The 144,179-nt window shown below is 42.4% G+C and overlaps 3 protein-coding genes and 1 long non-coding RNA gene across 9 annotated transcripts in view; 2 read left to right on the top strand and 2 right to left on the bottom strand.

Annotated features, from left to right (window-relative positions):
- ZNF451 (zinc finger protein 451) overlaps positions 1-17,248 on the top strand; it is a 79,728-nt gene extending 62,480 nt beyond the window's left edge. For all 3 annotated transcript variants that reach the window (XM_075598121.1, XM_075598119.1, XM_075598120.1), the window contains exons 14-15: positions 12,368-12,418; positions 15,333-17,248. In XM_075598121.1, coding sequence (XP_075454236.1) covers positions 12,368-12,418; positions 15,333-15,379 — 98 coding nt within the window. In that variant the 3' untranslated portion in view covers positions 15,380-17,248. The remainder of the gene's footprint in view (positions 1-12,367; positions 12,419-15,332) is intronic.
- A 10,254-nt stretch (positions 17,249-27,502) lies between these two features.
- On the top strand, positions 27,503-40,741 carry BAG2 (BAG cochaperone 2). The gene is made up of 3 exons (XM_075598118.1): positions 27,503-27,782; positions 35,949-36,058; positions 40,152-40,741. Exons 1-3 carry the CDS (start codon positions 27,658-27,660, stop codon positions 40,553-40,555), a joined length of 639 nt encoding a protein of 212 aa, XP_075454233.1. The 5' UTR covers positions 27,503-27,657; the 3' UTR covers positions 40,556-40,741.
- A 30,343-nt stretch (positions 40,742-71,084) lies between these two features.
- Positions 71,085-106,353, bottom strand: RAB23 (RAB23, member RAS oncogene family). Of its 4 annotated transcripts, none has more exons than XM_075598114.1 (7): positions 106,197-106,353; positions 92,128-92,350; positions 84,376-84,461; positions 80,009-80,165; positions 79,584-79,666; positions 75,492-75,584; positions 71,085-73,017 (listed from the first exon to the last, which is right to left on the bottom strand). In XM_075598114.1, exons 2-7 carry the CDS (start codon positions 92,280-92,282, stop codon positions 72,878-72,880), a joined length of 714 nt encoding a protein of 237 aa, XP_075454229.1. In that variant the 5' UTR covers positions 92,283-92,350; positions 106,197-106,353; the 3' UTR covers positions 71,085-72,877. The 4 variants fall into 4 exon arrangements, with proteins under 4 accessions (XP_075454229.1, XP_075454230.1, XP_075454231.1 ...); XM_075598115.1 differs by having other exon boundaries at positions 106,183-106,351; XM_075598116.1 differs by having other exon boundaries at positions 106,209-106,337.
- Positions 106,354-112,488: 6,135 nt separating this feature from the next.
- LOC142492140 (uncharacterized) lies at positions 112,489-140,573 on the bottom strand. Its single transcript, XR_012800771.1, has 3 exons — positions 140,418-140,573; positions 115,955-116,106; positions 112,489-113,261 (listed from the first exon to the last, which is right to left on the bottom strand). It is a non-coding gene; the product is annotated as an uncharacterized LOC142492140 (long non-coding RNA).
- Between the last annotated feature and the right edge of the window lie 3,606 nt (positions 140,574-144,179).

Below are 144,179 nucleotides of genomic sequence, written 5' to 3'. Positions count from 1 at the left end.
ATCAATTGTAGGCACCGAAAGATAGTGCGTGTGCGTGCGTGCGTGCGTGTACGTGCATGTGCGTGCATGTGCGTGCGTGTACATTTTACTTCAAAATTAAATTCATAATCACAAGCTTTTATAAACTAAGGGTACAATAGGCTGACTATTTGGGCATGCATGCTACTTTTGAGCCTGGGCCAAAATCCGCCCTTAAAAAAAAAAAAATGAAAAGGGATCATTGAGGTGAGGGGTACCTTGTTGCAGGCTGTGGGCCCAAATGTAAACCATGATCCAATTTAAGCATGTGTAGAACATTCCAGAGGAACATAATACTTTTTATTAATACACAACATGGTTTGTTGTTAGAGGATTTCTTTTTCCAGTGTTTGTCCTGGGCTGTCTGTAATTGAAGAATAATAATTGAATAGTAAGAATCAGACATTGGGAGGGTAGAAGGCAGCATTCTATTATGAAATCCTAATTGCTAGCCCATCAGGGTCCTTTCTTGCATAGCACCAGCCCTTTCTAAACAGCACAAGACTGCTGCAAATATATTTTATGTAAATTCCATAAGTTTCAGTTTGCAAGTTTTGTAAGTTTCTTATGACCAGTTTAGCCATCACAATGGCACACTGAAAGCCGGGTCTACTGTATGTTAAATGGTGTATGTAATTACTAGCATGATATCCAAACCCTATACCTTTTGTGAAGTATGTATCCTCCCCGCAGAGTGTGTTGCTCTGCAGAGAATGGAAAGAAAATACCCCGTTCCATAGTTACAATCATAGTTACATAGTAGATGAGGTTGAAAAAAAACCATACGTCCATCAAGTTCAACCTATGCTAAATTTATACAACAGATACTTTATCCTATATCTATACTTGCGTATTGAACCAGCGGCATCAAACAAAAAACCCCAGTGTCATATCTAATGATATCTCATAAGGGGAAAAATTAATTCCTTCCTGACTCCAAGAATTGGCAATCGGATTAATCCCTGGATCAACAGCCTTCCCATGTATACTTATTTGGTATATCCCTGTATACCTTTACTTTCTAAAAATGTCCAATTTTTTTGAACAAATCTATTGTATCTGCCATCACAGTCTCCATGGATAATGAATTCCACATTTTAACTGCCCTTACTGTAAAGAACCCTTTCCTTTGTTACTGGTGAAATCTCCTTTCCACCAACCTAAAGGGATGGCCCCAGAGTCCTTTGTACTGCACTTGGGATAAATCGTTCTTTTGAAAGCTCCTTGTACTGTCCCCGAATATATTTGTATATAGTTATCATATCCCCTCTTAGATGCCTCTTTTCTAATGTAAATAAATCTAATTTAGCTAACCTCTCATACGTTAGATTGCCCATCTCCTTTATTCATTTGGTAGCTCTTCTCTGCGCTATCTCTTGTTCCATAATGTCTTTTCTAAGGAGTGGTACCCAAAATTGTACTCCATATTCAAAGTGTGGTCTTACTAATGCTTTGTAAAGCTGCATAATTATGTTCACTTCCCTTCCATTCATTGCCGTTTAATGCAAGATAAGATCTTGTTTGCTTTTGCAGCTACTGGATGTCTTTGGGCACTAATGCTAAGTCTGCTGTCTACAAGCACTCCTAAATCCTTCTCCATCAAGGATTGCCCCAATTTATCCCCATTTAATTTGTAAGTCGCCTGTTTATTCTTGCTTCCCAAATGCATAACCTTACACCAATCTGAATTAAACATCATCTGCCATTTACCTGCCCAAGCTTCCAGTCTCTCCAAGTCCTTCTGAAGAGAAATTACATCCTGCTCTGATTCTACTACCTTCCACACTTTAGTATCAGCAAAGATGGAGACTTTGCTCTCGATGCCAACCTCAAGGTCATAAACAAGTTAAAAAGCAGTGGTCTCAGTACCGATCCCTGAAGTACACCACTCACGACCTTAGCCCAACCTGAAAAAGTTCCATTTATGACGACCCTCTATTGTCTATCCCTCAACCAGTTTTCAATCCAGGTGCATATATTTTTACTGAGTCCAATTTGCTTTATTTTGTACACCAACCTCTTGTGTGGAAACGTTTCAAAAGCCTTTGCAAAATCTAAGTAGACCACATCAACTGCATTACCCTGGGTAAAATACCTACAGTACTTCCTCAAAGAAACAAATAAGGTTTCTTTGGCATTATCTATCCTTCAGAAATCCATGCTGACTATTACTAATAATGTTGTTTTCCATTAGGTATTCCTGAATATTATCCCATATTAAACCTTCAAGTAGTTTCCCCACTATTGAAGTCAGGCTTACTGGTCTGTAATTCCCCGGTGGTGATCTAGCTCCCTTTTTAAATATAGGCACCACATCTGCTTTACGCCAATCTGGTGGTACTCGGCCTGTGGAAACGGAGTCCTTGATTATTAAATGTAATGGTTTGGCTATTACTGAACTTAACTCCTTGAACTCTTGGATGTATGACATCGGGGCCAGGTGCCTTATTTACTTTAATTTTTTTCAAGTTGCCTATGAACTTCTTCCTCCGTTAACCAATTATTCAGTAATATGGATGTTGTGGCTTTCACCTGCGGCACTTCTATTGAAATTGATTTTGTTTAATACCTCTGCTTTTTCCTTATCTCCAATAATCTGCCTGCCCATCTCACACTGAAAGGGTCCTATATTTTCTTTTCTCTTTTTTTTTTTATTATTAAGCTACTTAAAGAACTTTTAAAGGTTTATCTTGCTTTTTATTGCAATCCTTTTTTCATTGTCCATTTTTGCTAATTTGATTGCCCTTTTGCAATTTTTGTTACATTCCTTATAATTCTGATATGATGCCTCTGTCCCTTCTGACTTCAAGAATCTAAACGCCTGCCTCTTGTCCATTTCCTCCCCTACCTGTTTATTTAGCCACATTGGTTTTGACTTATTTCTTTTATACTTATTACCCAAGGGTATACACTGATAGGTGTGCTTTTCTTTCAATGTTTTATAGATTGCCCATTTATCTTCTACATTTTTCCCTGCAAAAACATCATTCCAATGTATTACTTGTAGATTAGCCCTCAGTTTATTAAACTCTGCCTTTCTAAAATTGAACCCATGTAATCTGTTTTTTGATAATTTATTTCAAATGAGACCATATTCTGATCACTGTTGGCAAATATTCAAGTCCTGGAATATTTTGGTATTACTTCTACATTGTTTGATATGACCAAATCAAGTATTGCCCCTCTCCTGGTTGGTTCCTCAATACTTTGGTTCATATAATTGTCTTTATGCACCCCCAAAAAACTTTTCTTTTGTTGTAATGCTAATCTCATTGCTCCAGTCTGACTGGATAACTAAAATCACCCATTATGCAAACATGACCTAGTTTTGATGCCTTCTCCATTTGCAAAAATATTTTAGCTTCATCAATCTCATAGATATTTGGTGGTTTATAGCATATCCCTACACACATTGTCTTTATACGTTTACCACCACTACTAATTTCTATCAACAAGGTCTCTACATTTTCATCATTCCCTTCATAAAAATTTTCCCTTATAATATGTTTTAGTTCCGGTTTAACATATAAACATACTCCACCTCCCCTTCTATTTGCTCGATCCTTCTGAAAAAGGGAATAACCCTGTAAATTAACTATCCAGTCATGAGTTTCATCCCACCATGTTTCAGTAATGCCTATGATATCATACTGCTCCTTTGCAGCTATTAATTCAAGCTCTCCCATTTTATCTGTCAGGCTTCTTGCATTAGTAAGCATGCTTTTAAGTTTTGTTTCAGCCTGTGCTATTATATTATCTGCTCCTTTCTGCGCCAATTTTGTTTAGTCTTAAGAAGTTTCCATAGAGGATGTCCTCACATTGCAGAGATGCACATTTTATAGTGATGACACACCAACCCACTCTGCAATTGTGTATCATGTATTAAAAAAAATTAGCTATAGACGTTGCTGTACTAAAAGCAAAGAACCACTGCTCTAATATATTAGTTTATAAGCTTTTTCTAACACGGATGCATCGTTTTGCCCATGTTACATTTAAACACATGGCTTAACAGAATAGTATAGAGACATACTGTAGGAAAGAACATCACCCTAAATTGGGTTCAGCTTCCACCAGAAGAGGGCGGTCTGCACTCTTCTTTTCGTGGAATGAAATGGACTACACATTTTAGAAGTTTCCAGGAGAAATCTACCATATTCATTGTAACAATTATTTTATTTATAAAATGTTTTACCAGGAAGTAATACATTGAGACTTGCCTTTCGTTTTCAAGTATGTCCTGGGCATAGAGTTATGACATATACATGGTTACAAATACATAGTTACAATGAGTGAAAATGGTTATACAGTACATTTTATATACAACATATTATATATAAGACATTATATGCACAGTTAAAGATGATATATATTATAGGCGTATATAACAGTTACAGACCAGATTAAAATGTGAGACGGCTTTCGTATTGAAAGAACTTAGACTGGAAGCAGTGAGAGTCTCCGGTAGACTGTGGGGTGCACGTTAAGAGGAGGAGCGGCCGGATACTTTGTTGAACCTTGGGACCATGAACAATTTTTTGGAGTCTGATCTCATTTGATAAGTGCTGCATGTGGTAGGGGTGAGGAGTTTGTTCAGATAGGTGGTAGCTTGCCCAAAAAGTATTTGAAGGCAAGGCAGGAGAGATGAACTTTGCGCCTAGACTCGAATGATGACCAATCTAGTTTTTGGAGCATTTCGCAGTGATGTGTGTTGTAGTTGCATTGGAGGACAAAGCAGCATATTGACTTGTAGAGGCTATCAAGTTTGCCAAGGTGAGTTTGGGGTGCCGTGCCATATACTATGTCCCCATAGTCTATAATTGGCATCAGCATCTGCTGTGTGATGCGCTTTCTGACCAGCAGACTTAGCGAGGATTTGTTCCTATATAGTACACCTAGTTTGTCATAGTTTTGGATGTCAGGGTAACAATGTGCAACCCAAATGTTAAATGGGAGTCAAACCGTATGCCCAAATATTTGAAACTAGTCACAGGGGCTAGGATAGTATTAGAGTTGGTTCTGATCTGTAGCTCCTTCATTGGAAGCTTTAAAAATGTAGCCTTGGTCCCAAATACCATTGTTACAGTCTTGTCAGTGTTTGAAAACCGTTTGTTTTGGGAAATCCAATTTTCAAGTCTCAAAAAGTCAGATTGAAGTAAATGTCCAAGGTCAGAGAGGTTAGGGCTGGGTGCATATAAGATTGTCATCCGCATACATGTGTTTTGAAGCTCCCTTACAAGATGTGGGAAGATCATTAATGAACACCGAGAAGAGTAGGGGCCCCAGAACAGAGCCTTGCGGGACACCACAGGTGATATCCAAGGGGTTGGAGTTAGAGCCTGAAATGGACACATGTTGGGATCTACCCGATAGGTAGGAATGAAACCAGTTTAAAAGCATGCTTCCCTATTTCAGAGCACGTTTCCTGTATATATTTACATTTGGTAAACTGGCTTTCTATTTGGTTCCAAAGATTCAAGTAAAACCTTTGTGACCAGTTGAGAAATCATAAAAGGATATTAAATGAATGTGTTCATGAACATTTGGGGATCAAAATATACATTTAGTTTTGCATAGCCCGAAAGGCCAATCCCATTTTTTTTTCTTTAGAATTGGAATCCTCTTAGATAAGTGCCACATGGACTATGCCAGTGGTTGCCAACTCCAGTCCTCAAAAGCTACCAACAGGTGAGGTTTTCAGGATATCCCTGCTTCAGGGCAGGTGACTGAGCCACCTATGCTGAAGCAGGGATATTCTGAAAAACTAACCGGTTGGTAGCTCTTGAGGACTGGATTTAGCTACCACTGGACTGTACCATTAAAGCCTCTGGTAACATCGTAACAAGGACAAACAATAGTTACATGCACTCAACAAATCTCCCTCTTTTTTTTTAAGGTGACTGGACAGATTCTATGGGAGGTTTAGTTACTGAATACATTTTGTTAACGGTCAGAATGAGAGTAAGGGCAAGTTTCCTCCCTCTCTGCTACATTAAAGCTGCAGTTAAAGCAATATCCTACATGTGTTTTTTGTTTTTTTAAATCAGTTCTGTACTATGAGAACAGTACTATGTACTATGACTCTTCACCAGTGGATGTAATTTCTGTCTCTGGGAGTCCCTCTTTGGGAGGGCCAGTCCTGCTGGTACAAGGGGGAGGCGGACATGCAAGATTTCTCCCCGTTTGAGACCTTTGGTTCGGCAGCACGCTGCTGGCATTGCGAAAGACGGCAAGAAAGGCAGCGAGTTCAAATTTGGCATATACATGCTCTGACATCATTACAGGAAGTCTTTTTGGCACAGGAAGCAGTTCAAATGCCAATCTCTGCTAAATCAGCTGGCCAGGATACCTGAAGCCTTCCGCTCTTAAAGTGACTGCACAAGGTGGCAGTTCTTCAATGGAGGAATAATCTCCGAAGCCTAGAAATGCTCTTTCCGAGACCAAACACTTACTGAGCGCTCTTTGTTCTTGCATTACTTGATGAATACAAAGAAAGTCTGCATTCTTTGTCTTCAAATTTGGAGGACGAGATGCAGGATTGCAGTGGTTTGCAGCAATCAATGCTTTTAACATTTAAAGAAGCAGCTGCACAGGTTTCAAGGCAAGATCAAGATCCTATTAATAAAGTTTTAAGTTATTCAGAAGATTTGCCAAGTCATATGGACCAAGAATGTGTGACCCTGTCAGACAAGTAATAGTCTTCTGAAGGAGAAGATGCGTTTTCTACCTTCTGGGCAGCTGATATTGAAAAGGTAATGAGGGTGATTAGACGTATAATGGAAATAGATGTCCAGCAGCCCAGAAACAAGCAAGACCTATTCTTGATTGGTACCCAGAGAAAATGCCGTTATTTTTCCGGTTCAACCCCTGGTAAAGGCTTTTATGGATAATGAATGTGAATCGCCTGGTAAAAAAGCACATTTTATCGAAGAGATTCATGAAGGTATGTATTTTGCCAGAAGACTGCAGGAAGTACTTTGTTATTCCATATTGATCCAGGAGAACTTGGGTTTTCTCTCCTACTAAGCATGTCAACAGATCCTCAGTGACCACTACAGAAGAGAAAATATCTTCTGCTACAAGGTCCAATTACCTAGACAAGGTCCGAGAATCTGCAGCAAGCTGTCTGGGACTCGAGCAGCAAAAATTCATCAAGATGTGAATCTCAGAACCCTTTTAAAGGTTTAAATAAAATAAAAAAGTCTACCAACAATGTATATGCCAGATTATTGAGAATGTTTCAGTCTTTGTATATAACAAAAGGAATACAGTCAAAATATTTCTTGCAGGAAGATTGAGAGAGGTCTGAAACCAATATCCATAACACTTCAAGTATCATCAGCTCTAGGATCAGTAAGATGAGAACTTTTAGCCATGGATCATTCAATAAGTTAATTGTGGCCAGTGGGATCCAGTTATTGCACAGAGGGGTTTAAAGAAAGTATTAAAAGCTCTATGCAAAACACCTTTTAGACTCTTGCATGAAGTTTACAAACACACACACATTCACTTTAAGCTCAGAACCCAAATCCACCACATCATATATATTTGTGTCAACATGAGTGCTACTAGAATTGTGACGTGATGTATAAAATAAAAGACAAAAAGCCCATATGCTACATTGAACTTGACCAATTATATAGTTAAATACAGTACTTATCTGTTTATCTTCTCATAAGCAAGGGTCATTTAGTTCAATTCTTTGGCCAAAGTCGTGAGGAATCCGCTCCTGGGTTTTGGCTGGAACTCATCCTTGCATAGCTATGGAGTTTCCAGACAACCCCTCCTTGCTGCGGCAATCAAGAATCACCTGTTCTGGACTCGCTCTGCAGTCTCCTTCATGCTGCCTGCTATGCAGCTCTGTCCCTATTGACTGTCCATGCTATTTAGGGTTAGTCCTTCCCCCCAGGAAGTGGCTAAGCATAATCCAAGTCTGTTTGGATGTAACTGTGCTTGCTACAAGCACGCCTGTCTGGCCATTCTGTTCCTGTGCTGAAGCACTGGATCCCCAGTGCTAAACTTCTAGTTCCTGGGGCCTCCTGCTTATTCCCCTTGCAGAGGCCTTTGTGCTGTCCTACCCCTGTCCTCCTTTCAGGGGTCCTTTTCATATGCTGAAGCTGCTCTGCTCCAAGTTCCTGTTTCCCTGCCACGCTGAAGCGGCTTCACTGTACTTTTCCTGCCTTCCCGTGCTGAAGCGTTGGATTCCCAGCACTGTGGCTTCTGGTTCCTGCTTCCTCCAAGTGGATATTGTTCCTGTGACTCCTGTCTTTTACCTGTCGTGCTGAAGCGTCTTCGCTGAAGTTTTCCCGTTGCCGAATTTTGCTTGTACCTCGACCCTGCTCCTGTGCCGCCTGCCTTGACCCGCCTGCCTTGACCCCAGCCTGGATAACGTTAACGCTGCTTTCTCCAACCCTGATCCGGCTATGTCTGACCACAGAATCTGCACTCCGGACCTGACTCCGTGGCCTAAGGTCTGTGCATATACATCCCCACCTCAGCCCCGCGGTCCGGTCCCGGTTTTTGGCAAGCATGATCGTTACAAAAGTATTTTAAGCCTACTCAGTATGATCCATCTGTAGGTCCTGGAAAGGAGGTAGTGCACGCACTCAAACATATAGGTGATGGTGGGGTACTTAACTGCCGGTGCGCTGGTTCTGGGGAGCTCCTGACGCCCCAAAGTGATCCAGTGAAGAAAAAGAATCCGGCACACGGTCTTAATCATGAATGAAAAAAGGTTTAATGGGCCAAGGAATCCAACGTTTCAGCAGTAAAACTGCCTTTCTCAAGGTGTAGGCTACGCTTTGAGAAAGGCAGTTTTACTGCCGAAACGTTGGGTTCCTTTTCACATTAAACCTTTTTTCATTCTTGGTTAAGACCATCTGTAGGTCCTACCACTACTGCTCCTGCAAAGGCTCTCATACCCTCTCTAATGGAGGGGGAGCTGTCTTAATATACCAGTCATTCACAGGTGCATCGCATTAAAAGGGTGGGATAGCTGAGCTTGAAATCAGGGAGGAGGGGTCACAAACCTCCAAATTGTTTTACCAGTTGAACTAAATGACCCTTGCTTATGAGAAGATAAACCGATAAGTATTTAACTATATAATGTGTCAAGTTGAATGTAGCACTAGGGCTTTTTGTCTTTTGTTCCTTGCAAGAAGTAGCTGATAAAATATTGTCCCCCAACTTTTGCATGGAAACAAGGTGGTTTTAGGAACACTGCCTCAGTTAAGGAGTAAAGTTGCATTGTATAGTTGCATTGTATAGTTGCATTGTATAGTTGCATTCTGTCCAAAACCAAGAAATGCGAAATAAAAATGTAATTCCCATGCGGGTAGTGAGAAAAAAATACGTTGACAGAATTTAAGATTTTAGTCAATCAAATGATCTTGTAATCCCCGTCTCTGGAACCAGGAGAGGGCTTCAACATCCACCATAACAATGTGGATAAAAGAAGCCATTTATATGGCTGAGTATGTAAGGAAAAATATGCACATTTTCTTAGGGCACATTGCCCATGATGCAGAAATTGCTCTTGTTAAGAGTGGGCACACGCAACCCTCAAGACATTTGCAGAGCAGCAACAGGGTAAAGTCTCAGGACTTTCATCATTACCCAGAATCCCTGGCTGCAGTGGAAGCACGGTTTGCTAGGCGATAATGGGGAAAGACTGGGGTGCAGACCTGTCTCAGACATGCAAAAGTACTTTCAAGTGATATTTTTATTTGTCGTACACTGTATGTGGAGGGTTTTTTGTCACTTTTTTTTTCTTACTAACCATAACTTTTTTTAATATTTGTCTATAGCCACTTACCAGCTTCATGTTGCATAGCCAGCAGCCAGGCTCGCAATGATGAAACCCAAAAGGTCGAAACAACTGCCTGTTAGTAGGTTTACTGGCTATGCACTTCTTCAACTTTATTTATAAAAACATTTTTTACGAGGAAGTATTTAATACATTGAGTTTGTTGAAAATCATTCGGCCATTAGAGATGTCTCAAATTTGCTTCACCTTCCTTACTATTGCAAATTGACCTGTAATATTGCCTGTATCGGTGGTTTTCTGCTTTTAAGAACTGCAGACACTTTTTTGGACATGTATTGTTTGCAGAACCTCAGACACTCATATCCTATGTACATTAAAGAACTATGGCAGTTGTAAGACCTATATATTTTTGATCTATCCCTTAGTCTTGCAAAACGTTTTACATACTGCTTGACGGGCAGGAAAATTCTAGAACATTGGATCAATACCATAGTAATCACCAACCACATGAAAGGAGACAAGGAGGACCTCCAGAATTAGAGCCCCATCAGTCTATTTTCAATCCCTAGCAATATTTTTCCCTGTAAATTCACATTCCACTTTACTTGCCTAATTGTAAGTGTCTTTACTGGTATATATCAGTTTTTTTAACTGCACTAAGTTACATAAGCTTATGCTTGGTTTATTAAACCCGTCAGAACATATTTCAGAGAACATTTGTATGCATTTAGCGTAGGAACCTGCTATTGAGACTTACCTTGACGTTGGTTAGCAGGCTTGTCATTATTTGATAAAAGGATGCAACCAAAAGTCTCCTTTGTCTTACAGATTTAGGTTTCACTATGTATATTTATTTCCTCATTTATTGTTAGCTCAATGGGAGAAGCGCAGGGATTCACTTTTTGTTTTTTCACATATGTATGGCCAATCTTATCACCAGCAGCATGCTCCTCAGGGCTGGACCCCTCTGGCTACAGCAGCGCCCGTTGTGGCGGATGCTGCAGGGACGAGAGCCCTCTCCTCAATGGCGCCGGGCCTGCTGCAAGGGGGGGCCGCAGCGCTGTGGCGCAAGTTGCTCCTGCTCAATAGAATTGAGAGCAGGACTCGCTACAGAGCGCTAAGCCATGCCCCCCGGCGGTTCAGCCAATGAGGGCGAACCTGCCGTATGACGTCATGGCCGTGCCCCCGTCACTCCCTTGTCACCCTCCCCCCCCCCCCCCCGGTCTTTTGGTCTGCAGCTCCCTGCAGACCGGGGAATCGGCTGCACGCGCCGCCAGTCTCGTGGGCGCGCGCGCAGCGGAGGTACTGGGGCCTCAGCCTTACACAGAGAAGCACGGTGAATATGTATATTTGTTTTACATTCATATCCTTAACATAGTCCACAGGATGCAGGCAGGCACAGGACAATGCCCATGCAATCACCTTCCACAGACAAACGATACAGGGACAGTGTTTACAGCATTCATGTAGAGCAAGTCTACTCAGCAGGTGGCTGATCTCACCCTGGTTCCTCAACAATGGGCCTAATCCCATCAGTGTCCAGGCCTACAATACCAAACTCTGTGGTTACAGCTCATTTTGGAAGTGTTAACCCCTACAGGTCCCCACTCTTGAACCGAGCTGTACATCACTGTTTTACATAATTTAAGAAGTACATATATAGGACTAGTACAATAAACTGTACATACATAAATAACTACATCATAGCAATGACAGGTAAGGGTAATGGCGGGCTTAACCTTTATTTGCAAGCAGCCAAATCTACCCCTAGCGTTACAGAACCATCCAACTATGCCTCAGCAGGAAAGTGTCCACACCGTGTATTCTGCCTGTGCTCCTGTTTGGATATGAATCTTGGACCCTAACTGCGAAGATAATTCAGAAGCTTCCGACAACTGAACAAAGTACGGGTATATGTATGCTGGGTATTACCCGAAGCAATAGGAAAAGGAATGAATTAGAAAGCAAACAAACATCTGAGACATCATTCATTTTTTTATATATATTAAAAAAAAAAAAATGCGCACTAAACTACATTAATTATAAAGCGATAAAGATAGCAGTATATACTGGTAGTACAAAAATGCAGTGAAAACCCCACTACAATCCAATAAATAACTTAGGAATGTTACTAGATGTGGTTAATTAAATAAACCGTGTATAACAGTGATAAGATGTCCCTGATGAAGTAAGTGACACTTACGAAATGTGTAGGATAGCTGCAGTTTTTATATGCTCCACATACACTTTCCAGTTCACTGCCAGACAATTATGACTGTGGCTTAAGATATTCACTGAACGTTCCGTTTGACTATCAGTCGCCGAGAGGCGCTGGTCTGTGACGTCAGTGTTTTCCACGAGGGTCCAAGTCTACTTACGGCGTGTTAATTCTGGTACTGTATCTGGAGTTTTTCTCCACGCCATCTTGTCAGTGCATTGTTTCTCCCCCCCCTCCCCCCCTCCCCTCCCACCCCCCCTCATCCCCTATCTGAGTGGAGGGACCGGGACTGAAGCTGAGAGTGACGGGGACGAGTGCCTGTATTATGGAGTGGAAGATTAACTTAAATTTTTTCCCTTTTACAGATATCGATGATGATGATGATAAAATGGAAATAGATGAAGGAGAAAATGATGGTAGGTTAGTTTTCATTTTCTGTGTCTGGAAATACTCTTTTTAATCTCTTGTATTTTGTTAATATCCTCCATTGTAAAGAGTACTGAAATGTTTGTTTTTGCCTATTTCTTCATTTTGTAAGCATGCTCTATATCCAAAGGTTTGGATAATAAACTCCTGTCTTAGAGAGCCATTAATCTTAATTTATCAAGAAGTATTTAGTAGAAATAGACAGTTTGCTTTGCAGAAAGACGACAAAAAAAAGAAGCGGTCTTGCAATAAATAAGTTAAAAAAAAAAAACTTGAACACTATGGCAATATTTAGGAGGGTCGTCAAGCACTTAGGTCCTGCATCTAAATTAAATATGCACTATACAAGACATTGGTTATATTTTTTTATCTAATATAGTGCCCAACCATGTATTCAGAGCTGCACACCTTTTTAGCTTCATGTTTAACAACTGTATACTGCTGAGTGCTACGATAACTTTTAATGGACCACCAAGTGATCAATGTAATAGTGTATAAAGAGTTTTTTTTCTAAAGTTCACACATTTATTCTTTAGGTAAAGTGATGTGACGTTTCAAAAGTTCTGTGCACCCCATTAAAGCTGCAGTTCAGTCTTTTTTTTTTTTTATTTATTTTTTTACTTCAATAGTTTTGTGTGTGCAATCTCTAATTACCTAAAGCAGCGTTTCCCAAATGGTGGGTCGCGACCCGGCAGCGGGCCACGGCACCAAAATTGCCGGGTCGCAGCGAGGCTGGCCGCGCGGTGTCTCCCGTCCCCCGGCACCAAAATTGCCGGGTCGCAGCGAGGCTGGCCGCGCAGTGTCTCCCGTCCTCCCCCCTGCTCAAGTTAAAAAAATGGCGGCGATTCCCCCCGCGGTCCCGTGCGCATGCGCAGGGCCCGCTCCCTTCCTCCCCCCCGCTCCCAACGTGGGACGGAGGAGGAAGTACCAGCTCCTCTGCGGCCTGTAATTCACTGTTTGTGTCTGTGTGCGTATAGGGGAGAGCGAGTGTGTGTGTATCTGTATCTGTGTGTGTGTGTGTGTGTGTGTGTGTGTGTGTGTATCTGTATCTGTGTGTGTGTATCAGTGTGTGTGTCTGTATCAGTGTGTGTGTGTGTATCAGTGGCTGTGTGTGTGTGTGTATCAGTGTCTGTGTGTGTGTATCAGTGTCTGTGTCTGTGTGTGTGTGTGTAGCAGTGTCTGTGTGTGTAGCAGTGTCTGTGTGTGTAGCAGTGTCTGTGTGTGTAGCAGTGTGTAGCAGTGTCTGTATCAGTGTGTGTGTGTCTGTGTGTAGCAGTGTCTCTGTGTGGCTGCGTGTGTGTCAGTGGCTGCGTGTGTATCAGTGCGTGTCTGTCAGTGGCTGCGTGTGTATCAGTGCGTGTCTGTCAGTGGCTGCGTGTCTGTCAGTGGCTGCGTGTCTGTCAGTGGCTGCGTGTCTGTCAGTGGCTGTGTGTGTGTGTGTGTGTGTGTGTGTGTGTGTGTGTGTGTGTGTGTGTGTGTGTGTGTGTGTGTGTGTGTATCAGTGGCTGTTTGTGTGTCTGTGCAGGCCCTATAGGCCAGTATAGGCGATAACATTTTTAGTGGGTCACAAAGTAGAAGTTCAATAATAACCGGGGCACGGAAAAAAAAGTTAGGGAAACCCTGACCTAAAGAACTGTATAGCTGCAGGTCAATTCGTTCTCCATGTATTGATAGGCGAAATTTGGTGACATAATTAGTGAAGGGATCTGTTTTTCTTCTGCTTCTGTCTCTCAGTGGAAGCTCATGAATATTCATGAGCACTCCTGCACTGACATGTGCTAGAGGGAGGGCAGGGCTGACAAAGGGGTGTGCCAGGGCTTGTGACAGGACATGAAGGGGCAGTGCCTTAGCAAATGGCTGTTAAAATAGAATACAAGAAAATTGGTCTTTCAAAGTTGTTTTTTAAAACAGAAAATGCTAAAAGTATTTTTTCTTACTACAGAACTGATTTATTAAAAAAAACACACATGCAGGATATTGACTGAACTGCAGCTTTAAGCAAATGGTGAACTCTTGTTAGTCATTTAAAATACACAACAAAAAGGGACATCCAGTTTCTTATGAAGCCATTCAGATCACCATATTAGAATACATGAGTCTCCATGTGTTTTCCACTTACATGCTAGAGATGATCAACTATTGGCCATACATATTTGCTTTGACATCTGTAGCTGGTGGTTAATGTTCTTTGAGAACCTAGCTCAAGGGCTTATTTACTGCCTATAGCAATATATTTATTTATATGTACATTGCAACCAATATAGCTAAGGATTTTAGTCCCATTGCTGTCTAACCAGTGTAATTTGGAACACAAGTTACTTTACATACACTATTAGTATTGTGTGAGCTAGCCACATAACTCATTCAATCAAGCACTCTCTCTTTTTAATCGTTTTTATCAATTTGTGCATATTTATTTACAACATTATGTATTAACTTTTATTTTAAACATATTTGGACGATCCACCAAACACTCTATACATTAAGGTGTTTGTTCTTCAGCATTCAACCCACTATCATCCTGGAATCTCTGGCAAAAGGTTTTGTTGTATTCTCAGAAATACCAATTGCTACTATCAGTACAAGTATTTCATTTGATACCGGTATGTTTGGGTTAAACTAGGTGTGCACGCTAGAAAAGGATATTTCATACTTCCCTTCTCCCCTGTCCCTTTTTGTTGTGTATTTAGTTAGCTTCAAAGGAATCCAATTATCCTGGGTAGCACCCTTTTAGGTAGAGCGATCGTGTTTCTTAGTCATTTAAAACAAATCTATTCTTCTCAAGGACCAGCACAGCTACTGGAACCGTGCTCTACCTTACGTGTGCTGCAATGCAAATTGCTTGACTTAAAAGAAGTCATAAAGTAGGGTCAGATATATCATTTGTAATCTTATTTCCTGCAGACGCAGAGTTTACAGAAGCCATTAAAAGAAGTCTTCAAGAAATGTAGATGGAGGGGGGAAAAACTGAAGAATGGAGCATTGAAACATTTCAATCTATCTGGGGGGAAAAGCCATGATGCTATGCTGCTGTTTACAAACAAGACCCTATTCCTTAGGCTTTAATTATGGAGCATCTCAAACCATTATAAAAGGTGTATTCTATTCAGTACATTATCTAATGTTTAAAAATAAAATGATATGCTCTTGTATATGGTATTGTCTCATTATTACAGAAGAAATCACGTGTACTTGCTGTGACATCTGGGCATTGCGCCAATATTCTGTTTCTCTTTGTTAAGTGGGAGGGGCACAAACCAAGCCGTTCCCCCTTTAAACAGATTTAACACTGTCCTCAAAGTAATAACCAAAGCAATTTAATGTGTTAATCACTGAACTAAATGGAATAAAGCTACAATTCAACATTACAATGCATATGTATGCTTTGATCCATCCCATCCATCCCATGCATTAATTGGCACTCGCATTCCTAGTAAGAGGTATTGATGTATTAAAATTCATATGTACTGTACGTATGCCTAAATACTCTAAATTAATGATTTAAAGTGCTGGATCTCAGCCTGATCTCAACACCATCCAATTTATCTATGAACAAGCCCTTGTGAAAGTTGCACTGTATCTTAATCGTTAGTAGAAGCAGCATGTACAATAGTACTTAAAGCAACAATCACCTGTTTACTTCTTAATACCCCTCGTTATTTTTGTACAGGATGGAAACCAGTGGGACCTTTGAAACGAAAGTGGGCAATTTACCGGGCAACCCTCAACCCCCTGCCCCCCAAGTTCCTGAGATAATTACTGTTGACGTTACCAGGTTTAACTACATGAAAGAGAAACCGCAACACCTATATTTCGCGAATTGACATCAAAAAACACTTGGAGAAGTAGATTTTGAAAAGCATCTAGATTATCTACTTCTCCAAGTGTTTATTGAATGTGTGAAATAGAGGTTTTGCTGCTTTTCTTTCATGTATTGGATTTGTTTGTCAAGTTTGGAGCCAGCTTGTTGAGTATGCACCTTTGATGTTATATCATTGTGAAGTTCTATACTTTTTTTTATTTTTTGTTACCGGGCTTTGAACTCCCTCCAAAATGGCTGCCAAATCTCAGACCAATAGGAAGCCGCAACCTCTGTTGCAGTATTCTGGTAATTTCACCAGTTGGTATCTTTAAGTGAGCTGAAAAAAGCCTCATTACGCTTTAGAGACCCTCCCAGTTTCAATCCGGTAAAGAAATAGGACCACTTTATGGAAAAACCAGGTGCATAGAAAGTCTAAAGTGCTAAATGAGGCTGCATAGAAGAAGACTAATTCAGAAATATAAATATTTTCCCTGCAGGAAGGGCTTGGTTTTGAGCAATTTAAAACCTGAATATTAAAAGAGCAAACAAATTCTTTTCACTCCCCAAAAATATATGAAGAATAATAGAACACCATCACAACATTAAGAAATAAATTGATGGTTAATTAAAGACCATCTCTTAACGCCTTTACTGAATTTATATAAGTGAGGTATTCAACCAGAAATAGTCACATCAGGAGACACCCTGGTACAGGCAGAATCTGCATCACTTGTTCCACTCCATTCCTCTTAAAAACAATGGTTTTACTCTTTTGCTACCGGAGGGGCCTGCATTGCTGTGCAATGTACTTCAAGCTACCAACAGTGGGATCGGGTATTTCCAACCCCCTGTTTAACATTGTTCTGAGATCCTTTACTTTGAAGGTATTTGATGGGGAAATTGTTTAATCTCAGCTTAAATATTGGTTATTAACACTGATACAACATCTGTCCTATTTTTGTGTACTGTATGTTCATTTATTTGTTTTGATTCATATTTTACATTAATGCATATATGTATGTGCTGTAAATCGTATGATTTAAATTGCATTCTCATAAATAAATGTATTTTAAAGCAGTTGTTTTCCATTTGCTTACTTTGACCTGAAGATTATTCTTGGAATAGCTTATTAATAGCATTTTCTCTTGTTTTCCATATTTCACTATAGCCCGTAAAGGTTTATAAATTAAAATAAAATTGCCATTACCTGTATTTACTGCTAATTTTATTAACTTGCACTTCAGTTATCACAAGTGGTAACTGATAACGGTTTTTTTACTGCAGCGATTTGACTGATCTTGTAAGCGGAAAGATGACGCAAATGAGAATTTAACTGTAATTATTCCTGAGCAATTAGCATGCTATTCACTGTACGCCGATACCTGGTGATATTGTATTACTGCCCAAAAATATACCCTACACCAGGCTGGCCTATGTATATAATGGCCACGAAAGACATAGGCAAGATGACATGAAAAATAAGTACAAAGTGCAACAAAAGACCTCCATAGTGTAGTACAGGGGTGCGCAAAGGGACGCAAGATTTTCTGTGGGGGCGCGCGGCAGTTAGAGGTCCCGCGCTCTCGCCCAAAGCATTTGAATGGGGGGGGGAACACGTGTGGACTCTGTTACACACCTTGGCTTCCAGTGACGCGTCGTCACGGTAACCCGGTTACATGGCAACGTGACGTCACATGACCCCGCTGTGTCATTTGTCGTGGATGGGGGCGGGGTGGGTGAGTAGGCCGGGGGGGGCATAGGGGAGGGAAAGGGTGAATCCGGAGCAACAACAAACAGCCAATGACGTCAGGTCCCAAGTTGAACACCGTAGCTTTATTGACAACACACAGATGAAACAGCAGACTTCGTCTAGACGAAGCGCCAGTAGAGCGTGAAACGCGTAGAGGAGGAGGCTGTGCTGCAGCCTGCTGTTTCATCTGTGTGTTGTCAATAAAGCTACGGTGTTCAACTTGGGACCTGACATCATTGGGCTGTTTGTTGTCGCTCCGGATTCACCCTTTTCCTTCCACACGACTACATTGCCGGATGCACGCTGCGGGGTCAGTCGTTGAAGAATCGTTGGACCCAGGACGGATGAGCTGACGGGTAAGATTGCCATTTGGCCCCTGAGCCCCGACCTTTCTAGTGGTCTCCTAACATTCTCTGTACTCTCCCTTCAGCCTTGCACACTTTTTCAGTGTGCTTCATTATTCAGCGCCAGCCATAAGAGCGCATGACAGTTATACAATACGGGGGGCATAGGGGGAAAAGATTGTGTACCCCTGCTACTTTAGTATATAATTAAAACTTATATGAAATACATTCAAAAGTAATACCCCCCAGGAGCTCATATACGCTGGAGCGATACTGATGTTATCAAGGTGAGGGATCTCTTGGATAATTTAAGGAGACGAAAGCCTCAACACCTCCCTAGGGTCAGCTAGGGAAGCATCACAGACAATACCGATAAGGGACACTCAAGTGACTGTAATTTATGCAAAGTACTTTGTAAATGTAAGATGGTGTCTGTACGATAATAAAGCTGCTCTTTGAATGAATAATGTTCCTGGTGCCCATCTTTGCTTATCACCCCCTGTCCTGCATGCATCCAGAACCCTGAACAAAGTAATGCCTCATGAGTAGCCAGCAGGGCCACCAACAGGGGGGGGAAACCGAGACAGGTTCCAGAGTGCACCGGCGGGAGAGAGGCCTTGTGTTACGGAGAGAGAGGCCTGACAGCACCTGGCGAGAACTGGAGTACCAGAGGCCTCAGAATACCTCGAAGGTAGGTGTGTGTGTTATATTTTGTGGGGGTGGTATTGTATTTGGGGGGGGCAGGTTGGTATTGAATGTGTGTGGGGGGTATTGTATTTTGTGTGTGGGAGGGGGGGAGTATTGTATTTTGGGTGGGGGGGTTTGTACGGGTATTGGAGGATTGTGTGTGAGGAGGGGGTAATTAAGTTGAGGGGGGAGAGTGAGAGGAGGGAGTGAAGGAGTTGGGGGGAGAGTGATAGACCAGAGGGGGAAGACAAATACATGGGATGGGGAGGGGGCTCGCAAGGAGATGAGCAGGGGGCTCATGAGGAGGTTTGAAAGGATGGATGCTTGCAAGGCTGCCATGGGTGGAGGGCCCCGGTCGAAACTCGTCCTGGGCAATGGGAAATGTCAGCGGCCCTGGAAGCCAATAATACAGACCCTGATGTTGGCTCTATGAGCTGGGCAGGGACGGTTACAAGTTGTATATAGAAGATCCTCAAAATGACACCTTAAAGAGTAGGAGGTTTGGTCTAAATTCATCCTGCAATTGCAACATAGTGAGAAGCATTTCTTCAGCCTTCCATTATGTATGTTCTGCACAAGAAAATCACCATGGATTATTGGTAATCTCTAAATAATTAGGTAAACATGTAGACTAGCTTTAGCAGTCCATACAACTGATCATGTTTATACACAGGAGGTTCATATGACGTCAGGTAATTCAGATTCCAGCCCTACATGAGTGTGTCATTTTAATCTCTGTCCAGTCAAAGTTCAGAAAGTAAAACACGCTGGATAATTCAGCCAACATGGCATGGACATCGGACTCTGATGCTCTTGCCAGGTTGTGAGTGTTTAGTTTTCTCTTTTCAATTAATTTAAATACATCAGACACATATAAAGGTTCTGTACTTGACAATTCTCTAATTAAAAATAATTAGGAAAACGCTATGTTTTATACTGTGTTGTGGGATGAGCGATTAAATCTAATAGGATAAAGATTCATAACACAGAAGAAAAAAAGGCAAAACAACATTTGAAATGCAATTAATTTGGGAATCAAATTGTCCTGGTATTGTCAAACTTTAGTTAAAAACAATAATGTCTAGGCAATTTAATTCTCATAATCAGGCTTGTCCATAGGCGGTAAACAACTAAGGCACCGCCTGGGGCAGCCATGTGACTGGGGCCGGCGGCAGGAGAGGAGGACCGTGGGAGCGGAGCAGCCGAGCAGGGCGGTGGAAGAGGAGGATGGCGGTGGGAGAAGAGGACGGCGGACTGCCTGAGCGGTGGTGAGTGGAGCAGGGCGGCAGGAGTTGGACATCACAGAGGGAGCGAAGGAGAACGACCGGAGAGGAGCGCGCCTCAGCGGTCCAACCCGGAAGTCTTCATTGACTTCCGATGTCTTCCGCTGATACAGCGCGCTCCTCCCCGGCCGAGCTCCTCGCTGTGAATGCTGCCCTGCTTCTCTCTTACCACCCAGCTCCTTTATTGCCCTGTTCCGCTCACCGCTTTGGCGGTCCTCCGTCTTCTTCTTATTTATTTATTTATTTATTTATAAAATATTTTACCAGGAAGTAATACATTGAGAGCTACCGCTCGTTTTCAAGTATGTCCTGTGCACACAGTTGAGACAAATAATACATGGTTACAAATACAGTTACATAAATGAACAGGGTATACATTATAAACAAGACATTGCATGCACAGTTAAAGAAAATATATATTATGGGCGTATGAAACAGTTACAGACCAGATTAAAATGTGTGACAGCCTTAGATTTGAAAGAACTTAAACTGGTGGTGGATGTGAGAGTCTCTGGTAGGTTGTTCCAGTTTTGGGGTGCACGGTAGGAGGAGGAACGGCCGGATACTTTGTTGAGCCTTGGGACCATGAACAGTCTTTTGGAATCTGATCTCAGATGATAAGTGCTGCATGTGGTAGGGGTGAGGAGCTTGTTCAGATAGCTGGTTAGCTTGCCCATGAAGAATTTAAAGGCAAGACAGGAAAGGTGAACTTTGCGCCTAGACTCTAGTGATGACCAATCTAGTTCTTTGAGCATTTCGCAGTGATATGTGTTGTAGTTGCAATGGAGAACAAAACGACAGATTGAATTGTAGAGGGTGTCAAGTTTGCTAAGGTGGGTTTGAGGTGCCGAGCCATATACTATGTCTCCATAGTCAATAATTGGCATTAGCATCTGCTGTGCGATACGCTTTCTGACCAGGAGACTTAGGGAGGATTTGTTCCTGTAAAGTACCCCTAGTTTGGCATAGGTCTTGGTTGTCAGGGTATCAATGTGCATTCCGGATGTTAAGTGGGAGTAAAACCATAAGCCCAGGTTTTTAAAACTAGTGACAGGGGTTAGGGTGGTGTTAGTGTTGGTTCTAATCAGGAGCTCAGTCGCTGGAAGCTTTAAAAAATTTGTCTTGGTCCCAAATACCATTGTTACAGTCTTGTCAGTGTTTAAAAACAGTTTGTTTTGGGAAATCCAGTTTTCGAGTCTCGAAAAGTCATACTGAAGTATGTGTTGAAGGTCAGAGAGGCTATGGCTGTATGCATATAGGATTGTGTCATCTGCATACATGTGTATTGAGGCTTCCTTACAAGCTGTGGGAAGATCATTAATGAACACTGAGAAGAGTAGGGGCCCCAGAACAGAGCCTTGCGGGTCACCACAGGTGATATCCTGGGGGTTGGAGTTAGAGCCTGAGATGGACACATGTTGGGATCTTCCTGATAGGTAGGACTGAAACCAGTTTAAAGCATGTTTCCCTATTCCAGAGCTCTGGAGTTTAAGCAGGATAACATGATCAACTGTGTCAAAAGCCTTTGCAAAATCTAGGAATACTGCACCAGTGAGTTGTCCCCTTTCCATTCCACACTGGATTTCAGGGTAGCAGGGTAGTTATGGTGGAGTGTTTGGGGCGAAAGCCAGATTGGAATTGGCTAGGGAAATTTGTCTTGTTATAGAAATCGCTTAATTGGGAGTGGACACATTTTTCCATGACTTTGGATAATATTGGGAGAAGGGAGATTGGCCTGTAGTTTGAGACAGTGTTTTTGTCCCCACTTTTGAAGATTGGGACAACTCTGGCAGTTTTCCAGGTCTTAGGGATATACCGCCACCCTCCTCTGCCACGGCCCTTCTTCACTCCTGGCCACGGTTCTCCTTCACTGAAGCCATGTAGCATACTCCTTTATTTAAACCGCTCAGGATAGCAGCGCCTTTAGCTGTGTCTTTTTCTAAGTTCTGCCCTTGTGATCTGCCTGCAGTCTGTAAGAACTGCAAAGAGAGAGCTGCATCTCCCTGCACAGCTCTTACAGGCGATCGCACTGTTTTTATTTTATGGGTTGCCGGTGTCTCCGTAAAGTTGAAATGTCCCGGTCACGTGACGCCGGAGATTTAAATTTAATGCAGGGAAGATACCTGCACTCCATACAGGGGCCTGTAACTTGGGAAGCAAGGGGTCCCTGCTGAAATTAATGCGGTTAGGCTCCAGAGACCCCCTGCTTCTATACTGTGTTATTCAAATGAAATAAAAACAGCCTCATTACCTTAGTGGCTAGCTGCTAAGGTAATGAAGGGATTACCTGGTTTGTTGGGGGTAAAGGGGTTGGGTGAAGGGGGTAGTGGCCTCAGGGTGGGTGGTTAGGCATACCGGGAAGGTTGCGGGAGGGGTTAACGCCTTAATTACCTAAGGTCATGAAGGGGTTAACTGCTACCCACACGAGATTGCCTAACCACCAACCCCCTATACCCCCAATAAACATTAAAATACAATACAACAACCAATACTATCCAATAAACCCATTGATTGCCAGTGGGGTTACCTATGCCCTCAATGGGAGAACAGATAACCCCAATGGCAATGAATGGGCAGCCTACTACCCACCCCCTGTACCCCCCAACAACCCTCCCCCTCAACACATACAGTGCAGTAATTGGCAAAGTCCATATTATCCAGATCTGGATAATAGCGCATTTGCCCATTAAAAATAAGACATTACCCAGACAGCATATAGTAAATTAAAGTTGTACTTACTTCTGCCAAGATGAAGGCCGCCTTCATCCTCATCCTCGTCCTCCGCGTCTTCCATGGGCAGCAGCATTATAATAACTAACTATTGGCCACTAACCCCTTCATTACCTTAGCGGTAGTAACCGCTAAGGTAATGAAGGGGTTAACTCCTCCCACAACCCTTCCGGTACGCCTACACGCCCACCCTGGACAACTCCAACCTTCACCCATCCCCCCTACCCCCCAACAAACGGGGCACTCATATTTAACCCCTTAATTACCTTAGCGGTTGGGTAATGAGCTGCCTGTTAATGTGTGTTTATTACATAGGATGGAAGCAGGGGGTCTCTGGAGGTGGTATTAATGTGGGGCAGCTCCGGAGACCACGGACTGGTGTCAAAGCCTTCCTGCGGGGTGGGGAAGGGCAGGGGGGTGAGGTCGGCTGAAATATTGCTGGTAAGGATGTCCCCCACATTATTTGCAGAACACATGGGTGTTCCTGTATATGTGTTTCTATTGGTTGGTTGGACAGTTTTTATGGTCATATTGTTAATGTTGAATAAAGCTGTGACCTCATTTTTACTTCCACTTAAAACAGCGTTGTTTCCATCATCTAGGCGGGGTAAAACGAAGGGTAGTCACGCTAAGCCTATATATCTATTATGTCATCTTGATATAAGAGCTTAACGTTCTCCTGTATACCTCACACAATTGCTTTCATTGAAGTAGTAAAAGACGCTAGTAATTATGTGAGTCGCTGAAACACAAATCTATAAGCTTTTCGTGGCAGTGACTCATTGCTCTTGTATTTCACAGCATTCCACACCTGGGTTATTCTGAACAATATAATCTTTAGCAAAAATCCATTATAAAGCCTTCTTACAGTAAAAAGTAATTGAATTACATGGAACTCTGTAAAGTAGATCGAAATGTCTGCTTAGTTAGAGGTTTGATCAAATGCTTCACTGCCAGAAGCAGGGCCGTTGACAGGGGGAAAGCCGGGAGAAGTGTCCCAGGCACGGTGGCTGCGTGGGGCCTGGCCGGCACTGGTAGTTGGTCCCGGCCAGAGGTCGGGCCCATTTTCTTTGTCTGGTTGCCACCAGGCCCTGGCTTTCTCCAGCTGTGGGCCTCCCTCACTGTCCCCTCTCTGATGTCAGTACGCGCCGGGCCTCTGGTGCATGGTGGGCCTAGAAGCTGGCGTCAGAGGCCCTGTGCAAGACAGTGAGGGAGGTCCACAGCTTGAGAGAGCAAGGGCCTGGTGGCCCAGCAAAGCCTCAGGCTGGCCCTGATTTTTGGCTGCAGGATATAATGCAGAGCTCTGTACATCAATGCACTTCCAAAAATCAGATGCTTATACTATGTAGAAAATGGTTAACCAAAAATAATATTCACTTATTACAAATATGGCTGGGAAAGGGAGGTGGCAAGAACACTGCCTTTGAAGTGGGTGATATCAATTTGAATCGCAGTGTTAGCTGTCCTTGCGACCTAGGGCAAATTGCTTGAAATCCATGCCCCTATTGTACTGCACTACGGAATATGTTGGCACTTTACAAATAAACGATAATAATAGTCATGTGCTTCGGGCAGAACGTGGATATGTAATAGATTGTGTATGAGGGCATCAAGGACTTCTTGAGAGAGATCGTGAGAAAGCTGGTTGCAATGATGGAGGAAAGATATCAGAGGACCAGTGTAAGACTTAATGATATTAAATATATCAGCTGTGCAGATTATCCTCTTCTGTATAAACCCCCAGCCATGCACACAGCAGCGCGATGGACATTTGAAATACACAGTAATCATAAAAGCCCAGATAGAAAAGAGCCCTCGACATAAAAGTATCATGTAAAAAAAAAAAAAGGTCAACTGGGATCGGATAACTGGGACACATAAATGTCAGAACCAATGAATGGCATCATATTAACCCCTTCAGTGCAGAAGGGTTACCAATGTTGTTCATGGTGTATTAGTGCATTTTGATTGCTCCTTAGGCACAAAGAGGTAATTGAAGCAATATCCTACATGTATTTATTTTTTAAATAAATCAGTTCTGTAGTATTCGATACTTGCTGCTTTTTTAAAAGAAATTATCATGCAACTCTTAATACCATTTTTAATAAGTTTTAATATACTGAGCATCCTTTGATTTCTATAGCAGGCTTTAGCCCACCTCTCCAGCAGTGCAAGAAATTTGCAACACTTTCCTGTCTGTGATCATTTGTTGGAAATGTTACCAGCAGTTTGCGTTGCAAACTGTAACAATAGGCAATATTACCTTGGTAATATAAGGCTACATTATAGCTGCTGAGTTACACTGACTGGAGGATTGATTGAAACTGAAAGGTGGCCATTAAGTGAACCCAGGCAAGCAGGATCGTTGCTAATCAATCACGGAGACCTAATCGATTGGTAGCTTAGGTAATTAGTTTTCAATAAAGCTAATCGAAGGCTGCATAATATACTGTGTATATATATATATATATATATATATATATATATATATTATTATTTTTTACATTATATATAGAGAGATAGAGAGAGAGAGATATGATATGATATTACATTACCAGATTGAGGTCCAGTAATTAGGAGACAGCACACCAGGAGTATATTCAAATGCAGTATGTATTGAAGAAAATACAGGCACTTCAACCAAGTCATCTTCAATACATACTGCATTTGAATATACTACTGGTGTGCTGTCTCCTAATTACTGGACCACAATCTGGTAATATAGTCTCTATTTATTATCTATGGGATTAGCATCTGGATATTTTGGATACGTGAGTGCTGGTTGCTGCAATTTACTATATATATAAGCGAAAATAGTAGCCACAATGTATTTTTTTTTATATATATATATATATATATATTTTGAATAAAGGAGTGGTGGAGCTTATGAGGAGGTGGGGGGGTAATATTAAATATAGAGCAGCACAACTCACAGGCAGTGTACTATATATAATTAAATATAGGATCTTTGCATCCTCTAAAAAAAAAAAAAAAACAAGGCAAGCAGCAGTGTATTCCAAGTTTAACACAGGAGCAGGGAGGAGCAGCTGTGCACAGCAGTAACAGCAGCAGGACAGGCACGCAGTGCACAGCAGTAACAGCAGGACAGGCACTCAGTGCACAGCAGTAACAGCAGCAGGACAGGCACGCAGTGCACTGCAGTAACAGCAGCAGGACAGGCACTCAGTGCACAGCAGTAACAGCAGGACAGGCACTCAGTGCACAGCAGTAACAGCAGCAGGACAGGCACGCAGTGCACAGCAGTAACAGCAGCAGGACAGGCACGCAGTGCACTGCAGTAACAGCAGCAGGACAGGCACGCAGTGCACTGCAGTAACAGCAGCAGGACAGGCACTCAGTGCACTGCAGTAACAGCAGCAGGACAGGCACGCAGTGCACTGCAGTAACAGCAGCAGGACAGGCACGCAGTGCACTGCAGTAACAGCAGCAGGACAGGCACTCAGTGCACTGCAGTAACAGCAGCAGGACAGGCACGCAGTGCACTGCAGTAACAGCAGCAGGACAGGCACTCAGTGCACAGCAGTAACAGCAGCAGGACAGGCACTCAGTGCACAGCAGTAACAGCAGCAGGACAGGCACTCAGTGCACTGCAGTAACAGCAGCAGGACACAGCACTCAGTGCACTGCAGTAACAGCAGCAGGACAGGCACTCAGTGCACTGCAGTAACAGCAGCAGGACAGGCACTCAGTGCACTGCAGTAACAGCAGCAGGACAGGCACGCAGTGCACTGCAGTAACAGCAGCAGGACAGGCACTCAGTGCACTGCAGTAACAGCAGCAGGACAGGCACTCAGTGCACTGCAGTAACAGCAGCAGGACAGGCACGCAGTGCACTGCAGTAACAGCAGCAGGACAGGCACTCAGTGCACTGCAGTAACAGCAGCAGGACAGGCACTCAGTGCACAGCAGTAACAGCAGCAGGACAGGCACTCAGTGCACTGCAGTAACAGCAGCAGGACAGGCACTCAGTGCACAGCAGTAACAGCAGCAGGACAGGCACGCAGTGCACTGCAGTAACAGCAGCAGGACAGGCACTCAGTGCCCAGCAGTAACAGCAGCAGGACAGGCACTCAGTGCCCAGCAGTAACAGCAGCAGGACAGGCACTCAGTGCACTGCAGTAACAGCAGCAGGACAGGCACGCAGTGCACTGCAGTAACAGCAGCAGGACAGGCACGCAGTGCCCAGCAGTAACAGCAGCAGGACAGGCACTCAGTGCACTGCAGTACCAGCAGCAGGACAGGCACTCAGTGCACTGCAGTAACAGCAGCAGGACAGGCACTCAGTGCACTGCAGTAACAGCAGCAGGACAGGCACTCAGTGCACTGCAGACTGGGGGGAGTGGGAGAGAGATCTGGGCAGCTGACATTGCAGTGCAGGGATCCGCCCAAGTCTATGTTAGGAAATGTTTCATTAGTCTGTTCCTAGTGTAGGAGAGTGGAGGGGGTGACTGGAGAGAGGAGGGGGTGACTGGAGAGAGGAGGGGGTGCCTGGAGAGAGAGAGGGAGGTTCTGGTGATAGGTTGTTTCTATCGCGTCCTGTTTGTACTTTGCAACCTGCTAAGGAGAAGGGAAGAACGGAGAGCTGTGCTTTAGTGAGCAAACGGGGGTAGATATGGCCCAGGCTAAAATACAGGCAAAGGCTACCGAGGGGCATAATGGGGGCAAGTTTTGCCGGACTGTTTCTATGGCAGCTCGTTCCAGCCACCTGCTGGAGTCCTTAGATCAGCTGGAAACCAGGTATTGTATTGTATGTCTTTATTTATATAGCGCCATTAATGTACATAGCGCTTCACAGTAGTAATACGTGACAATCGTATAAATAACAAATAACAGATCATGGGAATAAGTGCTTCAGACATAAAAGTAACATTAAGGAAGAGGAGTCCCTGCCCCGAGGAGCTTACAGTCTAATTGGTAGGTAGGGAGAACGTACAGAGACAGTAGGAGGGAGTTCTGGTAAGTGCGTCCGCAGGGGGCCAAGCTTTATGTATTGTGTGTATAGTGTCAGCCGCGGTGCTACTCAGGTAAGAAAACGAAGATCATTATTCCAATACTGAGGCAACTGCTGGTGCAGGTCATGAAGCCCACAGCTGCTCAGCCCATCCAAGGGATGCCTTCTGTGATAAGTGACGTAAGTAAGGCCCAGCTGTGCTATGGATAATGCCACAAATTGTAACAACGCAATTGTGATTAAGTGCGGTCAGAATTGTAACACTGATTAGATTGTAAGCTCTTTGTGGCAAGGACTCCTTTCTGCCAATGTTATATTTGTCTAGATGCACTTAGCCCATCTGTATTATTATATTCCCTATGTTGTAAGTGTATTGCTTTTGTTTGTAAACATTGTAAAGTGCTGTGTATCAGTTTGGATGTGTTTGTGTATATATATATATATATATATATATATATATATATATATATATATATATATATATCAACTGTATATATAGCAACTGTAAATATTACTGTATGTTCATTTGCATGTTATATATATATATATATATATATATATATATATATATATATATATATATATATATATATATATGTCATGGTATGGAGATTTGCACTCACGTTTCAGTTGGTAGGCAGATGCTTGTCCCATATGTAAATAATAGACGTTTGGTAACCAGGGCACTGCCCTGAGGAAGGTCCCTCTACGAGGACCGAAACGTTGGCGGCCCTGTGTTTCATAATACACTTTTTTTTCATCAACTTTGTGGTGTGCTGTCTTCTTTGGTCATCAGGATTCCCCTGGTTACCACACGTCTATATAAATATATGTATATATATGTATATATATATATATGTGTGTATATATATATATATATATATATATGTGTATGTATGTGTATATATATATATATATATATATATATATAATCAAAAAATAAATAGATGATACCGTTCTGTGGCTAACGAAATGCTTTTATTTGTGCGAGCTTTCGAGATACACTGATCTCTTCTTCCGGCGATGTTACAATGAATGAAGCAAGGATAACTTAAAAACAGTGTCTCTTGGAATGTTATCTGTGCTGTTCCTTCCCCCGTGTGGATGTGTTTTATGGCTAGAGGTGTCAAAGGGTAACTGAAAACAAGTGAAGAAAGAGTGTGTATGTGTATCAGTGTGAATAAAAATGAATGGAGAGCCCACAGTATAAACAGTGCTCTACACAAGGTGTGTGTGGAGTGAGAGGGATATAAATGGTGTGGGTGGGTGTGGTGTATATATATAGACACACAGAGAGCGCACGTCCCATAGTGTAAAAAAGTACATTTAATGTTAAAAGGAAGGACAAGGGGATTAAGAACACTCACAAAGGTAATAGAAATTCAAGCATTTCGTGATATTATCACCACCAACAAGGTAACACCGTCCTGGATCACATCAATAGATCGATATCCTATCCGGTTCACCTTCAGCAGCTCCTGATGAACAAATAACCGTATCTCTGCTTGTAGTGCAATTTCCGAGTAACACAGCCCCAATCAAGCTCCATGCGCGCTCCGGCCGTAAAGCGCGCCCTTGCGTGATGACGTAATGTCGCAATTATGTTCCCTGACGAGTTTCGTCACACTACGGTCAGGGAACGTAATTGCGACATTGCGTCATCACGCAAGGGCGCGCTTTACGGCCGGAGCGCGCATGGAGCTTGATTACATGCACATGAACACGGTCACCTATGGTGTAGGGTTCTTGTCACTTTTTTTACCCACCATAACTTATTTATTGTATATTTTACATGTAATTAGCCCATTGGTCTACTTGTAATTGTAACTTGCTTAGGCACTACAGTATATATTTAATCACTTCATAAATGGAAATGTCAATGTTTCTGTCTTGTAAAATATAATTAGCTATAATAATCCAGCACAGAAACAAAAATAATTAGCGCAGAGAGCATGAGCAGATGGTCATCAATATGTGTTCTTTATTCAAACAATATACAGTAGATGGGAAATTAATTATTCCACTTCTGCAGCTCATACTTTTATGATATTTATTTTGTTGGAGAAAGCTGCACTGATTTAAAGGTTCAACTGCTATGGTCATCTTTTATGTATAGTTCTGTAGTCCTAGGCACATGCACTGTAAAAGAATGAAGTGTTACTGTACTGTACAGGCATACCCCGCGTTAACGTACACAATGGGACCGGAGCATGTATGTAAAGCGAAAATGTACTTACAGTGAAGCACTACTTTTTTTCCACTTATTGATGCATGTACTGTACTGCAATCGTCATATAAGTGCATAACTGATGTAAATAATGCATTTGTAACAGGCTCTATAGTCTCCCCGCTTGTGCACAGCTTCGGGACAGGTAGGGAGCCGGTATTGCTGTTCAGGACGTGCTGATGGGCGCATGAGCGAGCTGCCATTTGCCTATTGGGCGATATGTCCTTACTCACGAGTGTACATAAAGCGAGTGTCCTTAAACCGGGGTATGCCTGTAGTAACACTCAGGGAAAAACTAACTTAAAACTAACATAGAACAGTTTACTATTCAGCATTACAGGGTATGATTGCTCTTCCAATCTGCCTGTTACAAATATGATTGCAACACACCCTGTAACATGCAGGTGCAAACCATGCGCAGAACAAAATACCAAACCTGATGGTGCACAGACTGCAACATCCTCGCACAAGTTGTGTAAATAAATAAGATCAGAAATGTATTGTAATCTGATTTTAGAAAAAATCAGATAATCAGATAATGCACAGAGCCGGCAGAAGGTTAGACTTCTGTATTTTATTTTTCTATCCCCTGTGCGAGGATTTACTTTGTTGGAGTCTGTGCACCTCCCATTTGCCATGTTGTACAAGTATTATAACAGCTGGCCTCTTCTCCCCCACGGCCTGTCCTGAAAATCTCTTTAATACGTCCATACACCAATATGGAGAAACCCCTTCTGGGGGCAAGCAACATACAGCATTCAAATGTCATTCATTAAACTGAGAGAAGAGAGTTTCTTTATATAATGCAAAACTACTTTACCTGTTCAACACGGGGTGAGGGACAAATACCTGTATATTTGTGCATATTTATTTTATACCGTTCTTTACTCAGTGTGAGACATTTTCGAGTACAGTAGGTGAAGTAGTTTTGTGGTATACAGGGAAAGGGGGATATTGCTGCCAATGTCTCTCTTTTTTTTCTCCCTCTAAAGTCCTCCATATCATCTGCCTACAAGAGGTGAGCAACACATACAGCGATTCTTTAAACTGCAATAGTGCCGATCGAGGCACTGTAGCCCGTAAACTTGCTTTGACTTCAATAGGAATTTCCATGCAATAGTGCCATGATTGGCACCATCGCAGTTTAATACACAAACACTTGTAGCTTCCACATTGAGAGCGAATCGATCATGAATATAGCTGAGACTCCCTCTTTCTATTGCATCAAATGTCATTTTCTGGAGATTTTGTTGGCAAAAATCCTTGTTAAATGAACAGATTCTAGACTCTCTAGTCTTCAGCTCTTTCCCTAATCTGCATCCATTTATTCTCTAGGAGGTTTAACATTTAGTGTTATTCCAATATGTGCCTTTAAACACTTTCCCTGTCTGCTAATGGTGCAGCCCAGCTTCCCCTGTATGTATTTTGTATGAAATGGACCCACCCTGCACATGACACTGTGAGGGGTGTGTTACAAGGTGGGCCCTGGCTGCGTAGGAATGATTCATTTTGGGTTAGCTGAGTATTCATGGTGACATCACTGGGAAATGTTCCTGTTTTGTTGCTCATGTTATGATGGTGATCATTGTTCTAGAAGGGATGGGTTTTTTCCCCCCTCGTTTTTTTTAAATGACTACATAAGGGGGATGTGCCTGTCACTTTGAGCGAAAAAGTTCAGACCTGGGTGAAGAACTACTTTGATTTAGGACAGGGGCGGCCAACTCCAGTCCTCAAGGGCTACCAACAGGTCAGGTTTTAAAGATATCCCTGTTTCAGCTCTGCTGGTTCAGTCTTCGACTGAGCCACTGATTGAGCCACCTGTGCTGAAGCAGGGATATCCTGAAAACCTGACCTGTTGGTAACTCTTGAAAACTGGAGTTGGCCATCACTGATTTAGGGGCTCATGGTATAGATGTAGCAGACATTATTGTATAATATCGTGTTGCTGCCGCCGCGATGCTTATCGGGCGCAGTTGCACGATTTAGCAGACTAATTTTGCTCTAATGAGTGCAGTGATGTCTGCTGCATCCTGAATCAGGGACAGTAAGGTTGGATATTTGCTGTTAAAGTGGCAATTATGGCTGTTTTACATATTATTTTACAGAATTTGAATGGGAACCGCACTGTTAGGGGTAAACCCCAATCCTGGAGATTGCTTGTGTACCTTTCTGGATTTTTTAAGATGGCGCCCACAGTCACCCAATAGGAAGCTGCAATGTCAGCTCATGGTTTTGCAGCTTCCTCTTGGCCCACAAGACCTCTGGGAGTGTGCAGCCATTTTGATGTTCCTATTTTGGAGCAGAAACACCCGCAGCTAAACCTGTAAGGATCCCCGCAACCAGGGGGTCTCTGAAGCGAAGTGTGGTTCAGCTCTGGAGGACCCGATTCAAATTATGTGAAAATATCAATATGAAAAGAAAAAAAACAAGTTGGTGGGATTCCTGTGATAAATTGATCTATACACTGCAATTTCCAACATGCGTCTCTTAGCATCCGGGTTTGATGCCCTGTGTGTTTGCCTGATCCAAACTTTATGTATTATCTTTTATATTTCACAAGGAAAAATGTATGCAAGTGTAGCACTAATTTTTGTTTTATATGACGTGAGAACCCACAAAGTCATCTAGCATTTTTTTAAGCATGTATAGATGTGGTTTTGTATTTTGGGGTTTAATTACCAGGAAATGCGAGTTTTAAAATGCTGTACATTTTATGATGGTGTGGTTTTACATCTGCACGGAGGAGTGATTCCTGTCTTTGTCTCTTGTTCACTAAAGGTGCCATTCTCATTTTGCTTGTTGTACTGTACGTCTGTGGGTTGGAGCAGCAATGTCGGGAATCCACATTTCAGGATGTGTGAGGCTTATTCCCTGTGGAAATTTAAAATGCCACGTACAGCTAGAGTGACTCAGAGATGCAGAAATATGCAAGCGTGTGTATGTGCTTCTTTGTCTGCCTGTTACTATCTGTTCGGCTAAGATTATAGTGCTTGTGACGACATGCGGGGCGAGAACAACATACTACTTCCCTCTGAGGCCACAGCAAGTTTTTGAAAAGACAAATTATTTTGTATTTTCGTGCGGCGGCCGCGTCACGTGAGGGGTTCAGCCAATGAGGACGAGAGGCGCGCACGCATGCCCCCACTATAATCTCAGCCGAAGGGGCAGACAGGGCTTTTCTGTGTGCGTGTTTATGTAAATCTGACACACAAGGAATGGGTCTGGTCCAGGAGCCGTCAAAGGGCTTATTCTAATAGCTAAGCAGTGGCCAATTGAACAGCAATTGTCAGAAAACGCCCAATTACTGTGTGGTCTTACAGTAATTGTAGAAGCTCCAACATGGTCATGTATCTGCTACATGGGTATTCTGGAACCAGGGTCACGTGTAGGATGTGGATGGACCCAGACAGCTTGACTCATGTCTTCCCTCTTCCAAAGCACAACAAGTCCCTTTGTCTTTCTTAACTTTGTTGAAGGAAAGTTATAGGATGAAAGGTACTTGCAGATGTAGTGTGGGTAGAGCAGTGATTTCCAACCTTTTTTGTTTGAAGGAACCCTTGAAGTATTTCGAAAAATCTCGGGGAACCCCTATCTGGCTGACACATAATAGGTTCGACAGGGGTCAGTCACAACATTTCACACCTCACGAGCCACCTCTATTTTCCTACAATCTACCCATGTATTTCTCTCCCATCCGCCTCACTAACTCTCCCCCCCCTCACCGCATGTATTTATCCCCTGCTTCTCACTCTTACTCCCTCTTTTCCTCACTCCCTCCCGCCCCCCTCCCTTCTCTCACTCGCCCCTACCTTCCGTCAATTACCCCACTCTCACTCAATCCACCGTACAAAATACATACCAAAAAAAACGGGGGGGGGGGGGGGGTCTGTGGTCCGTAGGAGGAACCCCTGAGACTGCTTCAAGGAACCCTGGTTGGGAATCACTGGGGTAGAGAATGCTTCTCTATATGAAGTGCTAATATCAGGGTAAGATTGTGGTAAAAATAGAAAGGCCTTGCCAACGGTGTTAGCAGGCAGGTACTGTACTCACTCTGTGTCCTGGGTGGAAAGGAAGTATATGGCTTTCTGGGAACGGGAATAGTCTGAGGATGAGACGATCTGTGAATACAGACAGGGGAGTAAGGGAAACTCCACTAAGCCAGGGGGATTAAGGGGGTTTCCAAGACAACCTGGTGATGAGCTAACTGGAAAGCCCAAATGCAACAAATGTATCAGTTCCACAGGCACTGTGTGTTTTCAGAGCAAATATAAGGAGCTGACAGGCAGAAGCTGCAAAGGAGGAGGGGGGGGGGGGGTATGATCCTGTTCCAGGACAATGGGTTTCCCTGTTTTAGTGATGATTAGGGTAAAGATGTGACATCATTTAACTCAGTGGGTGGTGTCGCTGTAAAAAAAAAATGGCTGAACAATACTGAAGCAGTTAAAGTTGGAAAAGTAATTTATAAGCAGCAGTCTTTTTTTTAACACCACATTGCCATCATTGGTTCTGCTTTATTTTATTGCAAGGTGCTGGTTCTGTTCCATTGACTTGAGTGGTAGTTTTTAAACCCATCTCAGTGGGATCAGTGATTTGTCCTTTCATAAATCCGCCCCCAATTCATTCTGTCAATAAGGTCTGTGACCGAGAGTCTTTCACACACCCATCCTAGAATGGAATAGAAGGGAGTAAGCATTGTGATACGTACAGGCTACAACCTGAGCGTCTGCTCGTATACAAATACCAAACTGAGGGACTCTGCCGTGTAAGCATTGGTTAGAAACAGATATTCTCCAAAAACTTTTTGGAGAAACACAAGAAAGGAAATTAATCCTTAAAAGGTGTAAATAAAGAGTGTTTCAAGGATTGGCCTGGATGTAATTGATAAATCCAGGGTTTCATTTTATTTGTTATTCATTAATTGGATTTTTATTCTGTAATGTGCTTTGAAGGTTAGTTTGTGTGGAATTACAATCTAAATATTGATATTAAAAAAAAAAAAAAATTAAATCACCATACGGTATATAACACTCCTCCTTGGAGAAGTATTCAGGTGCAGCCCCAGATTAGGATTTCTGGGTAATGGTGGAGAGAGCTCAAATTAACATTGCACTATGACTACAATGGATCTTTGTCACATGCATGATCTTTAGAGCCATCATTCTATCCAGTGATTTGTTTACTGGAAATAATTAGACTGTCAGTTTTATGGGATACTTGGCTGTTTGTGTTGTTTGTCAGAGACTTGAATCTATTATCAGGTGTTAGATGGACCAGCAGCACATTGCAGTACATTGCCTAAGAATAGAGTAACATAAGAGCTGCCTATACCAGGTCACACAAAATGGTCCATCAAGCCCAGTATCCTACATGTAACTCCCACAGTGTTACCCAAAAGATTGTACTGGTTGAGCGCTGCATAGAGGATCACCCACTACCTGCCTCCAGGCGTCCAGGATCTATTCAAGTTCCCTCTGATAGCCAAAGGGTTGAATCTTTTTATTTTTCCCTATTAAAATGCAACAATGAACCTGGAAGTATCAATATGAATCTATGAACTTACACAATACCAATTTTAAGCTACGTCCTATTTAAATGAACCTGTAAGTCGTCTAACTAAACCAAGTTGTAATTGCAACATATTTTAATCCATATATATATTTATAGTTCACTTAAAAGTATATGATAAAAAAAAGAGACCGAGTAAAAAGGTTATTTTCTCTCCTAGAGTTGAAGAATTGCGGGAAGGAGCATTTGCTCTGGAGCAGGAGAAGGAAACTATCTTAGAAATGATCCACAGTGTGCAGAGCAGCCAGGACATGAGGAATATCAGTGATGGTAAGTTGCTTCAGGCGTGTGCCCCAATATTGAAACATCTGTGGCTGGTCTAGAGAGATGGCTCTCTCCGCAAAGTCCTCTGCAATCTTCTTTTTGTTCTTTTGATTTTGACCAAAAATCCACTTGAAGTTAACACAAGCGCATAGACACGCTTTCTTGGTAAGATTGTGATATCGTCACATCCTGCAGCATTGAAGATTTTGGGGGTTTCTCATTAAAGTGCCATGGTGCAGATCAGGGCACGATCTCGTGGAAACTCCCTTTGACTTTAATGGGAGTTTGTCTGAGTGCCCTGATCGGCACTATTGAACTTCAATGCAGAACCCCTTAAGTATTAAGATTATGTATCATATTTAAGATCTGCTTTTCCATAAGACACCTTCCGAACTGAAAGATAATATCATATGCTGTGTCCACTCTTCCAAGCTTGGTGCTTGGGGAGACAAACAAAATTTAATTTGAAGCGCGCTAGCAGCAGTCAATGCGCACAGAACACAGCCACAGACACACACATTACACACAGAAATAGCCCATGCGCCCCCCCCCCCCCCCCCCGCTCGCAAATTTATGTAGGACACCCTGCGCTCATGCTTGGAGAGTTGGTGACGTCACCGCTCTGAAGCATGAGCGCTCTCAGCGGCAGCGTGCCGCAGCCTTATGGCCTATTCAGGTGAATGTGCCGTGAAGGGCCATATTTTCTAAATGATGTTACTGTATGTAGCCCTCTTTCCCTCCAGTGTGAAGGGTCTACTGGTGCTGGCGTTACCTGTCGGCTCACAGGAATCTGAGCCTCCGCCATTGGGAGCCTGGGGTAACAAATATACTGAGTGGCAGCGCCTCCACCTGCACGGGATCCCAAATGGATGAGATAACCCCGAGCAGTAACCTATAATAACAGCCCACAGATTATAACAATAACCTTTACTGTGACAGATAACCATAGACCGCATAAATTAAATAGCAACACTAATGGTTACAGCTATACCTTGCCGCGCAGGGCGTTGTCCCACCACCGTTTTATCCCACACAGTGTCCACCGTATCAGAGGAGTCCCTTGGTCACTTTACCCACAGAGTGTCTCCAACGGATGCCCACCCCTTGAGCATGATCAGCGCCTTCACTGTACAGTGTGTTTGTGCACTTTTGTGGAACAGTACCTGCCGGGTGTGTCCACACCCGGGCGCGCTGATGAAACAAGGGGATCCGCCGATCCGCGATATCCTCCGTCGTGTGGAACGCCTTCCACTGGAGTGACCGCCGATCCCTCAGTCCAGTAGTCTGTCCCATACTATGGCAGCAGGTTGGTCCGTGCAGCAACTGTAGCCCTGTACTTACTAGCACTAAAGGACAGGTCCCTACCTAATGGGCTTGTCCCTATAGCAGCCACAATCTTAAAGTGAGTTGGGGCCTAGAGGGTCTCTGGCCTAGTGCAGAGGGTCACAGACCCCTGCACCTACACAACCTCCCCTACTTGCGTCCCTGCTCCAATTGCCTTGCAAGCCTCAGCCGCGCGATTGGCTCCCTGACGTTGCGTGTCTACGTGCCCCGATGCCTTCTGGGGGCTGTAATCCCTTGCGGAGCCTTCTACCATTGATGCCGCGTTCGCCTGCTCCACTGTGCATGCGCAACTGTGGGATGTCCCTCCGCTACGGAGCGCCTCCTCTGCCAGTCTGCAATCCCTCAAATGGCCGCCGCACCGGTTCTGCGCATGCACGAGTATCTAAACATGCAGGGAGCCGCCGGCCAGCCCATCGCCACCCGTCACTGCCCTCACTGTAGGGAAGTTAAGGGAAGGGGAAATGGGGAACCAGGGACCGTAGGGGATCATTGCTACATGTACATACATGAGGCACCGTCTTATCTGGAAGAGACGTTACAGCCCATTCACTTGAATAGGCTGTAGGGGGCCATATGGAGTAGCACTGCTTAGTAAATAAAGACCCGAATCACCATAGAAAGTATAAGCAGGCCTGTTAAATGCTGTATTCAAAATGTAATCCAGTTCTGCAAATTGTGTCTTGGTTACCTTCACATTTAAATGTGTGTGTAACCCCCCTTTTGGGCTTACTATTTGGGAGATAAGGGGTTAATTTTAGTTGTTATTGAAGTAAGCCATAAACCTCTAAGTAAATGTTGCAGTTAAGCAACTACCATTCTAGCTCCGTTCTCCTTCCAGAAAGTACCCGCTCTGTCATCCAGAGTGGGTGTGTTAGGGGGTCCAGGATACCTCCCAGGTAACCATGGTGACCTATTATGTCACCATGGCCTATAAATATTAGGGGTGGAGGCTACAGGCCTCAGACCCCAGGAGGAGCCCACATGACATCAAGGTAGAAGGAGGGGGTCTCATTGTGTTTGTTTTATGTGTAACCCATGTAAGACAGAGGTGCGCAAACTTTTGCTCCTGCGCCCCCTGCCTTGTGTCCCCCCGGTGCTCGCGCCTCCCCCCCTCCCTCCCTCCCTTTGCTAAGTGCAGATTCAAATGATGCGCGGGGTCATACCATGTGGCTTGCGGTGTCATTTTATGCCGCGTTGGCATGTAATGTCACACCGCATGACCCATGACGCCGCGTTGTCATGGAGACGCTTCCAGACGCTGACAGAATCACGGTAAGTTGAAGTTCCAGAGGCCTCCTGATGTTAGGAAAGAGTATGGAGTCCCCTTTTATTGTTTTCCATGGATCAGATGTGTGCCCCTTAATGGTAGGCCCACTGATAGGGAATAGTATAGGCGGACGAAAAGCCTTGTGGAATTGCTTGGACACACTGTTGGATCTATAAAAGCATGCTGTATGAAAACCTGTCCTGTTCGGCATCAATAAAGAACTGCCAAGTTATTGTTTGTATAAAAGTCTCTGGCGCCCTTTTTCATCATCATCTACCTTAAACTCACAAACCCAGCGTGCTGGACACCTTCCCTGAGATCCAGGTAACGAGAGTCCAGTGCACAACATCTGCACTTATACACACACCTGTGCAATTCCCTCCTTTTGAGCTGGGTAAGGAGAGGGGCTACATGTGTGTTTGCCCATAAAGCATGTTTATATGTGTATACAATCTTTTAAAGTTACCTTACATTCTCTCTGTCAATTGTAAAACCCCTGAAGCATGTACTGAGGCTCGGCTGAAACCTGTCACATGGAGTAACACACTCCTGCTCCCTGTGGAAGGCCTCAGAAGTAATAGAGGGTTTGCCAGAATAAAACTATCATACACAAAAAGAGAGACAAATGAGTGGTCTTAATAGGATACCAGTTGGGCATCTTGAAAACATCATTCTTTATTTTTTTTTCTCTCCATATAAAGCTCAGAAATTCTCTGTATATTGGTCCGTATTTGCTAAGCGCTAAGGCACCTCATGGCTAAATTGCTGGAATGTGCCATCAGTTGCCTTGTGGCTTGATCCAGATTTACTAAACTCGATTCATGTATGTAGAGTTTAGGAGCCTTTATATGAACATTTCAAATGTTGAATATTGCACCTTTTCAAGAAAATGGTCATTCTTATTGGGTATGTCACTCTAAGGCTGCGTTTATAGTGCCGGCGATGCGATGTCGCGACAAAACAAATGTATTGCCGCTGTCGCATGCGCTCATAGTAGAAGCGGCGCGACAGACAGCTTGGTCGTGATCGCTGGAAGTCAAGTTAATTTGATTTTTCCAGCAACCACAGTGTGGTGTCGCTGTCACTATAAGCGCAGCCTTAAACAGATTGCAGGGGGAGAGCGCAGGGCCTCTGTAACTCTCTTACCTGTCCGACAGCATCTCCACGTTCAGCGTCCCGCTATCATGGTGCTGCGACATCAAATCGCGTTGTGTTGCCATGACAAGGTGACATCACTCGGCATCGTGATGCCACGTTGCCAAGAGATGACACTGCATGGCTCCATGACGTCATGCCGCAGCATCATGTGATGTTGCGTTGCCTGAGCAGATGCCCTGCTGGACCAGGTAAGGAGCCCCGTGAAAGCGCTTACACCGATCCCCGCAAAAGTACAAGCCGGCCCTGGATAAACCATTTACAGTAAAATGACATTAATCCCTCCATACACTATATATAGACAATTCACAATTGCTTCTGCTTTTTATGCAGGTGAGAGAGAAGAACTGAGTCTGACAGCAGATCGCCTGATGGGTCGCACACTTACTGTGGAAGTCTCCGTGGAGACCACGCGAAGCCCACTGCAGGAGGAATCTCTCCGGCAAGCCACCATGATCATTGACGACATAGTCAAGCAAGTCCTGGACAACCTGGAACATGGCAGGAAACACTTGATGTCGCTGTACGGAGCATGTACATCAGAGGTGCCACCTGGGCCAATTGACCAGAAGTTTCAGTCCATCATTATTGGATGCGCGATAGAGGATCAAAAGAAAATAAAAAGGAGACTGGAAACCCTTATGAGGAACATAGTCAGTTCTGAGAAGTCAATCACACTGTTGGATCATCAGAACCAGAAATCAGCTGTGAAACTTCTTTGCAACATGAAAAAGTAATAAATTCATATCACGGGTAGAACATATATTCACTTCCTAATGCACAATATTTGAAAAGCAAAAGGGCACTCGTTACATTTAGTGAACAGCTTGGGAAAATCGGACCGTGAATGTGTCATTTTTAAATATTTGGGTGAAATATTTTAAGTCACTGTTTCTTACTATTAAACATTTACATGCAAGATATGTTGTAATGTGTGGTCACCATTTTATTATCCACTTTCTAAGTGTCCTTCCTTGGACTTTGTCGCATTGAATTTAGTTTGCAAATAACTTATTTGTTTTTATTGATGATAGTAAGGGGAATCTACATAGATTTAGTGGAATTTATTTACTGAGATCTGTGGGGGTAAAAAGTGATAAAACCCTCCATTTTTATGAAGAACATTTAAGAATTCACCCAAACCACACTTGGTCCAGTGTTTAAGAAAGGAAATACATACATACATACATACATACATACATATACATATACATATACATATACATATATATATATATACATATATATATATACATACTAGCTGAGAGACTCGGCATTGCCCAAGAGTACAATTTCCCACTCCCCCTGTCTGTTTCTCCACTCCCCCCTCTCTGTTTGTGTTCCCCCCCCCCCTGCGCAGCTCCGTTCCCCCCCCCCCTACAGTGTTCTACACACACAGACACACACAGGGTCCCCCATACACACTGCCCCCCCCCACACACACACTGTCGTCCTTCCCACCACACACACACACACACACACACACTGTGTCCCCCACACACTGTCGTCGTCCCCACAAACACTGTCCCCCCCCATACACACTGTCTCCCCCCCCACACACACTGTCCCCCCCCACAAACACTGCCCCCCCCACACACACATACTGCCCCCCACACACACACTGCCCTCCCCACACACACACACTGTGTCCCCACACACACACACACTGTGTCCCCCCCTCCCCACACACACAAAGCCCCCTCCCCTGTATTCCGCGAGGAGCGGCGGGTGGGAGTGAAGTGACCGGAGGGTGGGGGGTTGGTGGTGGGGGAGAGGTGAGGCCTGCACGGTAGTGGCGTGACCGGAGGGTGGGGGGTTGGTGGTGGGGGAGAGGGGAGGCCTGCGCCGAGGAGTGGCAGGTGGGAGTGGGGGGTGAGGAGTGTGGGCAGTGAGGGTTAGGTGCTGTGAAGCGTTCCCAAAGCTCAGTGAGGGCTGGGAGAGTGTGGCAGTGGTGTCGGTGTGTTGGCCGCAGGCCAATGAGAGGTGTGCGGGGGCGGGTGGGCGGGCCAAGGGAGCCATCTCATTGGCCTGAGGCAGTGGTGTCGGTGTGTTGGCCGCAGGCCAATGAGAGATGTGCGGGGCGGGCGGGCCAAGGGAGCCATCTCATTGGCCTGAGGCGGAGTGACGGGCCAAAGGTCCAATGTGATTGCCCCTAGACACAGGGAGACACAGGACAGACAGACACACATAAAACGGTTTGAGAAATATATATATAGATATAGAAGATATATATATATATATATATATATATATATATATATATATATATACATACATATGTATCCTTCTCTTTCATTCAAAAGGTGGAAATATTCTGCCACTAGACATATTACTTGTATACCCAGGTCAAAAAAATAGATTCTTAACCCCTTAGGTGCTCAATAGAATGAAGCGGGTGGTGCTGTGAGCCTTGGAAAGGATAATGTCATGAAAACCACACCACACTGCTATATGAAGCAGCATAAAAGTATAACCTGATGTCTCTCCCAGCGGCTGGCTCAGAATGAGCTCCAAAAACGCCGAGATAGAAAGACTCACGGTTAGTAGGTGGTGTGGTATATGAAAACTTGATTGGGATCCTCCGTGCCTCGGTATCTTCTGTTGCGCTGGGCCAGATGCAATAGCCTTGGCTCCCGTATGGAGCGTGGATGATTCCGCCGCCAACCCTCCTGCAACAGAACAGTCGCAGAGGGCGGTCACATGACCGGCGGCTCAGGCGTCGCTTCAGAATGACGAGGAACAGCGTGGGACCAGCGTGTAGGCTCAGCACCAACCCGGCGTGCCTGCAGTGAATCGTAGATAGAAAAATCTTCCCCCAAACAGGACAGGTGAACGGCAGCACAGCAATGGATGGAGAGAGGCTGAGGGTGAATTAAAAGCAGACTTTATTCAAACATCGTGCTGTCAGGTCCTCTGACGCGTTTCGGTCAAAGAAACTCTTTGACAAAGGTCCCACGGACCGAAACGCGTCAGAGGACCTGACAGCACGATGTTTGAATAAAGTCTGCTTTTAATTCACCCTCAGCCTCTCTCCATCCATTGCTGTGCTGCCGTTCACCTGTCCTGTTTGGGGGAAGATTCTTCTAGACATATTACTTGACAAAAAGAATATTGTCTGGTTATTGTTTTAGTGTGTATTTCCTAATGTGTCTTAAATGGTATTTCAATTAAATATACCTCATAGAGTGCATCACAAGTTCAGGGGTTGGTGTCACTTTTTAATTTACAAACGTAAACTGCCAGTTACATTTTGTTGCAAAATGGAGTTCTCGTTTGAATTTATTTCATTTGTAGAGTTAGGCCACGCTTATAGACCCGGCGACGTGACGTCATCCATCGCCGTTGTCGCAGCGATTTATGGCTATAGTGTAAGAGGCAAGAAACGGCGACCGGGGGGTGTGGCCATGAGGAGTGGTTCGCCGTCATTGGCTGAACCACTCACGTGCACCGCTGACATCACACTGCGGTTGCCGAAAAATCAAATTTCAGTGACTTCCAGCGATCGGAACGTTGCGTCGCCGGGACTGTAAGCGCGGCCTTACACTACTTCAGTACAAAAACATGTTCTTGCGTTTGTGCTCTCCTACTGTATATCCAAGGACAGGTGAGCACAATACCAGGTTTTTTATTTTATTTTTTAAAGCATTTTGAAAACCAGGTTTTTATTAACTACAGCACTTTCAGGCAGCATATAGTTAAGTATTTAAGTATATGAATATAATTAAAACCAAATAATTCTTCATGCTCTCAAAATACCCAGCAGTAATAACCAACAGCATATAAATCTGTGCAATGAAGAACTTTCATGTCTGACATGATCCACTAAAGTCTGTTCAGATTAACGCCTGACCTTAAAATTGTTATTTAAGTCGGCGCTAACCTTTGCGATGCTCCCTGAAATAGGACTTTTACGGGGTGTGGGTCTGTTAAACCACACAGCTTAACCAACATCGTGTTGTTACCCAACGTTATTTCCTTCTCTTTCCCAACTCGAGCTAAAGACCTATTTCAGGGTCTGGGTCAGAGTAACGCCAAGATGTACTTGACGTTATTGTATTGAAAGGTAACGCAACATTATACTGCAATAACATGATAACCCTGTGCTAATGAGATGTAGTGCAGACGGTGTTAACTCAGGATAGTGTCCAATCTTATTTTAGTGAACATCATGTCATGTTCCCTGACTGGCCATTCAAACAAATGCCAACATGTTTCTATCAGACAATCCTGCTGTAGGATTAGCTCTGATATTTGCAGGTTCTTTAGTGCGTGCTTCAGGAAGCCTCTAATAGAGTCCCGTTATCTAAAAGTAGCAGAATAGCTGGTGTTGGAGTATTAAGACATTGAATCCACTCTTCAGTCTGGTAGACAGGAATGTCGGTTACTGCCAAGACTATTCTTTCATAGCTCTGATGTAGAGAACTTTAACTTTGTTTTATATGTGCGGACATTTTTTTTTTCTACAGTCTTTTTCAAGTCCAATTCACGTTTCAATTAAAAATGGCAAATACTCTGGTTTACCTGGGACAGTCCAAGACCATTTGCATAGATTTGTAGACAACCCATAAATAAGAGGCATGATAAAGCAGCAGTCCAAGCTGTCGTTTTAAATATATATATATATCTTACTCTCCCCCCCCCCCTTTAATATGTGCATCAATACAATCCACACAATGATAAGTAATTAGCTAAGTTGCCGATCGATCTGAAAAGATTTGGCTCGGGGGTTCACTAAATCGCAATCAGTGCAGCAGAAGAGGACGGTATCGTATTTTCTGAGAGCAAGGGGGTTGTCCTTCAAGGACCATAGTACCTTTCTGGTTAAACTACTGGAGTTTGTCCTCACCAAAAACTACTTCCTTTTCAATAATAAACTATACCACCAGACCCAGGGTACAGCGATGGGAACAAAATGCGCCCCGTCCTATGCGAATCTGTACCTGGGCTGGTGGGAGGCTGAGGTAGTTTTTGGAGAGCCCAATGAGGCATTCACGGACCATATTGAGATGTGGTACAGGTTCATCGATGATGTGTTCTTGATGTGGAGAGGATCCACCGATCTCCTCAAGACCTTCATCGATGGACTGAACCAGAATTCAAATAATCTCAAACTTACTTATGAGATTGGACCTAACAAAATAAATTTTCTCGACCTCACTGTACAGGTTGGAACTACAGGGGAGATTAGTAGCACCATGTATAGAAAGAGTACTGCGACTAACAGTCTTCTAAGGGCTACTAGTCATCATCCACCGAACCTTATTAAAGGTATCCCCATAGGACAGTTCCTGCGAATTAAACGCAACTGTACAGATGTCATCGAATTTGAGAAACAAGCATCATTGATGAAGGACAGATTCCTTGAACGGGGGTACTCAAGAAACATGGTCAAGAAGGCATACAAGAGGGCAAAAAATACACCAAGGGCTGACCTACTGAAAGAAAAAATGGAGACTACATCTGCAAGAACGATCAGGTTCATAGGAACATACAATGAACAATGGTCAAGAGCAAGGAGTGCTTTTAATAAACATTGGCACATCCTTAGGGCAGACGAGGACCTCAAAGAAGTGCTGAGACCGTACCCAGAAATGACCAGTCGCCGGTCAAAAAACTTACGAGATCGTTTGGTCAACAGCCACTTTGAGGCCCCAGTCAACAAAACCTGGCTCCCTATGAAACCACTGGGCAACTTCAGCTGCAAAAACTGCAAAGCGTGCTCTGTCATCACAAACGCTAAAACGTTTAGTAACTGGGACAACACAAGAACATTCAGTATTCGGAAATTTATTAACTGTAAAACCCCAGGAGTCATCTACATGGCAGAGTGTGTGTGCAAGATGAAGTACATAGGGAAAACTAGGCGCCCCTTCAGGGTCAGGGTCCTTGAACACCTGGGTGACATCAGGAATGGTGTGGACACCCCGGTGGCAAGACATGTTAATGACCACCACCGGGGTGATCAAACGGTACTTACCTTCAAGGGCATAGACCAGATATCTATGGGCATTAGAAAGGGGAACTGGGACCTAGAGTTACTTAAAATGGAGTCCCGTTGGATCTACACACTACAAACCCTTAACCCCAAGGGCCTGAATGAGGGCTTTGTGTATAGTCCATTCATTTAGTCATCTTCTGCTACCATGGCCCCACACCAAAGTCCTGCTTTCAGTGGATCTGACCAGCCCCTTGTATTCCCTCCTGTGCTTATTACCTCTCTGAGCTGAATCCCTATTCACTGTATAAGTGCACCTTGTGCTAGTTATACATAGCCTCCCTGCGCTATCTACGCAATGACTGTAGAAGTGCATCATGTGCCTGCTAAATATAGCTCTCTTGCGCTATCTACGTAATCACTGTAGAAGTGCATCATGTGCCAGCTAAACATAGATCTCTTGCGCTACCCACGCATTCACTGCCATACACAGCCCTCCAGCGTTATCCACGCACTTACTGTAGAAGGGCACTATATGTTAGCTACACACCGCACTCTTGTGCTTTCTACGCAGTCCAGAGACACTTTGTCTCACCATATTCTCTATACGGGCGTAAGGGAAGGTAGTCTGTTCCTACTCTACTCCTCACGAAACGTACGCTAAGTACCTAACTCGAGTCTAAGAATAGGGAACCGAGTAACCTATCAGAGCTGACGCTCCTCTATAAAGGGCAGGGCTAGTACCTTTGCCCCGCCCAGCCTTGAGAAAGCTTCTTGCCTAGCGAAACGTACGTCGGCAGTGACGTCATTACGTCAAGGGGGCGGGACCAACGCTCGTGATCGGAGCGTGTCCTGACCCAGAGTAACACTCTCTTACAGAGAGTTACATGTGAGCATTAGCTCGATATTGACTTGAATAGGCAGAAACCGCGGAGACCTGTGACACACCAGGCATCAGCAGAAGTGTGTATGTTTGATACAATTTGGTCGCGGTTACTGCCATTTTTATGCTACCAGTACCTCGTGTTGTTTTTTATTTTTTTCAAGTGTTAGTAGACACTACTTGTGATCTACATTTTCTCTATTCACAGGTCTGCAGCAATCCTTTTTCTGCCATTATTATATACTATCCCCCCCCCCCCCCCACAGGAGACTGACGTGGGGGGAGTTTATAGCGAGTGTGTGTGATATTATACCACTATGGCGTCTTGACACAAGAAGCACCACTCAGGGACTTAAGCAGTGATCTGCTCATCCCTACATTAACCCACTGTGGTATATACTAACTTGGTTCATGTAACTAAGTAGATAGGGGCTCTATCTGTTATCTATACACTTATTACGCAGATACCTGTGGCTGTTCATAACACCTGACTTTACCCTGCATATATGATCAAGGGTAGAGCCAACACTTAACACACGAGTCTGGTGCCTTTTATTTTCGCTGCGCTTTTTTGGCCTACTAGCACATATCACCCTGGTACTTAGTGTCCGCTTTATTTTAATTGAGTTAAGACTCCAATAAATGATATTTTAATTTACTCAATATACACATTGCATCCTACACTACCTCCTTCACTGTTTTTGTGCACTGTTGAGTGCTCTCTGTTGGGGTTCTTTTTCTCTACAAGTATTTGTTCATTATCCACCCCTGATTGTAGCACCACAGATTTATCTTCCAGCAGTTGCGAGGGTATATTCCTTCCCTTCCCCCTCCCCAGCCCTTCCCTGAGTTCGTGATCTCTATTGGAGTGTCTCCTGCTCCCTCTACCCTCTGCACGCTACCATATGATGGCTGGCTTTTTATCTAAAAAAACAAATTTAGAAGACTGGCTAACTGAAGCCCAGGAATGTTTCACCAATAGCACAATTACACCAACAACTGACGAACCACCCACGATTAAAGTACAAGACTTCTTTAATGAGCTGAATGTCAACTATAAAAAATACATCAGATTATATTGGGAAGTCTTTAGTTTAGAGACGTACACTAAAGAAAAACTGATCCCACGTGGCCTGAGGAGCAAATTAGCCCCAGCACACAACATTGTAGATGAGGGGTTTATTAAGACCTGGGAAACCATCATTACCCAGTGCTCCAGGGACCTGATGAAACATCTGGTTGACTACCAAACTACTCAATTACAGCTACAGAGTAACAAAATTGATGTACTTTTGATCGAAGTAGAAAAGTGGAACAAAGAGACAGAATTCCAAAATTTGGAAACCCTCTTACAAACCAACATCAATAAATTTAAAAAAGAACTGAAAGAAAGGAAACATCGCAAATATCTTAGAGATAGAAAAGATTTTGATGAGGGTAAAATATATAAGTACCAACTTAGGAAACCGAATACACAACTAGATATTACTGAGTCCTCCACAGAGTACGAAAATTCGGATTTAGAGGAAGAACAGACCAAAACACATAAAAAACACCATATGCTAACACGCACTCAGGGACCTTCACTTCCTTTTTTAGAGGAAACAAGGACAGCCTATCCTCAGAGAGGAAGAGGCCGACAAGAAGGGGGAAAAAGAGGTCAGGGAAGGGGAAGGTACGCTGGGGAATACAGGAGGGCGAGGGGATACAAACACTATTGAACCCAATCTACCCGCCAAATACTACTAGTTATTTGACAGGAGGCATGAATCCAGGCCAGATAATTAACCTATCCAACCGCATACTTAGCATAGACCACATCAACGTACTGCTCAAAGGTCTGTCATTTTCACCCACATCAAAGTTTGACACCTTCGAATGGGTAAAAGATCTGAACCTATTCGCTAGGAAATTGTTACTGCACAAACTCTTCAAGAGAAGGGATCTACGCATCACTACCCATCTGGGCATAGATCCCCTGACCGAGCTTGATGAGGACAATCTGAGGGTACTTACAGACCTAGCAGTAGAATCTAATAGGCTAGAAGGTGAGGGCCCCTTTACCTCACTAAAACCAAAGTCTAAATTCATGCCCCCCCTGGACGATAACTCTAATATAGCGGTATTTGTCGACCTAGTGACAAAAGAACTAGAGTCATTCAGACACCCTCCGCACAATACTGACAAACATAATTTGACACAGGCTGAGGAATTAGCCCTCAAGGAACTTGAACAAGACAGGGAAATAACTATCAAACCTTCGGATAAAGGAGGTAACCTTGTCATCCTGAGGAGCGAAGATTATGTAACAGAGAACACACGTCTCCTATCTGATAGGACCTGTTACGAGGTGCTCACTAATGACCCCACTCTTGAATATCAAAAAGCACTTCAAACCATTTTGTCAGATGCCTTTCAGAATAATCTCATCTCAAAAAATGAGATGGATTTTATGTTTGTTCAATTCCCCAGGATTGCGACCTTTTACTCACTACCCAAAATACATAAGCAAAAGACACCACCCCCGGGACGCCCCATTGTTGCGGGTATTGGGAACCTCACAGAAAATGCCAGTAATTATATCGATCAGGTACTGAGACCATTTGTAACAGCCCTCCCATCGTATCTTAGGGACACAAAGGACATCCTTAATAAATTGAATGGCATCACAGTAACGGAAGATACCATCCTAGTGTCACTAGATGTGGAGGGCCTATACACCTCGATACCACATACCAAGGGCCTAGAGGCGGTATCGTATTTTCTGAGAGCAAGGGGGTTGTCCTTCAAGGACCATAGTACCTTTCTGGTTAAACTACTGGAGTTTGTCCTCACCAAAAACTACTTCCTTTTCAATAATAAACTATACCACCAGACCCAGGGTACAGCGATGGGAACAAAATGCGCCCCGTCCTATGCGAATCTGTACCTGGGCTGGTGGGAGGCTGAGGTAGTTTTTGGAGAGCCCAATGAGGCATTCACGGACCATATTGAGATGTGGTACAGGTTCATCGATGATGTGTTCTTGATGTGGAGAGGATCCACCGATCTCCTCAAGACCTTCATCGATGGACTGAACCAGAACTCAAATAATCTCAAACTTACTTATGAGATTGGACCTAACAAAATAAATTTTCTCGACCTCACTGTACAGGTTGGAACTACAGGGGAGATTAGTAGCACCATGTATAGAAAGAGTACTGCGACTAACAGTCTTCTAAGGGCTACTAGTCATCATCCACCGAACCTTATTAAAGGTATCCCCGTAGGACAGTTCCTGCGAATTAAACGCAACTGTACAGATGTCATCGAATTTGAGAAACAAGCATCATTGATGAAGGACAGATTCCTTGAACGGGGGTACTCAAGAAACATGGTCAAGAAGGCATACAAGAGGGCAAAAAATACACCAAGGGCTGACCTACTGAAAGAAAAAATGGAGACTACATCTGCAAGAACGATCAGGTTCATAGGAACATACAATGAACAATGGTCAAGAGCAAGGAGTGCTTTTAATAAACATTGGCACATCCTTAGGGCAGACGAGGACCTCAAAGAAGTGCTGAGACCGTACCCAGAAATGACCAGTCGCCGGTCAAAAAACTTACGAGATCGTTTGGTCAACAGCCACTTTGAGGCCCCAGTCAACAAAACCTGGCTCCCTATGAAACCACTGGGCAACTTCAGCTGCAAAAACTGCAAAGCGTGCTCTGTCATCACAAACGCTAAAACGTTTAGTAACTGGGACAACACAAGAACATTCAGTATTCGGAAATTTATTAACTGTAAAACCCCAGGAGTCATCTACATGGCAGAGTGTGTGTGCAAGATGAAGTACATAGGGAAAACTAGGCGCCCCTTCAGGGTCAGGGTCCTTGAACACCTGGGTGACATCAGGAATGGTGTGGACACCCCGGTGGCAAGACATGTTAATGACCACCACCGGGGTGATCAAACGGTACTTACCTTCAAGGGCATAGACCAGATATCTATGGGCATTAGAAAGGGGAACTGGGACCTAGAGTTACTTAAAATGGAGTCCCGTTGGATCTACACACTACAAACCCTTAACCCCAAGGGCCTGAATGAGGGCTTTGTGTATAGTCCATTCATTTAGTCATCTTCTGCTACCATGGCCCCACACCAAAGTCCTGCTTTCAGTGGATCTGACCAGCCCCTTGTATTCCCTCCTGTGCTTATTACCTCTCTGAGCTGAATCCCTATTCACTGTATAAGTGCACCTTGTGCTAGTTATACATAGCCTCCCTGCGCTATCTACGCAATGACTGTAGAAGTGCATCATGTGCCTGCTAAATATAGCTCTCTTGCGCTATCTACGTAATCACTGTAGAAGTGCATCATGTGCCAGCTAAACATAGATCTCTTGCGCTACCCACGCATTCACTGCCATACACAGCCCTCCAGCGTTATCCACGCACTTACTGTAGAAGGGCACTATATGTTAGCTACACACCGCACTCTTGCGCTTTCTACGCAGTCCAGAGACACTTTGTCTCACCATATTCTCTATACGGGCGTAAGGGAAGGTAGTCTGTTCCTACTCTACTCCTCACGAAACGTACGCTAAGTACCTAACTCGAGTCTAAGAATAGGGAACCGAGTAACCTATCAGAGCTGACGCTCCTCTATAAAGGGCAGGGCTAGTACCTTTGCCCCGCCCAGCCTTGAGAAAGCTTCTTGCCTAGCGAAACGTACGTCGGCAGTGACGTCATTACGTCAAGGGGGCGGGACCAACGCTCGTGATCGGAGCGTGTCCTGACCCAGAGTAACACTCTCTTACAGAGAGTTACATGTGAGCATTAGCTCGATATTGACTTGAATAGGCAGAAACCGCGGAGACCTGTGACACACCAGGCATCAGCAGAAGTGTGTATGTTTGATACAATTTGGTCGCGGTTACTGCCATTTTTATGCTACCAGTACCTCGTGTTGTTTTTTATTTTTTTCAAGTGTTAGTAGACACTACTTGTGATCTACATTTTCTCTATTCACAGGTCTGCAGCAATCCTTTTTCTGCCATTATTATATACTATCCCCCCCCCCCCCCCACAGGAGACTGACGTGGGGGGAGTTTATAGCGAGTGTGTGTGATATACCACTATGGCGTCTTGACACAAGAAGCACCACTCAGGGACTTAAGCAGTGATCTGCTCATCCCTACATTAACCCACTGTGGTATATACTAACTTGGTTCATGTAACTAAGTAGATAGGGGCTCTATCTGTTATCTATACACTTATTACGCAGATACCTGTGGCTGTTCATAACACCTGACTTTACCCTGCATATATGATCAAGGGTAGAGCCAACACTTAACACACGAGTCTGGTGCCTTTTATTTTCGCTGCGCTTTTTTGGCCTACTAGCACATATCACCCTGGTACTTAGTGTCCGCTTTATTTTAATTGAGTTAAGACTCCAATAAATGATATTTTAATTTACTCAATATACACATTGCATCCTACACTACCTCCTTCACTGTTTTTGTGCACTGTTGAGTGCTCTCCGTTGGGGTTCTTTTTCTCTACAAGTATTTGTTCAGCAGAAGAGGACCAAAGATGCAAAGTTCTGTGGGGAAGATCATGTGACCAGGCAGTCACTAGATACATGTAGAATGTAGCTTTGGGGAGCGCAGATTTCACGATATGTGGAATAAAAAAATTATATACATAGTGTAATATATTCCAAAATGTTTGTGACTTCTAGGTATCAGCAAAATGGGGACTCACACTTTCCCAGCAAAGAGTTTGTTATTCTTCTGTTAATATATTTATAGCTCAATAATATGTTATTACTAATCGATTTTCCCTTAAATCTCTGTTTTCTCCCATTCTCTACCATTCCTCTACGTGGTATGATGTACTCTGAATCAATGTGTTAGGTATAGTTATTAATTAGTAGATATATTGCCTATGTTTCAATTCAGAATTAGTTTATCTTATTATAAATTTCTTAATATTGTGTATGTTAATGTGTGCTCATTTGCATGTCATTTCCCAGAATCCCTTGCAGTGGAAGCACGGTGTGCTGTGTGATAATGGTGAAAGGCGGGGTTGCAGACCTGTCTAATACATGCAAATGAGTAATATTTCCATTATTTATATATATATATATATATATATATATATATATATATATATATATATATATATATATACACACGCACACACACACACCCATACCTCCTAGTCATGCGCAACGTTATGCTCACGCACACGCGCAAACGCTTGCTATAATATATGCCTTAGAACAACATTAAGAGGGAAAGGAGTGTGTCCAGGTGTTGTTATTAAAAGAGTGCCCCAGGTTATTTCAGGCTGACCCTTGTTTAGTATCAGAGCATCCCATGGTGTATATATATTCTATTCTATCTATCTATATTCACCATGGGATGGTCTCACACTAAACAAGGGTCAGCCTGAAATAACCAGGGGCACTCTTATAATAACACCTTTCCCTCCCTGGTCCGCTGCTAGCCCTAAATGCCCCAGTGTCTGCGTGGCCCTGGACACACTTCTCTTGCTCTTAATGATGTTCTAAGTCATGTATTATAGCAAACGCTTGCGCGTGTGCATAACGTTGCGCGTGACTAGGAGGCGTGGCCATGACATCACAAGGGTAAACCTAACTGTGATTGGCTCACAATGTCACGTGGCACGGCAGCCTCTGGAAAAGACACATTTCTTTCTTACCACACAGCTGCCGCACCAACGCTCTCTACCGTTTGCACTAGATACACGCGCGCGTCTGCACTAGATACTGTCACAGGGAGACAGGTATTTCTCATTGACGCACGCTCTTACCATAATACAGGCCTATCATGGCGCTCTGGCAGCCACCGACACATCCATCACTCATTTCTCTACTCCATTCCCTGTTCCCGTAGACTAAATCTATCACGTCATCTATCGTTTACTTTCACTATCTTTATTATCACACTCCTAGCATATTACAGTTACTCCATAGACTCTTAAACACATCCCTCCCCCTATACACTTGAATGGGATTATTTTAAATGACCTGCCACTGCGAAGAAAGCGGCCTAGGGATTGGACGGGACAGTGGGGTGAGATGCCGGGGGTTCAGCCAATGAGGATGTCGAAGGCAGAGACGGGGAAACGCTTTTCAAAGACATCGATTCTATGACGCATCCCGATTTCAGACATGTGAAAATGGGGGGAAAAAAGACATCTTAAAAGCCATTCTGCGTCTTAGAATCTAGGAAATACGATATTTTAATCTCTGTATGTCCATCACCTTCAACCCTTGTCGATTCACTGCTGGATGAATGCCTCACCAAGGCTCTTCCAGGTATTGCAGTTGCAAACCTCTCCACATTGCTCTGACACATTTACCAATGGCTTACTTGTGGTTGCTGTCTTGGTGTTTTGATATCCCTTAGAAACCAGCTGAATCTGATCTTTAACAATGGATATTTCTTTGTGCGATGTCCGGCCCACTTAATTTTCTTCAACCTTGTGATGATGTCACCGACTTTTGTTTGCTTCCAAACCCATTAATTATTTTTCTTTTATCTTCTGGTACTATTCAAGTATGAAAACCAGAACACGTTGCGATAAAAAAAATAGTCACAAAATATCATACCAGAGGTAAAAATAAAGCCTGCTACATGTATGATGTTTAGAATCTTATAAAAGTTTTATGTGCAATCTTCCAGCTGTTTTTCTCATTCTCGTCTAAAATAATCCCATTAAAATTTAATCAATCTGTTTTGGGATACTAACAAGTAGTATTATGTTAATTTGTCGTTGCCAAGCTCCTAAAATTTTCAGAACGCAAAGAATTGACAGAAGAAAATCAGAACAGGTAGGTGCAATCGCCAACAAAAAAAGGCGATTCCATCATAAATGCTAAACTATTATGGGTAAAATAACGCAAATCAAAATTAGTCTGCAGAGTGCTCCGTTTAAAAATATTTTATCAATTTGTACTGTAATATTAAAATAAACAAAATACAATTGTACAAAATATCAAATAATTCACAATTTCCAAAGAATACAAAAATGATGCCAAAAGGGCAAATACACCTGAACGCCTCAATGTTTTGGGGAAAAACTCTGTCTCCTAAAATTTGCCAGTTACTCTATATTCATATTTTGTTATGTACAGAATAACTTAAGTTTAATGATTAGATTTAGGAATATATATATGTGCATTAGCACAATTTAACTACTGTATAAGCATTTCCAAAAGTCTGACATTGGGTCATTCCATCGGAACTGTCATGTTCAGAATTGGGAGGTTGTGGATGACAAAAATACTATTCCCTTTCCAAAAAGATCAACTAACAACTCTGTTATTGGAAAGGCATTACAATCTAATTTCTATGGAAACCGCTCCAATTATTAATTGATGTATAAAAAATGGGTATTGCACTATTACTCTAGTTATGCATGTTAAAAAGCATAGGAACATATGCATAATTGATTGTTTTCTGATAATTCTTTTATTTATAAAATTTTCACAAATTAATATATAGTGTTTATTTTGTATAGTTTCTTTGTTTAATTACAGAGCAAAGGGAGATGCGTGTGTATGCATGCCTGCGTGTGTGTGTGTGTGTGTGTCTGTTTGTGTGTGCGTGTACACAAATTGTTTTCAGTGTATTCTGTCAAGCAATCCTTTTGCTCAAATCACCCACAGTTAGACTATTAGCCCCATAACTCCACATCATGACATTTTAGTCTGTTTCTAGTTTCTGCCACTATCTGTAGACTATTGCAAACCAGAATGCTCCCCGATTGCAGTTATAGAGCCAAGGCCTGAATTAAAATATCATGAATACGTGGAGATTTGTCAAAGCAACAGTCAAATATTAACCCTACACTGCCCTGTATGGCCTGCAAAATAGTGGCGTCTTTGTATTGAGGCTAAAGTGTTGAGATTCTGAGGCAAAAATACCTACACTAGATGTATCAATGCGTTTTTATTTTATACATTTTGTGCAATTGTTTTGCCCCAGAAGTAAACCCCTTCGCTTCGATACAAAGACCCCAATGAGTTGGAGGCCATACTTGCAGATAGTGGCGGTTTAGCATTTCTCTGGAGTGCAGCCTCGAGAAGTCATCCAAATAATTAAATATGTATGTACTTGGTATCAAATTGTTGCATTAGTGTTTTATTACTGACTAACAAGAAGGGTGATGATAGTTGTGAAATGTCTGTTTCTTTGTTTTTAACTTTGTAATGTCAGTGTTCATGGCCTCTTATGTGATTAAAGGTAACATAAGTCACAAACGGGACAAATTAGGCCTGGGCTGAAAGTCAAATTACATTAAATGACACAGTCCTGGTCTCATATAACAGTATCTAAAGCTGAGAAAATGGCTATTAAATGTTAATAATTTACTAAATTATTTAGATTTAGCATCAGGTCCATACGTCCCTGGCCAAGGGAATGTATATCCATCCGTGAGTATTATTTATTAAAAAAATAAATATATATATTATTATTAAAAGTCTCTAGCTAGGACAAACCAAACCGCATAACTTGTTTGTATCTTGTGATTATTAATGAAACTTTAAGTACAATGCAAAAGTTATGTACGATTGTGTATCCAAGACCAGATCTTGACTACTTTATATTATAAACGTTGTACAAAGGTTCTGGCAAATAAAAATATCACTTGTGAGCACATTCATGTCCCAGATAGGTCTGCAACCCTGCATTTCACCATTATCTCCTTGTACAGAAGTGTGCAAGCTGGGGGCGTGCAAGATTTTGTTTGGAGGGGCGTGGGCGGTTACAGAAGTCCTGTGCTCTTCCCCAAGGCATTTAAATTAAATGCCAGGGGACCGCGCAAGGCCTCTGCAACCTCTACTTACCGAGGTTCAGCCGGCTTCAGGATGCATGACCATGGCAATGCGGTGTCAAATGACGCTCCGGAGTCATGTGACATCACAGTTACCACGGCAATGTGACGGCAAATTACGCCGCGGGTCACGTGACGTCACACGACGTTGTCATATGACGCCGCATGGGGTAAGGGAGGTGGGCGCACCGACAGAGGAGAGCAGACAGGGGGGGGCGCAGTTTTCACAGCCCCGTCCTAGCATACAGTGCTTCCACTGCAGCCAGGGATTCTGGGAAATTACACTGTCAATTTGCTGTACGGTGAAGGGTTTTTGTCACTTTTTTACCCACCATAACTTGTATAATGTACAAGGTTCTGGGAAGCTGAATCCTTCTGACTTCTAGGAATCATGTGAACTATTATACACTTATAATATATGGGATATGTAGCACTGATTTAGCAAATGTATTCTAACCCAGGTAGAATAGATGGGTGATAATCCCAGTACAACTTTCCTCACTCCACATTAGCAGGGCTAAACTGTCCAACCCCTTCTAATAGCCATGTAACGCTCGTTCTGATTTTCTGCTCTCTTTTTCTCCTGGCTTCCCTTTGCTTTCGCTGCATTCTTTTCTCGTGGGATACTTGCCCTGCCAGTTACATTTTCTGTTCCCAGTTGGAACAACACAGCACACTACAGATTTGGAGTTTAGTACAGCTGTGGGTATTCATACAACTACAGTATACCTTGAAGCGACAATTTTTCGAAATACATTTTCCTGAAAAAACATGTCATATAAACAAAGAATTTGAAAAGAACCTTTTGGCCCAACCATTTCCCTCTCTATTGGAAATCCTCAGACCCTATTTGATCCTTGGATGTATCATATTAATGATCACCTTATTTCTATCACAAATATGTTTGAATTCCATCACTGTATTAGCTTTTAGCCCCTCTGCTGGGATGCTATTCCACAGCGGTCTAGGACATTTGGTTTTGCCACAATCAAATCTCTGCCAGCGTTTAGCCGCCACTCACCTCACTACCACATTTCTCTGCCGGACGCTTCGGTGCCAAGTTAAGCCCCTAATCTTAGCCCTTACCCTAAAAACTAGGGTTACCAGGAGGCTTTTCCAAAAATATTGGACACACACACACACACACACCCCTCTCTGCTCCATGCTGTTTCCTCCTCTCCTTGGCCCCACCCTGAGCCACCTGACACCTCCTGATTGGATGCATTACCCAGCAGCAGCCAATCAGGATGGAAGAAGCTGCCCAGCCCGCTAGCAACAGCCCTGCTTGGGGAAATCCCGCAGCGCCCTCCCCCCCCCCAAGCCAGTCAGGTCACTTTGTCCAGAGAGGTAATACTGGACACATACATGTCCAGTATTACGTATATATTTTTTTACTGGACAGGGTCCAAAAACAGGACAATCCGGTTAAATACTGGACACCTGGCAACCCTTCTAAAACCTCCTAATCTTAACCACTAATACTAACGCTACCCCTTACCCTAAATACCTTAACCACGTACCCGAAAACACTATGCTAAAAAGCTAACCCCTTATTCTAAAACTCTTTTCCTTAACCCCCTACCCTAACCGCTAAACCTCCTTAAATTAACACCTTATTAGTGAAGCGGGCGGTGGCTGAGTGTCCAGCGGCGTCCCTATGTGGCCAAACACGCACAGAGACTTGATCACGGTGAATACAGCCACCACCAAATGTCCGGTTCCACAGATCCACCACTGTTTCCATGAAGAAGTCATCCATCACATTTCCCCTGAGCCTACTATCCTACAGCTTCAAAGCACGACCTCTGAGTTCTAGCACTTCTCTGAAAAACTCATAGAAACAATTCAACTTTGCTAAAGGTCAATAGTAGGTGCTAACTCCTAAAAATAAATGATAGAGGTGCTTGATCCTGATACTAAATGTGACACAAAAATAAGAAACGAGAGAAAAGCAGGTTAATATAGCACAGTAGCATGCCTTAATATCTCAATAAAACTACCTCATATGTATATACAAAATGACCAATGCATTTAAGACAATTGATGATTTAATACGCATCTAATATCACAAGAAAAAAGATCCTAACGTAACAACTGAACACAGAATTTCATGTGAATCAGTGTCTCATTTTGTTTTAGTCGAGTAACAAACTCCAGTTCAGATGTTTGCACATTAAGTCTTGTGGGTGAAACCAATACAAGCCACTTTGAGATTTCAGGCTGATTCACATGAAATTCTGTTTTTTTTTTTATAGTTGTTATATGTTAGGATATCTTTCTTGATATTAGATGTGTACAAAATCGTGGATTGTCTTCAATAAATTTGTAATTTTGGATATACTTACAGAGTGGTTTTATTATTGAGTTGTTATTAAGGGCAAGCTGATGTGCTCTATTATCCTACTTAATTATTTTCTTGTTATTTGGTCACACATCTAGTACTTATCTGAAATATGGTTCTCTCCTGTTCCTTGTTGAAACATCTCTTGAAAAGGGGTAATTTAGTTAACCCTTTGGCCAAAGCGTATAAGCCTGCGAGCCATTTCAAGGCATGACCAATCCGCAGGTCCTAACACTAACTGATTAAAATTCTTATTTACCTCTATAATTAGAGGAAGAATGGTCGTAGCATTGAACCTGTCACAACCAGTTGCATGAAAAGAAAACCTGCTTACTTATAAGTGGGGAGGGGCTAGCTTAATCCCTGGGAGGGAGGACCACTGACCTCCAAAACAGCTGAGAGCAGCTGGATAAGAGGTTTGTTAACTCTTATTTCCAAGAGATATATAGGTATTTCACTGTGTATTTTTGTCACATTGGATGTTGCTCTGGATTTCTTTGTCTCTTGTTGTACCACAATATCCTGATTGATATGAAAGTCTGACGCTACTTTAGTTTGGAAATGTGGAACAGTCCTTAACATGATCATATCCTGGTGTATCTGACAGAATGGTTCGCGACAAGATAAAGCCTGAAGCTCCCCAACCCTACGTGCTGTTGTAATCGCTGTTAGAAAAACGACTTTGTGAGATATTTCAAAGGGGGCTTGTGAACCAGTTCAAAGGAGGAAGAAGTGAGTTGCTCTAGCACCAGATTCAGATGAAAGAACAGAGATCCTAATTGTAGGCCTAATTCTAGAAATGGCTCTCAAATCTAGTGATCATAGGATCCAGTGCAATTTGTATTTGGTAGTCAAGGACTATGTATAAAATACATATTCCCCACTGGCATGAAATACCCAGGAACACAGAACATCCTCCTCTAAAATGTGTATGTATATATATATATATATATATATATATATATATATATATATATATATATATATATATATATATATATATATATATATATACACACATATATATATATATATACAGTGTTTGACAAACCTATACATTTGCTCGCCCCGGGCGAGTGGATTTAACCCCCGGGCGAGTAAATATTGGCCCAAGCAGCACACGTTTGGTACTAGGTGGCGAGTAGATTTTTTTGTGTGGCGAGTAGATTTTTTGGTGATTTGTCAACCACTGTAAATATATATATATATATATATGTATGTATATATATATATATATATATATATATATATATATATATATATATATATATATATATATATATATATATATATATCCCACTTCTTTATTTTATATTTATTTTCATAATTTATATTTTTTTTTGTTTCAATTTTTTAATTGCATTTTAGTGAGACATACATTGTACATTTAGCATTTCCAAAAAAGTAATATATATAGACAATCTTACACATCAAGTAAATTAAACAGTGTTTTGAAACATCATAATTTATATTTTTTAGTATTATATTTCACAGTTTCTTATATATGAATATGTATCATTTTTATTTGTTGGAAATCTTCTATATTAGATTTATTTTTTATTATAGATCATTTTATTTTTTAAAGTTAATATTTGTATTGCAGTTTATTATCACATCCAGTATGTGTTCTCATGTTTATAGATGCATTTTGCTATTCCACTGCTAGAATTGCTGTTTTGATTAGTTTGTATATAGGATATTGCTTTTTTTGTCCTGGTGCTATTCCTTCCTTGTTCTTAGCCCCTTTGTTACCATGGCACTTTTTTACCTACATAAGAGCCTTTGACTCATGTGTTTCATGCCCTTCTGAGGAAGCGACTGGATAGGTCGTGAAATGAGTCAATGACTTTTTTTTGGATCAATTTGGGATCCGTAGTGCTTGACTCATTACCAGAGCTGCCTATTCAGCTCCCATCTGTAGCACGCTCTCGTTTGTGTTGGCTGTCCTCTGTTCCGGCGTATTTTATGCCAGCGAGACTTTCCATTTGACAATCCATTTCCTCTCTGAGAATATCCCGAAGAACAGACACTTCCTTCCGGGACTGCACGTCACCACGAGAATCTGTGGCAAGATGGCAAGGCTTTGACATTCCGGAACGTTCGGCAGCAAATCCGCTTTTATATTTCTATACTATGCTGATTTTATTATGCTTGTGAACGTATCTTTTGCAGTTTAATGGCTCGATATTTACAGTAAAGATATACTTCACGACGGTATGCATTTTTTGTTCCCTAAACACTTGCCTGTTCTTTATAAAATCGATCAAACTGCAGCTCCAGTGAGGTCTGTGATTCAGACCTTTTTTTAAGGCCACAGAGACTGTACTTTATAAAAGGAGGTATTGCACTATATGTTGTGTCATTTGGTATGATGCGCTGGCCTTTCTGTTTTTGTTTGCATATCTTGCCACGCTCAGTAGCACTGCTTTTTGACACATATATATGATGTGAGGGTGGGTTTTGGGGTTCTGGAGCTTGACGGGTTAATGCAGCTGTTGTTGCTTGGAGGTGTGGCCCCTCTTTCCCATGGTTTAAAGCTCGCCCCGCCCCGCCCCACTTTCCAATGAGCAGTTTTCTCCGTGATCCTATGTATCACAGACCCCGTATGGTCTTTCTCCCTCCAGCAGAAAAGAGAGGTACATGAGAATTGTGCCAGGTAGTGTTAGGACCTGCAGATTGGTCATGCCGTGAAGTGGCTGCAGGCTTATAACCTTTTGGCCCAAGGGTTTAACTAAATGACCCTTTTTCATGAGCAGATAAGCACTGAGGTATTGCACTTATGTTGTGTCATTTTGTATGGTGCCCTTGCCTTTCTGTTTTTCTTTATCAAAAGGAATACATGAGCAAAGTCTTTATCCAATTAATTAAATTAGTTAATTGTGCAGAATTTTCCTCATCAGTCATCTTTTTAATGCAGAGAAAACAGGGAAGAAGGGGGGAGCAGGGGTCAGCAGTAAAACTTCATAAGACTCCTAATGGGAACCTACAAATGCTCACACCCTCAATAACATAAATGAGGGTGAAGCTTCAAAACCAGCAGTGAGGGGGTTAAGAATGAATAATAATATAATACTTACACGGCCATGTGTAAGTACAGGCTCATAAAGGGTTCTTTGTCAGATGTAGCCTCCTTATAGAGTCCTCTATTCATCCATATCTTTCTGATAAGGTGTCTTCAGATAGCTGGATGATGTCACTGCCATGGGTCTCCACCAGATCCAGGCAAGAAATGGGAGCGTGTTCAAAATTAAAAATGACAATTTATTAGACTGACATCAAATGTCCACTCACATGTAGGGAAAGTCAGTGTCAGCAACCCAAGGGATCCAGCTCGACTCTTGCAAGCTCTAGTGCTTTGCCTCCGCGTCCGGTTTGACGCAAGCTGCTCAGCTGGTAGAAATGAGTGTCGCCGGGTCACTACGGAAGCCTCCTCGTGACAGACCAAGAAAAAAGATGGAGCAACGCGTTTCACCGTAAAACGGCTTCCTCAGGCTCAATAGAAGTGCTACGTCTGTTCCCCATGTCTTAAATAGTGTTTGTAATTAGTCCCAACAGAATCTGATGTGTTGGAAATGCATAATCAGTTCGATTAAGAATTCTGCTGCTGCAATACAGGCTCATGCCTCATTGGCTGTCCCTAGTGATGACGTCACTGTTCGTTGTAAACAGATTGGCAGAAAATATATTTGCCCAGGGTTTAAAGCTCGCCCCGCCCCATTCACAAAGATCCCTCTCACCAAATGAACTTAGTCATATCGGAAGCTATTTAAAAACTGTTAAAATGCCTTTTACATTCAAAATATTTAATAGATACACCTACATTGAAGAACCTTTCATAGACATAAAATCGAACTGTGCTAGCATCCGCATCACAGTACATTACAGATGAGAAAGCAACCAAACACTATTGTGTAAATGTCTTAAACTCCTTATCCATAAAATAAAATTAGAATAAAAATAAAAAATAAATAAAAATATAAAAATAAATGAAATGACTCGGGGAAATGTATATCTCATATATATATATATCAATCAACATGTTCGAATTGTATCCTTATACATAGAAATACTTTGCACAGTTGTACATAATATCACCAAGCATATAAATGCGATGTATTAGTATATTAAGTAAATGAGTCACAATAAACCAACCTATAATAATCTCAAACAAAGATGTCAAACAAAGATGTTAGGCAGAACATAAGCCCCCCTTTGGTATTAGTCCTCCTTGGATACATATTACAACCTTTAGTTTATACAAATATTTTAAAATCCTAAGAACTAAAATATAAAAGGTCTAGACTCTAGATGCTGTCAATAGACAGAGCGCATATACAAAATCACGCTATGGGATTCTAATAATAGAGAGCATCAGTAACTAATACATTGCATGTATATGCTTGGTGATATTATGTACAACTGTGCAAAGTATTTCTATGTATAGGGATACAATTCGAACATGTTAATTGATTTATATATGAGATATACATTTCCCTGAGTCATTTCACTTATTTTTATTTATATATTTTTTTATTCTAATTTTATTTTATGGATAAAGAGTTTAATAGTGTTTGGTTGCTTTCTCATCTGTAATGTACTGTGATGCGGATGCTAGCACAGTACGATTTTATGTCTATGAAAGTTTCTTCAATGTAGGTGTATCTATTAAATATTTTGAATGTAAAAGGCATTTTAACAGTTTTTAAATAGCTTCCGATATGACTAAGTTCATTTGGTGAGAGGGATCTTTGCATATATATTTTCTGCCAATCTGTTTACAACAAACAGTGACGTCATCTCTAGGGACAGCCAATGAGGCATGAGCCTGTATTCCAGCAGCAGGGTTCTTAATCGAACTGATTATGCATTTCCAACACATCAGATTCTGTTGGGACTAATTACAAACACTATTTAAGACATGGGGAACAGACCTAGCACTTCTATTGAACCTGAGGAAGCCGTTTTACGGTGAAACGCGTTGCTCCATCTTTTTTCTTGGTCTGTCACGAGGAGGCTTCCGTAGTGATCCGGCGACACTCATTTCTACCAGCTGAGCAGCTTGCTTCAAACGGGACACGGAGGCGAAGCACTAGAGCTTGCAAGAATCGAGCTGGATTCCTTGGGTTGCTGACACTGACTTTCCCTACATGTGAGTGGACATTTGATGTCAGTCTAATAAATTGTCATTTTTAATTTTGAACACTCGCTCCCATTTCTTGCCTGGGTCTGGTGGAGACCCATGGCAGTGACGTCATCCAGCTATCTGAAGACACCTTATCAGAAAGATATGGATGAATAGAGGACTCTATTAAGAGGCTACATCTGACAAAGAACCCTTTATGAGCCTGTACTTACACATGGCCTGTAAGTATTATATTATTATTCATTCTTAACCCCCCCCACTGCTGGTTTTGAAGCTTCACCCTCATTTATGTTATTGAGGGTGTGAGCATTTGTAGGTTCCCATTAGGAGTCTTATGAAGTTTTACTGCTGACCCCTGCTCCCCCCTTCTTCCGTTTTCTCTGTCTTTTGAGGGATCTAGGAAAGATCCCATAGGGGGTCTGAGAAGGTGGTCCTAACAACGTGTACGACTGCGGATTCACTAAGGAGAAAAGAAGATTACCCACCAATCCCATTTATAGTTAGCGCCTGAGGTTTGTTTTGCTTATCTTTTTAATGCAATCTGAGCAAAATCTATTGGGGTAGTTTGCCGGTAGCTTAACATAGCTGACATGCTGCTAACTCCCTCTCCCCTAGGGAACTAGCAGGGATACAATATCCAGTTTAAATATCTGGCATTCAGGAACAGCTTTCTCCCTGGTGGGGAAACCCCAGAAGTATACCAGATGTCAGAGATACAAAATTTGGCACCAAAAAGAGCGCTCCGTAATGACGCCGACGAACTGCGTTGTGATGTCGCCACTTCTTCAAACTCAGAGGCTGTCACATGGTCCACCATGAGTGACCCCAGGGGGGTGGGAGGGAGAGACGCGTTCAAGCACAGGAACTCGTGCTGTATATTGCTCATTCTGCATTACCACAGGTAGTCATGAGCACGGCCCGGTACAAAAACAACACACACAAAAAACTGAACGCTACAAAAAATAAGGAAACCTGGCAGTGTGTCAGGATCGGGCTTAGGCCCCGCCCCCGTGATGCATCCCGCGACGTCACGAGTGACGTGCGTCAGCCGCAACCTGCGCTCAGGCGCCAAATAACCTGGAAGGGAAACACACCAGGGATTGGCCCCAGGCTCCGCCCCCGTGACAACACTGACAGCGCGCGTCACACTACCAACGCGCAGGCGCCGCACAGCCACAGGCAAACAACGGGCTACTACCCTCCTCAGCTGCTCCACACCTGTAGTGCATTCCCCTCCAACCTATCAGTGGACAGCATAAGTCTGACGACTGATTGCTCACAGCCTCCTGCTGCTTCACCATTGGCTGCTTGTACCTTATATGCTCAGCCAGCCCTCTGGCAAACTGGCTGAGCATAAACCCTGTTTATGTTTTCGTGTGCTACCTCAAAGCTCCTGCTGCCCTGTCTAGTCTTGCTTCCTATTTTTGACCATAGCTTGTACCTGGACCTCTGCCTTCTCTGACTCCTTGACCACGGCTACAGGTACAATTCTACCTTCTCTCCTCATTGATCACAGCTCCGGATTACGATGATTCTACCATCTCCATTCCTAGACCACGGCGAGTATTACTACCACCCAGATCTCTCCTACCCTGACCCGGCTACTTGACCCTTACTCTGCCCTCCGGACGCATTCATAGGTCATTGATTACTAACATCTCCACCTCAGCCTCGCAGTCCCGTGGTGAGCGCATGTTACACAGGGAACCTCCTGCCACCATGTCCTCAGCTAATGTAGAACAAGAATAGCTGACCTGGGATAGGTAACATCCCCTTATATAGCAGTCTCAAGAAATACTTGTCCTACCGCAGCTGGAAGGAGGCATTACCCATTAGTGGCTGCCTTAAAGGATGTCTCAGAAAAATAAAGTACTTATTTAATTGTTAATGAATTTTGTTTTGTTTTTAATCCTACGGGTTAAAAAAAATAAATAAAAAATTGTTCAAATAAAACCAATAGAGGGAGACAAAACCAAGTTAATACAAAAGAAAATACTCTTGAATAATTTAAAAATGTGCTGTCAAAAACATATGGGAAACTAAAAATTGTAGGCAGTGTAAACCCTTTTTAATTTTAATGTTACTTTATTTTCATATAAGGAAGCCATATGTTCTTTAATCAATGCGGCTAATAACTAAACTAACCTGTAGTAGATAAGATGACCAATGCAATACGTTTTACACTGGATACCAAATCAGTGCCTACTGTTTTAACAGTATACCTTTGTGTTGCTAAATTGTTCCGTGTGCATTTACATGCACTTTCGCTGTAATATGGGACAGGACAAAGAAACTGGACGGACTAGGACTATAGGAACAAAAAATAGTTATGTTTTTCTATAATAAATGTGAAAGTCAACAGAAATTGCTTTAATGCGTTATTCTGTGATGCAAAGCATTATTAAAAAAAGCTATGTTCGAGAATGACGATCACTCAACTATTACAAGCTCAGTATTTCATATAATGTACAAATATATATATATATATATATTTACATTAATTAGGACATTAACACCTGAATCGCGTGTATGTATATATACACAAATATACATTAATTAGGACATTAACACCTGTCACTGTGTGCATGTTTGTAGCCACTTAGCCTATCACAGAGGGGGAGAGATGTGCCGTCTCTGGCTTAGATTAGAACCCTGTAACAACTGAACCTTTGTACGGAAATCTACCTAAGCTATATATAACATTAATTATGACTAACACCTGTCACTCTCCCTCTGCACTACCATTAAAATTCCTGGGTGAGTGAGAGGCCACTCAATCTAACACAGAGGGGGGAGGGATGTGCATCCTCACTGGCTGCCTTTGGGGATGTGCAGACATCCTAAGACAGACAGACAGACAAGATTTTGGTCTAATTTATATAGATATGGAGTTTACTGGTTCCCACTTGGTAAGAATTAAGATAAATCATATAGAAATGTTTATTCCTGAAAAAAGAGAGTTGGGGAACCTCCATATTTGGGCACTCAAGGGTACAGTATAAACCTAAATCATTTTATCCATAAATATTGACTTCAGTGCAAAAAAAGGTTACAATCTATTAAAAAATGTACTCTGGTACTGATATGGATAAAAAAAAAAGTAAAAATCACACCAAGATTCACTCACTTCCAATGGTTATTCCCTTTCGATCCCTTGTTAAAGCTGCAGTTCAAGCAATATCATACAGGTGTTTTTTGTTGTTGTTTTTTTTTTTTTTTTAAATAAATCAGTTCTGTAGTAAGAAAAAATACTTTTAGCATTTTCTGTTAAAAAAAAAAAAACTTTAAAAGACCAATTTTCTTGTATTCTATTTTAACAAGCATGTTTGTTCCTATAGCAACCATTTACATTCCCCAGATCTAAAGATGTCGCCAAACTTCGCCGATCAATACATGGAGAACGACTTGACCGGCAGCTATGCAGTTCTTTAGGTAAGTACAGATTGCCCACATGAAAATATTGAAGTAAAAAAAAAAAAACCGGGAGCTTGAACTGCCATTGACTTGAATGACAGGATCATGGTACCATAACCTGCATTCAGGGCCGATAACAGACCAGTTATGACCTCCCCCTCCCCCCGTGTAAGTGGTCTTGCAAGCCCCCCCATTTCACACCTTGCAAGCCCCCTTTATCCCTCCCCCCCTCTTCTCATGTATTTCTCTCCCTCGTCTCTCTTACCTTCTACGGCTGCGGCCCCGCTGGCTTGAGCAGTGACGTCACCAGCTCTCCAAGCATGAGCGCCGGGTGTCCTGGCTATTTCGCAAGCGCGCACTGGGGGGTGGGAGGGGGGTTCATTGCGGGCAAATTGAGTGCGCTTCAAAGTAAAAAAAAATTGTTTACTCAAGTGCCAAGCTTGAGTGAGCGTGCGTGCCCATGCATGCGCGCGGGGACTTGCACATATACATTTATGTAATTAAAAGTGGCATGCACCACGCGGTCAGCACCAGTGGGGACGCAGCCTAATAATCTCTCCCCCTCTCCCCCCATCAATTACCCCACTCAATTCCACCCCTGAACACCCCAATAATTACCACCCCCAAATACATACACAACCCACCCACTAAATACATACAAACCACCCACACCCCATATACATACAAACAAAACCGACACCCCACATACATACAAACTCCAACCCCCCCCCCAAAGAAAAAATACATATGAAATACAGACTTGCCTACCTTGGGGATGGTCACAGAACTCTGGTGCCCCAGCTGCAGGCCTCCCTCACTGAATGTCGGACGCCAAGCCTGATGCGCCAGGCCTCTCTCTCATGCCGGTGCGCGCCGGAAACTAAGCCCAGCTCGAGCGTGCCAGCATCAGGCTCAGTGTGGGACAGTCAGTGAGCGAATCCTGCAGCTGGGGAGAGCAGAGGCCCGGCGGCAACGAGAGGACCGGCAGCCGGGCCTGGGTCAGAGGTCGGGCCCAAACTCCAACACCAGCCCACCAGTCACCAGGACACTTGTCCCGGCTCTCCCCCCGGCAGCGGCCTTGCCTGCATTAGATATTAGGTGAACTCCCCCCCTACGTGAAATTGCGTCTGTTACACCAATGCGTCCATGGGGGATATTCCCAAACCTCTGGTACAGTTCATTGCACCATATCCTCGGTTTCCTGTCAAACGAGTCAATGACAGTTAAAATGGGATCGCGGTGCAATAACTTACACCGGAGTTGAATTTGGGCAAATGTATCTTATGCCAGTTAGGCCTGACTTTCATCAGCAAGTGACCATGGAGGAGTTTAACAGAGCAATGAGCAATTTCCAGTTTCTCAGTCTGGTCTTAACTGATATACCCTCATGGGATTTGCATGAAATGTTTGAAACTTGATTAAAAAAAACTAAATAAAAATAAATTGTTTTGTACTCAGCGCTTCACAAAGAATACAGTACAGGGAATAACATTTTGAAAAACAAAAAGCTGGGACAGGATGATTCTCCAACACAGGGACTTATTGGCAGAACGTAATTATTTCACATTGCTCCCTTAGGCTTAGAGGACTTATTTGGAGCACTTTCTAACATTTAGACAATTTGTGGACGCATATGTTTGAAGTACTTTGAGCGCTTTATTTCTCTATTTTTCCCCCCGATTGTACAAGCACGTGAACGTGTGTTTATTTTGAAACCTTATAAACGCGTGATTTAGTATAGACAGTATAGTCTGCACTCAACATTTTTTTTAAAGGTGCACTCCCTTTGCAAACAAAGATACGAAATGATAACAAAATACTTGGCACTTCAGTTATACTTTTATGCGAGGAAAAAATAAACAATATACACAGCAAAGGCTTTTCCTAGAGGTGATGGCAGACACTTCCCCCCCCCCCCCCCCCCCAGAAAATATAGAAATTACCAACTGAAAAATGAAGTAAAAAAGAAAAAATGGACTATAAATGCAAAGTAAAAATAAGCAAAATAAAAAAAATAAACAAAGAAACTCCACTTCTTTCAAAGAATAGTAATGAGGGATTATACCTTTTATACACACCCATTATTAGGTTATTATATAACACTTTCACTGCTGGTGTAGAACGTCCGGCCCGCGGGCCGTATAAGGCCCGCCAAATAATTTGGTCTGGCCCCTGTGAGTCAGGGGGCGGGCCCGCCTGCCAGAGCCCCCTGCGCAGCCGTGCCCTCGATAAATCCTGTCGCCTGGTTACCACTGGGTGACAGGATTTAGCACGCTCGCAATCCACCTGCATATAAATAAACCTCCCCCTCTCCTGATTGGCTGCCGCGTGTTGCTGCCAAGATTTTTTTTTTTGGCCTGCAGCAAGCTCTGAGCTTGCAAAATGAGGCCCGCCTCTTCCTGCATGGAGCAAGTGGTAAGTCTGCTCCATGCCTCCCTTGCCTCGATTTCCCCCGTGTGTGAGTGTCTGAGTGAGTGTGTCTGAGAGTGTGTGATTTCCCCCCCTGCTCCCATTTCCCCCTTGTTTGTGTGAGATTTGTCCCCCCCCCCCCCCCCCGTGTGAGAGTGTGTGTGTTCGCAGGACATGCTGTACAACTGGCCACTGTCCCAAACCAAATGCAGCACCCTAGGCTGAACCCAACAAAAGCAGTGGAGTTTTTCATGACTGAGACTTGTGTTGGCTTCCGTGTGATGTCTTCTGGACACAGGGGGAACATGATCAGTCTGCTCACTTGCCACTGGAAGTTCTTGAATGTACACAAATCTGCAGACATATTCCCCTGCAGGGCAGAGGAGGGGCATAGTGTGTGTGATTTCCTCCCCCCCTGCTCCGATTCCCCCCACCTCTGCTCCCATTCCCCCCTCATGTGTGAGTGAGTATGTGTGAGTGTGTGAGAATGTGTGAGAGTGTGAGAGAATGTGTGAGTGTGAGAGAATGTGTGAGTGTGAGAGAATGTGTGAGTGTGAGAGAATGTGTGAGTGTGAGAGAATGTGTGAGAAAGCGAGTGTGAGAAAGCGAGTTTGAGAGAATGTGTGAGAAAGCGAGTGTGAGAGAATGTGTGAGAAAGCGAGTGTGAGAGAATGTGTGAGAAAGCGAGTGTGAGAGAATGCGTAAGCGAGTGTGAGAATGCGTGAGAATGCGTGAGAGAATGCGTGAGAAAGCGTGAGAGAATGCGTGAGAAAGCGTGAGAGAATGTGTGAGAAAGCGTGAGAGAATGTGTGAGAATGCATGAGAGAATGTGTGAGAAAGCGTGAGTGTGAGAAAGCGTGTGAGAGTGAGAAAGCGTGAGAGCGTGCGCGTGTTTGAGTGAGTCAGACAGTGTGTGAAAGTGAATACAGACACCAACACACAGTCAGTCACCCAAGTGTCAGTCAGTCACCAAAGAGTTGACTGCGCTCCAGACGGACCGACGCCAACCTGGAAAAGCAGTTGCGAGAAGCAACATCAATACCAGCTAACATCCCACGCCTCACCAAAGAGAAGCAGTTCCAGCCATCACTTTAGGGGTGAGTTAATTAAATGTTTGACCAAATATAGCAGGCTAATTTTTACGTTGATAATTTTGTATGGCCCGCAAATGCTGTTATAAATATCCAAATGGCCTTTGGCAGAAAAAAAGGTTCCCCACTCCTGGTGTAATGCATGGCAGCCCCTGTGTTTTTTTTTTAAGGTTAAAATAAATAGAACACAACTACATCCCAACAGAAATTGGTTTATTTACACAACATAATAAAGGAATATTCCATTTTCAATCCAGACAACTCAACTTGAATTTTTATCCATACCATTCCAGTAAGCCACTATATTAAATAGTCAAGTGAAATTCCCCCTCATAATATAGGCTTCTAGTGCAAATAGCAGTAACAACTATTGTGCATCCTTTTCTGTACTTCCCATAATGAACACTGTTCACCCTGTGCATGCAAAAAGTTGTGTGCGTATTAAAAACGTGTTCTGCATATTCCGTATTTGACATGCCGGCCACGCTGAACATTCTTACATTTGTTTGTACATTTTGTAGTTAAAGTGCACCTGAGTTGAGGTTTGTCTTAGCCTTAGGCATTTGCGATCTGCTCAATATTCTCCCGATATTTTCAAATTACAAAAAAACTATCTACTGTAAAAAATAAAGTACGGGAAACCATATACACCCTTTCTTGTGTCTGCTGCTGAAATACCACCGCATTTGCAGGCCCATAGGATAGTATCTCAACAGAAACAAAGATTCATAGGGCATGTTAACCCATATATTATTTTGAATGTTCTGCACCCCTCCAAATGAACAGGATAACTTATTAGAGAAGTAATAATAAAGATGCCTTCAAGTGATCACGTACAACAATTATGCTGCACCTGAACCCAACGAAACATTCAGTAAAAGCTTAGCGTACTTTACATAAACCCTTCCAGCCAAACGATTCATACCTCAGCATTACAGTTACTGATACATTGTGGTTAAAATGAAAATGCTAAACAAGGCAAATAGGTAAACAATATTACATGACAGACGGTAACTTGAGAACGAGTCAGAGGTTATCTTTTTGACAAGTATTGTACAGCTGGTCAATGGAGACTACAATGTCTACTGTAAATGAAGCTAAAAAATTAAATATATTAAAAAAAAACAAAGTAAAAATGCGACCATGGAAAGACCAGGATGTTTACACAATTCTAGGCCATCATTTGGCCAGTCAGAACATTGTACAACGCTTGCAATTAGGGCGATCTCATTTCTGGTTTCTGTGACTACACAGAACTGTGAAAGTTTGAATGGAATGCAGCAAGACTCACAAGTAAAACAAAGGGACTGTATATTAAATACAAATCCTTTTACATTAGCAGCTTAGTGTCTAAGCATAGAATATTATATTTTTTGGCACCATGCACAAAAGTTGTGGTTTTAAGGCCCAAAGTTGGGACATACCGAGAAACACATTATCTAACTGGCTGTTTTTTAAATGGAATGCTAAAAATATTTAAAGACATTTTTGAATGGTGTCATTCTGGTATGCACAATTGAAGTTTTGCACACTCTAAAGACTATACGTTAGACATATTCTAAGTCATCATAGACATCATCTTGTAAGGAACACTGATATTGCACCAGTAATAAATTATCACATATCAGTTTTGTCTCCAAACTGGTTGCACCAAAATGCGTTAAAAGTAATTAAACTTTGTTCTCTATATTTATTAAGGATTTCTCTATTTCTACGGAATCTTCACACTCAGCAGAAAGTATTCAACTAATAATTAATATTATTTCAGCATACAAATGAAACTTCCCCCAATTAAAGGATTAAAAGTAACACTTCTATTCCCCACTAGAAGACTTCATTCTGTTCTTGCAACATGTCTTCATATCCATCACTAGATATCTGAAGAGGCTGAAATTTAGCTTGAAAACTGTCTGGTGTTTCTAGAAGTGGCTGTGTTCCTCGGTTATTTAAAATGATTGCACTATAGTCCCCATCTCATATACGTCAGTTCTAAAGTAGGTTACAACTGGTGAAAGGGCTTTTAGTTTTCTTGGTCCTCTGCTTGTTTGGCCGTAGGCTGATCACGTCACCTCCATTAAGAGCGCTAGATTTCTGCCCGGAATGGCTGCCACCTGCCGTGTTAAAAACCCCTGGGTGAACAAACAAAATGTTAGACAGGTTGTCATTTACATACACAATAAATGATGTCAACTACCGAATAAAAAAATGGTCACAGCTATAACTTCTGATCTACACCAACGTACATACATACATACATACATAAATACATACATACATACATACATACATACATACATATATATATATATCAGAAAATAGCCGTGTTAGTCCAGTGCAGAATAAATGAGTTCTTCAGTATTTGGTGATACCTTTTTTATTTGGACTAACAAATTATGTCATAGGACAAGCTTTCGAGAGTTATCCTCTCTTCTTCAGGTCCTCTTTGTTAGTCCAAATAAAAAAGGTATCACCGAATACTGAAGAACATACGCATATATATATACACACACACACACTTATCATATAGCAGAGGACCCACACCATTCCCCAAACATTTAAATGCCGGGGGAGCGCGTAATGCCTCTGTATCTCACTTACCTTGTCTCCGGTGGCTTCTGGCGATGTGGCGAAAAATGATGCCGCTGGGCCATATGATGTTGCGATGCCATGGCAACGCAACGTCACAAAGTAGTGACGTCAGAAAACGCCGGAGAAGAGTTAAGGGGGGCGCAGAAGAAAAAAAGTTTGTGCACCCCTATTATGCATCATACATGCATTACTTAAAGCTGCAGTTCAGTCAATATCCTGCATGTGTGTTTTTTTAATAAATCAGTTCTGTAGTAAGAAAAAATACTTTTAGCATTTTCTGTTTTTAAAAAAACAACTTTGAAAGACCAATTTTCTTGTATTCTATTTTAACAGCCATTTGCTAAGGCACAGCCCCTTCATGTCCTGTCACAAGCCCTGGCACACCCCTTTGTCAGCCCTGCCCTCCCTCTTGCACATGTCAGTGCAGGAGTGCTCATGAATATTCATGAGCTTCCACTGCCAGTCAAGCAGATTATAAACAAATCCCAGCTTTTAATATGTCACCAAATTTCGACCTATCAATACATGGAAAACTAATTGAGCTGCAGCTATACAGTTCTTTAGGTAATTAGAGATTGCACACATGAAACTATTGAAGTAAAAAAATAAATGTAAAAATAAAAATAAAAAAAGACTGCACTGCAGCTTTAATTATACTTATTGGAGTATTTCCTCCAACACTTTCTTTTTGACAAGATAGGAACCCAGGGTCCACCTGAACCAAACGCCACCATTTCAAGCTCCGGACACCCTCTGGTTTCCCAGATACCAGTTAAGTTACTGGGTTTAAATCTCCCTCAAAGGAAACAGAATGTCTGCCAAATCTCAGGCCAGTAGGAAGCTGCCACATCATTAGTTCCCATTGGATGGACATTTAAATCCCCTTTACAAACCAGGACATAATACCAGTCATTTCACCAGTAAGTATCTCTGGAACCAGGGGTCCCCAGAGCGAAACATAGCATTTAAGAAATAATATTTTTGGAGGTATAAAAAGACATTACCTCGCAACTAATGGTCCAGTTGAATTATTTAAAATCCTTCATTTTGAAAAATAAAAAAAATATAGGATTGAAGCAGGGGGTCCCAGGACCTGAACCGCGTGGATTTCAGCTCCGGGTACCCCCTGCTTCCCGAGATACTTACCTCCGTAAGGGTGCCACTATCTCATCAGTTTAAATGTCATGGTCATGTGGGCCAATAGGAAGCCACAAGGTATGATGTCATGGATTCCACCTGGCCCACGGGACTTTTAAACCGCCATATTGTGAACCCAGCTAGAGTTCCTACGGCACTCGCTATGGAGGTAAGTATCTTGGGAAGAAGGGGTCTCCTGAGCTGAAGTCAACACGATTCAGCTCCAGAAACCCTGCTTCAAAACGATTTTTGAAGAGCGCATAGCCTTGAGGTCTGTTCCTTTAAGGCGCACGTTGAAAAAAGCAAGGTTAGTACAAAAGCACACCCAAGTGCAATTATATATGCGAGATTCATGGGTCAATTTTATGCCGAAAAATATCTTTGCGACCCTTTGTACATATGCCCCTTCATTTTTCAATTTTAGTTGTATGCACAGAGTTCTGATACATACACTTTTTAATATATTTTAATTTTCTATCTTTGAATACGAACCTTTGAGAAGAAATGCGATTTTCAATCATTCAGGCCAGAATTGTATCACCCGCATTTTAAAGCATACTACTTTTTTTTGCACGGCAAAATGTGCGTTACAATAAGAAAAGCCATATGGGAGCAGAAGATTTGAGCTTCTTTAAATCACTCCTATTATTTACAGCTGTCTGATTGAATTATAACTTACAGTTGTAATTAGATGACAGTTTAATCAATTGGATATAAAAAAAATAAAAAATGATGAGCAATAAAAAGATTTAATTACATATTTATTTCAGGTTCACAAAGCATATTCATTATCTACGAACCTGGGGAAAAAATAAGTTAATGCAATCGGAGAAGTTAACTGTTCTGAAAAATCTAAAACAAGGAATACAATAAATACCAATTTTGTTGCTACTTGTGTGCACAATCTCTGTGTCTTCTGCAGTTTGCTGTTTTAGCCTTTGAAGATATTTGTCAGCCAGATATTTAAAAACTGAAAAAGAAAAGATTTGTATTACCAATCCTGACACTTTTCATACTAGGTTATGCGGGGAGAAGCAGCCTCATTTCAAGATTATTCTTCAGTGGATGCATGATCTGTTACTACTGGATTCCACCATTAAAGGAGACATCCCTCTTAGGTCCAAAGTGTACTAATGGCAGTGATATGTTTAAGAGGTTGCACCTGGGTGAAGACAATATCAATAGGGTTTTTAAAAAAAATAAGTTAAACAATTTCTGAGCTCTACTCACAAGTTCATAATGAATTCCCCAGTTAATGTGACAGCCAAGAACAGCGGAAAGACAACGTTTCAGGTCCCATATGGACCTTTCAACAGATGAAACGTACATATAGGACCCGAACTGTGGTTTTTCCACTGTTCTTGGCTGTCACATTAAATGGAGAACTTTATTATGAACTTGTGAGTAGAGCTCTACTTTAAATCTCTGTCTTAGGTTTGGTCCCCACTGGCTTCTGCTGCGGGGAGAAGAGCCGCCCCTCAATGGGGCTGGGCCCGCTGCGCGGCCAGTTTTTCTTGCAGACCCGAAAATTGTGATTAACACTAGCAATGGAGCGCTAGGCCACGTCCCTTGGCTGTTCAGACAATGAGTGCGAACCTGCCGGATGACGTCATGGCCGCGCCCCCATTACGCCCCCCTGTAGCTCACTGCAGACCGGGGAACTCTGTTGCACGTGCTGTTAGCCCGGCTGCCACGCAGCGCAGACAGCGGCCGAAGACTTAGAGAAGACCTGTACTTTGAAGAATGTTTTGTCCATGTGGTGTTGGCTGCACCAGCAGGATTCTCCTCGTCTGAAACGGTTTCCCCGCACTTTGGAATTGTACAAACAAAAAAAAAAGTAAACGTTTTCCTTCGTTTGCTGTCTAAGACAGCACTATTAATTCAGGATTACACCGTTACAATGGCTATGGAAATTTGTGCACAGACAGTTTTAAACAGTAAGAGACAAGAGCAGAGGCAGAACTGGGTATTTTTGTGGCTGGGGGAAATTCCACCAACTGCACCTCCTCCCCCCTCCAATTTTATCATCTAAATGTACATCACAATTAGTTTCTTCTTCACTTTTGGATTTCAGCCACTTTGACCACTACTTGGATAGTTTCTCTTCCACATGTTCCCTAGTTTTTCGCCTCTTGCGAAATTGAGCTCCCGATGCACGTTTCATAGCCATGTTTGAAGGTTGAAATTCTTTGGGGCATATTCACAAAGCTCTGAGATCGTTGTTCTGTGCGACCCGACTTGAAAATCCCACTGAAATTAATGGGGATTCCAGGTCAGATCTCATGGAACAGCAATCTGGGACTTTGAGATTATGCCCCAAATAGACAGAATTCTGTGCCCCCATCAGCTGTGCCCGGGGTGGCTGCTCGCCCATGCTCTAGTTCCACCTCTAGACATGAGGCAGAATAACATGAGTTAAGGAGGAGAACACTAATCAATTTGGAAACTACCCGTAGCAGGACCTGGAGCAAAGTAGGTCACGTGATGATAAAATGGTTTCTAAAAGATTGTTTTTAGTAATGATTTGTCAATGAAGAAGAAACATGTTCTGTTCAATGGAAGGCAGAATGTACAGCAGCTGGGGAAAGAGAAATCCTGCATGGAATAAAGTGGGGATGGAAGAGGAAAGATAGAAGACAGAGTTCAGGGCAGCTATCTATAGACGGGTGGAGGAGAGCGACAGGAATGTCAGCCAGCAGCATTACAGCTGGTTTTCAGAAGTAGCAGAAGGAAGAGGATACAATGCAGAGATATAATAAGGTCATGAATTATCCACATTTGGGTGCCTTAGGTGAAAACCTAATGAAACTGAAATGCTGTATTTTTCAGGAATAGTGAAGTCAAAGGTTTAAATCAGGGATATAAAGGAAACCATTTTAAAATGGGGGGGTTAGGGAAGGGGAGTAAAATGGGGGGGTTAGGGAAGGGGAGTAAAAAGGCTATCAGCAAAGAGAATAGTAAAAGCGAAAGAGTGTCACAAGTTAGGCCTGGGACATAGAGGAGCAAACAGCGCTGAGCCGCGCTCCTGCTCTGCCTCGCCTGCTCCAAAATGGGGCTTTTCCCTGTCCTTGCAGGCGAGGCAGTGAGCGCGCTCTGGGGGCGGGGTGGAGGCGTGCCGGGAGGCGGGGCTAGTCCCCCGCTCCCATTGGATGGTAGTGGTCACGTGACCGCTCCTCCGCTTCCCCGAGTGGCAAATTTCAAAACTGCCGGTCTCGGGAAAGTTTCTCAACCTCCGCACGCATCAGCGTGCATGCGGACGGAGAAACTATAGCCGCGCTGATTACAGATGCAGGGGCTTTGTGTATCTGTTCAGCGCGGCTCAGCCCGCCTCAGCGACGCAAATTTTTACTATGTCCTAGGCCTTAGGCTGCGGCCAGGCTGGGAGCGGACGCGCATGTGCTCATGTGCGGTGACATCATGCTCCGTGCTCGGCCGGGAGATTTGTGGCCGGCTAGGTGCCCGCGTGGGGTTGAGGGTGCGGCCATGACGTCACGAAGCTGGTTCGCCCTCATTGGGCGAACCGCTCACGTAACGCGCGAGCGACAAATTTAATTTTGCTTGATTCGGCAAGCAGCTAAGCGTCGAGCATACGCAGGCGCTCGCTCACGCTGGCCATACACACTGCAGCAATGGGTTTCATCGCGGATAGCGTGAGCCCGCTCAGTGCCACCCTGGCTGGAGCCTAAGGCTGCGGCCAGGGTGGCGCAGACAATGCACGGTGGCGCAAGCAAGTGGCAAATTCAAATTTGCTTGCTTAGTAAGCAGCTAAGCGCCGCGCATGGTCAGGCGCTTGCTCATGCTGGCCACACACATTGTCGCAATGTGTTTCATCGTGACCAGCGTGAGCGCACCCGCCCGCTCAGCGCCACCCTGGACAAGGCTTTAGACTGCTAGGTGCATGCTCGTCTGGGGGCGCGGACACGACTTCATGGAGCTGGTTCGCCCTCATTGGGCGAACCGCTCATGTGACGTGCTTGCGAGCGGCAAAATCAAATTAAATCAAGTATCTAAGCGACAAGCAGGCGCTTGCGGACGCTGGCCACACACAATGCCTCAATGTGTTTCAGAACGGCCAGCGTGAGCGCGCCTGCCCGCTCAGCACTACCCTGGCCGAGGCCCAAGTTGTAGAGGACGCAGAGATCTTGAAATAGGAGGTAAAGAAAAAAAAAATACTAAAACATACTATTGTCACACACTGACCATCTACATTTAGTAATCTTTGATTTGGAATAATGGTACAACCCGGTCTGAAGAGAATACTATAGGTGAAGAGACAAAAAACAAACTAATCAGAGAAAGAGTGATGAGTAAAGTACACACTGCCATTGCACACAAGGAGCTATAAGTTCCTCAGAACATTTCTCAATGGAGCAGAAAATCCCTGAAATATAGTTCTCAAAATAGTAAATAGAAATGTTCTGATAAATTATTAACCTCGTGTTGTGTGTGATGAGTGCAACCGATTAGGTGTAAGCAGCTGGAGAGAACTTGCTACCACCATCTGCACAGTAACCTACTTCTGTTAGAAGTAGGAGTGTTGAACCAGACCTCTCCTACATGTGCGAAAAAGTGGACATGGGGAAATGTAAAACCTCAAGGATATATAAAGTTATTGGCTCAATGGGAAGACTGACAAGACAAACTAGAAATGAGGTATTGGCAAGGAGTTTGCAGGCATAAAGCAGCCAATACAATGGAGGCAATTTGACTGGCACGATCACAGATCATGGTGTAAATTACCTCTGATACATGTGTAAAAACTGATTTCCAGGTAGAGGGAGCAATTGTTTGAAAGAGTATGAAGTTAAATGAAAAACCAAATGGAATATGGGGGAAATTATATTTTTCTAGAAATGTGTTTGCATAAGGAGAGCACTTATTTGTAGTATAGGAAAATCTTCTTTACAATGCTATTCCCTTCAGTGGCACTTATGTTGAGGATTATCTGATTTACACATTAGGAACTCACCTTCTGTAACATTAAGGTCTTCTTTCACAGAGGTCCGGTAAAAACGTAGCTTTAACCTTTTAGCTAAGGCTTCTGCTTCTTCGCTGAAGTGGGGGGAAAAAAGTATATATTTTGTAAAACAAAGCCACTACTTTTTTACTACTCAAACGGTGTATGTGGTAGTAACACTAGTTAATGGATTCTATTTAAACATTTAAAAAAACATATAAAAATTGCACTTCTGTTACTTATCAATGTATTGAAGTGATTCTCATTGACAATTACCATTTCCCCTATGCAACTTTTAACTCATCCATACTTTCAATATCCAAATTTACCAGACAAAAATAAATGTGCTGAATTTCAAACTTTACAGAATACAACCTACTTTGCAGTTATGATCTAGAATAGCTTCTTCAAAATACAAATATCGAAATCAATCTTACTTCTTAATAACCGTGTCATCAAGCAGGTCAATTTTATTCTGAACAAGTACTGTGGGAATATCCCCAACTTCAGCCACTACTTTCTCCCTCCAACTGGAGACGGCTTCAAATGAATCCCGGTCAGTGGTAGAAAACACAAGCACACAAGATTGGGCACCTATACAAATAAAAATATTAAAACCTTAATAATGGCCTGGATTCTAATAACATTGGTCCAGATACCTTCCACTATGAATGTTTTAGTATACTTTTTTTATATGAAAGATGATTTAATAGCAATTACAAACAATGTGTAATCGGGTTTATTTTAGTATACTTGGATCACTCTTTGGAATGGAATTTCTGCTTGCCATGTGAGTTAATGATTACTTCTGAGTTAAAGAAGAAACCGTTACACAAAGTTTTAGTTTAAGAAATGGAAAATGTAATCAAAACATGTTTTTAAAAAGTGGCAACTCCATTTAGATAGCTGCTGTACATTATAGGACGTTACCATTAAATTATTCTATGACATACTATATTGTGAACCGGCGCCACAGTGAATAATGAAAACCAAACCAATAAAATGTAATGTCCAAATGGAGTCCTATTAAAGTTGGTATTCAAGGATTCTCACGTCAACGATGTAATATGTGAAAAGAAGAAAAACAAATTATGGTGCAGTAAATCAAACAAGGGGGTGAAAAGATGGGACTGAACACACAAGACAAACAGGACATACAAAACAAGACAAACACACGTGAAACGTAACACTAGCACAGGCCTATTAATAAAGAAAAGCTGATTTAATAAGGTGGAGGGTGAATGAGACACGCATCCGGAGGGGCAAAATTACACGTTATATGATATGACATCCCTTGAAGAAGTACGCGCATGCGTACGAAACGCGTCGGGAAGTTTCCAGTGTTTTTAGTGCTGTTCCAGGTTTGGAGAAGTGTGTATCTGGCGATTTTAAGTCAAGCGGCTGATTTATGAGGACATTGCGGCTCACCAGTGGAGGACTAGTGCTCTAAGAACGTCCGGTGTGGATCTCCAGCGGACGTGACGTCACATCCGTCCGGAAGTCGTATCACTTGAGGGATTCAGCCTTTCACCCCTGTCACGTGAGGACGCCAGTGAGAGGATCCCGGTCGCCATCTTGTAAGCCCAGCTGCATGTCCCCAGTTCGCTGCTTGTTTTATCTGGCATCTTGTGAGTAGGGTTGTAATTTTGCCCCTCCGGATGCGTGTCTTTCACCCTCCACCTTATTAAATCAGCTTTTCTTTATTAATAGGCCTGTGCTAGTGTTACGTTTCACGTGTGTTTGTCTTGTTTTGTATGTCCTGTTTGTCTTGTGTGTTCAGTCCCATCTTTTCACCCCCTTGTTTGATTTACTGCACCATAATTTGTTTTTCTTCTTCTTTTCACATATTACATCGTTGACGTGAGAATCCTTGAATACCAACTTTAATAGGACTCCATTTGGACATCACATTTTATTGGTTTGGTTTTCATTATTCACTGTGGTGCCGGTTCACCTTTTTTTTTTTTTTTTTCTATTTGTGCTTTGACTGACTGTACTGTCAGTTTTTACCTGGCTGCCAGTTTTTTAACACATAAGTGTTTTAAACTATATATTAGCGCTGTTTTACACCATTCTTTTTTCTGATACTATATTGTGAACTCCAATAGTAGCTATATTTTTATTAAAAACATTTTCTAGTGGTGAACAAAAAAAAATGACTCTCTTACAACTTTGGACAGGAGAGAAACAGAACCCCTTGGGAGAGCACTCAATAGTGTACAGTATCACAGTAAACTCTCAATGGAAATGGTCGTATGTAAAGTGAGGAATGGGTGATTTAAAATAAAGTTTAATAGGAGTAATAACTCAATTAAAATAGATATAGAACACTAAATATACAGGTGGATGAGACTCTAATTGAGCCAAAAAGCGTAGCGAAATTAATATATACCGGATTGGTGTGTGTATATTTGCTATCACCCATGATGATATGTTCAGGGTTAAGCTAGATGGTAAACCGAGGTGGCCTCTGCCTGTGAAAGGTAGCACAGGTACAGCCTGGGTATATAGGGTTGTAGTAATTATCAACAGAAGGGGAGGTAAAAAACACCAATGGTGGTATAAGTAATTACCCCTAGCTGAATTTGCAACAGGTGAACCAAATGCTCAGTAGGCACTGCAGCTGTCTATGTCTCTTACAACTTTACAATGTTGGTAGCATTTTATAAAATTATCATTTCCATCAGCTGTGAGGGCGATGGCAGTCATGTGATCACTGCTAAAGCTAACCCATCATCGCAAATACCGGGAGGTCCAGTGTCACTGGTGCCTTCGGATCTCCTGCACTGAAAAGGTTAAGCTCAGTTATTTGCTGCGTGTCTTCCCTCCCACGTTGAATCACCCATGATCTATGATAGAAGACCCCTAGTGGCAGCTTTCATATATCACCGTTTGTGATCTCTATACAAAACACCTGGTTATTATCAGTCTCTTGCGATCTGTCAGCATCATTACAGGGTACCAAAACATCTACTTAGCATCAGTACACAAATAGAGAAATACAAGTAGAAGTTATAAATCATTTACTTTTTTCCTGATCAACGCATGACTGGTTTCTGTGCACATTCTTAACGGCGAGTTATATGGCCTCTAGTATTTTCAGGGCAATCAATCATTTTACTCCCTCGATTGGCACATTATTACAATGGTTTACTGCACTATTAGCAAAGGCATGGCCTAAATAACAGAGCATGGTCACACACATCTTTCTCTGGCTTTAACGCAACAACCGATTATTTGTTTGTGATTGTTAATAAGAACTGCCAAGGCTAGGTCACACCAAATAATCATGCCCAGTATCCTGAAACCAAAGAGGTGCAGCAATACAATTAATAAATATACCAGTATCATAGTAAAAAAAAAAAAAACGCATTACCTTTATATTTACCATTATTTTAAGCTCCCCGTGAGAAACTGGTTATTTTTTGTTATCGGCCAAACCTAGGCAGTACTGAAATTGCATTCCCAAGCCCTTACATTGTAAAGGTCAGGGGTAGGGCATATATATTTTTCGGCTCCTTATTAACCTATCCTAATAACCGCTTTTTCTGACATACTTTATGAAGATACTACAAGCGCATGACATTTGCTAGAGAATTATTACGCATTTTTATTAAAGTCATGAAGAACAGGAATAGACTTCTTGGGGCACAGTGGATAGATATAAAAAAACAAAATACAAAAAAGACAATATATAGTGTAGTACATCTCAAAAGTACACATGCGGATTATAACTAACTCTAGACACTCAGTTTTTTCTTCTTTCAAACATGTCGTTATCTTTTAGTATGTTGATTTCTTTCTTCCGGGAATTTATTCAGACCAAGAGTGGGGTTCCACAGTAGGATCACAAATATATATTGTGTTGTGGGTTTAGGTTCTGAGCTTACAGGGGCTGTGTGTTTGTAAATTTATATTGGTAAAACAATTTGCAGGTGTGTGTGTGATCCCTCCTTCTTGGTTTCAAACTCACTCATCCCACTTAAATTGCAGGTCTTGTTACACACGTCTATTAAGACTGTTCTCCCGCTATTAGAGAATTTATGAGAGATTTGTCGGTACAGTAGTGTTAGGACTTGCAAAAGAGGGGACACGGTGACATGGCTTACAAGCTAAAAATGCTCTGGCCAAAGAATTTAACTAAATGACCCTCATTTATGAAGAAAACTGAAGTACTTAACTATATAATGTCATATTTAATGTAGCATTGAGGCTTATTGTCTTGTTATATTACTTGAGATCACAATCTCAGTAGCACTCCTTTTTGACACAAATATATATGGTGTTGTGGCTTTGTGTTTTGTGTGAGTGTATAGAGTTAGTTTTAATCCATTGATGTACTTTATGGAGACATACTACACTATATATTATCTTTGTATTTGTTTCTTATATCAATCCACCACGTCCCATTCCTGTTCTTCGTTTGGGATTCCTAAGATCTTCTGGCTGCAACCTGCTGGTTGCACACTATTGCTCACCTCACGTGAGAATATACACGTTTAAATATTTAATTTCTCAATTATTCACTGTACATGACTTTGTATTATGCACTGTGACCATTTATATGTTGTGGTAAGATATATTAGCGCGGAGTCACCACTTTGTCATATATTCTTGGAAAATTAAAATAAAACCCATGTATTTATTTTAAAGCGCCGCACAAACACGCTTTATTATGAATATTTCTTAAAAATAGAGTAAATGAGGCTTTTTGCAATTATACAGTCTAGTATGCCAGGTTTCATTTTTCAATGGACATTAGCTACTACTTCAGCTTACGGGAGATTTAACATTTGATACCCACCTCTGTAATAAGCTTTTGTTATTGCATCAAACTCCTCCTGCCCAGCTGTGTCCCACAACATTAGCCGCACATCTTCATCATTTATCCTGAAAGACCCAACAAAAAAAAAAAAAGTGCCAGTGTTAGCACAGAGCCTCTTAACTGCACTTCCAAGGATACACAAAGCCCACTCCCATGTTCCATCTCATCCCCATATGTTTTCTTGGTTTGCCTGAATATTTCCCGGCCCATTAGGTTTGATTAGGTCGTCATCTGCCATGCCCAGGGAAAAGGAGTGGAATAATGTGTTCAGCCTGACGAGGCACTTTCTCCACAGCCCTCTTGGGTGAGGCCACAGAATTACAGTGCTGCTTTAATGCCAGCAGCTCATTAGGTTCTCAACACACTGTAGCTGTATAATGAATGTTAATAAAACCAGAGAAGTGAACCAGGAAAACGGCTCAGTATTACTGGTATCTTCTATTCTCCCTGGGATAAGCAGGTCCAAATGGTCTAGAGAGAGGGTGAAGAAACACATAGTAAAGGGGTATATGGGCAGCAAGTGTCACATAAGAGAAATTAAATTGATATACACACTTATGAAGCCATTACTTTAATGTGAGGTTATAAACCCTAGGGCAGGGGTAGCCAACTCGAGTCTTCAAGAGCTACAAATAGGTCAGATTTTCAGGATATCCCCCGTGTCAGCACAGGTGGCTCAGTCTTCATCTTCGACTGAGCCACCTGTGCTGAAGCAGGGATATCCTGAAAAACCTGACCTGTTTGTAGCTGTTGAAGATTGGAGTTGGCTACCCCTGCCCTAGAGCAACCAAATTAGCTATTAAAAAGGCACTGAATTGAAGATGCATTGAGGCTAATAAGGAGTATAGCACCAGTTTTTCCATAATTGTACTGTACGTATATCTTTATTTATATAGCACTATTTATGTACATAGCGCTTCATAGCAGTAATTCCCGTGACGGTCATAACACAATGGGAATAAGCTCTTCAGACAGAACAATAGGAAGAGAAGTCCCTACCCCGAAGAGCTTACAATCGTAGTGGTAAGTAGGAACGTACAGAGACAGTAAGAGAGCGTTCTGGTAAGTGCGTCTGCAAGGGGCCAAGGTCGATGTATGAGGTATAAAGTATCAGCCACGGAGCTACACAAATGCATCATTAAGGAGGTGTGTTTTAAGATGGGTCTTAAAAAGGTGGATAGAGAGGGTGCTAGTCGGGTATTGTGGGGAAGGGCATTTCACAGGTGTGGGGCAGTGAGTGAGGTTTAAGGCTGGAAATGGCTTTAGATACAAAAGGGGTAGAGTGACGCCATCCTTGAGCAGAATGCAAGAGTCAGATGGTGTATAGCGAGAAATTAGGGCTGAGATGTAAGGAAGGGCAGAAGAGTGTATAGCCTTGAGAGAGGAGAATTTTGTGTGCAATATGGTATTTGATAGGAAGCCAGGAGAGGGATTTCAGCAGGAGAGATGCCAAGATAGATTTAGATGAGAGTAAAGTGATTCTAGCAGAAGCGTTTAGGATAGATTGAAGGGGAGACAAGTGGGAAGCAGGAATGCCGGACAGCCGGAGGGTACAATAGTAGAGACTGATGAGAATGAGGGTCTGCGTTAGTTTTAGCAGTAGAGCAACAGAGTTAAGGGCGTATATCTTAGCAACGTTACGGAGGAAAAAACGACAGGATGCAGCTACATTTTGCATGTGAGAGGAGGAAAATGTGACCCCTAGGCAGCGTGCTTGTGATACTGGGTGTATGATAGTACTGCCAACAGTAATGGTCAGGTCAGATTTGTATATGTACTGTATGTAGTGAAAGAGATTCGAGCGCCTGTGTGGGGCTATGTTGAGAGCGCCAAAATTATTTTGTAACGTGTTTTATGTGGTCATTAACATCATGTTTATTGAGTGCATCAATACCTACCTATAACAACTAGGTGAGGGATGAAAAACCCCCACTTAATCTTTGTTTATTCTTGAAGTTGTCCAGACAACATTGGTAAACATTGTAACATGAAGTTTAAAGGGAGATTTGCTGCGCACTCATTTATTCCATCATTATTTAATATGCTATGCAGATACATAATCCCAATTATCCCATCTGATAAGTGGAGATTGACAATAGCAACTTCACAGTCCCTACAGTAAATGTAAACAATGCCAGACTTTAGTCATCATTAAAAAATACTTTTAATAGTTAATGGTATTAGTGATCTTGTTTCAACCTACTTCTACATTAAACATCACTGTTATTGGTTCAATTGGACTATTATGGACTGCACCAATATCATGGGATCAGTTATGCCATACCCCCTTCTCCCAGGCAACGTCTTGCAATATGTTATTTTCTGCTCTAAGCAGAAGCACTGTATCACAATTTCTTATCCTGCAGAAAAACAGCCTCACACCCTTTATGTTAGGGTGTCGTGAGGATATTATTAAGAGAGGTCACTCAGAGTTTGTATAAGATAAAACTCATGTTTATTGAGATACAACATGATAATAAGAAACACTAAGCAAAATTGTTAATAATCCAATACTTGTATTTATCTATCTATGCAGAGATTATTTACTTAGTATGCTGTCATACTCACAAACCAACTAGGTATTACGATATGTCATGCCAGTCTCGGTAGGTCTCGCCTGCTGTGGCTCGCCACCCGGTTCTGATCTAATTTGGCCTAACACTAACCTTTATTGCTCTTGTCATAAGTCATGATTATCTTTGTGAAAAACAAGGGAAATAACCCAAAAACTAGCAAAGTTTCCCAACTTATTTCTATCTGCATAGCAAATTAATCACAGGATGTCTGCGGTCTTACATCCGTGCCGTTTATCGTAAGCTCATTCTCTTCGACAAAAGGTGTGAAAACCTTCTCCAAGATTTCCTAGCTCATTAGCAAAATTCTATTTGTAAACCTCAGATAACTTATGTACCTATTCCAAAGCAAAGAACTAGTGAATATGCGACAGTATGCTCAAAGCTGTACTAAGACATATGTATGCTATGTATGTACCTGTGCTACCTGTAATCCATAACACCAATATAGGGCTGTATTGCTGATTGAGCCACGTGGCTCCAGTCAATAAGCAGATTCCATACCGTAGCAAACAATATGGGAATAATAGCGCAGAGCTTTTCTAATAAAGACATTCCCTATTTACCATCGCTCATCACTTCCAATAGGATGAATCACATGAAACCTTCAAATGTCACTTCAAAAATAAATCACAGTCTATAGTTTTTTATGAGGGGGGGGGGGTTGTGACAAGAGGTCTCCTATAGCTCTTGGCCAGCAACTCCAACTACTCCTCTTCGATCTTTACTAGTAGGAATTAGAAGCTAGATGGGGGGGAAACACGAGGCCACAGAAGAAAGGGGAAGATAGCGGGTTACATAAAGCAACTCTCATTTGTCCATCTTAGGGCTAATAGCATCATTTGTAAAAATGTGAATTGCATTAGTTTGCAGAGTTAAAACATGCAAAACAAAAATAAAGCGCAAAAAGGAAAAACACAGTAAAAATAATTGTCTTTATACCAATTAAAATAAAACTACATAATAAGAAAGTACATAAAAAGGATTCACATGAACCCACAATTCCACAATGACAAGGCACTAATGAGGATTCCTGCAACAAAAGCCCATAGATCTAGTGATGGAAAAAGTACTGGGAAATAGCTAGATGTTATTAGCTTGCATGTGGCTGAAACAGGGACCAGCTTTCATGCAAAGTCAGGGGAAAACCATCGCAATCGACCGAGCACCCATCGTCACGTCCGCGCCTCGATGCGTGATGACGTCACCTCTACGTGTTTCGCGTCCTGACGCTTCAGGAGGTATGTGACATACCTCCTGAAGAAGCGTCAGATGACGCGAAACGCATCGAGGAGCGGACGTGACGACGGGTGCTCGGTCGATTGCGGTGGTTTTCCTTCTTTTTGTTTGCACGTTTCCTATCCACCCCGCTGATCACGGGATAGTGAAAGCTGCAGAGGGAGAGCACATACTTTGAATCAAGGGGATCTATTGAGACTGCGCGCATCTGCTTTATTCTATAGCGTTAAAACATGGGCAGATCCAACCAAGGTGAACTAATGACAGTGACATGTTTAACAGAAAAAGGAAGGTACTGAAAGCGGTTAAACAAGAGGTATACCAAAATTAATTGGTGCTGGTCTTCAAACTGTATGGTTAACGGTACAGCAATCTCAAACAGAAAAATAGAGGGACTCTGTTCCCACAGCACTCACGAAAAGGCCACAACTGTCTGATGAAAGGCCACAGTGGCCTGAAACGCCTTGTGTGTACTGCTGCTCGACAATAAATTGAGATTCTTCTTACACTTGATAAGAAGTGTTGATCTGATCCTTGCAAAGACAAACCTGTAGACCGTGAAACTTTCCGGAGTGCGATCCCTGTGATGAAACCATGTTTAATTTGGTGATTGATGCCTTTTTGTACCCAGGGTGACATCTGTAAGTATTTTTGTATAACGTTGTACGCATGGTTTGTACGCACGGTGAGCTGAAGCTTGGGAGAGGTTTGATTTTATTCCCTTTGTAGTATATCACTTTGTACCCAGTTTGTACGCATGGTGAGCTGAAGCTTGGGAGAGGTTTGATTTTATTCCCTTTGTAGTATATCACTTTGTACTCAGTTAAGTGTTTGCACAACTAGCATGTTCGCTCTCTCCCCCTTCCCCATTATCTTCATTGGCTCCCTGATAACAGGATGGGCTAAGGGTAAAGAAAACACTTGCTTGACAAACACTTCCCCATGTAGCAGCCCCTAAGAAAATGACATTTGTAATCAATTCCATGCAAACTGTCAAATCTTTGCTATTAGCATGGTTAAATGTGGGTAGGAAATTCAACTAGACTTCTTTACAAAAGGTGGATATCTGGACAGCAATGTGGAATTGTACCTTTAAACGTGAAAGGGGAATATCACAGTTAAAATGCCAATGATATTGTAACTAAACTAATGTTGACTGGAAAGCAAATGCACCCTTACATACTGTGATGGTGAAGGGGTACCCAGGCCATTAATAAAGCTATTTGGCCCGGCTGTGTGCCCCTGAGCCAGATTAGGAATTGTAGAGTTTCAGCTCTGCAACCCAGCAAGGGTGATAATACTGCAAATGTATTCAAAATGCCTGTGTCTCACCCCCCAGGGATAATGGGGCGAGAGTAATGCTATGTATCAGCTGTATAAGCCATGTAACAGGATTCCCCTGAGTCATAGTGGGTAAATGTAAAGTATCAGCTCTGCAGCCCACTGCTGGCTGCAAGCCTGTAAATGTTTTAGAATTGTCTGTGTGTGTCCCGCTAAGCAAAAGAGAACCACATCATTATGCCGAGTTACATTGTATCGGTTATGTATCGTTTGTGCGCATTGCAATAGTGTTTCACTGCCAACCGCAAGAAAGGAAAAATGTTTTTAAAAACCAGCAGCCTTGTGCGTAGCATATAAACAGCAATCTAACTTTGGATAGGAATTTTCCAGCGCTCTGATTTTTTCTATGTATACTGCTAGGGGGTAATCATTAAACCGGTTATGTTTTCTGTATTAGAAACTTTCATAAGAAGTAATGAATGAAAGTCCCCCTCTTTTTGGTGTATTAATATTATAAGGGTAAGGGGATTTTCATTGAGGACAGAACAGGTGGTGACACTTGGGGTATAAGTACTAGGCTTTAAAATGCATGGCAGGAAATCCCTGTGAGTAAGCAATGCATAATTTAACCCCGGACTTCTAAGGCACCCTGCGAGGATGGTCCCAGAATGTCTGAACAGGTCCGGAGTTACAATAGGACTTGATAGGTGAAAGTGCTAAGTGGGGAGGGGGAAGAGGTAAACAGTTTGTCCCTGACAGGTGTCCAGATGTCAGGGGGCAGGGAGACAACCTGTCACCAGGGAAGTGGGCTTGGCTAGGTATGCTAAGCGGCTTAGGGCCAAACTTCGCATATGCCCGTGGCCTACCTTGAAGCCTCTGCCAGGCTTCCTGAAGTATGGGCAAACCTTGCCAATAGGTGGGATGTTTTGTTTCCACGCCGCGATTGGTTACACAGTGTAAAGATAGGACTTGTGAGGTTTTAAAAAGTCCATGCAGAAAGTCAGGAGGTAGATTCAACATGCTGTAAAAAGATTCGCCTGAGATTCCATCTAAGATCTCTCCTGTAACCAGAGTCAACATCGTAACTAAGTGTATTTTCGTATTATTTTGTAAATTAAGCTGTGTTTATGTTCATTGTGTGAATAAATTACAATTTATTTTATCTTCCATTTTGCTCAATCAAAGGATCCGGTTATTTTTGTGTTAAAAGCATTGGTCTCCCGTGACACACCTTGTTTTTGTTTTTTTTTAACCTCAGAAAGTTCTAATAATAAAATATAATTCCTACAAACCAAGCACTGATATTCAAGTTAAATCCTTTTAGATACAAAGGTGGTCATGTTTTGTGAACTAGAACAAAATGATGTAAAGTAATTACCAATACGCTCTTTTCACAATGACACTTTGAAGAATAATTAACACAAACTAACATGGTGTTTGGTTTGTTAGTGACATTTTACATGATCTAATCTGGAACGCAAGAGAAAGAAGGGATTTATTAAACATGCAGTCCACTTATTGGAATAAAGTAAATGCAACCCCTGCAGTGTAAAAGTTTAAATGGTTATTTCATAATTACAAATATCTATTAGTTTTTTAAATAGAGCCTCAGAAGAATGACTGAAAAGTACAACAACATCAACCAATATACACTGATTGTTAGGGAATAGCTAGATTCTGCTGCACCTATGAATGTTGAAGCAATGCGAAAATTGCAGTGTTACAGACATGTTATAAAGAAGGTTTATAAAATATCTACGCCAACTATTTTAAGACCTCTTGAAAAAATATATGCATTAGAATATTTCACCAAAGTAGAAAACTCCTAATTTCACAATTTAGAAAGCAGTTGCCATTAGAGAATGTAAAGGCAATTTTGGAATTGGGAACGTGGAATTGCCCCTATAACGCAGACATTCAACAAAATTGTGTTTACATAGTGCATAGGCTATCATAGTAGTGGCCATTTTGTTTGTTATTTCAAGCAGTAATACTACATCCCATCCACTTCAGTCAGTGTATCCTTATACTACTAAGGTAACATTATCGATTGTTACAGTATACAGCTCAAACTGCTGAAAATATTGGCAACAAATTATCCCAAACAGAAAGTGTTACATTGCTTGTGCTAAAACCTACTATAGAAATCAAAGGTTGCTTTAAAACTCATTCAAAATTACATTAAGAGTTTAATAAAAAGTACATTAAGTATTATCTAATACTACAGTACTGATTGTTAAAAATAAAATAAAAAGCCCATACAAGATTTCACATGTTTTGCTCTATGTGGGCGAGTTACCCCACACAAAGTATTTTGGAATAATGTATACAGATATCCTGCTTTGATCTGCTTGTTTCTGATTACTAAAGCAGGAACATGAGCAATTTCGGAAAACAGATTGTGATGCTACTGATCCAATTGGCTGCCAGTAAGGTGCAGACTTGCAATGCCTTGTTGAAATTCCAGGCAGCGAAAGGGTTACATAATCTATATCTACTGCTTGGTTTGTGAAGTGAACAATTATTCTGTATTGTGATCATTCAGCAACCTTTATAAACCAACCCCATAATAGCTTTGTAACCAAGAAAACACACAGGGGGGGTGGGGGCTTGGGAGAAATAGAATGCTGATACATACTGAATTTGCCTCTCCAAGAAATCAACGCCAATGGTCTTTTTGTAATCCTTGGTAAAAATCCCTTTGCAGTATCTCTGAATCATGCTCGATTTCCCAACAGCGCCGTTTCCTACTACCACCACCTTAATGGCCACTTCCATATCCTCCTCCAACATTTTGGCAGTTGGGTATTTACAAGCAACGTAACTTTGGTTCTGGTATCTTGTTACTGTTCAACTTCAACCTGCAAACAGTAGAAATAATCTTTTGTTAACAACAGGTTAGATTGCGCAAACTAATACAATGCAGAATCATACCGTAAGACAAAATGCTTGCAAGCAAGGTGGTTATTCACTAGGGTCAGCTGCGGCATAACGCACACGTTCCACCTTTAAGTGCCATTGACTTGAATGCCAGTGTAACACTGGTACTGGTGTGTTGACCTGCAAGCGACCATAGTGAATCACCCCCCAGAAGATCTGTTTTCAATCTTTTACAGCCAGAGAGATCTGATAAACATGGCCATGTGGTGGTGAATTGTCTGGTTTCTAGCACTCCGTGCCCTATATAAAGATAAAATGGTACAGGTACAGCAAATCCAGAATCCTTACAATGTTCTGTTTGGCACCAATGGCAAAAGTATTGTGCTCATGATCACGTAACTCATGGCGTTCTATGTCAGACACCAGTGCATTGACTCCCAACCACTGTTCCATGAACCAGCAGATACTAAACGGATTTGTGCTGGTCCCTGAAAAATAAAATCCCATCTGCCACAAGCTGGGAATTGCAGTTCTGCTCCTGGTAAGATGACCTTCTACTAAGAACAATCACAAGGCAGAAACATATTTAGGAAATCCAACTACATATTGTGATGCAATATAAAATCATTGTCGCTAGCTCCCTGGCAGTGAAAGGGTGAAAACGCCAATTTGTATTTTCAATATCCATCTTCCACTCACACCCCATACCTGCACATAGACAAGTGTGTGGGCAGTTTAGTAAATACCAGTATTAATATGATATAGATCAAGCAGTCCCCATATTTAGCAGCGTCATAAATGACAACAGTTATTTTTCAGCTGAACGCTTCATATTTCAATATAATATTTGAGGATCAATACAAATTTCGCTCTCCCAATGTACACTGAGCTGCATATGGAACAACAATAACACAACAACAACACAGCACTCCTCTTCCAAAACACCTCCCAGCATCTGGCAAATGAGAACACCGAGTGGTCACAAGTTGGTATTTATATTTATATTTAAACTTATTTTTTTTCTTTCCATATTTCAAATATAGTCCATGCAGTGACACCTAAGCTGTTCTCAACATGTTATAACCAGCGGTAGTAAAATTACAAATGTAGGAGCAACTAAATACAATAGGAGTCAGTAGTATGCTGAAAATACAACTGTGGTCAAAGTGAAATAGAATGTATGAACTAGCCATGCACAGGAGACACATTTTCTTCTATCTGACCGATGTAATGTCAATTTCCACTGTTTATAATCTTAAGAATGAGCTGGAGGTTTACGCCACCCTGAGAACATAAGAAATAACCTTATTTTAAAATTATTTAATATATCCCACTACAATATAAAGATAGTTCTTCATTTGTCTATAACCTGTCTCCACGTTATTGAATTTTATGTAATGTCCTTTAGGTTTACACCAATATTAGAATGTGAATATAAAGCAAATTAATCTTTTGTAACTAGTACAATATAAATATCATTCACACTGCAGAAAACTTTGTTATCTTATAAATGTCTCTGACCACTCCTGGGAAGATTGGCAACTTTCTTGAATGTTTTCCACTTTTCAATAATCTTTCTCACTGTAGAATGATGGACTTTAAATTGTTTGGAAATGGCCTTATAACCCTTCCCAGATTGATGGGCAGCAACAATTGCTTCTCTAAGATTATTGCTGATGTCTTTCCTCCTTGGCATTGTGTTAACACACACCTGAATGCTCCAGACCAGCAAACTGCTACTTAGCATCTTAATTCCTATGGAAGCAGTAAGAGTGTACTTAGTTTTTCACACATGGCTTCTCCATTTTGGCTTTATTTTTGTTAAATAAATCATGGCACGGTGTAATAGGTCATGTGTTGTTGTTCATCTGAGGTTGTATTTACCTAATTGTAAGACCTGCTAAGGAACAGATGATTGTTTTTATGTCCTGATATGTAAATCCATCGAATTCAAAGAGGGTGTACTGTCTTTTTCACACAACTGTAAGAGTTAAACAAATAGGCTTCTTTGATTGGCTAGAAGTTGGCTTGTCATCATAGAACAAACATGTCATGTCTGTCATAAAACTGTCAATCTCACAGTTGATTTACGACAGGGGTGTGCTTATGTTGTTTTAGTGGGGGAACAATCGTACTTAAGTCTGAGCAAAGTATTATGAAAATCAGATTTGGTGTGTTTTGGACCAAACCCGTGTTTTCTCAATCCTTTGCCAATGACCTCTCTGGGAGAAAATCCTGACATATTGCATGGTAACACGTAGCGTATAGGGATTTCTGTTTTTGTTTTATTTTGTTATTTTAAGAAACTGTCCTGCATTTATTGTAACTGTATGCTCATGTAACCCTTTTTCTATAATCTAAGCACTGTATTTTTATATATTAAAACATTTAATAAGTGAACCTTCTATTTTTGTTGCTGAAACTGACTATTTGTGATGGGAGAGTTGTTGAGAGAATCTTTAAAAACAAAACAAAAAAAAAACAGTGCATAGAGGTTACAAGTTTACAAAGGCATGTAAAGGCATGTAAAGGTTAGATAGTAGATGAGGTGGGGAAAAAAAGACATATGTCCATCCTATATTTGTATTTACAGTATTTTTATCCATAGAAAGCAAACAAAGGGCAAACAAAAAATACCCAGGTGAAACATTACCTAATGATATCTCAAAGGGGAAAAAAAATTATTCCAATAATGGCAACAAGATTTCTCCCCGGATCAACATCCTTCCCATGTTTACTTATTTGGTATATTCTTGTATACCTTTCTAAAAATATGTCCAATCTGTTTTTAAAGATCTATAGTGTATCTGCTATCACAGTCTCCATGGGTAATGCATTCCACATTTTAACTGCCCTTACTGTAAAGAACCCTTTCCTTTGTTGCTGGTGAAATCTCCTTTCCTCCAACCTTAAGGGATGACCTTGTGACGTATGTACTGCCCTTGGGATGAATAGTTCCTTTGAAAGCTCAAATTGTATTGCCTTCGAATATATTTGTATATAGTCATCATATACCCTCTTAGACGCCTATTTTCTAATGTAAGCAAATCTAATTTAGCTAGCCTCTCCTCAAAAGTCAAACTTTCCATCCCCTTTATTCTTCATTTGCACTTTTCAAGTTGCGTAATGTATTTTTTATGGAGTGGTGCCCAAAAACTCCATATTTAAAAAAAGGTGTGGTCTTACTAATGCTTTATACAGTGGCAAAAAGATGCTTGCTTCCCTTCCATGCCTACCGTGTTTAATGCAAGATCATTTTTTATTTGACTTTGTAGCTACTGCATGACATCGGTAGAAAAAGATATTTGACAAACGACATTTATAATGTATTATGCTACTGTATGCAACATTATCCTGGTTAAATGAGCTGCACATTTCTTTTCCTTTTTTACAAGCTTCTAGTAAAATATTAGCTAAATACCGAGGTCTGCTCGAATGCCTACCATTTAATTTACCCCGAGCAATTAGCAAGTATTCTAAAAATAATTTGTTGTGTGCAGAAAAACAGTAGAGGGGGAATAAGTGACAATAAGACAAACTTTAAACAATTCGATTAAATAAAAATTCTGCACATGCACATACAGAAACAAATAAATAAGGTAAGGATTCGCTGCTATCCAGGACTTGTCAGTTACTATTACAATATACATTTGTCAATAACATACAGGTTCATAGGGATATCAATACACATACATCATTGATGTAACATCAATATACAGTAAGTCCTCGTTTTATGATGCTTCGCTTTGCGAAGAATGGATTATCCGACACTGTCCAATGCATCCATATGGCCGGTTTTATGACGCCAAAATGGCTTATCCGATGCTCTTACGATGCTTTGCAAAGTTGCAACATTATGTCAATCGAAAGCTGCAGTCAGGGAAATCATCCAGATCAGTCTGTGTGAAGGTTTAGTGGTGTATTTATGCCTTTAAACATGTCTAACAGTTTTATTATACAGTTCTGGATTCAATAAATAGAATCTTTACATCATAATGTATATGTGTGCAGCATAATCTTATTGTTTGAGTAAAATATTTTGTGTATTTTAGCATTAAAAATGCCTTCAGGAACGGAACGTTTGATTTAAACAGTGTTCCTATGGGAAAATGTGATTCGCTTTATAACGCTTCGCTATCCGACGCCATTTTGAGTAACACATTGTGTCGGATAACCGAGGACTGTCTGTATATGTATAATAGACACACACGTCTCCTAATTCACTGTGAAATAGTAATACAGGATCTTTGGACAAATAATGAGGTAAAATAATATTTAATTTAACCCTTTACCTGCCAGAAGGCATTCCAGGTTCTTGACCACATCTTTACATGTGGCCATGAGCGGTCTCCAATGACGTGAAGAGGAGAGAGGGCACCACTTGCATTCTGATCATGTTTGCCACTTCGAAGAAACATACCCTCCAACTGTACCTATTTAGCAGGTACATTAAATTTTCTGGGGTCCTGTAAGACCAACTGCACCATCTACCTCAATCCTGCACAAGTAGAGGTACTGCAGTGGTACCTATTTTTATGTGCAAAATGTTGGAGGACCCGAGAAAATGAGCTACAATTGCATGACGTTCCCTGATCGTCACAAAGGCCTGTAGAGTGCCAGCTCTCAAGAGGTTTAGGGGACACCATTGGGACAGCCCAGGCTGTTTAAAAACTACATACAGTTCATTGTATTTCTGGGATCTCAGCAGAATTTCTCATACTAGATAAGAGTACCCCCATAATAAAAACTTTAGGATGTTGGCTACACTGACTTAAGCTTTGGTCACCCAATTTTCAACACAACAGGTCTCCTGGTGATCTCTATCTTGCTTGCCAATGTTTTCAAATGCCACTCAGAACCAACCTTGCCCTACGCCTGAAACTTTCTGGGTTTAACAGCATGTACGCTGTCGTATTTGTAACTGTACTTTTGGCATCATACTTTCGCAGCTACTCCTCCTTCATAGCTAATGGGATTTACTTAGTAAAACATGACTGTCTAAGAAAACTAGTGGCTGAAACTTGTAGGTAAGGAAATCTTGGCTAATGTTCTAAGCGGCTGCCACCCTTAGGCCCGGGTCATAGAGGGGGGGACCCGGGCTGAACCGCGCGGACGCTGAGGCTCGCCTGCAGAAGCTGTGCGATTCCACGCACATACAGGCGAGCCAGCGTCCGCGATCGGAGGTGGTGGGAGACTGAGGGAGGAGGGGCAGTGACGTCGCGGGCGATTGCACTGACGTCGACGGGCCAATCGCCCGCGACGCACTGACGTCGACGGGCCAATCGCCCGCGACGCACTGACGTCGACGGGCCAATCGCCCGCGACGCACTGACGTCGACGGGCCAATCGCCCGCGACGCACTGACGTCGACGGGCCAATCGCCCGCGACGCACTGACGTCGACGGGCCAATCGCCCGCGACGCACTGACGTCGACGGGCCAATCGCCCGCGACGCACTGACGTCGACGTCACGGCACGGCACTCTCATTGGAGGTTTTCAGCCAACAGCGCGCTGAAAAACAGCTTGGCGCTTGGCTGAAAACTCCAAAGTCTCCGCACGCCTGCGGACGCTCGCGCGAGCCCCCTCTCAAGGCATCCTCATTGAGGGTGCAGGGGCTGAGCGTCCGCACGCCTCAGCACGGCCTGTCCTTGTATGGACTCGGCCTTATGCATCACATTTTGCCAAGACACACACACTGCAGACTAAGTACAACATTGTTACTAATGGAATTGATGTCACAGCAAATTCCAATTGTCTGACTTAAGTTCTTGAAAAATGACCACATTGGTTTGCATTTAAAGGGCAAGTAAAACACAGACGGGGTGGGAGGAATTAAAACAACTTTGAGCAATGGGGTGCAGGGGGAATCGGCGATATTCATTCTTATTCAATACTTATGTTTTCTAGCTAAAACCTTAAAAAGAAATACACCTGTAGACTCTACAAGGATAGACAAACAGTTGTAGATAGGATAGATAGGGTGAAAGTCAACAAAATTAAAATCTTAAAATAGGTTTAGTTATTTTTTTTTACCTATTTAAATCCCTTACGTTTGATCTATTAAACACGATCTTAGCCCACTTTGATTTTAAGAGGAACTTTTATTAGATGCGCAAGTAGCTGAAAAATAAGCACGCTTTTAAAATATAATTTCTGTTATTTCATCTTGGTCTCGGAAGAGACGTCACATTTCAAGCTATATTTAGAACAAGCCATCACATGCTTATGGGCTGTGAAAATGTGGGGTCAGGATTTGACATCTTCATACTTCTCTAACATCTGAGACTACATTCTCTAGGGAACAAAGGATTTCCAAGACCTCTCTCTCCCTTGGTCTTTCTACAGTCAAAGGAGACTGAAGCACTATACAAATCACAAGATTCAATTTGGCAGAAGTCTTTAACTGCAGGCTCTACTTTATACATATAGAAGCTTATTATTAAAAAGGGACAGTAACACTGCAAGAAATACTGTTGTAAAATAATATTGTTTGGTCCTCTTAAAGATGTCATTCATTATGAAGTTTCTAAAACGTGCTGTATAACGGTCATAGTAACAATGGACATATACCTTTTGCAGTCTCTGTAACGCTCCCTACATACTCTTGGGGCCTAAGGTTTTATTTTGTGTGATACAGTTTTCCCCATTTTGTACCATTTTTAATTAACATATTTTGTACCACATAATAGTCAAGAAAAAAATCAAACACTGCATGTTTCAGCTCACCTTGTCTAGCAACGAACAAGAAAATAAATGAGAAAATTACAGGCGTCTGATTTTTGTAACACAATGCATCTTTGAACCAGATTTAACACCTTAAGCACATTACAGGCATACCCCACATTAACGTACACAATGGGACCGGAGCATGTATGTAAAGTGAAAATGTACTTAAAGTGAAGCATTACCTTTTTCCACTTATTGATGCATGTTCTGTACTGCAATCATCATATACGTGCATAACTGATGTAAGTAACGCATGTGTAACAGGCTCTATAGTCTCCCCGCTTGCGCACAGCTTCGGTACAGGTAGGGAGCCGGTATTGCTGTTCAGGATGTGCTGACAGGCGCATGCGCGAGCTGCCGTTTGCCTATTGGGCGATATGTACTTACTCGCGAGTGTACTTAAAGTGAGTGTACTTAAAGTGGGGTATGCCTGTACTGTTTTTGCTTCATTTAAATATCCAGGGGACAAAGAATTTCCAAGGCCTCTGCCTTAGTCCTTGAGGGAGTTTTAAATAGTACAGTATTTCAACCTGTAACAAACCTACATTTTATCCAGTGCCAAACGGGTTACACAGCACAAGCAACTGTTGGTAAAGCTAGAGGTGTTTTTTTAACATGGCTGTATGTTTTTATTTTTTTACAACTCCAATATAAAATGCTTAGTAAAACTGCAACTTTAAGTATGACGATTACATAAACTATGATTGATACAACCATTATTTAATGTAAACAAAAATAAAAGCGCATAGCTATAGTTCTTGCTGCTAGGGATGTCTTGTTCAATACAAAATATTTTTGTTGGCCCCAAATGTTCAGGGCGTTAGCACAACGGACTTGACTGCAATCCCTTGATTTCAAACAGGAGTATATAATTTACAGAATACGAATCTGAACCATGTATGTATGTATTTATGCATGTCTATAATTTAATCATTATCACATTGTGTGCGCACGAGTGCAAACACACACACCTTAGTACCTAAATTCCAACAGACGTGTGTGTGTGTGTGTGTGTGTGTGTGTGTGTGTGTACACAACACCTGGTTCAGATTTCTGTTTGAATTCAGGAACACACACGTCGAAGTGGTCACACCTTGAATAAATCATTTTTTTTTTTTTTTAACATGGCATTTGAAAACAAACATCCAGCCCCGTAGGGAACAGATAACTAGGCAGCAAGAGAGATGGCTCAAATCTCCCATGGCACAGTGAGATGGGCATAATATGAAGGTATTGTCTAACAATTATATGAAGCAAGAAGCCCACTTTGAAAATGAATAACAGTAGTAAACCTCAATACATATTTTCTAGATCTGAATTTGTTATTCTGATTTTCTTTAAAAAGGGTATTAATCCCTTTACTTTAACCCATACACACCACAGTCATTAGTTCAATTCAGTCCCAAGCGTTACCAGAGCTTTAAATATGTCAATCAGTAACAAACCACAACAACAACCATACCTCTAATGGGTCATTGGCCAAGATAGTCCCGAAGGGAGCAAACGCTGGCAGATAAATCCTCTGATGGTCTCTCTAGCACTGTTTAGATAAATGCTTTTCCAATTCCAAAATGTGTATATACAGTATTTGCTGAAGGGGGAGCTAAGTGAAGGTGGCTGAAGGGAAGAGTTGCCATGGTAAGGTCACTTTGTTTAGCTGAGCACTACATCGCAGAATCAGGAGCTACAGATACATGCTTCCCCTCTGCCACCGAGACATGTTACATCTCAGTCATCTGCTGCTCAGTGTGTGGGATATGAGCAGACATAGAAGTGAAATGACACCTCAGTTTAGTACATCCTGGCAAGGAATATGCTAATAGACATTATACAGCATCAATACTATAGGCTGGGGAAAATGACTATGCAAAAATATTTTACTTTCTGGACAAATTATTTATACATAAGATGTAGCAGGCTTATTATCCCTGGGCATGTTATGGCTGGATACTCAGATACTATGAGACAGTGTGCATTAAAATGCAATACTCTGCTTTATGAGCAGGAGCAAAAACCAGAGACAGAACATGAAACACAGACAGAGCTCAGTGCACATCCAGTGAAACCTATACACGGTACAGTGCCTAAATATATATGTATAGATATCTATTAAATAAAATGGTCTTTTAGTTTAACACTCCTCTGTGACACCTATATGTGTGTGTGTGTAGGTGTGTGTAGGCGTGTGTATAGGTGTGTAGATATATATATATATATATATATATATATATATATATACACACACACACACACACACACAGTGGTCGACAAATCAGCAAAAAATCTACTCGCCAAACAAAAAAAATCTACTCGCCACCTAGTACCACACGTGTGCTGCTTGGGCCAATAGGAGCTCGCCACGATGTTAAACCCACTCGCCCGGGGCGTGCAAATGTATAGGTTTGTCGAGCACTGTATATATATATATATATATATACACACACATTAATACATTAATGGCTGCATACATACATGCATGCACACATACACTGTTGCCTGAGGCTATAATGGGTGGACACACCAAGTCAAGATTTTTTTTTAACGTTTCTGCTGACTCGCATCTCTCGCCTCCTACCTACACCATGCACTTAAAATTCTGTTTCTGTATATGTTCAGATTTTTCTTATTTATACCACATTCACTTTCTCAAACATTACAATATTTGATCATTTTAGAGATTTTTGAATTCATATAATTTAATATTGTTGTGGAAAAACATTGGAAAAAAAGTTCGTGTGTACAGATGTAAAACATACAGGAAACCTGCAAGCTCATATTGAACCCCCAAAATAACCACAATATATGCATGCATGCATGTATGTATGTATGTATGTATGCAGCCATTAATGTACATAGCGCTTCACAGTAGTAATACACGTGACAATCATATAAAAAACAAATAATACAAATAAACAGGTCATGGGAATAAGTGCTTCAGACATAAAAGTAACATTTAGGAAGAGTCCCTGCTCTAAAGACTTTATAATCTAATTGGTAGGTAGGAAGAACGTACAGAGACAATAGGAGGGAATTCTGGTAAGTGCGTCTGCAGGGGCCCAAGCTTTATGTATCGTGTATAGTACTAGCCACGGTGCTACTGATATGCTTCTTTAAGCAAGTGTGTCTTAAGGTGGGTCTTAAAGGTGGATAGAGAGGGTGCTAGTTGGGTTTTGAGGGGAAGGGCATTCCAGGGGTGTGGGGCAGTCAGTGAGAAAAGTTTAAGGCGAGAGAGGGCTTTAGATACAAAGGGGGTGGAGAGAAGGCATCCTTGAGCAGAACGCAAGAGTCGGGATGGTGCATGGCGAGAAATTAGGGCTGAGATGTAGGGAGAGGCAGGAGAGTGTAAAGCTTTAAAAGTGAGGAGGAGAATTGAGTGCAAGATGCGGGATTTGATCGGAAGCCAGGAGAGGGATTTCAGTAGGGGAGACACCAAGACAGATTTAGGAAAGAGTAGAGTAATTCTGGCAGCAGTGTTTAAGATAGATTGTAGGGGAAACAGGTGAGAGGCCTACATATGTTTTGCAATTCTGTTCAGCTGGTCCTAGCTGATTTGGAGGGTGGCTCCCCCTTCCCAGGTTTGAAGCTCACCCCACCCACTTTTAAATGGTTAAAAGCTCACTCCACTTCACCTTCCACACTCATGGGAACCTGCATACAGTTTGATTGTGACAAATCTAACACAGGGTGCTTTTCCTGGTAATGTACAGGTTAATAAGAGCTTCAATCAGATTTAGAACTATGCAACTAATTTTGACAGATTTATTATAAATCATTCTTCCTGGTAATGTACAGGTTATTAAGAATTTATATTAGTGTTGAAAAATATACATTAATACCTACAATTTGAACATTTATATATGTTTCAATGTTCCATCCTGTTTAAAACACAGGGGTTGGTGTTTCTTTGTTTTTATTATCTTCATTTTATTATTCTTTTTTGTTCTATTGTTTTTTTTATTATTTATATGTTATATGTCTTGTTAGTTTGTTTACTCCTGGTTGTACGCCCGCTCTTTGGCTCCTCCCCCTTCCTTGCCCCTCGTGGCTCATTTGCGTTTCTTCCTCCTCCTTTGCATACCATCCGGATCTCTCAGCAAGCCGTAGATTTGATTTTTGGGTGATTTGTCGACCATTGTATATAACACACTGTACCGTGTATCTGTGTCAATGGATGTAGCACTGAGCTCTGTCTGTGTATCATGTTCTGTCTCTGGTTTTAAAGAGATATAGATAGATATATATAGCCATCCACATACATAGCGCTTTACAGCAGTAACACATGTGACATAATATTATAACATATGATGGGAAAACGCGCTTCAGACACAAAACATGGGAAAAGGAGTTCCTGCTGTGAAGCGCTTACAATGTAAGTGGTAATAACTTACAGAGACAGAAGGAAGGTGTTCTGGTGAGTGAGTCTGCAAGGTCAGTGTACGAGAGAGAGAGAGAGACAGAGAGAGAGACAGAGACAGAGAGAGAGAGAGAGACAGAGAGACAGAGAGAGAGAGAGAGAGAGAGAGACAGAGACAGAGACAGAGACAGAGAGAGACGGATATTGAGGGGAAGGACATTCCAGAAGTGTGGGGCAGTGCATGTAAGAGGTTACAGGCAGGAGAGGGCTTTAGATACAAAAGTGGTAGACAGAAGAAATCCTTGAGCATAATGCAAGAGTTGGGCAGGTGCATAGCGAGAAACTAGGGGTGAGATGTAAGGAGGGGCAGAAGAGTGTATGGCCTTAAAAGTGAGAAGGACAATTTTGTAAATGATACGGGATTTGATAGGAAGCCAGGAGAGGGATTTCAGCAGGGGAGACTCAGACAGATGTAGGAGAGAGTATAGTGATTCTAGCAGCAGCGTTTAGGATTTATTGTAGGTGGGACAATTGAGAGGCAGGAAGCCGGACAGTAAAAGGTTACAATAGTCAAGATGGGAGAGAATGAGTGCCTGCATTAGTTTTAGCAGTAGAACAACAGAGAAAAGGGTATAACTTAGGCTGCGCTTTTAGTGCCGTCGTTTGGGCGACAGTGACGTCACGCTGCGGTTGCTGAAAAAATCAAAATTGACTTGACGCGATCACGACCAAGCCGTCGCGCCGCTTCTACTATAAGCGCGGCCTTAGCAATGTTAGAGGAAAACGACAGGTTTTAGCAACATTGTGAATGTTAGGGAGGAGTCAAATGTGACACCTAAGCAGCATGCTTGTGGTACTGGGTGTATGATAGTACTGCCAACAGTAATGTAGAAGGGGGAAGGAGGGTTAGGCTTGGAAGGAAGTATAAGAAGCTCCTCACCATGCATATCCTGAATAATAAAATAAAGAGAAGTAAAGGAGTTGTCTTGTACAGATTTAAGTATTCTGTAAAAAAAAAAAAAAAAAAAAAAACACCATGTATATGGAATACTATGGACTTTAATGAACCAAAATAAATACGTAAGTGAGGTCAATGTATATACGCTTCAACTCAATGTCACCTTTGTCATCTGTACAGACTAAAAGGTGGCACAATACGTGCAGGTTATCAGGTACTTGCAGCTCTCACTCTATACAGTGCATCAGTTTCTCAATAATAGAGATTTATCCATAATCATATTTACAATCAGACATCTAAAACAGAAAAGAAAATAATCCTTGAAAAAAAAGCTTAAAAAAGGTAACCCCCCACAAAAAAACACATTTGTGTAATGTGCAATATATAATATATAATGTCACCTTGATATAAAATCAAATTATTATCATCATCATCATCATCTATTCCAGCTCCCATGCAGTCATCCTACCTCAAGCACCACGTCAGCGAGGCTGGGTTTTGACATTGAATCCATATAGATAATGTATTGGTGCAGGTCTGACTGGCCTTCACTGAACTGACGGAATTACGTCAGATACGTGACCAACGTACGTTTCGCATCAAGACGCCACTTTTTCATGTCTTTCTGATACTGCCCCATGTAACCTCCAACAGCCTCTGTACAGACCTAACCACAACTCCCAACCTGCTCATTCCCCCATTAGGCTTTGGGCGTCCGGAGGCACGCACGGCCGCGTGCGCGTTCCTCACCAGCAGGGGTACCCTTCTTGAGCCGGTCCCAGTCCCCCCTCGCTGCATGGCTCACTACGCGCTGTGACACGTCAGCCGCCAGGGGATGCAAGCAAATTGTGATCCCGAGCGGTGACGCGTCACGTGGTGCGCTGATGAGCCTATCAGCGGAGGGGGCGGGAGCTGTCAGAGAGCTTCCTCCACAAGGTAGGGGGTGGTGTGTGTGTGTGTATCAGCGTGTGAGAGGGCATTTGTGGGGGGAGGGAGCGGGAGCGGCTTACCTTCCAGCAGCCCGCAGCAGCTCCCTCCTGCAGCCCGGGAGACCGAGCCCAAGCCCGTGGGTCCTCCGCTCAAACCACGCCCCCCTCCGCTCAAACCATGGCCGCCACTCCCGCTCCATACAGACCGCAAATAGCGGTCTGTGCCTCTCAGCGCGCTGCCTGCATGCAGTGCGGGCGCGCTGACTGAGGGAGCAGGGCCGTAGCCTAAGTGAGCTCATCTTTACAGACATATCCCACATACCACACTGATTTACCATAAAAGGGCAACCCCATTGAAGTCAATGGTGGTTACATGCTTGTATTAATCTGATCAGCAAAAGAATCCTGCAAAGCATAATAAAGCAATTTATACAGGGATAGGAGAGGTTGATGACAATGAGCTGAGAGGGGTGTGTGAGATATATATATATATATATATATCACACACACACACACACACACACACACTATACTTCTTGTACAGCTCTGTGTCCCTTTATCTAATCAGTACACATAAATTAGAAAACAGAAGATTTTATATTTCTTTAAGTAGCTGTATAACAATATATAGACATCTGAAAGATTTGCATATACATTATATATATATATATATATATATATATATACACACACACACACACACACACACACACACACACACACACACACACACACACACACACCTCTTGTGGCATCCTGTCTGTATAAATGCACACCCATGTATTATTCACATACACCCCCCACCCCGCACATCACTGGGTCTCCGGTGCTCTCCGTACACGTACCTCCGCTCACTCACCTGCTCACTGACCGATTCGCTCTCGCCTGTTTCCGGTCTCGCGCTGCCCTTCAGCCCCACGCTCTGCGCCGCCCGGTTGCCAGGCGCCGGGGGAACACGGGGAGGGGGGGAGGAGGAGAAGGCCAGACCAGAGCAAACTACACTGCCGAGCGCATCGATGGTTTACCCAGGCGCCGCCGGCACCTTGCATGCCTCGAGCGCAGCGTGGTGACGTCACGCGGAGAACATTCTCACGTCCCCGGGGTTGATGGCTGGGGGATCCATTGGTGAGACTGAGGATCCGAGCCGGCAGCAAAGAATACGTCATAAATAGAACGTTACAGTGCTGGGAGGGGGATTCCCCCCATCTGATATGGGGTTTTATATATATAAATAAATTAAAGATAATAAAAACGTGTTGATATATTTTTTTTAAATGCCATTAATTTCATTTAAGCAAAAAAATATATTGAATAAAATATTACCACAAAAGAAAAGGTGGGATATAGTGAGCCTGTTTTTGAAGCACATCCATTCATTGTAGGTTGTGATACCTTTTAGGTGATATTAGAAAAACAAATAATATATATGTAGCCAGGTCTCCCTTTTCACCGCTGACAGGGTTGCCACCTTTGACTGACGGTCAACCCGGAGATTTTTTTTTTTTTAAATGACACTGTGTTGCCATGACAACGGGATGCTATGTAACGTCACGCGGCGTCAAGTCGCCATGACAACGTGGCACCGCATGACGTCGTGACATCATGTGGCGTCTCATTGTCATGGCAACGAGCATCACGTGATGCTGTTACGTCACGTGACGTTCCCGTTGGCATGGCAACGCAGCGCCATTTGACGCCGCGCAGCCATATTGAGAGTAGTTGCAGGGGGAGATGGCGGGAGACTGCTATTGCTGGCACTATTGCTGCGTTAATGGTTTATGGAATTATACCTTACATCATTTCTATTATTTATAACTAACACTGATGACAATTGTTGCAAACAGAGTCGTCACTGATCAATATTAATTTATTACAATGTTTACCTCAGTTAACTTTACTTGAGTTAATTTAACAAAGACAAGGTTACCTCATTGCTATCAAAAGGGAGGAACTGAAGCAGCTTTACTGTAAAGAGAGAGAGGGGGAGAAGAGAGAGAGAGGGGGGAGGAGAAGAGAGAGAGAGGGGGGAGGAGAAGAGAGAGAGAGGGGGAGGAGAAGAGAGAGAGAGGGGGAGGACAAGAGAGAGGGGGGAGGAGAAGAGAGAGGGGGAGGAGAAGAGAGAGAGAGGGGGGAGGAGAAGAGAGAGAGAGGGGGGAGAAGAGAGAGAGGGGGAGAAGAGAGAGAGGGGGAGGAGAAGAGAGAGAGAGGGGGAGGAGAAGAGAGAGAGAGGGGAGGAGAAGAGAGAGAGAGAGGGAGGAGAAGAGAGAGAGAGAGAGAGAGGGGGAGGAGAAGAGAGAGAGGGGGGAGGAGAAGAGAGAGAGGGGGGGGAGGAGAAGAGAGAGAGGGGGGGGAGGAGAAGAGAGAGAGAGGGGGGAGGAGAAGAGAGAGGGGGGGGAGAAGAGAGAGGGGGAGGAGAAGAGAGAGAGAGGGGGAGGAGAAGAGAGAGAGGGGGAGAAGAGAGAGAGGGGGGAGAAGAGAGAGAGAGGGGGAGATGAAGAGAGAGAGAGGGGGGAGGAGAAGAGAGAGGGGGAGGAGAAGAGAGAGAGAGGGGGGAGGAGAAGAGAGAGAGAGGGGGAGAAGAGAGAGAGAGAGGGGGAGGAGAAGAGAGAGAGGGGGAGGAGAAGAGAGAGAGAGGGGGAGGAGAAGAGAGAGAGAGAGGGAGGAGAAGAGAGAGAGAGAGAGAGGGGGGGGAGGAGAAGAGAGAGAGGGGGGAGGAGAAGAGAGAGAGAGGGGGGAGGAGAAGAGAGAGAGAGGGGGAGGAGAAGAGAGAGAGAGGGGGGAGGAGAAGAGAGAGAGAGGGGGGAGGAGAAGAGAGAGAGAGGGGGGAGGAGAAGAGAGAGGGGGAGGAGAAGAGAGAGAGGGGGGAGAAGAGAGAGAGGGGGGAGAAGAGAGAGAGGGGGGAGAAGAGAGAGAGGGGGAGATGAAGAGAGAGAGAGGGGGAGGAGGAGAGAGAGGGGGAGGAGAAGAGAGAGGGGAGAAGAGAGATAGAGAGGGGAGAAGGGAGAGGGGGGGAGAAGGGAGAGAGGGGGAGAAGGGAGAAGAGAGAGGGGGGGGAGAAGAGAGAGGGGGAGGAGAAGAGAGAGAGAGGGGGAGGAGAAGAGAGAGAGGGGGAGAAGAGAGAGAGGGGGGAGAAGAGAGAGAGAGAGGGAGATGAAGAGAGAGAGAGGGGGGAGGAGAAGAGAGAGGGGGAGGAGAAGAGAGAGAGAGGGGGGAGGAGAAGAGAGAGACAGGGGGAGAAGAGAGAGAGAGAGGGGGAGGAGAAGAGAGAGAGGGGGAGGAGAAGAGAGAGAGAGGGGGAGGAGAAGATAGAGAGAGAGGGAGGAGAAGAGAGAGAGAGAGAGAGAGGGGGGAGGAGAAGAGAGAGAGGGGGGAGGAGAAGAGAGAGAGAGGGGGGAGGAGAAGAGAGAGAGAGGGGGAGGAGAAGAGAGAGAGAGGGGGGAGGAGAAGAGAGAGAGAGGGGGGAGGAGAAGAGAGAGAGAGGGGGGAGGAGAAGAGAGAGGGGGAGGAGAAGAGAGAGAGAGGGGGAGGAGAAGAGAGAGAGGGGGGAGAAGAGAGAGAGGGGGGAGAAGAGAGAGAGGGGGAGATGAAGAGAGAGAGAGGGGGAGGAGGAGAGAGAGGGGGAGGAGAAGAGAGAGGGGAGAAGAGAGATAGAGAGGGGAGAAGGGAGAGAGGGGGAGAAGGGAGAGGGGGGGAGAAGGGAGAGGGGGGGGAGAGGGGAGGGGAGAAGTGAGAGGGGGGGGAGAAGGGAGGGGGGGGAGAAGGGAGAGGGGGGGGAGAAGGGAGAGGGGGGGGAGAAGGGAGAGGGGGGGGAGAAGATCTACGATCTTGCGTAGGGCTCCTAGGTGTGGGTTATATGTGACCACCAATCGGGAATACAAAATCCAGAATTTTGTAGGAGCCCTACGCAAAATCGCCAGGAAACTACAACCCATCCTCCAGGAAGATACAAGACTGCAACAGGTCTTCCCTGAAGCACCCTTATTATCATACAGACAACCCCATAATCTCAAGAATATTATGGTGAGGAGTAAAGTATTCAGCAGTACAACTGAATGCAGGACAAAACCATGCCAGGACCCAAGATGCAAAACCTGCGCAATGCTCTACACAGCGGACACAATACAAATACCACACAAGAATCGGGAATATAAAATCAGAGGAGGGTTCACTTGTTCCTCCAGCAATGTCGTGTACCTCATCATGTGCATGAAATGCCCAGGGGGCTGCTACTACATAGGTGAGACAGGACAGGGGCTAAACAAGAGAATGAACCTGCATCGCCACAGCATCACACGCGGAACAAGAGACAGTCCTGTTGGCGAACATTTCTCTGACTCTGGCCATAAGATGAACGATCTGAGGGTTGCCATACTCAAAGGTAATCTTAAAACCCCGAAAGAGAGACGGTTGCATGAATATAAATTTATGCAACTGTTCGGGACACTTAGCAGTGGCCTAAACAGAGATCGAAATTTTATGAGTCATTACTGACACTAGCGAACTCTCTTCCCATTAGCGCTAAAGGCCATGTCTGTACATACTGTGCTATATGAATGCACACACAGCTGTCTCTCACACATACTAATACTCCTTATTTCTCCATCCATATACACCAATAGGGACCACATAGTATCCACACACACTTTTAGTTGTGCTACAAACTCTCACATTTCCACACCCACCCACACCATTTATATCCCTCTCACTCCACACACACCTTGTGAAGAGCACTGTTTATACTGTGGGCTCTCCATTCATTTTTATTCACACTGATACACATACACACTCTTTCTTCACTTGCTTTTAGTTACCCTTTGACACCTCTAGCCATAAAACACATCCACACCGGGGGGAAGGACAAGCACAGATAATATTCCAAGAGACACTGTTTTCAAGTTATCCTTGCTTCATTCATTGTAACATCGCCGGAAGAAGAGATCAGTGTATCTCGAAAGCTCGCACAAATAAAAGCATTTCGTTAGCCACAGAACGGTATCATCTATTTATTTTTTGATTATATATATATATATATATATAAATTAGTGATAATCTATGTTTCACCTATAAACAGCATGTCCGGGATGGGAAGGGAGCGAAGATAGCAGGGATACACCATGAAAAATAAAATAGAAAGCATACAATAGTGCAATAAAAAAATTTCAATCTGGATATAGCATTTAAATCTTGGCTCTGTAGCAATGCCTACTTACAGCAGGTCAAAAAGTATATCGCATTGATCTACACAATTGGTAGAAAGGTGTCAGGATCTTTGAGAAAAACAGCCTTGGTTTACAGCATGGAATGTCAGCACATCAGCTCAGACGTCAGGAGATGTTATAGGATCAAAGGCATGCAAAAGAAAGGCAAACCATGGTGTAGATCGCACATAAAATTTATATATATAAAAACAACAAAAGAACTTAGGAATCGTACTCACAATGTGTACATGTTCAAAGTTCACATAAGATTTTACTTGAGGCAAAAGGAGTGCCGGCTCAGTGTGGAACAGCTCACCGGGGATCTTCTCCTTAACTCACAGCAGACCGGGTGGAAGATGGCGTCTGACGTCACATCCGCTGTGTGAGTGACGGCGGCCGGTCTTTGAGGGGAGCGGTGGGGGAACTCGGCAACTCGGGAGCCTTCAGTGAAAAGAGCAGCTGCAGCAATAGAAGTGGCTCTACGCGTTTCGTTGTGCTAGACAACTTCCTCAGGAGCAACGAATAAATGCCGAGTTCCCCCACCGCTACAAGCTACTATTGAAAGGAATCTGTACATATTCCTGGAAGGTTGAGAATTTGATCAGAGATCACCTTGACACAATATTTTTGAATTTTATTTTATTTCTGTGCACTATTTAATCACAGATTGGGTGTGGTTAGCGCCGGTTACAAATCACGTTAAGCTCACCTATAAACAGGCCATTACTGACTAATCAAGTCTTGCATGGAAGATTGTGCATTGAAAGGCGAACATTAATAATTTGCACAAACATATTTGGTTATGTTTTATTAAAGCTCTTTTTTCGCTTCATGTAGTATAATGAGAGCATAAATAGGAACATGTACAATATGGTATTTAATTGTGTTCATATGTAGCTCACTTCATATTTGTATTTTGCTCATGTACCGGTGTGTGAAACCAGCTGCAATTAATATGTAATCACAGCATAGAGGTGAACAGAGGGGGTGGGGTCGGGCACAGAGCCAGATCACAGGGTCATGGTAGGGTCAAGTCTTGTGGGACGGCTTGCAGGTGGTAGAACCAAATAAAAGGTCAGGGTGGTGTCACATCTTGGGGGAGGGACTACAGTTGTTACACGCTGACAAGGTGAACAGAAGTTAATCACATTCATTAGAAATGGTAATTATCTGAATACTTTCAAACACCAGGCCACTATATATGAAACCGTACGTTAGTCATTCATTCACTCATCTCTTCTTTTTACCTTATAGTTACGCCACCTTATCACAACAGTACCATCTGTGAGCGACACACTGCATGTGTTGATGAATGTCAGCCACATTGAGCGCTACACCTGCTTCTCTTAAATGTTCAGACAGATCACTAAAAACATTCATTCACATTTCCACAATTAGGTACTGAATTATAAGCAGAGTCAACTTTGCTGTCATGGTAGTGATGTACATTATTATTGTTAGATTACTACACAACATATGCAGTGTATGTACAACAGAACACTTAATTTTACAAAGCATTCCTGCATGAACATTGTATGTTGTATGGTGTTTAAAATAAATGTGCCAATTAGGTTCACATGTACATTTATGTTAAGATGGATAATGTACAGCTTGCCTAAAACATATCATTGTCATTTCGTTATGTGATGCTGATATTTAGCCATAAATACTCCAACTACACAAACTTCATGCTAATTATGTACACATGTCAATAAAATTCTGATGTTATTCTTCTATATAGTTGCTCCTGCAGCTCCTGGGACACCTGACACTGAACATGTCTCATCACCTGTCTCATCAAGGTCATCATCAAGCATGGAAGGTGAGTGTTTGAGGTGCAGCACATCTAATGTGTACATTTGTAGAATTTCAAGTGCCATGCAAAATAAATGCCTTTCACATGTAATTAACTTCACATCAGTTATTGTCACAGAAGATGTAGTGTTTCCTGACAACATGTATTGTGTGTGTTGTAACCTATCAGCTAGGAGTTGTGAGGTTACAACAACCTTTCATTCATTCTTCTTTCAGACTGAGTCGAAACATCATTGTTACTTCAAGCATCATCTTTTAATTGGACACAAATTAAAAATTATGTAAACATGTTATGTGTTCCACTATGAGAACAACTATCATTATATTGAAAAACAAGTGAAAGTTCCATGGCAGTTCATAATGTCTTTCTTTATTTGTAGAACCAGATGTTGCCGCTCAAGGACAAATTCACTCAAGTGACCATGAAGCTGTTGCCACTCCTGGATTAACACAGCATTCAAGTCCTCCTGCTCGTGACACCTACTCAGCTATTGCAGCTTCTGAAGAACGAATCTTGGGTGAAGAAAATCGTCGCCATTCAGAAATGATGTCAGTACTTGAAAGGATGATATCACTGCATGAAAGGATGCATGAAAGGTCAATATCACAAATGTCACAAATTCAAAAAGTCATCATCCAAGTTCCTAAAGAAATCCAAAATGTAAACAGGACATTACAAGCACTAGTTCTGAATGTCAGCCAAGCAAATCAGTTGCGGAAGACAGCAAGAGAACAACAATTCCACTTTACGCCATCTGAGGATGGATCTTTACATGCTGCAACTTTTTCTCCTGAGTCATCAGTTCTTCATTCCCCAGTTCAGGAAGATACCGGTACAGTAGGTGCAAGTTCTGTGCAGGTCCCTCTCAACATCCAACCGCTTACATCTGTTCAAAATCTGGAACCGACACCTACAAATGAGACACGAAAAAGAAAGTTAGGGCAACAATTACTACTAACCAGCTTTTGGAAAAAGATTAAAACACCAAAACAAGAAACTGCTCCACCATCACTCTTGCAATGTTTATCAACTGCTTCACAACTGCCACAGCCCACACCCAGTGCCCCTGAAGTGCCACAGCCCACACCCAGTGCCCCTGAAGTGCAACATCCCACACTTAGTGCCACTGAAGTGCAACAGCCCACACCCAGTGCCCCTGAAGTGCAACAGCCCACACCCAGTGCCCCTGAAGTGCAACAGCCAACACCCAGTGCCCCTGAAGTGCAACAGCCCACACCAAGTGCCACTGAAGTGCCACAGCCCACACCCAGTGCCCCTGAAGTGCAACAGCCCACACCCAGTGCCACAGAACTGCCACAGGCCAGTACAAGTCGTACAGTTAAGGCCAGAGTACTTGGCAAAGGGAAAAGGCAAACACAACAGCCAACAAGCAGGCCTGTGACTCGCTCTCAAAAGGATAAACAAAAATAAATAATCACATTCACTAAATTTGTTGGTGTCCTGGTGGTGTTTACTGCACACTATATCATGCATAGTGTATGTATGATCATGTACAGATGCTTGATAACATTCAAATATGTCCTTGTACACATGAATGTTTAGAAATGCTCACTGACTGAATGAAGGCATATTTGATAACATATGAATATGTATTAATCATCAGTTGATTAATGGTACAACATTATTACACACTTGGCATGTTAATGGAAGCTGACATTCACTTAGCTCTTGTTCAAGATGAGATGTATCTGGGTTATTTTTGTAATGTAGATAGTCATTTCATGCTAATATTATTGGCATACAACTTTAAGTAACTACCCATATAACAGCATACATTTTTATGTAATGTTTTCTGGTGTCTTCACTCTGTAAGACATTACTTACCTTAATCTTCATTCATAGTTCATAATGTTGGCATGTGATCATGTATGATTTTTGGTTACAATAACAGATCTGTAAGTGTGTATGAATATATCTGTAGTCTCTCTGAATCTCTATGGATATATGTATACACACACACACACACACACACACACACACACACACACACACACACACACACACACACACACACACACACACACACACACACAGTGTGTATGTATATTAAATGATTATATATATCTGACACTGTTGTCAGCAAACAGGCCTTGTGTTCATGAGATATAAATGTTAGCACACTTGCTAAAATTATGGTATCAGTATGATTGAGCCCCGAATTCACTGAGCTGTATTTAACTTTGAATATGATTACAACAAGGCCTACTTACACACATCAATGGCTTTAGTTTAGCACTCTATATATAATATATATATATATAATCAGAATGAACAGTACAGGCCTTCATGGCTCAAAAGAGGCCTTGTTTGCTGTTAAATACAACTTCTACACAGCTGACTCAAATAGGCCCTCAAACATACTCACCCAGTAATGTTATAAACTGTAATGAACTGTTAAGATAATTACAACAAGGCCTGTTTGCACACAAGGCCTTCAATGTAGACTCTATATATATATATATATATATATATATATATATATATATATATATATATATATATATATATACACACACAATATATAGTTAATTATATATACATAAATATATATGTTGATATATTTATATATATCTAATTTTATATATATATATATATATATATATATATTTATTTATATATATCTATATCTATGTATATATCAAGAGAGACTAACAGAGAGAGTCAAAGAGAGAGAGAGAAACAGAGAGAGAAAGAGAGAGAAACAGAGAGAGAGAAAAACAGAAAAACAGACAAACAGAGAGATGTGTGTGTATGGTTAAATCTAGCTAACTGTAACCAGAAATCTGTTCATCATAGCACTGTAGATGATTTCACACACATTGTTATTCTAATTCAAAGAGTCAACTTGTTCTGCACATGTTGATTGCATAAGCCGAAAGTAAAGTTTCGATTCCTGTGAAAAGAGTATCTTACACAAAGAATTTGAGCCAATTATTGTAACAAATTTCTTGTGGGAGAAAACCTAGGCGTATATCTGCTAGGTTGTATTATAACCTTGAAACAAACCGCGAAGATAAAATGTAACTATTCACACATTCAGCACACATCCGTATGCGTTCAACTTAGACACTGTACACTTGAAGAGAGAAGAAATGGCAGAAGCTTCCACATTGCACAGCCATCCACGTAAATCATACAAATTTATGATTTATAAAGCAATCGAATCAACGCCAGAGAAAAGTGCAAACGTGGCCAAAATCTATGACTTGATCCAAAAGAAATATCCATACTACCAAGAACCTGACAAACAACGAAATTTTAAAACTTCAGTACGATTCACTTTATCCGCAAATGAATGTTTTGCGCGTGTCCATGATCGGCTAGATCAACGATATGGATGCTGGCATGTTGCGCCATCATTTAAACTTACCATGGAACATGGAACATATCTTCTGTTAAATAGCATATTTTTGCCTAATACCAGTTACACTGAAGCCGCACCGACTGGCTCGACTGCTGATATACCTGCACCCTACATTCATCAAGACCAGATGCAAGATGGACATAACTACTATGATATGTATCCAAACTTATATGGGCAATACCAATGTGGATGGGAAAACAACCAACAACTGTACGTACCTCCGGACGTCTTGTTTGAAGAAGCCACCGCAGATCCATATGACGCCCTCATGGAGATGTGTGTGATTCAGGATTCAACGGTTGCCTCAACCATGGATGATACTGTTGTGCCTTCCTGGGGCGAGCAGTTGCAGCCAAATCAGTTTTGACTTCTACAAGAATGGTAAATACAAATTTAGTTATGCCTTTACTCAAATTATATATGTGTACATTAAAAATATACACCATTTGTTAGTCACATGAGTGTATACAGCTTAACATTGCAGACAGCCTTACATGCAGCGTGCACAAAGACATTATTTCCTATAACAATATACTAGATGACAAACCATTAGTACACATTGGTGACGGAGTCCTAAATCATAGATGCTTATCGCTTTTAAAGTATAATTTCAACATGTTACACTAACTGTAACACACACACACACACACCTCATTGTTTACCATTCAACATATAAAAACAAAGTGTCGCCCACATATGACGTGGGAACCTGGTCATGTCCCAAGGCGTCCTTAAAAAGGTTACCGATGCAAGCCCCACCCCCAACCGACGTGCGAGCGTGAAACAGTATTGGCTGTGCCCGTAGCTTATTCTTACGGTCAGTGCAGTGTATCATGCGCGCGCGTCGGTGGGGTGGTGCGTGCACAGCGCTGGAGGCCAATGTTCATTCAGTGGGAGTGGTGTTTCGTGCATTTCACGGTGCCTTAACATGACGTCACATGTATTTTGTTCGCTCATTGGCTGATCGTCCGTTTTTGCAGTGGGCACACGTCCGTTTACAAAGTTTAGATATGTACGTGTGTTGAAGTGAATTTGTTTCGCTTCCATATCATAACTTTCAGCCATGATATGCGTAATGCTAACAGCACCATCGAGGGACATGTATTGAACGCACAGCGTATACATCGTTTTGCGCATGCGCTAAGACTTAGTCCACACATTCGTGACGTGCGTGCGCAACAGACGTTGTGCGCGCACATTATTATGTATACAGGCACCGGAACTAACATATCAGTAGTAATGCCAGCAACGCGATTTGAAAAATGAGACAGTTCTGTATCTGTAGTTTTATCCTTGCAGTTTAAACATATATGTAACTTATGCGTGAACATCCACAATCATATAGAGATGTGTTAAGCGTTGTCATGCTGAGACTTAGATAAATGTGCCATCTTTGAACATCATGTGTTTGCTGTATTTCACAGATGTCGCGGATGAATACATGGGACCAATGTATGATTTCAGATGGCCCAATCGTTATATTAGATGATTGTGACGACTAGCGAACAACTATTATAATAAATATGTAACAATGCTTTCAATGATTGGTGCGCAGATTAACAATCACTACATAATGTTATCCTATAGTGCAAATATTTACTATGCACTTAATTATCATAATGATGTTGCTAAGCACTGAAGTTAGAACTTCTATTGATATTTTTTTTCTACTAACATTATATGTATTGCCATGTGATATATGCAACCAACATTATCACTCAGCAAACACATTAATCTACTATATATTATAATCTCACGTGTGACTTGTCAAAGAATGTAAATGGTACATAACAACTCGTCGACATTTTATCTGAACGTACACAATAACAATAGTGAGGTGATAGAAACTGTTTAGTCGTGTGAATGTTATATTATCACCTAAGTTGTAGTGGTAACCTAACATGCATGAGCTAATGAATGTTAGGTAAAGATCATTAAACCATTAACTTTTGTGTGTACATGTAATTCACACAAGTAACTATAGTTTAGTAAACATTATTAGTAAACATTCAACACATACATAGCTAAGTGAGGCCGATGATAAAAGCAACATTATTATGTTGGTTTATATTATTTCTGGTAGAAATACATGCATCACACCAAAACTACAACACACACACACAGTAGGTTGCTGAAATGTGTGCGTATGTAAATGTATACTTCATTTATGATCATATGTTGACAGTAGTTATAAAGATCATGATCATTTTGAATAAGTAAAGTGAATGAAATAAAAAAATTTATAACTACATTGTCATTGTGTTGAATGATTTAGGAAAAGTTGAGAATTCCAAAAACTATACTTTGGAATGGTGTTAACATTTTGACAAATGTTAGATGAACGTCAAATCAACACACATATTGGACTTATACATACACCTGTTACAATGTAGTAATGAACATGAAGATGAAGTGAGAGAAGAACTAATCACATACATTGCAATGTTAATGATGTTTAACACATTAGGGTCTTTTCATACAAACATGCATTGAGTGTTAACATCGCTCATGTGCATGAATAGATGTTCTCCTCCTATAATCACTAGCTGAGCAGGGTTTATCCCCTTCTCTCCCCCCACCCCTATATTCCATGAATGGATGTTGTGACGTTGTCAAAATTACATGTTATGTAATGTACGTAATGATTTGAAAACACACTGCACAATAACCACCAAGTGTAGATAAACGTACGGACACAATACAGAAACGACATGTTTCAATTGTCACATCTTTTTCTTTACGTTCTGTTTATACATCCTGTAACTATACCTGTATCGAGGTTTGCACATCTTATGACAGATGTGAATTAAAATACATACTATGATCAGAAATTGGAGTGATATACCTTGAAAAAGAAAACATGAATGAATATAAATCATTGTCATGACATGTTCATTAAGGTAAGCAACACACTGAAGTGACAATTTTGTATGTGATATGAAACAAAATCTATAATACGTCAAATATGATCTTAAATACACAATAGTGTACACATCATTGTGACACACGTCACACTCCAAAAGAAACATTGTATGTAACCATACTGCAGTAGCTATTGACTATTGACATAGTAGGTTTATTGTGTATGCATAACCAAAAATAGCATGTACATAAAATATAGATTTTGTACACATTATTTCTTCACGTACACACAACACCTTTTATTGGAAAGAAGTATAATACAACCTGTTGATGAATGACATACCGGTGCCACATGCAATTGTCCACACAGCAGAGAAGAGAAAGGTGTGAGAACCATATTCATCTGTTTCCTAAGTGAAAGGTATTTGTACAAATGTATTTATCATTACAATGAATGAATACATCTATGTAGTTCTATGAACATATGTATTTGCTTACATGAAAAATAGGTGTTTATGACATTCCGACGTGTCTCCACACCACCGGCTGTTTGCTCAGTGTCAGCTGGTAAATTTAAGGGATGCTCATCCTCCAAGCCCTGACGTATGTCGGTTTGTACATTATTGCGGAGTGCCAGATTGTGCAAAATGCAACATGCAATGACAATATCTGACACTTTAGCAGGCTTATATTGCAATGCCCCCCCTGTTCTATCTAAACACCGAAATCGTGTTTTCAGAAGCCCTAATGTCCTCTCTATGACGGATCTGGTAGATATATGGGCAACATTGTACCTGTCCTCTGCTTCACATTCAGGGTTTGCCACAGGGGTCAACAGCCACGGCCGAATTCCGTATCCTGAGTCACCTATAATCCATCGTGCCCAAAAATGAAACAATTTATGTTAACATTATTACATTGAACAGTTCATATAAAAACTAGAGTTGTTTGTTAACACATCATAATATATACTCACCCACCAGCCAACCAAATCCAAAATAGCCTTCTTCGAAAGCATGGAAGACTGATGAGTTTCTCAGGATAGAGGAATCGTGACTGGAACCAGGGAATTTGACTACCACATGCATAATCTTCATCGTGGCATCGCATACCACCTGTACATTCAGGGAATGGTAGTGCTTACGGTTGCGGTAAGCATGCTCACTCTGACTAGGCGGGATCAAAGCAACATGGGTGCAATCTATTGCACCCATCACACATGGCATCCCGGCTATGGTATAAAAGCCATTCCTGACTTCCAGCCACTCTGTGTGCTCTGTAGGAAAATGAATATAATTCCTAGTGCGTCTATTTAGAGCACATAGAAACTGGGTAAAGGCCCGCGAGAAGGTAGATTGCGAGACCCCGCCCACTATGCCCACAGTTATCTGGAATGACGCTGAAGCAAGATAATGTAATGAGCACAGCATTTTAACAAGCCCAGGGACTGCACGACCTCTGGCTGTCACAAAATCTAAATCTCCCCGTATCTCTTCATAAAGAGCTAAGATTGCTGCTGAACTCAAACTATAGCGACTTACAATCTCCTCCTCACTCATCCCATCTAACATGATTCTCTCCCTGTACAAACGAGGACGAGGCACAACTTCTCTCCTCTCTCTTCTCCTCTCATCTCCTTGCCCTCTCCCTCTCCCTTTCCCTCTCCTGTCCGCATGCCTGTCCCTGTCAATGTCCCTGTCCCTTCCTTGGCCTGTGACATCCTCTCCATCAGCAAGCCTCTCGTCCAATAGAATCTTCCTCCGTCTCATAAACATTCGCATCATTTTCAGGTCTGTAGCTGTCAATGCACAGGTAATTGCATTCCTTTAAATACCTATGTGATGATGTCAGGTGACTTGATGAAGTGCAAGGTGTTACATTAACATATCCAAGTTGTTCACTCCCAACGTGTATCCAGTACCATTTAAAAGGATTATTTATGTGTGTTCACCAGGCAATCATGATATTTGAGAATGATGTAACGTTAAGCTTTGTACAACCATTTATTGGCAAGTATTTCTTGGAATGTGTAATGCATGTACCACTTCAGAACGCAACACTCAGTCATCTAATTAGGATACAACCATGACATTGACGTTGAGAAACTACGTTGCAACATGTGTAATTTGACATGTTATTGTCACCTGTTCACATGAAATAATTGTATAGTACATATGCATAATGTAATGCCATCAGGATACTTGCAATTGATTCAGTTTCAATCGTGTAAAAATGAGTAACTATTATAGATGTGTGTATAAGTTAGCATGAAGTGATTCTAATGCATCGTGTACAATGTAAACATGCAATGTTATTGAGTGTCCAATTGCGGACGTCATCAAAAGAGGGAGGTTACAAAGTACATGTAAACATGACAACAAACAGCTACATTTGCATTTGATCATGCGTTACACATTCAAAGCATTCTGTAATCTATACCAACATTACTACACTCTGGGTATGTTAGATGTGTGATATGTGTTACATCATATAATAAATTGAAGCACACTTAAGTAACATGTTTCATATTATGTGACCTGTTCCTTTAAGAGTTGAGTATAGGATTTTCCATTGACACATCATAACATTAAGACTAATGTGACACGCAAATCATCATAACATATAAAAGTACAATGTTATGCCAATAATAAAAGGGTCAGGGCAGGCAGCAATGGTGCAGAATCCAGGCGACAGGCAAAAGGTCACGGCAGGCGGAAGGCAGCGAGGTCAGGGTCACCGTCCAGGGTCAGCAACAGGAATTCCAAATGAACAGGGAAGCCACCGGGATAGGCAAGCCACAGAAACAGGCTGGCCTCTGGAACAGGGAAGCCACAGGGATAGGCAAGCAACAGCAAAAGGCTGGCCTCTGTGTCACGGGTGCTCACCACAAACCAAGACTGGACCACGAGGCTGAGGTGGGGATATGAAAACACCGACCTAGGCCGCGAAGCCGGGTCTGGGTTGCGCAGCTCGTGGTTGTGGCAGGCCGGGTCCGGGCAGGATCATAGGAGTTACTTGCCGTATCAGGGTTGGAGAAGTCGAGAGTAGTCAGAGTCCGAAGCCAGGGTCGTGGGCAGGAGAAAGTAGAAGTCTGATGAGAGAGCCGAGTCCAAGGGTGCCAGAGGTCAGGAGTCCGGATACAATGCTGGGATCTAAGTACAAGGAGACAAGACGAATGCAACGAAGTGGCTTGTAGCAAGCACAACTAAGAACTAACTATGCTCAGCAATCCGCCTAGGGCTGATTAAACTAAATACCAGTGAGGAGCCAATGGGGATGAATGGAGGTGAGGTCACAGGTAAGTGGACCGCTGATAGGCCGATGCTGGGTGCAGGACAGGTGTAGAGGATTCCAAGCGATTAGTAAGTGCAGCCATATATATGCGTGCGCGCGCGCGTGCGTGCGCCCGTAACTGGAGCTCAGCGCTGGGGCAGCTGCCAGGAAGTGCAGGTGTGCGTGGCGGTCCACCTCGGCGGAGCATGCAACCTGCAGCTGGAGCGTGAGTCACCGCCGATCGGGAGGCGGCAATCCGGACGCGGCATTCACGCGCCCCCATGACGGGAAGTGCCGGCATCGAGGAGCGCGGGGAGAGGCAACTCAGAAGGTAAGGGACGCGGTGCCCTTACACTCTGGAACAGGGAAGCCAGGCAAGCCACAGGGACTGGCAAGTCACCCGGAAGGCTCAGGAACGGGGAAGGCTCGGGAACTATGAAGGCTCAAGAACTATGAAGGCTCAGGAACTAGAGCCCAGTGTGGCCAGAAACACAACGAAAAGTATACAATGCTCAGGCAGGGGCTGGAAGTCACTGGCTGCTATTTAAGCCCTTGAACAAGTGCAGCAAATATAGCAGGCTGCCAATAATCAAAATGTCCGCAGCAGCCAAGTAAGGGCTGGTTCCAACCAAAGCCTGGACTGGAACCCTTACACTAAGGTATAGTATGCATACAAATATCCCTGGCATGTTTGATATTAAAGAAACAGCTGAACTGGCTCATCAGAAATATTTATTTCTCATTTTTGTGAAGGCTATCATCTCCCAAATATTTTTATATTTAGTAGATCTGTATGGATATAACTGGTGTCCCTTCTTTCACCTTTGGTCTCTGGCGAATGAGGTTTAACGATGGCTTCTGAAGTTTTGCCTGGCTGACCAATAGAGTGTGTATTCTATCTGAATGTCAAGTCCCTGTAAACAGGTGTAGCCCTCTTTCCCCGTGACTAAAGAGACTACGCATGCTGATTACCTGTGAGGCATACAGGAGGCCTGATCCTCCACCACTGGGAGCATGGGGTGATCACGTTCGTTGGTATGCAGTGCCACCACCTGAGAGAGATCCTAACGCAGTAGGATATCCTCTCCCAGGAACCCACCAGTAACAGATAATAACACACACACACAGTATAGCTAACTTATATTTACTGACATATAACTGATAATGTTTGTAATAACACGGCCATACAAGGCCTTACCCACACAATACTCCCACAGTGTAAGCTCACCACGTGGGAAGTTCCCCCAAAGTAATGAGGTGCCCTGGGCACCGAACTACCCTGTATCCTCAACAGCAACCCCACCCTAAAGTGTGTGACAGCGCTGTATACAGTGTGTATGGCCATTGGTGCACTTTGGAAAGATACCTTCCTGGTCTTAGTCCAGACCAGGCTGTCTTGGCTGATGGTTTGCCGGGCTGAAATGTGTCCCACGCCATGCGTGGATCCTCAGGCATCCGGTCTATGAGGCGTCTCCTGTTGAAGTGTGTCCCTTTTAATAGTCTCTGATAATGGAGAGGCCCAGGTCTGGTCCCAGACCGCAGGTCGTAGTCACCGCGTGGCATCTGGCACGGATCCAGAACTCTTTCACTGTAACTACTGGGGAAGCATCCCTAGCTATGGGTCTTCCCTGCAGCAGCCACAAACTACTTGTGATCGTGGCCTAGCTGGGGCCTACGGGGCAATCTGCTTAGTCCAGGGAAGCACTGCTCCCTGGACACTACCTGCTCCATTGGGGTCCCTCTTCCGACATGCATGGTCTCTTTTGCACGCCAAATGTATTTTCTCTACTACTCTGTGATCCTGGGAGCCCTATTGGCTCTGCTGGCCCATGTGTTGTGCAGCCCCTTGGGCTGCTGGGAGTCGTAGTCCCTCGCGGAGCCTATTGCTAAGATGGCCACCACTGCTGGGAAGCCCCAGCGCATGCGCAATCTTCTTAATGGCCGCCGGGACCCTTCTACGCATGCGCGACCAATCGAAGATGGCGGTGCCCTGTACCGCCATCCGCCCGGACCTCCGGGGCATCGGAGCTCTCCTTCCACTGCTCACAGCCTCGTACTCCCTTCACTCCTATCCGGGTCCACCTGCAGTGATGGCAGCACCCGGCTTCTCTCCCTACAGCCTCCCCCCTACACGCAACTGAAGCGAAAGGTAAGGGCATACCGGGGGACAAGGGGGGGGGGGGGAGACCTGGCTACACAGGGTTATTATTTTAGTGATTAAATACCCCAATAAACACAGACAAGACCACTCTTAGATCATTTAACCAGTAACACAAACAAAAAATAGGTTTAAAAGAAAATCTAGTTAACCGTTTGTGTGCTGACTTTATCACAATCACACACAAAAAGGCATTAATGTCACAATAGTGATAATTAAACACTTAAGTGCCCCCCATGGTTCTTGACATACTTACAGTTTTAAGTGCCAATAACATTTCCTACAGTAGTTATTCAAATATGGCAGCCACGCTTGTTCAATAGGAAGCAACGTCCTCTGTTGCAGCTTCTTCTTGGCCCGCAGTAGTGCTGACATTTTTCATTTCCATGAGGAGAACACTGGCACCTACAACTGTAAGTAACCCGAGATCCCGTGGTCCCCAGGGCTGAATGTAATGTGGTTGAGGACCGGAGGACTCACCAGGCTCCAATGTTGAAGAAACAAAGAAAGAGCAGGTGTGCTCGTCATATGACACAAAACTTAAGATTGCAGATTTTAGGAGAGCTGACTATTAGACGTCCTTTTATTAACATAGACATGGTGCACAACATTTCAGGGTGAACCCATCCTCAGGTATAAACATACAAGCGTACACTGAAAGTGTGATGTGAGAGGTAAGATGAGATCCAGGATAAAGCTCTGTTACGGATACCAAGAGCATGGAGAATGTGGAGGAGAAGAGGCTGGTCCACAGTATCAAAGACTGCAAAGAGGTTGAGTAATATGAGCAGGGTGTAATAACCTTGGTCTGTAGCAGCATGATGGTCATTATTTATTTTGAATAGAGCTGTTTCAATGGAGTGAGTAGTGCAGAAGCCGAATTGTAGAGGATCTAGGAGATAATAGTAGTTAAGAAAGTGGGGCAAGCCCATACAAGGCTTTAAAGGAGTTTACAAGCAAAAGGCAGAAGGACGACAGGGCAATAGTTAGAGAGACAAGTAGGGTCAAGCTTGTTTTTTTTTAGTCTTGGTATAACTGTTGCGTGCTTGAAGGAGGTGGGAAAGGTACTGAGGGAGGAGTTAGAATATGATGAGTGTTGGAATTAGAGTAGAAACAAGAGGCTTAGGAGATGGGGGAATAGAATGAAGAGAGCAAGTGGTAGAGGGGAAAGATGAGATCGGCAGCAGCAGCAGCACGTCCTCCTCTGTGACATCGAAGTGAGCATTATGCCAATATATATAGTTACATGTAATATGTTGTACATCGGTTCAATAAGGAAATTGCTACCATCAAACCCTTGGATGCCCTTTAAATGTAGCTACTACGTCATGGGGTCTGGCAATCCAAGGGCCTCATAACGTAGCAGCTACATCATTATTTCCCTGCTCGTTTTTCCAGGGGAGATTGCGTTCTGTCCTGTGGAGCGCAGAACGCGATCTATATGACAGTGGAACAGAAGGACTGCTCCCCTTATTTTCCGTAATTGATGACTGAGCGATCATGTGATCGCGAGTGGCGGAGGAGCTGTTCCACTCCGGTGCCATGGCCACTCCGGCACTCAAAGGTTTGAACAACATCACAAGATTAGGTGTCACATTTTGTATGGAACCTAGAAAGAATAGATAATTATTTTTAGAAATGTATTTCATTCATGCCAGGGACAAGACAAGTAGAAGAATATCTCTGTGACTGTTCTCCGCTAAGGGATTTTATCTTCAATCACCTGGGATATGAGTTGGCTCCCATTATGTCCAGCTTCCCAAAAAGGGATTGTGACAGGGTCATCCTTTAGGATTTTATTAGGTTTCTCTAATTCTATATTTATGCAAACAGATTATTTTATTATAGGTTTGGTGATTTTACTGACATATTTTGCCACATTGGACACCACGATCAAAAAATCATTTGTAAAAACCTCTGATGTTGAATCTTTTACCAGTCATAGAAAGCTAAAAAAGTGTCACTCTTGATCACAGAATTGTAGTTGTTATGGAATTCTGTTCATCACGTCCCCCTGCTTCAACCAAATGTTCACTGAGACTTTTGTCCCTCCTACTGTATATGAAAAAGCTGGGATTTTGCAAAGTTTTGTTAAGTATAGGAATAACACTTGTGAGCACATTCACATGTCACAGACAGGTCTGCAGTCCTGCTTTTCACCATTATCTCCTAGCATTCAGTGCTTCCACTGCAGCAAGGGATTCTGGGTTATGACAAACACATGAGCACACAGTGTCATCTTTTGCTTCAAATCCATTTAAATATGGACACCGCAACATATTTACGTGTAATTTCTCTGCTCAGTACTAGTGTCTTTTTCAACAGTTCAACAGTTTATTGTTAATAGCTATTAAGAAAAGATCTGAGATCATCATGAATTAGGTCTCTTTGACAAGCATCAGTAACCAATAAATCAATTTCTGTTATACACTTGATGATAGAGTCACAAGGTTAAGCAAGGGCCCTTGCTATATAGGATTGGATAATTGGGACAGAATTTCATCCCTGTATTTGTTGCAATCCATAATAACCGAGGTCCATCCTTTAAGGGAGACTGAATCTTTCTAAGGAAATGTGTTACACCTATACGTTGTCTATCATATGTTTGCTCCTATTACGTGGGACAGCAGCCCCCTTAGGCCGCGTCCATTCTCCGTGTGACTACGCACATGGTGCGAGCAAAATGTAGGGGATCTATGGGGCTGGCCATAGTGCGCGCAAGCGAAGGAAGCACAATGGAACGGCAGATTTTACAGCTGACAAAAGATTTGGATTTGGTCGCCTGACGGCTGGGTCATGTCATGTGATGTCACAGCCTTGCCTCCGCCACGCCTCACCGTCATAGAAATCCTACAGTCAACGGATCGCTCAAGCTACAGGCGGGCGCGGGCCTACTATATTCGAGGCCTTAATTGTGAGTCCAGCTTGTCTGAGCTTTAGCAGAAAACTGATTGCATTTGTGGCCAGCAAAGAATATTCTATGTTTAATATTTCCTCTATGCCAAACATTTTACTGTTTCAATAGTAAGATAATTCCTGGAACTATTATTATCTAGGGAGGCATCTGTTCTTTTTCACAGTGCATATTTTGTTGGCACGTTGTTTTACCATCTTTGATGGAGGCAGCTGCTTCAGGAGAAAAGTCATTGAAAACATACATTTGTACTTCTGGTATTTCTAATTTACAGTGTTTCAGTAACAAAAATAAAACATTATGTGACATGAGCAGGGATGAAAACAATATCCTATCATTTCAATGCAAAACTCCAGATTTTTGCATACACAAAACCATACTAATAGTGTACTGAGGAAACGGGGGAGATCTTTACAGGTGAACACATTGGCTACTGCTTCAACTTCATGATCAGACAACGTTTTCAGTGCGCAATCTTAAATATAATTTAATAAATCATTGTTTAAAATGATAAATGAATACAATTTTTAAAAAATTACGTAAATTATCACCTGAATTATTATTATAATTTATTTATTACGTGCCACCATATTCCATAGCGCAGTACAATAGGGTTGGAGAACGAAAGACAATAAATGAATAAACATTAACATATTTTGTTACAGTTAGGTAAGGAGGACCCTGCCCCAAGGAGCTTACAGTTTATAAGGAAGGGTAAGTGGAAACATAGGGTGCAGCGGGATGGGAAGGTTGGTGTGTTTTGGAATTATAACAGAACAGCTGTAACATCAGCGAATGGCTGACACCCTTTGGCTGCCGCCATTGGGGCGATGCAGATATAGGCTGAAGAGGTTCTAAATTAATTCTGCTGTACTATGCAAATCCTGCAGTCCAGAGTAATACACATTGCACAGGGCCGGGCTGACAAAGCACATTGCAAACAATACCAGATGTTAACCCATAACATGCTGTGTCTGTGCAGAGGGGAGCAGCACTTGGGGAACCCTTTCAGCCGTCCATCTTTGGGGCAACGCAGATGTACGCTGAAGAGGTTCTGTCCATAGCTTTCATTGGTACCCAATGCAATTTTTAATTTATTCATATTTATAAATCTTACTATGAAGAAGGCCGTCCTGCCACAAGCACATTCTCACATATATGTAAACCCTGAAGAAGTTCACTGTGTAACCAAAGAAACAGCAATTAATTTGAATATCTTCATTAAGACTTTTACTCAGTGCTCTGAACCATGAGATGAGTGTTTCACACCAAAAAAGAGGCATCAAACAGTACAAAGAAGGGTTACTGAAAAGTAAGAATTATGGCAGCTTGACTATGCACTTGGAATATAATGTTACCAAACTGGACAGACAAGTGCAGGTTTTGGATATCATGAAATAGGTGTATGATTAATTATTATGACACTTTTATATAGATGCTGAAATTAAAAAATAGGTGTTTATTCTACATTTATTGTGTCAGTAAAGTGTTCAAATGTTCTGTGAATTCCAAAATATGAAGTGTTAGTTGAAATCCTTATTTCATGGGAGTTTTTCAGTTTCAGGACAATGTTTTGACTCAGCAATTCTACAGAAAGCTAACTTCTTAGAAATATAAATGTGCATTAACTCTACTCCAATGTGACATCCACTGTCACTGACGGGGGGACGACCAAGGACAAGTGTCCGAGTCCTGGCCGGCCAATGCTGGAAGTTCTCTCCACCCGGAGGTCGTTCTCAATTTTTGTGTTGGCCACAGAGGCCTATGTGTTCTACAGGGCCCCAGCTCTCCTTAACCGTGAAGACCTCTTTAGCTACTCCACCCCTTCATGGTGCACCCTGCCGGTGCCAGAAGTTGGGACCATCTGGAAGTCAGGCCAAAATTTTGCATCTGGCCGTGGGGCCCCAGCTCCTCTTCGCCATGGGGCCCTTCATGAGGTGGGCTCCCCCCCGCTCCCTATAAAATTATTAGAGGAGTGAGTTAAAATGGATGAGAGAGGGTCAGGGTATAGAGCGAGAGGGAAGGGGGGGGGGGGAGAGAGAAGGGGGGAGAGGGAAGGGGGGAAGGGGGGAAGGGGGAGAGGGAAGGGGGGATATGGGAAATAGAAAGTGCGAGTGTAAGAGAATGAGAGGGGTGGTGGGACATGCAATGTACTATGGCTATTCATTAGCAAATCTTTAACGTGCCTATAATCAAGCATTAGATAGTGACTATTGTTACCCAACACCAAACCATCTAGTACTGAAATCCGCTGTATAGGCACTTACAACTATAGATGGAAACACATTAAGTCCATCTTTCCTAAATATTGGCACATTTTGAAATCTGATGAAGATTTAACTGAAGTACTTAAAGACACCTCAAGTATCACTAGTAGATGATCGAAAAATCTACGTGATGAGCTAATACATAGCCACTTCCAACGTAATCCGACAACAACTTGGTTAACATTGTCATTGAAAAGGTACATATAAATGTAAAAGTTGTAAAGCATGCGAGTATATTAAGCTCACAAAAGTATTTTCCAACACAGATAATTCTAAACAATATGACATAAGACAATATATTAATTGTAAAACAACTAATGTCATATATTTTATTATCTGTAAGTGTGGCTTAATATATGTGGGTAAATGTAAGGACTCGCGGGCTACGCGGACCCACGCGCACTCGCACTTGCCTGCGTCCCGCTCCGACACCTTCTGTCGGCCCTCCGCGTTGCCGGTCTCCCTCACGCGCCTCATCTCGCATGCGCAGAGTGCTCCCCATGGGAGCAGTGCCCCCCGCTGTTGCGGTGTGCAGGCGCAGGCCCCACATTACGAGGTTGGAGGCTGGACGCGTGGCGCGACATCAACGCGTGACCCGCACGCGACGCACCCAAGCGACGGGTCAAGAAGAGCTCATTAGCTCCATCTCCTTCAGCTGCCTTTCTTCCATCCAGCCTATCACTGGACTCTGCAGAGTTCACGCCTCCGCTCCACCCCCTGGGGGATTAGTCAGTGCCTGCTACTTATGCTCAGCTATGCCACTGGCACTTTGGCTGAGCATAGACTCACGTTACCCTGTGTTTGCCTCTGCTTAACCTGCCTTGTTCCCGTCCTGTTACCTTGTTCCTAGTTCTGATCTCTCGTGTACCAACCCAGCCTGCCCTTGGACCCTTCGTTCTCTGGAATACTGATCTCGGCTTCACCTGGCTCTCCGCATCTCTCTGACCCAGACCCTGGCTTTGAACTTTGACGATCCGCACCTCTCCAACCCTGACCCTGGCTTTGAACTTTGACGATCCGCTCTTCGCCAGTCCTGACCTTGGCAATAGTACCTTCCACGCTCTGGACCTCTCCTGCATCGGACCCGGCAAGTATATGTTTATTCTGATCTCTCCTGTCCTAGACTCGGCCAGCAATACCATCCTACATTCCGGACGGGGTCCCAGTGTCTGTGGCTGGTGTTTACCTACTCCCATCTCAGCACAGGGGTCTTATCTAGTTTGCGGTGAGCACAGTGTAACAGTAAAACCATAAGGGAATTTCGAAGGTGTGTATTAGAACATGTGAATTCAATAAAAAAACAAACTGGACACTCCAGTCGCACGTCACGTCAATAACATACATCAGGGTGACATCAAATGTCTCACATTCTTGGGAATTTGATCATCTCAAAAACAACGTGAGAGGCAGAGATATTGACAATAGGTTACTAAAAAGAGAATCAGAATGGATATATAGATAAAAACACTGAGTCCATCTGGTCTGAATGAAGGGTTTACATATACTCCCTTCATGTAGGTGTCTATTTAGACCCTTAATAACTAACTAACTATCTAACTGTGTAACCAAATTCATTACTTCTCAGCAGATTATATATGCATAGAAATTAATTCCCACACCAAGAGTTAATCATGATTATCATTTTTACCCTACCCAACATGATGATAAAAATTACAGCCTAATACACTAACCAACTTCTTTTCATGATATGTAATTTTGAATAAATACACTCGTTTGGTGTAGCAGGGTACCCCCATTCAACCCAATGGGTTGGCAGTAAACCCTGGTACTATCAGGTTGCCAGTAGTTGGTATGGGGTTTTCCCCTTCACCTTTGGTACTGCACTTGAGTGACAGCAGAGGGTGGTCCTGTTGTAGCTGGGACAGCGGGGTGCCCGCCTTCTGGCTGTACTTAAGGGCAGAACATCCTTAAAGTTAGAGATTGTTCCTTCCCTCTGAGGAAGGCAGGTCACACGTCTGGGAGCCTGAGATTGGGGCCTTCCCATGTGATCTTCCCTTCGGGGAGAGTGAGTGTGGACCATACCTGTGCCTCTGCTAGGGAGGTGGGGAAGAGCTAGGATGGCTGCGGGTGCCCTTGGCCTGTAGTTGCGGTCCAGGGGCCATCATCCAGTGAATGCTGACAGACTGTATCCGGCAGAAGACTGCTGTGTAACTGTTACTGCAGAGTATAGTATATATAGTAATTCCTGTTTGCAATATACCTCCTGCCTGGTGCGTGACCTTACTGGGGGGAGAGGTAATAGTTCTACCGTGGGATATCACCTTCAGTTCCTTGAGTCCATGGCAGATGGACTGCTAAAGAGATATGTGGGGTATGAACCCCAGAAGCCTGTTCCTATGTCCCCACTACCATTGGCGGATGACTCAGCCCTCTTGTTGCCAGCAGGTATACGCACAATTCACCCTGTAATGGCCCCTATCTGTGATTGGGTGGGAGAAACACTGTTACATTTGATTACATAATTTTTGATCAAATTTATAACATTGGAGATTCTAAAGAACACTAACCATGTTTGTCTGATCCAACTGCAGTAATCAACACTGTACATACATGTCTTGGCTTCTCTATATAAGTTAACTGTCTGCCAGGGAGCCTGAGTGTTGCTACATTGTGTTTGAAGCTGCAGTTCAAGCTGCCATTAAATTTTTTTTTTTTTTTTAATTCCCATTCAGTATGTGCATCAATACAACCTGCACATTGACAAGTGATTAAGCTGCAGATCGATCAGTTCTCCTGTAATTAATCGCTTGCCGGGTTATTTAATTCAGTTCCTGCACAGCATTGTGGGCAATATAGTTCCTGGAATATGATTGACTGGGCAGTCACTAGATACAATTGGTGCACTGCTAGAGAGAGGTGCGGGGCTCAAAAGACAGAGCCTATCAGAAGGGGAAGGGGGCTGTCACTTTGGAAATGCTTCCTACATTAAAAATATTAAAAAGGTCTTTCAAACATTTTTTTTAAATGTTACAGGTATTTTCTCATAATACAGAAGGGATTTATGAAAAAAAACAAACACATTTAGGATATTGCTTGAACTGCTGCTTTAAGATTTGTCAGCGCCACTCTATAGTCCATAGATAACTGCAGCCAAGACATGCACACATCTTTGTCACCTTGTGAGATACAAATTAATTATGTGTTCTTTTTAAATGTAATTTAATTATGTGTTCTTTGATGTAATACTTCTGCAATTGCGAATCAGTCCGCATTAATAGAAGTAGTGTAATGCCACTAATAGTAGCGATTTATGAGCTTACCAGCTCGGATTGAAACATATGCCCCTATTGGAGTAGGGTTGTTATAGCAGCCATAGACGCTACGTAAGGCAACTCACGCAACATCTGTCACTCGTCCGCCCCTGACGAAGCTCTGTTAGGGAGGGAAACGCGTTGGGCGTATGATCCAGGAGGAGGGTCGAACGCCTTGTATCGCATCTCTTGCAAGGTTGTAGCTGGTGGTTTAAACGCACCGCCGTGTGCATTATTGCATCAGATATTTATATACTCAGAAGGTTCAATATGGTTTTATATGACAGCTTATTCATGTAATGGCATTATTATTTCTTTGAATGTGGTAACTGCGCTGCCTTACTTGGTATACCCTATGCCATACAGACCTACTCCTTCACTTAAGTTTCTTGGCTATTATACCATACAGCCTGTCTGAGTGCCGTTATGCAATCCTTTGCATTGTAAGGGGGTCAATATACACTGGATTAATCCTAAATACCACTCACCATGAATTGAGTTGATTACAACATATATACAACATATATACTGCAGAAATTTAAAACCATTAGTTCACACCTACAGTATTAAGTGTCTGTATATTCCAAATAGATTAGGAGTAAAACTATGCAGTGATGTTAGAGCTGCGCTATGATATTCATGGCTTTTAGATTTAGTTAGCCCCTTAGACACCAGTGGGACACATTTATACTGTATGTGCTAATATTAGTGGTATTTGATTTCAACTATTGAGTTTTCAACCAATTTGCAAATTAATGGTGAGTAATGTGGTATGCTGTGTTATTGAGATGGGGGAGTGTACCTGAGACAGGTACAAAAGGTCCCTTATATTGGCGCACAGCAGACCCTTATAATATACTATGGTCAGGGGTGAATGAAATGTACAAAGCACAAGATAAAATAAAAAAAGTTTATTAAATATTTTACAATGTTGTGTGGTGTAATTCACTTAGATAAAAATAGACTGGATAAGTCTATACTACTACTGGGTATCCCTAGTCGGTGCCAGTGTGGGATAGTGATCTCATGCCAAATGGCTCAAAATAGGAAGTGTTTGAGGCAGTGTGTGAAAGATCAATGCATACAAATGTTTACTGATACTCAGCCAAATCTTAATAATGTGTGTAGCAAGTCTAGGTTGTATGGTAGCTGCCTGCACTGATGTAATGTGCTGATATGCAAAGGTTAAAGTCCAAAACTAAACAGAAGAATTGGCATTGAAAAACGGGACAGGTTTTTTCCTATTGATTTGGCATTGAAAAACGGGACAGGTTTTTTCCTATTGTAATTGTAGAGTCACCCTGTATATCAGATGGAAGGTCCAGCTGGTGTATGTATCATGATTCTATTAGCTCAAATCACCATATAGAGATGTGGTCTTATACAGGTATACGTGCACCCTGTCTCAGCTACAGTTCTAACCCTTTGTAACTGAGGGAATCATTGCCAGCTCGCATATGTTATATATAGTTTGTGGGTGAGCACAGGGAGCACTGTCAAAGTTGTAGCAGTGCTGGACACCTCTTTAAGTGGGTGTATCAAGGAGTGCACGATCTAGATATCAAGTGAAGATGCCATGAGAAGCACTAAACATTTCAGCAGTACTGTTAGGTAATACAAAAGTAGTGGTGTGTCGGCAAAGACCCGACATGCAGCATGTTTCGTCGCTGCTTGCGACTTCTTCCGGGGTGGGCGTGTCTGCGTCCCTTGCGGCCCCTTTATACCCGGTGGTTACCATGGTAGCCATAGGACGCTTGTTTGCCGAGATTTTAGTGGTGGTGCAGAGGTACTGCATCTATGAAAGAAAGATGGTTTTAAAATCATTCTGACCATTCTGGTGTAGTTTAGACAGTGTTCACTGTCAATGAGTGTATAACAAGAAGATATCCTATCTGTTAGGTCGATTACAACTGATTTTTAAAGAAAAGATGTGAAGACAAAACCCTCATTCATGCCAGATGGATAATGGGTGTTCAAAAGATATATCCATCTGGCTTCACACTGCAATAGCTTCTTGTCCCAATTCCCTTTTCGGATATTGGGTGGTATGTGGTCTATTCCTTGGAATGTCAGGGAATTGGTATTCCCTGCATGGAATTCCCTTACATGACGGGAGACCGGGGTGTCCAGTGAGTTTCTGATGGTTCCAATGTGTTCAAGCACCCTACGTCTCAGTTCCCGTTTGGTTTTTCCCACATATTTCTTGCCACATATGCAAGTGACAAGATAGATAATTCCTGAGCTTTTGCAGTTTATGAAATGTTTGATGTTGAAGGTCTTTGTGTCACCAATGTTGGTAAAGTGTTTACTCTCATTCATGTAGCTACACGCTTTACAGCCATGACATTTGTAAAATCCTTTTATGCTAAGCCATGTTTGGCTTTTTTTGTTTTTTGTGGAGAAATGGCTGTGCACCAAATGATCCCTGATATTTGCTGTTCGTCTCCATACGATCGAGGGGCGATTTCTAAGGACCAATTTGAGGTCATTGTCGTTCGTAAGTATGTGCCAATGTTTTGTGAGGATTTTATTAATGTCTCTCCACTGATTGTGGTATGTTGTAATGCACCTAATTTCCTTCATGTTAGTTTTCTCTTTTGTCTTAGTTTTCAGGAGATCATGGCGTGGGGTATTGATAGCCCTGTGGTATGCTGTCTTTAGTTGTCTTTTAGAGTATCCCCTGGCAAGGAAATTGTCTCTCATTTCAATACTTTGCATTTTGAAGGTTTGTGTATCTGAACAATTCCTTCTTAAGCGTAGGTATTGGCCTGTGGGGATGCCTCTTTTGAGAGGTTGAGGGTGAAAACTGTCAGCTCTCAAATAACTGTTAGTGGCAGTTTTTTTCTTAAAATTACTTGTGGTTAGGTAACCTTCTTCGTTTACAGTTATACGTAGGTCCAAGAACGTAATGTCTGTTGCACTTATCTCTGATGTGAGCTTCAAATTATGCTCGTTGGAATTGAGTAAATTTAGAAAAGTTTCTAGCTCCTTTCTGGAGCCTCTCCAAAGTAGTAGGATGTCATCTATATAGCGAATCCATAGGTCTATGTGATTAGTGTATAGTGACATACCTTCGGAGAAGACACTGATCTCCTCCCACCAGCCTAAGTACAGGTTGGCGTACGTAGGGGCACACGTAGTCCCCATTGCAGTACCTTGTATTTGGAGGTAATACTTAGAGTCAAACAAAAAGTAGTTGTGTTTTAAAACAAATTCCAAAAGCTCTACAACAAATTGGTTGTGATCAGAGAAGAGGCGGCTGCGGGACGAGAGAAAATGTTTGACTGCCAAAACACCGATTTCGTGTCTTATGCTGGTGTAAAGGGATTCGACATCGAAACTTACTAGTAGTGTGTCTGGCGTGACTTGTATCCCTTCCAGTCTATTCAGGACATCTTTTGTGTCCTGTACAAAGGACGGCAAAGCAGTTACAAATTTCCTAAGTACTTTGTCAATATAGATGCTGGAGTTCTCTGTCAGGGAGCCTATTCCAGAGACTATCGGTCTACCAGGAGGTTTAGTGATACTCTTATGGATTTTGGGGATGCTGTAAAAGGTGGCGATGGTGGGTTGTTTAGATGTCATGAACTCACGTTCTCTAGTGGTTATCACCTTAGTTGTTATGCCTTTTTCCAGTATCTCATCCAGTGCTTTTTGGAATGTCTCAGTGGGATCTTTGAGGAGAGTTCTGTAGCATTGTTTGTCCCTTAGTAGTCTACGGTTCTCAGAGACATAGTCCTCAGTTCTCAGTATTACCAAATTGCCTCCTTTGTCTGCTGGTTTGATCGTTATTTCAGACATATCTTTAAGTTCTTTTAGGGCAATGAGTTCCGATTGACTCAGATTATTGTGATTTTTTTGTCTGTTTTAGAACTTCAAGATCTTCAGTAACTAGGTTGAGGAAGGTTGTGACATTGGCACAGGTGTCTTGGTGAGGAGTGAAGCGGCTTTGTGGTTTAAGGGTAGTGTGTGGTCCATCACCTGGATTTTTTTCCCCCTCGTCAAGGAGATCGATCAAATCAGTAAGGAGTTCCTGATCTTGAGTTTGTAAGAGTTCTTTGTACTCATTAGGTGGCATATTACGCTCTTTCTGTTTAAAATGTTTATGCAGCAGCATTTTGCGTGCAAAGAGATTAACATCCTTTACTGCTTCGAAAAGATCAAATCTATTGGTGGGGACATAGGAGAGGCCTTTTTCCAAAAGGCTAGTTTGTGCATCAGTCAATATCACTTCGGAAAGATTAATAACTTTTCCCTTGTGATCTGATGTTTTGTTATGGATTAGCGTCTCCTTCTCCTTTGTCTTCTGTAATTGGTCCACCTGCCTCTTCCTCTGCCTCTCCAATATCCCTCCTCTCCGTGTCTTTCGGGTCCATAGTCTGTTTCGTTCTGGGCCTGATCTAAAAAATGAGTTTCTGCCTGTGTGTTGGTTTTATCTTTGTTAGTTTTAGACCTTGTCATAACTCTATTTTGATAGCTAGAGCTTTCGTCAGTCTCGGACATATCCCAGTCAGTGGATGAATCGCTATGCTCTTGCATTTTGGTCCTTTCCGCTTGGAAGTGATGTCTGTAGATCTTACCACTAGCGAAATCACCACTGTCTCTGAGGTACTTAGTGTGTTTCCTTTCTTTAATGCCCTTTACATACTGATCAGTTGTTTTCTGAAGGATGTTTTCAAATTTTTCAAAATTGGGGGATTCCTTCCATTGAACTGCTTCTTTTTTATTTTTCTCCACCTCAAAGTTGACTTTTTTGAGCTCTATAAGTTCATTATCAATAAGTAAAGTCATGAGGTCATGAGAGCATTTGCTTATTATATCATCCCATTTTTTGATAAATGTATCCTGTTGGTTGTGATATGATGGTGAGAGATTGACTCTCAAACCTCTCGGTATCATCTTGTTTTTCTCATACTTTTGTAGGCTACATACTTCCCACCACAGACGTGACTGTTTTTTATATAGTCTCTCCATATTTTGGAAATATAGTTTTATATTGCTAACAGTAGGTTCTTCTTGAGGAGTATGTGTAGCAGAAAAAATATTTTCTGAGTCAGCTTCCCAATCATTAAAGTCCATAGTCCTGGACAGGAAACCTGCCATTCTGAATAGATGGCTGTTGCACTAAATGAGTGAAAAGGAGGAGCAGAGGTAGAAAAACAGGATAGGGAATCCTGCAGGTCTGCTGTGCGCCAATATAAGGGACCTTTTGTACCTGTCTCAGGTACACTCCCCCATCTCCATCACAACACTCCCTTGGCAGCACGCTACTCCATCTAGGGGTTTGAGCGAGGTCTCTTTCCATAGTATGCTGTGTTATTGACCACAACCACAATAATGTATCAATTAAGCTAACTCTATACTACATGAATAAATAAAAATAAACCGGCGCCAAATGGAAAGAAAAATCTGACTAAATATAGTCAAATTCAAAGGGTTGGGATGAGTTCCATGGAAGTGTCCTCAATGCAATCTCAAACAAACAAACATATAAGACCACAACATAAAAGAGAAGAAAAAAAGAGAAAAAAGATCATAGTGCAACTAAATACAAACAACAAATCACTGATATAGTTTACAAATATAGACAGTAATTTAATATATATTTAAAAAATACACATAAAAATAAACACACTAATAAAGTGATGGCATCCAGTGGGGCTAAAACTGAAACCCTACTTACAGCAATGCTGAATTGTATAAGCCTGTATATCATTCACACAGCCCTCCGTGGCCTGGATGGAGAAAGGAGGTTTCACCACACCGTCAGTGTGCTGCTGCACCGCAGGGAAGCTCCTCTCCCGTGGTATCACACCGCCAGCTGCCTCACTAGTCCACAGACGTATGTTGTTCCATAGAATGATTAAAATTGAGAGATTAAATTGAATTGAACATATATTAGGCTATATAATAGCCCTCTCTGTGGGAATATACAGCCAATAAATAGGCTTTACAATCATTCTATATTCTGTAGTTAGACACACTGAACCAGATTGCAGTGTGAATTTTGCATACAATTAATATCACATGACAATTAATATTGGAATTCAGTTATGTTCTATCACTGTAGAGCATCCTTACCCTACCTCCTGGGATACTTTTTAAACAAAAAATACACACAAAACTATATGACAACTTTATTTGCACGTGTAGACTTATATTAATTGTGGGAATATTAAATGTTAATTTTTAAATAGCCCTGGTGTGCACCAACAAGTGTGCTTCTTGTTAGAGATTGATTGGTATAAACAACTTTATCTCTATTTTTTAAAATACATTTCAATTCAGCACATAGGTAGCACCCAGTGCCACCCTAGGTATTTGGGTGAAAATCTAATTTACAACACTTATTGCACCTGTAGCCCTGCTTCCTATCGAACGCAGACCACCACTATGTGCTATATAACCTGCAGGCTCACAGGGCCTAAGCCTCTGCCACGGAGAGCTTGGGGTGCTCACAATACCTATGCCTTGGTACAGCGCCTCCACCTGCGATAGCTTCCGCACATGAACACACACACGCACTGCAATACCGTAACCAAGATGTTTTACTTATGCAACCAGTAACGTAATAACAGGTGCCCCTCTCTAGAGGAGACACTACTACCAGCATCCTTGGAACGCTCACTCTCCCTCTCCCTCCACCGGGTGATCCCACCCTGTGTCCAGCTCCCCCTTGGAGTATGTTCCCCACCCCCCCTTCAAGTGAGTCAGTGGGTGTATAAGTGTGTGACTGTGCAGCCACCGTGTCCCGGAGTGAGAATGGTACCGTTGGTGCACTTGACGTTTTACCTGCCGGGTACTCCTGTACCCGGTTCTGCAACTATCTTCACAAAGGATCGGCGAGGGCGTAGATGACGTCACCCGTAGATGTCCGGGGCGATCCCACCCAGACATGCTGCGACTTAGTGGCGGGGCCTGGTCCCAGGCCTCCCGCGGATACAGCACTGTCCTGGTATGACTCATAGCACAGTAAGGGGATCCGGAACCTGGCTATGGCCAGTCCCTAGCTCAGCTGCACGCTATTGGGGCTCAGGGTCTAACTGGGCCTGGGGCATGCGGCCTAGGTAGGGGCGGCAGCCTCCCTACACCGGCGCTCCTTCCTCCGCCAGCTAGCTCTGACCCTCGTGCGCCCCTCCCTTCCTTTTCCTTCCTCCTCCCGTACCTGATTGGTCCTGACACGTCACGGGGGAAACGCGGGGGCTGCTGGGACCCTAGTCCCCTAACTCCCCTCCTTCGCGGGCTTTTGTCTCCATGCCTTGCGCATGCGCAACCTCCGGCCGTACCAATTCTGCGTTGGCGGCTCCCTCTTGCGCGGAACCTCCGTTATCGGAGCGTTCCCTAGGTGCACCCCCCCTTCATCCAATTGGGGAAAAACGGGGTCCCGGCTACACACCTAATTATCAGTGAGGGTATATTTTCTTCTGACTACCTGAACAATAGGTTACACACACTTCATGCTTGCTTTACAGATATTCACATGTACATGTTAAAGTGTTGTCACCAGGGCCGCCGACAGCATTCCCAGTGTCAAGGACTAGAGACTCCACCTGGGCCCCCCTGTCGGCGACCTCGCATGTCCCCCCCTCTCGTTCTCTTACACTTTCTATTTCCCATATCCCCCCATCTCTCTCACTCTGCCCCCTCTCTCACTCTGCCTCCTTTCTCTCACCCCCCCTCTCTCTATCTCACTCTCCTCTTTCACTCTATATCACCTCCACCCCCTCTCTCATTCATTTTAACTCATTCCTCTAATAATTTTACCTGGGTGGGGTGGAGGGGGGGAGAGCTCCCTTCAAGAAGTGCCCCATGGCCTACTCCCCATAGATCTTGCTAAACATTCCAGGCCTTATCTTTCGGGCTGGTTGGCTTTGTCCAGTTCCCAACCCCTAAACATATACCACAATAGTTATGGAACAATATTAAAGTCCTTACTGTGTCTTTCTTTGGGAATCTCTGTCCCTAGATAGAGTTTAGGAAATCCTTCTGGATAGGCACTTGCACATGACAGCTATGTAGTCTGAGTCAGCCAACTACTACAAGCAGTAGCCTCCTTATCAAGCTGGTTGTCAGCTGTCTCAGCTTACTTCCTGATTGGCCAAGTATTCTTACTGGTTAACCTTCTGAGTGCTGGATGAAGGACTCAGATGTATGTTTCCCAGGCATAATTATCAGTACCTGAGTTCATCCTGTCACAGTGCTCTTTATATTTTCACATGGACTTAAATGCTGTACATGTCAACGTAGTAATATCACCATGTTACATTTAATACACAGGCACCATTAACACGTGTACATTATAAATGGCTAACAAAACTGGAATGGACGTCACTAAAATGCCATATAAATGTAGGCAATATATATACTAATAGATATTCCTATATGGAACACATATCAAAACATTATAAAAGTGAATGTTTATTTTTTTTTATTTTCGTGATAAATTGTCCTTTTGCTGCGTTCTTTAATAGTTCTGCATGTTTCAAATTTTGTAGTTGCATTCTAAAGATTTCACTTGTTGAAAATTTCAACGGGCAATAAAATAGGATTCAAAATGCATTTGGAAATTATGTAAAATGTATAAAAATGATTTAAATGTTATTAACTAATTGGTGACATCACTATCAAATTGAAAAAACTGCTCTCCATAAACAGCACCCTGCTATAATTCTATGGTCTGGCACATAAGTCCTGGAAATAGCAAGCAGTGCTAGAATTTAACCCCCTGTTCTGCATGTACAGCTCTGGCAAAATTACTGGCATTGTTAGAGTTAACCAGCCTGCACATGGCCATGCATGTGAGTAGTCTCCTGAAAATGTTATAATGTTGCACTTTCAGGCACATGCTTGTTTGGACAGGCCCTGGAAAGTGCTAGTAGGTCATGTGATCAGTGGGGTGGCTGACTTGATACAGCAAGTCCTGCCCAGAAACCGGCGATAGCAAGGGTTAAACCCCTTGGGTATATAAGTTGGGGACCCTCCCCTTTATCATTAGATTCTAGGGAGCTCCTGAGTCCAGGTGCCTGATTCCTGGTGAGTCCTATCCAGCCCAGGGAGAGGGATGATGCCCCTGAGCTAGGATACTTCAGACTGAGGTCTTAATATAGCTATCTACTCAGAGGATGGTGGGGAATAGCCACCTCGGGCATTGGTTCCTGCCGAAGTCGAGCTGCTCAGGAAAAGGGTGAGGATTGACTACTCCAGGCCTAGCTCTGAGTAACTTTGCATCTGCCCAGGCAAGGGATGGTGGTGTGACCTAAAAGGACATTGTATGTACTACACCGCTGTGCTGATTCCACCAAGGCTCCAAAAAACCCCAGCTATATCGTTTCGGGGATTCTGGACTAAGTTATTCTACTATTTCTCCTGTGAGGGGTTACCCCTGCTTCTAGCTGGGCCCTTACAGGTGGAGGTGCTGCACCACACTAAGGAATCTGTACCCCAAGCTCCCTCATTGTAGAGAAACAGCTTCCTGGAAACCAAAAGGTGAGCACCACAACACCTATTTACCATCAATCTCCCGTCGGGGGGGGGGGGAGGGGTGTTACAAATATTTACCAACATAATAAAGATACAAAATAGTTGTGTCAATATATTGCACATTCCACCATTGGTTCCTAAAGTTGCTCCCAGGAATCATGGGTTATTGTAACAGATTTCTTATCATAGCTGCACATTGAATAGACGGGCACAGGTATTTACGAAAGATGTAATACTTCTCCACTACACATATTGTATGGTATCATGAGACATTCTTTTGATATCTAATGTTACATGTATACATAAAGCAAGAAAATCTGTGTCATCAAAATTAAACATCTCTAATAATAACAAATGCAGAAATCTGATCAAATAAGTCTGGAGGCTCACTGGTGTTTTTGTTTTGCCACTGAAAATGTTTGTTTGGGTTTGTTTTGGATTTGAAAAATGATAATTCCATTAAAATAATGAAAAGGTCATAATTCAATAATCTGGAGCTGTCGTTCTTGCTTTCTACTTCTTAAACCAATGTGCTTTACAAAGACTAAGAACTAAGACACACAATGAAAAGAAGAAAAATAAATTAGGGCGCTCTATGAGATAACATACAAAATAAAAAAATTATCAAAATTATCAAAATGATTATAGGAAAAATTGAGTGGTGTATAATTGGAGTTGTAGCAAATATGATTGAAAACACATGGATATACTACTGTAAGTAACCATTATACTTTTAAAAAGAGAGGAAGTGATTCTGCATCTAAATCTTGTGGTTGTGATACTAGAGATTTTAAAACCAGAGACAGAACATAAAACACAGACAAAGCTCAGTTTTTAGCACATCCAGTGAGACTCGTACACGGTACAGTGCCTAAATATATATGTATAAATCTAATAAGTAAAATGGTCTTTTAGTTTGACATTTTTGGCCAAAATTGTTGTAAGCCCCTGAGCCAACGCCAAGGCAGACCACATATCAGGGGTCCCTAACGCTAATATAAATTCTTAATAACCTGTGTAATAACAGGAAGAATGATTTATAGTAAATCTGTCAATATTAGTTGCAAAGTTCTGAGTCTGACTGAAGCTTTTATTAACCTGTACATTACCAGGAAAAGCACTCTGTATTAGAGATGTCACAGCCAAACTGCAAGCAGGCAAGTTCCCCTGAGTGGAAGATGCTATGGAGTGAGCCCATAACCATTTAAATGTGGGAGGGGGTGAGCTTAAATTAGGAAGGAGGTTGCCACCCTCCAATCAGCCATGACTAGCTGGACAAGAATTGTAAAACATACTGGACACCTAACAAGCTCCTATTGAACCCCCAAAATGACCACAACATATATATAAGCATATGAGTGTCACAGAGGAGTGCTACTGAGCATGGCAATATATATTTTAAAACCAGAGACAGAACATAAAACACAGACAAAGCTCAGTTTTTAGCACATCCAGTGAGACTCATACACGGTACAGTGCCTAAATATATATGTATAAATATCTAATAAGTAAAATGGTCTTTTAGTTTGACATTTTTGGCCAAAATTGTTGTAAGCCCCTGAGCCAACGCCAAGGCAGACCACATATCAGGGGTCCCTAACGCTAATATTTAGGCACTGTACCGTGTATGAGTCTCACTGGATGTGCTAAAAACTGAGCTTTGTCTGTGTTTTATGTTCTGTCTCTGGTTTTAAAATATATATTGCCATGCTCAGTAGCACTCCTCTGTGACACTCATATGCTTATATATATGTTGTGGTCATTTTGGGGGTTCAATAGGAGCTTGTTAGGTGTCCAGTATGTTTTACAATTCTTGTCCAGCTAGTCATGGCTGATTGGAGGGTGGCAACCTCCTTCCTAATTTAAGCTCACCCCCTCCCACATTTAAATGGTTATGGGCTCACTCCATAGCATCTTCCACTCAGGGGAACTTGCCTGCTTGCAGTTTGGCTGTGACATCTCTAATACAGAGTGCTTTTCCTGGTAATGTACAGGTTAATAAAAGCTTCAGTCAGACTCAGAACTTTGCAACTAATATTGACAGATTTACTATAAATCATTCTTCCTGTTATTACACAGGTTATTAAGAATTTATATTAGCGTTAGGGACCCCTGATATGTGGTCTGCCTTGGCGTTGGCTCAGGGGCTTACAACAATTTTGGCCAAAAATGTCAAACTAAAAGACCATTTTACTTATTAGATATTTATACATATAT

This window comes from Ascaphus truei, chromosome 4 (assembly GCF_040206685.1).
Source record: "Ascaphus truei isolate aAscTru1 chromosome 4, aAscTru1.hap1, whole genome shotgun sequence".
NCBI lineage: Eukaryota > Metazoa > Chordata > Amphibia > Anura > Ascaphidae > Ascaphus > Ascaphus truei.
Note: the sequence above shows the minus strand (reverse complement) of the source record. Positions and strands in the feature narration are given on the sequence as shown.

Bases quoted from the DNA above. Each gene is read 5' to 3' on its own strand.
- BAG2 (XM_075598118.1), top strand. From the start codon at position 27,658: ATGGCCCAGGCTAAAATACAGGCAAAGGCTACCGAGGGGCATAATGGG. The intron at 27,783-35,948 runs GTATTGTATTGT...TTTCTCTCCTAG, and splicing joins TTAGATCAGCTGGAAACCAG to AGTTGAAGAATTGCGGGAAG. The intron at 36,059-40,151 runs GTAAGTTGCTTC...CTTTTTATGCAG, and splicing joins CATGAGGAATATCAGTGATG to GTGAGAGAGAAGAACTGAGT.
- RAB23 (XM_075598114.1), bottom strand. From the start codon at position 92,282: ATGTTGGAGGAGGATATGGAAGTGGCCATTAAGGTGGTGGTAGTAGGA. The intron at 80,166-84,375 runs GTGGGTATCAAA...TTATTTGTATAG, and splicing joins AACAAAAGCTTATTACAGAG to GTGCCCAATCTTGTGTGCTT. The intron at 73,018-75,491 runs GTATTTATTGTA...TTGTTCACCCAG, and splicing joins CACAAGTAGCAACAAAATTG to GGGTTTTTAACACGGCAGGT.